We start from the raw sequence: 144,179 nt of genomic DNA on the forward strand, positions 1-144,179 counted from the left end.
GGGGAAGTTATTAGAATCTATAATTAAGGACAGAGTGACTGAGCACTTCGAGAAATTTGATCTGATTAGAGAGAGCCAACATGGATTTGTAAAGGCTAGATCATTCCTAACTAACTTAATTGAATTTTTTGAGAAAGTAACTAAAGTAGTATACAGGGGAATGTCTATGGAAGTAGTTTATATGGCCTTCCAGAAGGCATTCAACAAGTTTCCACATAAGAGACTGTTAGCTAAAATTGGTGGTACAGTAAGTAGTATAGACAGGAGCATAAAATTACAAAGCGACATTGATAGAATAAGTGAGTGGGCGAAACTGTGGCAGATGGATTTCAACATAGGTAAGTGTGAGGTCATCTATTTTGGACCAAAAAGGATAGATCTGATTATTTTTTAAATGGTGAAAAGCTAGGAACAGTGGAGGTCCAAAGAGATTTAGGAGTCCATGTATACAGATCATTAAAATGTAGCAGTCAGGTACAAAAAATAATCAAAAAGGCGAATGGAATATTAACCATTATAAGTAGAGGGCTAGATGTTTTGCTACCACTGTACAAATCCTTGGTTAGACTACATCTGGAGTACTGCGTACAGTTCTGGGCACCGCACCTTAGAAAGGATATATTGACCTTGGAAGGAGTGCAGTGCAGATTCACCAGAATGTTACCAGGGCTCCAAGAGTTAGATTATGAGGCGAGATTGCAGAAACTAGACTTGTATTCCCTGGAATATAAAAGATTAAGGGGTGATTTGATTGAAGTCTTTTGGATTTTGAAAGGAATGAGACGGTAAATAGAGAGAAACCTTTTTCCACTAGTGGGAGAGTCTAGGACAAGGGAACATGATCTTAAAATCAGAGTCGGGTCATTCAGGAGAGAAGTTAAGAAACATTTCTTCAAGCAAAGGGTGGTAGAAGTGTGAGACTCTCTCCCAAAAAACGCAGTAGATGCTAGCTCAATTAATAATTTTAAATCTAAGATTGATAGATCTTTGCTAGGCAATTGTATTAAGGGATAGGGAGCCAAGGCGGGTAGAGAGAGTTAGGATACAGATCAGCCATGATCTTATTGAATGGCAGAACAAGCTCGAGGGGTTAAATGCCTGCTCCTGTTCCTATTTTCCTATGTTGCCACGTTGGCACAATTTTTGAGGAACACTTTTATGTTAACACTATAATGGAAACTGCTTAAGTAACTATTCATAACAGAAATTTTTATATGAACAATTGTAAAGCACACAGTTGCAGGCCTCCTGCCAATACTGTTGCTGTGGTGCAAGTCACACAGCTCCATTGTTTTTTTCTATTGGGTGAATTCATTTTACATTGTAATTTATTTTAATCTATAATTTCTTCTGTCCTGCCTTTGCCCCCTTCCCTAGTCCTCATGGTCTCAATCTCCACTCTGTCCCGCTCTTAACAAATTCCATCAGCTCCTCCCACCACTCGTACAGCACAGAAGGAGGCCATTTGGTCCATCCTGCCTGTGCCAGCTCTTTGAAAGAGCTATCCAATTGATTCTACTCCCCTGTTCTTTCCCCATACCCCTGCAATTTTTTCTTGCTCTCTTCTACACTTTTTAGGCCTCCGTCACTCACAGCCCTACTTCCCATTCTCTTCCAGCTCTTCTGCTGCTCTTGATTTCATTATCGGCCCTGCTCCTCCATTTACTCCTACTTTTACTTTGGCCCTACCAGCCATTTCAGCCAACAGACAGATCGCCACTCTAGGAGACAGGTCCATGCAGACGAGACAGATCAAACCTGCCTCAATTTCAAATCTATATTGGGCCCTGTTACCTGTCTCCTCTTCCCCTTCTTTAACTTTACTGCCCATTTCATTCACCATAAAAAATCACTGCCTCAGGAAAGATGTCCATACTCCAAGAGACAGGCCAGATCACACAGCGAAATACAGGAGGAATTGAGCCACTACAAAAAACATATATAAACAGAGATACAGAACACAAAGAGACATGGAGCAAAAGCAGGACGATGAAGACAGATTCATTTAAAATATCAGGAGCCAAAGAGATATCAGTGCAAGAGAAAGAATCACAAAAATTACTGACAAAGAAAGCACAACTAAATAAAATAAATCAACAAAACAGAGAGAGATAGATAAAGCAATATCAGAGAGACAGAAGATAAAAATATGATTTGCAGATCAGTGCAAATAGACGCATCAGTGACACAAAGACACAGACCAGCAACAAAAGAGTCCATATGCAATTCCCCCTGACTTACCATGATCAACACCATTGGATGTCCACTATTTTATATGACACAATGTATATTTACCTTTCATATAAAGTGAAAATGCTACAATTTCAGGTTTACGTAGAACCATCTCTCTCAATGACACCATTTTGGGTACTGCTGGGGGGGATGACTCATCAGGGGAGGGCAGCAGCAGCCACATCCATGGCACCGTGGGTGGCTCTGCTGCACAAGAGGGCAGGAAAAAGAGTGGGAGAGCTATAGTGATAGCGGATTCTATTGTAAGGGGAATAGATAGACGTTTCTGCGGCCGCAATCGAGACTCCAGGATGGTATGTTGCCTCCCTGGTGCAAAGGTCAAGGACATTTTGGAGGGGGAGGGTGAACAGCCAGTTGTCGTGGTGCATTTAGGTACCAACGATATAGGTAAAAAATGGGATGGGGTCCTACAAGCTGAATTTAGGGAGCTAGGAGTTAAATTAAAAAGTAGGACCTCAAAGGTAGTAATCTCAGGATTGCTACCAGTGCCACGTGCTAGTCAGAGTAGGAATCGCAGGATAGCTCAGGTGAATGCGTGTCTTAAGGAATGGTGCAGAAGGGAGGGAATCAAATTCCTGGGATATTGGAACCAGTTCTGGGGGAGGTGGGACCAGTAGAAAACGGACGATCTGCACCTGGGCAGGACCGGAATCAATGTCATAGGGGGAGTGTTTGCTAGTGCTGTTGGGGAGGGGTTAAACTCATATGGCAGGGGGATGGAACCTATGCAGGGAGACAGAGGGAAGTAGAATGGGGGCAGAAGCAAAAGATAGAAAGAAGAAAAGTAAAAGTGGAGGCAGAGAAACCCAAGGCAAAAATCAAAAAGGGCCACATGACAGCAAAATTCTAAAGGGGAAAAGTGTGTTAAAAAGACAAGCCTGAAGGCTCTGTGCCTCAATGCGAGGAGTATCCGTAATAAGGTGGATAAATTAACTGCACAGACAGCAATTGATGAATATGATACAATTGGCATCATGGAGACATGGCTCCAGGGTGACCAAGTCTGGGAACTCAACATCCAGGGGTATTCAACATTCAGGAAGGAGAGACAGAAAGGAAAATGAGGTGGGGTAACGTTACTGGTTAAAGAGGAAATTAACGCAGTAGTAAGGAAGGACATTAGCTTGGATGATGTGGAATCTGTATGGGTGGAGCTGCGGAATACCAAAGGCAGAAGACGCTAGTGGGAGTTGTGCACAGACCATGAAACAGTAGCATCGAACAAGAAATTAGGGATGTGTGCAATAAAGGTACAGCAGTTATCATGGGTGACTCTAATCTACATATAGATTGGGCTAACCAAACTGGTAGTAATACGGTGGAGGAGGATTTCCTGGAATGTATTAGGGATGGTTTTCTAGACCATTATGTTGAGGAACTAACTAGAGGGCTGGCCATCCTAGACTGGATGATGCGTAAGGAGAAAGGACTAATTAGCAATCTTGGTGTGCGAGGCCCACTGGGGAAGAGTAACCATAATATGTTAGCATTCTTTATTAAGATGGAGAGTGACACAGTTAATTCAGAGACTAGGGTCCTGAACGTAAGGAAAGGTAACTTCGATTGTATGAGACATGAATTGGCTAGAATAGACTGGCAAATGATACTTAAAGGGTTGACGGTCGATAGGAAATGGCAAACCATTTAAAGATCACATGGATGAACTTCAGCAATTGTACATCCCTGTCTGGAGGAAAAATAAAACTGGGAAGATGGCTCAACCGTGGTTAACAAGGGAAATTAAGGATAGTGTTAAATCCAAGGAAGAGGCACATAAATTGGCCAGAAAAAGCAGCAAACCCGAGGACTGGGAGCATTTTAGAATTCAGCAGAGGAGGACAAAGGGTTTAAATAGGAGGGGGAAAATAGACTATGAGAGGAAGCTTGCCGGGAACATAAAAACTGACTGCAAACGCTTCTATAGATATGTGAAGAGAAAAAGATTAGTGAAGAAGACAAACGTAGATCCCTTGCAGTCAGATTCAAGTGAATTTATAATGGGGAACAAAGAACTAGCAGACCAGTTGAACAAATACTTTGGTTCTGTCTTCACAAAGGAAGACACAAATAACCTTCCGGAAATACTAGGGCCCGAGGGTCTAGTGAGAAGTAGGAACTGAAGGAAATCCTTTTTAGGCGGGAAATTGTGTTGGGGAAATTGATGGGATTGAAGGCCGATAAATCCCCGAGGCCTGATAGTCTGCATCCCAGAGTACTTAAGGAAGTGGCCATAGAAATAGTGGATGCATTGGTGATAATTTTCCAACAGTCTCTCGACTCTGGATCAGTTCCTCTGGATTGGAGGGTAGCAAATGTAACACCACTGTTTAAAAAAGGAGGGAGAGAGAAAATGGGTAATTATAGATCAGTTGGCCTGACATCAGTAGTGGGGAAAATGTTGGAATCAATTATGAAAGATGAAATAGCAGCGCATTTGGAAAGCAGTGACAGGATCGGTCCAAGTCAGCATAGATTTCTGAAAGGGAAATCATGCTTGGCAACTCTTCTGGAATTTTGTGAGTATGTAACTAGTAGAGTGGACAAGGGAGAACCAGTGGGTGTGGTGTATTTGGTCTTTCAAAAGGCTTTTGACAAGGTCCTACACAAGAGATTGGTGTGCAAAATGAAAGCACATGGTATGGGGGTAATGTACTGACGTGGATAGACAATTGGTTGGCAGACAGGAAGCAGAGAGTCAAGATACATGGGTCCTTTTCAGAATGGCAGGCAGTGACAAGTGCGGTGCCGCAGGGCTCAGTGCTGTGACCCCAGCTATTTACAATATACATTAATGATTTAGATGAAAAAATTGAGTGTAATATCTCCAAGTTTGCAGATGACACTAAGCTGGGTGGCAGTGTGAGCTGTGAGGAGGATGCTAAGAGGCTGCAGGTTGACTTGGACAGGTTCGGTGAGTGGCCAAATGCATGGCAGATGCAGTATAATGTGAATAAATGTGAGGTTATCCACTTTGGGGGCAAAAACATGAAGGCAGAGTATTATCTGAATGGCGGAAGATTAGGAAAAGGGGAGGTGCAATGAGACCTGGGTGTCATGGTACATCAGTCATTGAAAGTTGGCATGCAGGTACAGCAGGCGGTGAAGAAGGCAAATGGTATGTTGGCCTTCATAGCGAGGGGATTTGAGTATAGGAGCAGGGAAGTCTTACTGCAGTTGTACAGGGTCGTGGTGAGGCCTCACCTGGAATATTGTGCTCAGTTTTGGTCTCCTAATCGAGGAAGGACATTCTTGCTATTGAGGGAGTGCAGCGAAGGTTCAAATTGATTCCCGGGATGGCAGGACTGACATATGAGGAGAGACTGGATCGACTGGGCCTGTGTTCACTGGAGTTTAGAAGGATGAGAGGGGATCTCATAGAAACATATAAAATTCTGACGGGGTTGGACAAGTTAGATGCAGGAAGAATGTTCCCGATGTTGGGGAAGTGCAGAACCGGGGGACACAGTCTAAGGATATGAGGTAAGCCATTTAGGACTGAGATGAGGAGAAACTTCTTCACTCAGAGAGTTGTTAACCTGTGGAATTCCCGATCACAGAGAGTTGTTGATGCCAGTTCATTGGATATATTTGTCATGTATTCAACTATCATTGTAACCCATGTATAAGCTGACCTAAGTTGTACACCTTGAGAACATTGACCACAATGGGGTGAACTTGTGGGAGACATTCCTAACCTCGACTTTCAGGTATAAAAGGGGAAGCTCCACCCATCTTCATCACTTGAGGTCTTGGTAATAAAGGTAACTGGTCACAGAGTGAATTTCTCTCAAGTATGGGCCTCGTGTGCATTTAAACTGTATAGTAAGGACATATCATTGGCGACAAGAAACTGGGATTTAAACCACACAAGCATGGCCACTAGCTGCACAGAAGAGAAGTACTGTGTTGGTGATGATTGGGCCGACTTTATTGAGAGACGACAGCAAAGTTTTATCACTAAGGAATAGATGGGACAGGATTCGGCCGACAAACGCAGGGCTCATCTCCTGACGGTTTGTGGATCCAGAACTGTATAGTAAGGACATATCATTGGCGACGAGAAACTGGGATTTAAACCAAGCGAGCCTGGCCACTAGCTGCACAGAAGAGAGGTATTGTGTTGGTGATGATTGGGCCAACTTTATTGAGAGACTACAGCAAAACAGATACACCGCTTTGAGTACTGTTGAGGGGGATGACTCATCAGGGGAGGGCAGCAGCAGCCAAGTTCATGGCACCATGGCTGGCTCTGTTGCACAAGAGGGCAGGAAAAAGAGAGAGAGAGCGATAGTGATAGGGGATTCAATTGTAAGGGGAATAGATAGGCGTTTCTGCGGCCGCAACCGAGACTCCAGGATGGTATCCCAGGTGCAAGGGTCAAGGATGTCTTGGAGCAGGTGCAGGACATTCTGAAAAGGGAGGGAGAACAGCCAGTTGTCGTGCTGCACATTGGTACCTCATCGGTGCACATAGGACCTCAAAAACAGTAGCTCGGGATTGCTACCAGTGCCACGTGCTAGTCAGAGTAAGAATCGCAGGATAGCACAGATGAATACGTGGCTTGAGCAGTGGTGCAGCAGGAAGGGATTCAAATACCTGGGGCATTGGAACCGGTTCTGGGGGAGGTGGGAGCAGTACAAACCGGATGGTCTGCACCTAGGCAGGACCAGAACCAATGTCCTAGGGGGAGTGTTTGCCAGTGCTGTTGGGGAGGAGTTAAACTAATATGACAGGGGGATGGGAACCAATGCAGGGAGACAGAGGGAAACAAAATGGAGACAAAAACAAAAGACAGAAAGGAGATGAGTAAAAGTGGAGGGCAGAGAAACACAAGGCAAAAAACAAAAAGGGCCACTGTACAGCAAAATTCTAAAGGTTCAAAGTGAAATAAAAAGGCAAGCATGAAAGCTCGGTGCCTCAATGCAAGGAGTATTCGAACCCAGGAGAGGGCTCTGAGCTAGTTAGAGTGGGTGAGAGCTCAGATGAACAGGACCTCAAGAAAGAATGCAAAAGGCAGGAGGCAACAGAGCAGAGTAGCACTGGGGTAAGTGTAAACCACAAGGTGATAGGAAGGGACAATATGTATGAATATAAAGGGGCTGCAGGAGGGGTCAAAACTAAAAATCCTGGTTTAAAAACTAGTATTAAAACACTCTACCTAAACGCACGCAGCATTCGAAATAAAGTAAATGAGTTGACGGCACAAATCATTATAAATGGGTATGACTTGGTGGCCATTACAGAAACGTGGTTGCAGGGTGGCCAAGACTGGGAATTAAACATATAGGGTATCTGACAATTCGGAAAGATAGACAAGAAGGGAAAGGAGGTGGGGTAGCTCTGTTAATAAAGGATGATATCAGGGCAGTTGTGAGAGATGATATTGGCTCGAATGAACAAAATGTTGAATCATTGTGGGTGGAGATTAGAGATAGTAAGGGGAAAAAGTCACTGGTGGGCGTTGTTTATAGGCCCCCAAATAATAACTTCATGGTGGGGCGGACAATAATCAAGGGAATAATGGAGGCATGTGAAAAAGGAACGGCAGTAATCATGGGGGATTTTAACCTACATATCGATTGGTCAAATCAAATCGCACGGGGTAGCCTGGAGGAGGAATTCATAGAATGAATACGGGATTGTTTCTTAGAACAGTATGTTACAGAACCTACAAGGGAGCAAGCTATCTTAGATCTGGTTCTGTGTAAGATAGACAGGAATAATAAACAATCTCCTAGTAAAAGATCCTCTTGGAATGAGTGATTACAGTATGGTTGAATTTGTAATACAGATTGAGGGTGAGGAAGTAGTGTCTCAAACGAGCGTACTATGCTTAAACAAAGGGGACTACAGTGGGATGAGGGCAGAGTTAGCTAAAGTAGACTGGGAACACAGACTAAACGGTGGCACAATTGAGGAACAGTGGAGGACTTTTAAGGAGCTCTTTCATAGTGCTCAACAAAAATATATTCCAGTGAAAAAGAAGGGCGGTAAGAGAAGGGATAACCAGCCGTGGATAACCAAGGAAATAAAGGAGAGTATCAAATTAAAAACCAATGCGTATAAGGTGGCCAAGGTTAGTGGGAAACTAGAAGATTGGGTAAATTTTAAACGACAGCAAAGAATGACTAAGAAAGCAATAAAGAAAGGAAAGATAGATTACGAAAGTAAACTTGCGCAAAACATAAAAACAGATATTAAAACCTTTTACCGATATTTCAAACGGAAGAGAGTGACTAAAGTAAATGTTGGTCCCTTAGAAGATGAGAAGGGGGATTTAATAATGGGAAATGTGGAAATGGCTGAGACCTTAAACAATTATTTTGCTTCGGTCTTCACAGTGGAAGACACAAAAACCATGCCAAAAATTGCTGGTCACGGGAATGTGGGAAGGGAGGACCTTGAGACAATCACTATCACCAGGGAGGTAGTGCTGGACAGGCTAATGGGACTCAAAGTAGACAAGTCCCCTGGTTCTGATGAAATGCATCCCAGGGTATTAAAAGAGATGGTGGAAGTTATAGCAGATGCATTCGTTATAATCTACCAAAATTCTCTGGACTCTGGGGAGGTACCAGCGGATAGGAGAGCAGCTAATGTAACGCCTCTGTTTAAAAAAGGGGGCAGTCAAAAGGCAGGTAACTATTGGCTGGTTAGTTTAACATCTGTAGTGGGGAAAATGCTTGAAGCTATCATTAAGGAAGAAATAGAGGGAGATCTAGATAGGAATAGTGCAATCAAGCAGACGCAACATGGATTCATGATGGGGAAATCATGTTTAATTAATTTACTGGAATTCTTTGAGGATATAACAAGCATGGTGGATAGAGGTGTACCGATGGATGTGGTGTATTTAGATTTCCAAAAGGCATTCGATAAGGTGCCACACAAAAGATTACTGCAGAAGATAAAGGTACGCAGAGTCAGAGGAAATGTATTAGCATGGATAGAGAATTGGCTGGCGAACAGAAAGCAGAGAGTCGGGATAAATGGGTCCTTTTCGGGTTGGAAATCGGTGGTTAGTGGTGTGCCACAGGGATCGGTGCTGGGACCACAACTGTTTACAATATACATAGATGACCTGGAAGAGGGGACAGAGTGTAGTGTCACAAAATTTGCAGATGACACAAAGATTAGTGGGAAAGCGGGTTGTGTAGAGGACACAGAGAGGCTGCAAAGAGATTTAGATAGGTTAAGCGAATGGGCTAAGGTTTGGCAAATGGAATACAATGTCGGAAAATCTGAGGTCATCCACCTTGGAAAAAAAACCCAGTAAAATGGAATATTATTTGAATGGGGAGAAATTACAACATGCTGCAGTGCAGAGGGACCTGGGGGTTCTTGTGCATGAATCCCAAAAAGTTAGTTTGCAGGTGCAGCAGGTAATCAAGAAGGCGAATGGAATGTTGGCCTTAATTCCGAGAGGGATGGAGTAAAAAAGCAGGGAGGTCCTGCTGCAACTGTACAGGGCATTGGTGAGGCCACACCTGGAGTACTGCGTGCAGTTTTGGTCACCTTACTTGAGGAAGGATATACTAGCCTTGGAGGGGGTACAGAGACGATTCACTTGGCTGATTCCGGAGATGAGGGGGTTACCTTATGATGATAGATTGAGTAGACTGGGTCTTTACTCGTTGGAGTTCAGAAGGATGAGGGGTGATCTTATAGAAACATTTAAAATAATGAAAGGGATAGACAAGATCGAGGCGGAGAGGTTGTTTCCACTGGTCAGGGATACTAGAACTAGGGGGCACAGCCTCAAAATACGGGGGAGCCAATTTAAAACCGAGTTGAGAAGGTATTTGTTCTCTCCGAGGGTTATGAATCTGTGGAATTCTCTGCCCAAGGAAGCAGTTGAGGCTAGCTCATTGAATGTATTCAAATCACAGATAGATAGATTTTTAACCAATAAGGGAATTAAGGGTTATGGGGAGCGGGCGGGTAAGTGGAGCTGAGTCCACGGCCAGATCAGCCATGATCTTTTTGAATGGCGGAGCAGGCTCGAGGGGCTAGATGCCTACTCCTGTTCCTAATTCTTATGTTCTTATGTTCTTACTCCCTGATGATGGACCTTTTAGCGCCAGAGAAGCCGGTGGACAAGATGTTCGAAGAGCTCAGTAAGTTAATCGGGGAACACCTTAAACTGGCGAGCAGCATGCACATGGCGAGACACCGGTTTTACACGCACCGGCGGCGAGAAGGGCAAAGCGTTCCTGACTTCATGGCATATCTCCGGCAACTGGCGAGCCTATGTAAGTTCTCAGATGCATGCAGAGCGGAGATGCTGCGAGACTTTTTTATTGAGGGCATCGGGCACGCTGGGGTTTTCAGGAAACTGATTGAGACCAAAGACTTGACCTTGGAAGTGGCGGCTCTGATAGCCTAGACATTTACCTCAGGGGAGGAAGACACCAGAATGATGTATGACAAAAATCTTGGCTCAAATGCTGCAAACGACCAGGGAGTCAACATTGTTAATGCGGCACACAGTTCTCTAGGCAGACAAGGGCAATCGGACATGCCCCAGCATACAGTCGAACCCAAAGTGGGAATTCAACAGAGACAATGGCTAGCTGAGCGGCGATTCATGCCATCGCAATGGACAATGCGGCCAGTAATGGAGCCATCAACACCTGTTAATGGTGCGCTTAAGGACAGTTACAGAGACAGTCAGAGACATCGACTGGTTTCCAACAACGGGGCCTCCAGCTCATGCTGGAGGTCTGGAGGCAAACACACAGCCAGAGCTTGCAGGGATCAGCAATATACCTGCAAAAACTCCGACGTCAGCGGTCACTTGGCATGTATGTGCAGGAAGCCTGCAGCCAGGTTGATGTACGAGGAGGATTGGCCCGATGTAAGCCCTACGAGGCCAAATGAATACTGGGGGCATCCCAGTATTAATGGAGCTAGACACGGTGGCCAGCCAGTTCCTGATGAGTATCAAACAGTTCGAAAGGTTGTGGGTGTCCAAGGCCAGGAGGCCAAAATTATTGCCGATTGACGCACAGCTACGGACATAAGCAAAGGAGATCATTCCTGTGCTAGGCAGCGCCACAGTAGTCGTGACCCACAAAGATTCAGAGAACAGGTTGCCACTCTGGATTGTCCCGGGGGACGGTCCCGCACTACTGGGGAGGAGTTGGCTTGCTGTCATGAACTGGAAATGGGGCGATGTCAATGCAATTTCTTCTGTGGAGCGAGTATCATGCTCACATGTCCTGGACAAATTTGACTCATTATTTCAACCCGGCATCAGCACTTTTATGGGGGCCAAGGTAGTGATTCACATAAATCCGGACGCCAGGCCAGTACACCACAAGGCCAGAGCAGTGTCGTACGTGATGCAGGAAAAGATAGAATGCGAATTGGACTGTCTGCTGAGGGAAGGCATCATCTCGCCAGTCGAATTCAGTGACTGGGTGAGCCCGATCGTGCCGGTGCTCAAGGCAGATGGGTCGTTCAGGATATGTGGCGATTACAAGGCCACCATCAATCGGGTGTCACTCCAAGACCAGTACCCGCTACCGCGAGCAGGGGACCTCTTTGCGACGCTATCCAGTGGCAAACTTTTTTCAAAATTGGACCTGACCTCAGCTTACATGACCCAGGAGCTGGCGAGTGAGTTGAAGAAGCTGACCACCATCACAACACACAAGGGGTTGTTTGAGTATAACAGATGTCCGTTCGGGATTCGTTCGGCCGCCGCGATCTTTCAGCGAAATATGGAAAGCCTCCTCAAGTCGATTTCAAGGATGGTGGTTTTTCAAGACGACATCCTCATCACGGGTTACGGTACTGAAGAACACCTCCACAACCTGGAGGAGGTGCTATGCAGACTGGACCGGGTAGGGCTGTGACTGAAAAAGGCGAAGTGCGTCTTTTTAGTTCCAGAGGTAGAATTCCTGGGGAGGAGGGTAGCAGCAGACGGGATCAGACTCACTGCGTCCAAAACAGAAGTGATCCAGAGAGCACCCAGACCCCGTAACACGACGGAGCTGCCTTCGTTCCTGGGGCTCCTGAACTATTTTGGTAACTTTCTTCCCAAATTGAGCATGCTATTAGAGCCGCTACACGTGCTCCTACGCAAAGGTCGTGATTGGTCTTGGGGGAAAGCCAGGAAAGGGCTTTTGATAGAGCACGCAACTTGTTATGCTCCAACAAACTGTTAACAAACTGACCCGTGTAAGAAACTTGTTCTAATGTGCGATGCGTCGTCCTATGAGGTCGGGTGTGTGTTGCAGCATGTTAATGCCAATGGTCAGCTACAGCCGGTAGCTTATGCCTCCAGAAGTCTGTCCCAGGCAGAAAGGGGCTATGGGATGGTAGAAAAGGAAGTGCTCGCACATGTATATGCAGTAAAGAAAATGCAGCAGTCCCTGTTTGGAAGGAAATTTGAGCTGGAGACAGATCACAAACCCCTAATGTCCCTTTTGGCCGACAACAAGGCCATTAATGCGAATGCATCGGCCCACATACAGAGGTGGGCACTTACATTAGCCGCCTATGACTACACAATTCGGCACAAACCGGGCACTGAAAACTGCAACAATGCACTTAGCAGGCTCCCACTAGCCACCACTGAGGGGACAATTGAGCATGCTGCTGAGATGGTCATGGCTGTTGAAGCTTTCGAAAGCGAAGGCTCACCTGTGACTGCCCATCAGATTAAAGTCTGGACAAGTAAAGACCCGCTACTGTCTTTAGTTAAGAAATGAGTCCTGAATGGGGACTGGGCAGCCACGTACGAGGCATGCCCTGAGGAATTTAAAACGTTTCATAGGTGCAAGGATGAACTCTCGATTCAGGCCGATTGCCTACTGTGGGGAAACCGAGAAGTCATGCCCCAGAGGGGCAGAGAGGTGTTTATCAGAGAACTTCACAATGAGCACTCGGGCATTGTCAGGATGAAGGCAATTGCCAGGTCACACGTTTGGTGGCCAAGGATAGATGCAAACCTGGAACTTTGTGTTCGCAGGTGCAACATGTGTGCTCAGCTGGGCAACGCACCCAGGGAAGCCCCCCTTAGCCCCTGGTCCTGGCCCGCCAAGCCATGGTCACGCATCCATGTGGACTACGCAGCTCCTTTCATGGGAAAAATGTTTTTGGTTGTAGTAGACGCCTAAATGGATTGAATGCGCCATTTTAAATTCAAGCACATCCTCTGCCACAGTAGAAAGTCTACGGGCAATGTTCGCTGCCCATGGTCTACCGGATGTCTTGGTCAGTGACAATGGCCCGTGCTTCACAAGCACTGAATTCCAGGACTTCATGGCAGGCAATGGAATCAACCATGTCAGAACGGCACCGTTCAAGCCGGCCTCAAACGGCCAGGCGGAACGAGCAGTGCAGATAATCAAACAGGGGATGCTCAGAATCCAAGGGGGTTCCCTATAAAGCTGCTTATCATGCCTCCTGTTGGCCAATAGATCCCGACCACACTCACTCACAGGGGTTCCACCCGCAGAGCTGCTAATGAAAAGGACGCTCAAAACCAGGTTATCCCTTATACACTCTACTATGAAAGAAATTGTTGAGAGCAGGCGTCAGTCACAATTTGACTATCATGACAGGAATGCGAGGGCGCGATGTATTGATGTCAATGACCTTGTTTTTGTCCTTAATTACGCTACAGGCTTGCAGGCACTATGATTGCCAAAGAGGGGAATAGGGTTTTGGTAGTTAAACTTACCAATGGACAAATCTGCCGCAAACACGTGGATCAAACTAAAAGGAGGTTCAGCAACCCCATAGAAGAAGCAGAGGAAGAACACGACGTCGAGTTTACTCCACCACAGGTGACCGAACACCGGAACCAAGTGGAGGAGAGCCCAGTCACTGTGGGCAGTCCGGACAGGCCTGAGGCACTGCAAACAGCAGACACTCAGGCCAGCGCCCAACAACCGGAGCCCCAACTCAGGCGCTCTGCAAGAGAGCGTAAACCACCAGAGAGACTTAACCTGTGATCCCAATAAGACTTTGGAGGGGAGGTGATGTCATGTATTCAACTATCATTGTAACCCATGTATAAGCTGACCTAAGTTGTACATCTTGAGAACATTGACCACAAGGGGGCGAACTTGTGGGAGACACTCCTAACCTGGACTTTCAGGTTTAAAAGGGAAAGCTCCACTCACCTTCACCACTTGAGGTCTTGGTAATAAAGGTAACTGTTCACAGAGTGACCTTCTCTCAAGCATGGGCCTCGTGTGCATTTATACTGTATCGTAAGGGCATATCAATATTCAAGAGAGATTTAGATATGGCCCTTACGGCTAAAGGGATCAAGGGATATGGAGAGAAAGCAGGAAAGACGTACTGAGGTGAATGATCAGCCATGATCTTGTTGAATAGTGCTGCAGGCTCGAAGGGCTGAATGGCCTACTCCTGCATCTATTTTCTATGTTTCTATGTTTCTATATCAGCAATTCCTGTAATTAAGTATTATTATCCTGAAGCTGCTCTCTTTCTATATTCTATTGTCTCAGGGATCAGTAGCTGATGGGTTAACAAAGTATCCCACTTACAGTAATCTGCTTACTGGATTTAGCATAGTCTCATACTATGGACTAGAATTTCCTAACAATCCGGCAGGGCTCGATTGCCGCCTAAAAGACCGCTAAAATTCCCAAGATTATCGCCGGCGAAAACTTCCCCTCAAAAAAGAAACAAATTGGCCCAGTGTCAAAAATGGGCGTTGCACCCAATTCTCGACGAAAAAGTGGAATCTTGGGCCAATTGGGCATTTTATAAAGAAAATGGGCGATAATTAATAAATTTACTATAAATTTACCTCGAGGCTGTGGGTTGGGCCGAGGAAGAGAAAAACACTAAAAATATTTTTTCAAAAAACATAACATAAAAAATCATAAAAACCTTCTCAGGACCCTTTTAACTGAAATCACTACAACAAAATTTTAAAATAATTAGTAAAAAAACAATTATTTACCTTTTTCTTGCAGAGCTACTCACCTACCGCCCAGCTCCGCTGATTCTCGTGCCCGTTTTTCAAAATACTTATTTACGGGTCATTGCTGAGCCAAATATCGCACCAGGGCGATCTATGGATGGTGCACGCCGTCAGTCCGCTTCCCAGCGGTACTTTGAAACTGCCAACGTAACTCAACTGGGGAGTTTCTCGCCAACCCGGTTATCGTCCAAAACAGCCAATACCACTAAGAAACTGGGCGATGAGCCACTGCAAATTCTAGCCCATTGCTACCAAATTCTCTTTGAAATGGTAGTTTTTATCATGTAGACTGGAGGTTAACCACATAAACAATTAATACCTTTAGTTACAATTAATTAAAAATATGAAGCAGGAAAATTGGCAAATGCTTAAAGTGCATTTGCACTGATTGCCCTTTCTCGCAATCCCAACAGTGAGTGATGCATGAAATCACAGGCGTAGAAACACACGTCCAACATAGAAAGGAGAATAGTAAAAGTGGAGGGCAGAGAAACCCAAGGCAAAAAGCAAAAAGGGCCACATTACAGCAAGATTCAAAAGGGGCAAAGTGTATTAAAAGGACGACAAATTGAAGGCTCTGTGCCTCAATGCGAGGGGTATTCGGAATAAGATGGATGAATTAACTGCGCAGATAGCAGTTAACGGATACGATGTAATTGGCATCACGGAGACATGGCTCCAGGATGACCAAGGCTGGGAACTCAACATCCAAGGGTATTCAGCATTTAAGAAGGATAGACAGAAATGAAAAGGAGGCGGGGTGGCGTTGCTGGTTAAAGAGGAAATCAATGCAATTGTAAGGAAGGACATTAGCCTGGATGATGTGGAATCGGTATGGGTGGAGCTGCAGAATTCCAAAGGACAGAAAACGCTAGTGGGAGTTGTGTACAGATCACCAAACAGTCGTAGTGAGGTTGGGGACAGCATCAAACAAGAAATAAGGGATGTGTGCAATAAAGGTACAGCAGTAATCATGGGCGGCTTTAATCTACATATTGATTTGGGCTAACCTAACTGGTAGCAATGCGGTGGAGGAGGATTTCCTGGAGTGTATTAGGGATGGTTTTCTAAACCAATATGTCGAGGAACCAACCAGGGAGCTGGTCATTCTAGACTGGGTGATGTGTAATGAGAAGGGACTAATTAGCAATCTTGTTGTGCGAGGCCCTTTGGGGAAAAGTGACCATAATATGGTAGAATTCCTTATTAAGATGGAGAGTGACAAAGTTAATTTGGAAACTAAGGTCCTGAACGTAAGGAAAGGTAACTTTGACGGTATGAAGTATGAATTGGCTAGAATATACAGGCAGAGGATACCAAAAGGGTTGACGGTGGATAAGCAATGGCAAACATTTAAAGATCACATGGATGAACTTCAGCAATTGTACATCCCTGTCTGGAGTAAAAATAAAACTGGGAAGGTGGCTCAACCATGGCTAACAAGGGAAATTAAGGATAGTGTTAAAACTAAGGAAGGGACATATAAATTGGCTAGAAAAAGCAACAAACCTGAGGACTGGGAGAAATTTAGAATTCAACAAAGGAGGACTAAGGGTTTAATTAAGAAGAGGAAAATAGAGTACGAGAGGAAGCTTGCAGGGAACATAAAAACTGACTGCAAAAGTTTCTATAAATATGTGAAGAGAAAAAGATTAGTAAAGGCAAACGTAGGTCCCTTGCAGTCGGATTCAGGTGAATTTATAATGGGGAACAAAGAAAGGCAGACTAATTGAACCAATACTTCAGTTCTGTCTTCGCAAAGGAAGATACAAATAACCTTTCGAATGTACTAGGGGACAGTGAGTCTAGTGAGAATGAGGAACTGAAAGATATCCTTATTAGGTGGGAAATTGTGTTAGGGAAATTGATGGGATTAAAGGCCGATAAATCCCCGGGTCCTGATAGTCTGCATCCCAGAGTACTTTAGAAAGTGGCCCTAGAAGTAGTGGATGCATTGGTGATCATTTTCCAACAATCATCGACTCTGGATCAGTTCCTCTGGACTGGAGTGTAGCTAATGTAACACCACTTTTTAAAAAAGGAGGGAGAGAGAAAACTGGTAATTATAGACTGGTCAGCCTGACATCAGTAGTGGGGAAAATGTTGGAATTAATCATTAAGGATGAAATAGCAGCCCATTTGGAAAGCAGTAACAGGATCGGACCGAGTCAGCATGGATTTATGAAAGGGAAATCATGCTTGACGAATCTTCTGGAATTTTTTGAGGATGTAACTAGTAGTGTGGACAAGGGAGAACCAGTGGATGTGGTGTATTTGGACTTTTAAAAGGCTTTTGACAAGGTCCCGGACAAGAGATTGGTGTACAAACTCAAAGCGCGTGGTATTGGGGGTAATGTACTGACATGGATAGAGAACTGGTTGGCAGACAGGAAGCAGAGAGTCGGGATAAACGGGTCCTTTTCAGAATGGCAGGCAGTTACTCGTGAGGTGCCGCAGGGCTCAGTGTTGGGACCCCAGCTCTTTACAATATGCATTAACGATTTAGATGAAGGAATAGAGTGTAATATCTCCAAGTTTGCAGATGACACTAAACTGGGTGGCAGTGTGAGCTGTGAGGAGGATGCTAAGAGGCTGCAGGGTGACTTGGACAGATTAGGTGAGTGGGCAAATACATGGCAGATGCAGTATAATGTGGATAAATGTGAGGTTATCCATTTTGGGGGCAAAAACACGAAGGCAGAATATTATCTGAATGGCGGCAGACTAGAAAAAGGGGAGGTGCAACGAGACCTGGGTGTCATATTTCATCAGTCACTGAAAGTGGGCACGCAGGTACAGCAGGCGATAAAGTAGGCAAATGGTATGTTGGCCTTCATAGCTAGGGGATTTGAATATAGGAGCAGGGAGGTCTTACTGCAGTTGTACAGGGCCTTAGTGAGGCCTCACCTGGAATATTGTGTTCAGTTTTGGTCTCCTAATCTGAGGAAGGACGTTCTTGCTATTGAGGAAGTGCAGCGAAGGTGCACCAGACTGATTCCAGGGATGGCTGGGCTGTCATATGAGGAGAGACTGGATCTATTGGGCCTTTATTTACTGGCATTTAGAAGGATGAGAGGGGATCTCATAGAAACATATAAGATCCTGATGGGACTGGACAGGTTAGATGCGGGAAGAATGTTCTCAATGTTGTGGAAGTCCAGAACCAGGGGACATAGTCTTAGGATAAGGGGTAGGCCATTTAGGACTGAGGTGAGGAGAAACTTCTTCACTCAGAGAGTTGTTGACCTGTGAAATTCCCTGCTGCAGAGAATTGTTGATGCCAGTTCATTGGATATATTCAAGGGGGAGTTAGATATGGCCCTTACGGTTAAGGGGATCAAGGGCTATGGAGAGAAATCAGGAAAGGGGTACTGAAGGAATGATCAGCCATGATTTTATTGAATGGCGGTGCAGGCTCGAAGGGCCGAATGGCCTACTCCTGCACCTATTTTCTATGTTTCTATGTTTCATGAGCTGGGCAATATTTTGAGTAGCCTGATTTATTTGCCATCACCTTTCATTAGTAGCTAGATATCCAGATAAGCCATGATCTAATTGAATGGCAGAACAGGTTTGAGGGGCTGAATGGCCTACTGCTGCTCCTATGTTCCCAGCCATATTAGAGGCCCTGTTAAAATAAAAACATTTTCATTGACTGAGCCTTACTCCCCCTTTTTTCTGTGCAGCTACTCAGGCATTCCAGTCGCTTTATATGGAGGACCCAAATTTGAATATTTTTGCCGGCCCTCATGAGACTCATGCACAATTTGCTGCATGGGCTGCACTCATCCTGCCTGTTGTTTAAGGTTTTATGCCACAATGCCCAACAAGAAGAGCAGTGGGCACCTGCAATAAATAACATCATCAATCCCATTGTCTGCAGGCTCTTAATTGACCTCGTGTGTCAACCATGGTTCAGTGATAGTACAATGGCCCCTGCGCCAGAAGTTTGTGGGTTCACGCTCCACTCCAGAGACTTGTGTAAAAAATCTAGGCTGACATCCCAGCACAGTATTGAGGGAGTGCTGCACCAAATATTGACTGAGATATTAAACCGAGGCCCCATCTGCCCTCTCAAGTGGATGTAAAAGATCCCATGGCACTATTTTGAAAAAGTGCAGAGGAGTTCTTCCTGGTGTCCTGGCCAATATTTATCCCTCAACCAACATTACTACAAACAGATTATCTTCCCATTATCACATTGCTGTTTATGGAACCTTGCTGTGTGCAAATTGGCTGCCATGTTACCTACATTCAAAAAAGACTTGCATTTATATATCACCTTTCATGACCTCAGGACGTGCCAAAGCACTTTACAGCCAATTAAGTACTTTTGAAGTGTAGTCACTGTTGTAATGTAGGAACGCTTCAAAAGAATTCAAATGTATTTTGGGGCTGACAGCACCAGAACCTGCTGGTATGGCTGAATAAAATATTTAAATTTAATTCAAGCCCATACATTGTGACTACTTAACAACCTAGCTATGGGAACCTGCTGTTTGAAGTGTAGGCTTTAGGCAGGTGAAAACAGTTCCATCAGAGACGGGAGATGGAACAATGGTGCTGGAAGGACAAAAGATTACATGGGACAAAATCAGATGTAAGTAAAAGTAATCAGCTTGAAAAAAATGTTAAAAGCAATTGTTTTTTAAATTGTTACAGGGACATGGCTCCCTGTGACCAGATCCTGACCCACAGATGTAACAAAATTGTGACACAGAAAGTGAGAATAACAACAGGAAGTGTGTTAAGTATGTAAAAAGAGTCAGACTGAACACTGTGAGCTCAAAGTAAAGTGTGACCTTAGTCTTTTATTGCAGGTCTCCAGAGTGCCTCTCCAACCTGTGTGGCCTCCTTAAATATGTGTGCTCCTAAGGGATTATGGTATCCCTTGGGACTCCAGGGGATGAGCCCTCTGCTAGCTGTACAGATTAAATACAAGTTTACATATATAACAAAGTGTGTGCTAGTTTTAAGAATATCAATAAAGACAGATATTTAGCAATAGAAATACAATGGTACCTATAATGTATGCACCTATGAGTATGCTCACAAGTGAGTAGAGCGGTTGCATTGTGAGTGGCTTAGCCAGTCACATGATGTTCACAAGACTCAATAAAACCCCAGTCAGTTGGGTCTAGGTCCAACAATGAGGTATGCAGTTGTGAGCCTAGTGGACAAACTGGTAATGTGTAGAGTGATTGTTAAACTTTTGTTAATAAACCAACTAGTTTTTAATAGCAATATGTTGCTATGAGTGCTTAAGCAAAGAACCCATGAAGCAAATACATTACAGTACCTAGCCTAGAAAAAATATTACATTGGAGGTATGGATCAATCATATAAAAATCAATATGCTGAAAAAAACTAACTCTTTCACATCAAAAATCCTGAAAACTAAATTGTGGAATTGAACCATTTTGGTAATGTGAAGTAAATTAAACCAGAAATTCGACATTGTCACAGAACATGCACCTCTCTCTGGTCATTTGCATGATTTGTTCACTTTGTGTAGATTTATATAGATGCCACACACGCTGTCTGGTAACTGGGATATATTTTGTTGGTGCAGTCGGTATTGGTGTTGGTGCAGATACCAATGACACGTTATAATGACACAGTAGAGCTGATAATGCAGATCCCAGGCAGCCTCGCTGATGGCAGTGCTGCTCGGCTTCTCTGTGCACCTGGACATGACAAAGCTGGCATTGAGCAGTAATTTACAGAATTAAAATCTGACAACGCCTCGATTTTAAAATTCTCATTGTTGTTTTCAAATCCCTCTGTGCCCTTGCCCCTCCCTAACTCTGTGACTTCCTCCTGCCCTACAATTCTCAGATCTCTGCACTCCTACCATTCTAGCATCTTGCGCGTCCCCGATTTTCATTGCCTCACCATTGGCGACCGTGCCTTCAGCGGCCTAGGCCCCAAGCCCTGGAATTCCCTCCCTAAACCTCTCTACCTCTCCCTCTGCTCCTTTAGGATGCTTCTTAAAACCTACCTCTTTGACCAAGCTTTTGGTCACCTGCCCTAATATCTCCTTATGTGGCTCAGTGTAAAATTATGTTTTCCAACACTCTTGTGAAGCACCTTGGGATGATTTATTATGTTAACGGCTCTATACAATTGCAAGTTGTTGTTGTTGTAGCTGTACCTCTGATAACCCAAAAAGTTCATCAGATAGTCAGAGAAGGGTTGCTGACTGTCCATTGTATGTGGCCCAGTTTCCTAACATGACAAGAAGGATGGGGGGGGCGGGGGCAGGCACAAGATTAGGGCCAAGGGGCAATAGGGTGCCAGGCATGGAGGGCACCAGTGCTAGCAGTGCAAAGGGGGTAAAAGGCAGAAGTGCCTTATTTTAATTTAATAATGGCTTCTACGACAGCCTCCATTCCAAATGGTTGCTGTGCAACTAAAATATTGTTCTGGTGCTCCAGCCATATTGAGAGTCAGGCGCTTCATTTAAATGAAAATCAGGGGCCTAATGAGCCTAGTGCACAGCATGTGTGCTGGCTCTCAGTTGCCCTTATAGTTACCACCCACATTGTGGCTTGTGCACGTTGTAGGCCTTAGCAACAGAGCCCCTTCGTGCTTCAGCACATCAAACCGTTGGCATGGTATTATGGGTGTTCGAAAATATATCTGTTCTTTAGCACAAAATGGAGATTAGCATTTTGAGATCAAGAAATTGTAATTTAAATGGTAATAAGTGATGGAATTGAAATATTGGCACTTGTGTGGCTTGCATAGCAGTAATGTGACAAAAGTGATATTCAGTTCATGTGTAATAACATTTTACCCTGTCATATAAACAAAATAATTGATCAATATCTCCATTCATGAGGATTATCCTGACTCACTCGTGACTTATCTGCCCAAGCTGACTTGAGATTGTATATTTATTATGTCTGACTGCTGGCCAGGCATGCTCTGTATACTAATTGTAATTAACCACATTGTTAGAGCTCCCAACACAGCACAGGTGGGTTGCTGTAGCCTGCACAGAAAGGAAATTTTGACCTGAAAATACAGGTGGGTTTGGAGCGTGGGGGTAGTTAAATTGTAAAAAATGGGATTCCCTGATCTGATCCCGCCTCCAACTTCTGGTTTTACCGGAGGTGGGAATGAAGGCGGGGGGAGGACGGGGTGGGTAACCATCCCGCTCCCAGGAGGCGGGACGTCAATTTAATTATTACAATGAGGCCGGAACCCTCTTTTTTAACCTCCATTTTGTTTATAACTGCATGGGGATGGGTTTTACACAATTCGTGAAAACCGGCAGTTACAGCAAGGCGAGGGCAGCTGGATCCAAAAGGTAAGTACCTTTTATACCAACCACCTGGATCCAGGGTCCCTGCCTAACCCACCCCCACGATCAGAGACCTCCTCTACCCCCAGGCCACCGATCACTCCACGAGACCTTCAACCACCCACCTAACCGCGCCCCCCTCCGCCCAGGTCTCTGGTGCCCCATGAGGCCTCCCTCCACTGCTCCTCCAGAAATAGCAGTGAACCTGGGGACTGGGAGAAATTTAGAACTCAGCAGAGGAGGACAAAGGGTTTGATTAGGGCAGGGAAAATAGAGCACGAGAAGAAGCTTGCAGGGAACATTAAGGCGGATTGTAAAAGATTCTATAGATATGTAAAGAGAAAAAGATTAGTAAAGACAAACGTAGGTCCCCTGCAGTCAGAATCAGGGGAAGTCATAATGGGGAACAAAGAAATGGCAGACCAATTGAACAAGTACTTTGGTTCAGTATTCACTAAGGAGGACACAAACAACCTTCCGGATATAAAAGGGGTCAGAGGGTCTAGTAAGAAGGAGGAACTGAGGGAAATCCTTATTAGTCAGGAAATTGTGTTGGTGAAATTGATGGGATTGAAGGCCGATAAATCACCAGGGCCTGATGGACTGCATCCCAGAGTACTTAAAGAGGTGACCTTGGAAATAGCGGATGCATTGACAGTCATTTTCCAACATTCCATAGACTCTGGATCAGTTCCTATCGAGTGGAGGGGAGCCAATGTAACCCCACTTTTTAAAAAAGGAGGGAGAGAAAACAGGGAATTATAGACCGGTCAGCCTGACATCAGTAGTGGGTAAAATGATGGAATCAATTATTAAGGATGTCATAGCAGCGCATTTGAAAAGAGATGACATGATAGGTCCAAGTCAGCATGGATTTGTGAAAGGGAAATCATGCTTGACAAATCTTCTGGAATTTTTTGAGGATGTTTCCAGTAGAGTGGACAAGGGAGAACCAGTTGATGTGGTATATTTGGACTTTCAGAAGGCTTTCGACAAGGTCCCACACAAGAGATTAATGTGCAAAGTTAAAGCACATGGGATTGGGGGTAGTGTGCTGACATGGATTGAGAATTGTTTGTCAGACAGGAAGCAAAGAGTAGGAGTAAATGAGTACTTTTCAGAATGGCAGGCAGTGACTAGTGGGGTACCGCAAGGTTCTGTGCTGGGGCCCCAGCTGTTTACATTGTACATTAATGATTTGGACGAGGGGATTAAATGTAGTATCTCCAAATTTGCGGATGACACTAAGTTGGGTGGCAGTGTGAGCTGCGAGGAGGATGCTATGAGGCTGCAGAGTGATTTGGATAGGTTAGGTGAGTGGGCAAATGCATGGCAGATGAAGTATAATGTGGATAAATGTGAGGTTATCCACTTTGGTGGTAAAAACAAAGAGACAGACGATTATCTGAATGGTGACAGATTAGGAAAAGGGGAGGTGCAACGAGACCTGGGTGTCATGGTACATCAGTCATTGAAGGTTGGCATGCAGGTACAGCAGGCGGTTAAGAAAGCAAATGGCATGTTGGCCTTCATAGCGAGGGGATTTGAGTACAGGGGCAGGGAGGTGTTGTTACAGTTGTACAGGGCCTTGGTGAGGCCACACCTGGAGTATTGTGTACAGTTTTGGTCTCCTAACTTGAGGAAGGACATTCTTCCTATTGAGGGAGTGCAGCGAAGGTTCACCAGACTGATTCCCGGGATGGCGGGACTGACATATCAAGAAAGACTGGATCAACTGGGCTTGTATTCACTGGAGTTCAGAAGAATGAGAGGGGATCTCAAAGAAACGTTAAAAATTCTGACGGGTTTAGACAGGTTAGATGCAGGAAGAATGTTCCCAATGTTGGGGAAGTCCAGAACCAGGGGTCACAGTCTCAGGATAAGGGGTAAGCCATTTAGGACCGAGATGAGGAGAAACTACTTCACCCAGAGAGTGGTGAACCTGTGGAATTCTCTACCACAGAAAGTTGTTGAGGCCAATTCACTAAATATATTCAAAAAGGAGTTAGATATAGTTCTTACTACTAGGGGGATCAAGGGGTATGGCGAGAAAGCAGGAATGGGGTACTGAGTTTGCATGTTCAGCCATGAACTCATTGAATGGTGGTGCAGGCCCGAAGGGCCGAATGGCCTACTCCTGCACCTATTTTCTATGTTTCTATGTTTCTATTCCCCCAGCTTCTCCCGGCCTGCGATCATCTGTAGATACCGCGCCCACCCACCCCCTCCCCAGCCTCCCACGCTTCTCCCAGCCCACCATTGTCTGTAGATCACCAGCCCGTGATCATTCACGGACACCACCACACGCCCCCCCCTCCCCCCCTCTCACGCTGCTGTGGCCGCTACCCGACCCATGATTGTCCTTGTACCAACCCCCCCCCACCCTTGCTGTCCTGGCAACTGCGGCCCCCGATCTTCCTTGCAACCACCCTCCCGTCACGATGCTTCACCGACCACCATCCAGCCCCTGATCTTCCTTGTGCCTGCTACCCGATTTTCTTAACAAGGCCTTCCAGTTTCCCGACTGCCTAGGAGTTCCCCCTCCACAATGCACCTCTCCCTCCACCGTCCCTCCCACCACTGGCTCAACCTACATTCCCCCTTAAAATCCAGCCCAGTGTTCTAATTAAATACAGCAAGAACTATTTGCATTTATACAGCATCTTTCATGTAGTAAAATGTCTCAAGGCACTTTACAGGAGCATGATCAGACAAAATGTGTCACTATGCCACTTAAAAAGATATTAGAACAGATGAAAGGTTGGTTTTAAGGAAAATCTTAAAGGAGGTAAGAGAGGTACAATTCTAAAGGGAATGCAAGAAAAGAGAGACCTGGGGGTATATATGCACAAATCATTGAAGGTGGCAGGGCAGGTTGAGAAAGCGGTTAAAAAAGCTTATGAGATCCTGAGCCTCATAAGTAGGGGCATAGAGTACAAAAGCAAGGCAATTATGATGATCCTGTATAAAACTGTGTCCAATTCTGGGCATCGCACTTTGGGAAGGATGTGAAGGCCTTAGAGAGGGTGCAGAAAAGATTAACGATAATGATTCCAGGGATGAGGGACTTCAGTAACATGGATAGACTGGAGAAACTGTGGTTGTTCTCCTTAGAGCAGAGAATGTTGCGAGGAGATTTGATACAGGTGTTCAAAATCATGAGGGGTCTCGACAGAGTAGATAGAGAGAAACTGTTCCCATTGGTGAAAGGGTCAAGAAACAGAGCACACAGATTTAAGGTGATTGGCCAAAGAACCAAAGGTGACATGAGAAAAAACTATTTTACGCAGCGACTGGTTAGGAATTGGAATGCACTACCTGAAAGGGGTAGTGGAGGCAGACTCAATTGTGGCTTTTAGAAGAGAATTGGATAAGTACCTGAAGGAAAAAAAATTGTAGGGCTATGGGAAAAGGGCAGGGGAGTGGTACTAGCTGAGTTGCTCTTGCAGAGAGCCGGCACAGGCTCGATGGGCCGAATGGCCTCCTTCTGTGTTGTAACCATTCTATGATTCTAGGTAGAGAGGCAGATAGATTTGGGAGAGGATGAGCAAGAGGCTATAATTGGAGGAGCGCAGAGGTTTCGAAGAGTTGGAGGAGATTACGGAGATAAGGGCCACAATCTCGCCAACAGTGGCGAAGCCAGGACGGCTGGGGTCGGCGGCGGCTGTCGACCCAGCTCTTGACTCCAGCCTGCACTGTGTGAAGAAACTTACATTATTGTGGCTCATTAAGCCCGCCCTGCGAGGGTCCCAGCGAATTGAAGGAAGCGGGTCTGATGACATCATTTAATGACGTGTCATTAGCTGGTTTCCTTAAAGGGGTCATGCCCACATTCATTTTGACAGTTGTGCTGTCAGTGTTCTGCACAAAGATGGATGGCTGCACCAGGCTCTCCCATGCCTCCCTCCAGATGCTTATGGAGTGAGTCACAGCACGCAGGGAGGTCCTCTTCCCTCCCAATGGAGAAGAGACCTCCCTAGGACACCAACGCAGCCTGGTTGTACAGGAGGGCACAAGCAGGGATGTCGTCAGGAGGAGCTGGCTGTGTTATTTATGCATGCTTGTTTGTTGTGTGAAGTCTGTAACACTGTTATGTAACACTGAATGTACCCTTACACTGTACATACCTTACCTGTACACCAGAGGGTGCTGCTGCTAGAGACCTAAGGGTTACCTGCACACTGCAGGTAACCCAGTATAAAAGGAAGCTCACAGCTTGGTGTCCTCACTCAAGGAGCTGCAAATAAAGGAGTATAGTCTACACAGTTTTAGTATCATACCCTGCATGGTGGAGTCATTACTAAAGGTGCCCACATACACTACAATTGGCGACGAGGATACGAGGTCACGAACTACACGCTCAGCATGTTGAATCTCAGCAACTTTCAGCAGTTTACAGAGGGGGAAGATTGGGATGCTTCTGTAGAAAGATTGGAACATTTAGAGAAACATAGAAACATAGAAACATAGAAAATAGGTGCAGGAGTAGGCCATTCGGCCCTTCTAGCCTGCACCGCCATTCAATGAGTTCATGGCTGAACATGCACCTTCAGTACCCCATTCCTGCTTTCTCACCATACCCCTTGATTCCCCTAGTAATTTCTTTATAGTCAACGACCTGGATGGGAACACACTGGGAACACACTGGCTACACGACCGAACAAGCGCAGGGCCATCCTGCTCAGCAGTTGTGGGCCCACCATCCATTGTCTCATCAGGGACTTGCTAGCCCCAGTGAAGACAACCACCAAAAGCTATGAGGAACTTGTAACACTTATACAGGAACAACTAAAACCGAAAGAAAGCATCCTCACAGCTAGGCACCGGTTCTACACTTACCGGCGACCTGAGGGCCAAGAAATTACTAAGTATGCTGCACACTTAAGAAGACTAGCTGCACCGTGCAATTTTGGAGACCACCTTAATGAAGCTAAGGGACATATTCGTCATTGGAATCGGCCACGAGGGCCTCCTATACAAGTTGCTCTCTGCCAACATCACAGTCACCCTGCAGAAAGCAATTCAATTGAGCCAGGGCTCCATGGTTTCGGCCGGCGACTCCAGGCAAATACTGATCCTGGACTCTAAACCGGCGAGCGCAGTGCACCGCATGGATACTTCCCGCAACCCTGAGTCCGTCACATGGGGCAAATTGGATGGCCCCGTGCTGGCACTGTGAAGAAAACCACAAGGCCCACCAGTGCCGCTACAAAGACTATGCATGCAAAGGCTGCAAAAAGAAAGGACACCTTCAAAGAATGTGCAGATAAAGCTGTACTCACCGCATCTCTGATGAGTTGGCTGATCACCGGGGCTCCGACACAGATGAAGGCGAAGCTGCTCAAACCCTGGAAGAGGAGTATGGAATTTATACCTGCTCCACCGAAAGTTCTCCGTGGACGATGAAAGTAGACTTCGACGGGGTCTCAGTTTCTATGGAGATCGACACAGGGGCGAGCCAGTCTGTGATGAGCCAAAAGACCTTTGAAAAACTTTGGATAAATCCCGCCAATCGACCAAAACTGCATCCTGTCCAAGCAAAGCTGCTCACTTATACCAAAGGTAAAATCACGACGTTGGCAGCATGGACGTCCAGGTCTCCTAGGGCGGCATGTTGAATAAACTCCCCCTGTGGATCGTAGCTGGTGATGGTCCCACTGCTGGGAAGTAATTGGATGAACCCGGTCCAAGTCGGTGAAAGCGGCGATGGCCTCCAGGCTCCAGCAATCGACAGCAAACATGGATCCACTGCTGCATCCAGCGATCCCGCCGTCCAGCTCGACTGCGCGGCGATGACTCCATAACATCGCAGCGAAATCTACAGGACCGAAAATCCAAACTCCACTTTCTGGGCTGGGGCAGGACTCCAAGAGGTGAACATCATTGAATGAAGTGGATTCCCGATGTGCATGGCTGAACCTGGAGAAGAAAAGACCACCACAGTCTACCTGGAGGAGAGCCAGAAGATGGCGGCCACACCACGAGGAGAAGAACCTGCAATCAAATTGGCCGTGGCCTTACCACGAGGGGCAGCATTGGAGGAGCGACACGTTGCACCGAGCGGCCAATCAGATTGGAAGGCTCCATTAAAGGAGACTGGTAACCAAAGAAATTTAAAGGAACAGTTTCAACTAAATGAGGACAAGGACTTTAAAGCTAAAGCTACAATAAAAGTGTAACCACGAATTGTGATGCTGGTGTAACTAATATGACTAATGAGATGAATGCATGTGTTAATAAGGTTAATTTTGATAATTATGGCAGAGAGTGTGAAATGCCTAATGTAACCATGTCTGGCGAGACCATGACACCCAAAAGTGATGCAAATGCTGTAATTTATAAAATAGTTTCGACTATGTGTGATCAGAGCCAAGGTGTCATGTAAACAGATGGGACACTGCTAAAGGACATTGGGTTCTACAGGGACCATGCTAATGCTAGAGGAATCCCCCTGTGGAAGACCCCCAGGTCTAGCTGGCTACCAGACCATGTAGCCTGGAACTTTGGAACAAATATGATGTCCCTGAAAGGACACACACACACAGTGAGAGCAGACCCACTACAGGGACAGTGGTCAATGGGCAGCCCAGCTACCACCACTGGCAACCTGCATCAGACCAGCCCTACACCCCCTGGCCACCAAGGCCAACACCGGGAGCGAGAGGCCAATACCCTCCAGCTTCCCTGGCAAACCCTGGGATGATCTGACCCTCATCCCAATCGATGGACAAGGAGCCCACGCAGTCCTGTGGTCCTGCCCACCACCCCACAATTACCCACATCACAGAGAATGCACCCTACCTACTGCTACTGTGGCTACCTACCACCCCCTTGAGGGACCCCACAACAGTGAGACCCACATGGTCTGTGTGTGAGGGAGGGGAAATGTATGAGGCCAGCCTCAAGCACAGGGGTCACATCTGATACCCACAAAACCCTCAGCACAACCCCCCATAGCCCACTACTGATCACCTCCCCAGGTCATGACAATAAGGATATTAAAAATGCTTAGGGGGGAGTGTTGTTGTGTATGCATGCCTGTTTACTGTGTGATGTCTGTAACACTGTTATGCTACACTGAATGTACCCTTACACTGTACACACCTTACTCGTACACCAGAGGGTGCTGCTACTGCAGGTAACCCAGGAGAAAAGGGAACTCACAGCTTGGTGTCCTCACTCAAGGAGCTGCAAATAAAGGACTAAGTCTACACAGTTTAAGTATCATACTCTGCCTCGTGGAGTCATTAGTAAAGGTGCCCACATGCTCTGCAGGCTGCAGTGGCGCAAACCTTTCAATGATCTCGGTAGATCACAAAATGTTACTATAAAGTCCTTACACACTACTATAAATTCGCACGAGGCACATTCTGCAGACAAGGTCAATCTGCGACCTGTACTTTTATTCACAGGACCAAGAAGTGATGACCTTGCGTGGGACCTCCCTTTATATACCTGGATGACCAGGTGAGGAGTGTCTCCCCCAAGTTCACCCCCTGTGGTCAAGGTGTGCATTGCTTAGGTGTATAAAGTATGCAGTGTTGTTATGAAGGTTACAGTTACATGAAGATTACATACATGACATCACTTACTCCCCCCCACAACGTTTTATGGGGTCAAAGTCTTTCAGGCGGTCAACGCTCTCTCGTGGGGCGCCGCAGTTGGGGCTCTGGTTGTTGAGCCTTGGCATGCGTCTCTGTCACCTGTGGTGATTCCGGCTCATGCTGCTGAATATTCTTGTTGCTCGTTCACTGGCGGTGGTGTGGGCAGCATCTCATGATTTTCCTCAGTGTCGATGCTGAACCTTTTTTTCACTTGGTCCAGATGCTTGCGGCATATCTGTCCATTGTTAAGTCTGACCACTATGACCCTATTCCCCTCTTTGCCAATTACAGTATCCTCAAGCCACTTGGGCCCCAAAGCGTGATTAAGAACAAATATAGGGTCATCGATTTCTATACATCTCCCCTTTGAGTTACGATCCTGGCACTCATTTTGGGACTGGCGCTTGCCCTCAACAATGTCTGACAGGACTGGATGAATGAGGGACAGACGAGTTTTAAGTGTACGTTTCATGAGTAGTTCCATGGGCGGGACTCCCGTGAGCGAATGCAGTCGGGACTTATAGGCCAGCAGGAGGCGCGAAAGGTGGCACTGAAGGGAGGGTCCTTGAATCCGGAGCATGCCCTGTTTTATGATTTGGACCGCACGTTCCATCTGGCCATTGGAAGCCGGCTTGAACGGTGCGGTCCTGACATGTTTGATGCCATTACCCGACATGAACTCCCGGAATTCATAGCTAGTGAAACATGGGCCGTTTTCGCTAACCAGGATGTCCGGCAAGCCGTGGGTCGCAAAGACCACACGCAGACTCTCCACAGTGGTGGATGTCATGCACGAATTCAATATAATGCACTCGATCCATTTCGAGTACGCATCAACAACAACGAGGAACATTTTTCCCATGAACAGGCCCGCGTAGTCTACGTGAATATGTGACTATGGCCTGGTGGGCCAGGGCCACGGGCTGAGTGGGGCCTCCCTGAGGGCATTTCCCAGCTGGGCACACGTCGCGCACCTGCGAACATAATGTTCCAGGTCTGAGTCAATTCCCGGCCACCATATATGTGACCGGGCAAAGGTCTTCATTTGCACGATGCCTGGGTGCTCACTGTGGAGTTCCCTGACGAATGCTTCCCTTCCCTTCTGGGGCATAACTACCCGGCTGCCCCATAGTAGGCAGTCAGCTAAAAAGGGAGGGAGAACAGCCAGTTGTCGTGGTGCACATTGGTACCAACGACATAGGTAAAAAAAGGGATGAGGTCCTACGCGACGAATTTAAGGAGCTAGGAGCTAAATTAAAAAGTAGGACCTCAAAAGTAGTAATCTCGGGATTGCTACTAGTGTCACGTGCTAGTCAGAGTAGGAATCGCAGGATAGTGCAGATGAATATGTGGCTTGAGCAGTGGTGCAGCAGGAAGGGATTCAAATTCCTGGGGCATTGGAACAGGTTCTGGGGGAGATGGAACCAGTACAAACCGGATGGTCTGCACCTGGGCAGGACCGGAACCAATGTCCTAGGGGGAGTGTTTGCTAGTGCTGTTGGGGAGGAGTTAAACTAATATGGCAGGGTGATGGGATCCAATGCAGGGAGACAGAGGGAAACAAAAAGGAGACAAAAGCAAAAGACAGAAAGGAGATGAGTAAAAGTGGAGGGCAGAGAAACCCAAGGCAAAAAACAAAAAGGGCCACTAAATATAAAGGGGCTGCAGGAGGGGTCAAAACTAGAAATCATGGTTTAAAAACTAGGATTAAAATACTCTACCTAAACGCACGCAGCATTTGAAATAAAGTAAATGAGTTGACGGCACAAATCATTACAAATGGGTATGATTTGGTGGCCATTACATAAACATGGTTGCAGGGTGGCCAAGACTGGGAATTAAACATACAGGGGTATCTGACGATTCAGAAAGATAGACAAGAAGGGAAAGAAGGTGGGGTAGCTCTGTTAATAAAGGATGATATCAGGGCAGTTGTGAGAGACGATATTGGCTCTAATGAACAAAATGTTGAATCTTTGTACGTGGAGATTAGAGATAGTAAGGGGAAAAAGTCACTGGTGGGTGTAGTTTATCGGCCCCCAAATAATAACTTCACAGTGGGGCGGGCAATAATCAAGGGAATAATGGAGGCATGTGAAAAAGGAACGGCAGTAGTCATGGGGGATTTTAACCTACATATCGATTGGTCAACTCAAATCGCACGGGGTAGCCTGGAGGAAGAATTCATAGAATGCATACGGGATTGTTTCTTAGAACAGTATGTTACAGAACCTACAAGGGAGCAAGCTATCTTAGATCTGGTCCTGTGTAATGAGACAGGAAAAATGAACGATCTCCTAGTAAAAGATCCTCTTGGAATGAGTGATCACAGTATGGTTGAATTTGTAATACAGATTGAGGGTGAGGAAGTTGTGTCAGAAACGAGAATACTATGCTTAAACAAAGGGGACGACAGTGGGATGAGGGCAGAGTTGGCTAAAGTAGACTGGAAGCACAGACTAAACGGTGGCACAATTGAGGAACAGTGGAGGACTTTTAAGGAGCTCTTTCATAGTGCGCAACAAAAATATATTCCAGTGAAAAAGAGGGTGGTAAGAGAAGGGATAACCAGCCGTGGATAACCAAGGAAATAAAGGAGAGTATCAAATCAAAGACCAATGCGTATAAGGTGGCCAAGGTTAGTGGGAAACTAGAAGATTGGGTAAATTTCAAACAACAGCAAAGAATGACAAAAAAAGCAATAAAGAAAGGAAAGATAGATTACGAAGGTAAACTTGCGCAAAACATAAAAACAGATAGTAAAAGCTTTTACAGATATATAAAACGGAAAAGAGTGACTAAAGTAAATGTTGGTCCCTTAGAAGATGAGAAGGGGGATTTATAATGGGAAATGTGGAAATGGCTGAGACTTTAAACAATTATTTTGCTTCGGTCTTCACAGTGGAAGACACAAAAACCATGCCAAAAATTGCTGGTCACAGGAATGTGGGAAGGGAGGACCTTGAGACAATCACTATCACTAGGGGAGTAGTACTGGACAGGCTCATGGGACTCAAGGTAGACAAGTCCCCTGGTCCTGATGAAATGCATCCCAAGGTATTAAAAGAGATGGCGGACGTTATAGCAGATGCATTCGTTATAATCTACCAAAATTCTCTGGACTCTGGGGAGGTACCAGCGGATTGGAAAGCAGCTAATGTATCGCCTCTGTTTAAAAAAGGGGGCAGACAAAAGGCAGGTAACTATAGGCCGGTTAGTTTAACATCTGTAGTGGGAAAAATGCTTGAAACTATCATTAAGGAAGAAATAGTGGGACATCTAGATAGGAATAGTGCAATCAAGCAGACGCAACATGGATTCATGAAGGGGAAATCATGTTTAACTAATTTACTGGAATTCTTTGAGGATATAATGAGCATGGTGGATAGAGGTGTACCGATGGATGTAGTGTATTTAGATTTCCAAAAGGCATTCGATAAGGTGCCACACAAAAGGTTACTGCAGAAGATAGAGGGACGCGGAGTCAGAGGAAATGTATTAGCATGGATAGAGAATTGGCTGGCGAACAGAAAGCAGAGAGTCGGGATAAATGGGTCCTTTTCGGGTTGGAAATCGGTGGTTAGTGGTGTGCCACAGGGATCGGTGCTGGGACCACAACTGTTTACAATATACATAGATGACCTGGAAGAGGGGACAGAGTGTAGTGTAACAAAATTTGCAGATGACACAAAGATTAGTGGGAAAGCGGGTTGTGTAGAGGACACAGAGAGGCTGCAAAGAGATTTGGATAGGTTAAGCGAATGGGCTAAGGTTTGGCAGATGGAATACAATGTCGGAAAGTGTGAGGTCATCCACCTTGGGGAAAAAAACAGTAAAAGGGAATATTATTTGAATGGGGAGAAATTACAACATGCTGAGGGGCAGAGGGACCTGGGGGTCCTTGTGCATGAATCCCAAAAAGTTAGTTTGCAGGTGCAGCAGGTAATCAGGAAGGCGAATGGAATGTTGGCCTTCATTGCGAGAGGGATGGAGTACAACAGCAGGGAGGTCCTGCTGCAACTGTATAGGGTATTGGTAAGGCCGCACCTGGAGTACTGTGTGCAGTTTTGGTCACCTTACTTAAGGAAAGATATACTGGCTTTGGAGGGGGTACAGAGACGATTCACTAGGCTGATTCCGGAGATGAGGGGGTTACCTTATGATGATAGATTGGGTCTTTACTCGTTGGAGTTCAGAAGGATGAGGGGTGATCTTATAGAAACATTTAAAATAATGAAAGGGATAGACAAGATAGAGGCGGAGAGGTTGTTTCCACTGGTTGGGGAGCCTAGAACTAGGGGGCACAGCCTCAAAATACGGGGCAGCCAATTTAAAACCGAGTTGAGAAGGAATTTCTTCTCCCAGAGGGTTGTGAATCTGTGGAATTCTCTGCCCAAAGGAAGCAGTTGAGGCTAGCTCATTGAATGTATTCAAGTCACAGATAGATAGATTTTTAACCAATAAGGGAATTAAGGGTTACGGGGAGCGGGCGGATAAGTGGAGCTGAGTCCACGGCCAGATCAGCCATGATCTCGATGGCCTACTCCTGCTCCTAATTCTTATGTTTCTTATGATGAAGAGCTCATCCATCTGTCTGTGAAACAGTCTGACCTCCTCGGTGTATGCTCCGTGTGCGGGCGCCCAATCCCCAGCCAGGACACATTTCTTAATCAAGGATAGGAGGGGATCTCTGTTGGTTCAGATTTTGATCTGGCGGGCTGTGATGGGGGAGCCTGCGATGTCAAAGGCTTCAACGGCCATGACCATCTCAGCGCTTTGCTCTGCTGCCCCCTCAGTGGTGGCCAGTGGAAGCCTGTTGAGCGCGTCAGCGCAATTTTCGGTGCCTGGCCGGTGCCGTATGGTGTAGTCATACACAGCCAGCGTGAGAGCCCATCGCTGTATGCGAGCTGACGCATTGGCATTGACAGCTTTGCTGTCTGATAACAGGGATTTTAACGGCTTGTGGTCCGTTTCTAACTCGAACCTTCTGCCAAAAAGGTATTGGTGCATCTTTTTCACCCCATAGACACATGCGAGTGCTTCCCTTTCAACCATCCCATATCCCCTTTCTGCTTGGGAGAGCGACCTGGAAGCATAAGCCTCAGGTTGGACTTGGCCCTCATCATTACTCTGCTGCAACATGCACCCAACACCATAGGATGATGCATCACATATCAAAACCAATTTCTTACAGAGGTTGTACAGAGTCAACAGCTTATTAGAACAAAGTAGGTTCTGCGCCCGATTGAAAGCCCATTCCTGACAGTCCCCCTAAAACCAATCGCAACCCTTATGCAGGAGCACGTGTAGCGCCTCCAAAAATATGCTTAAGTTCGGCAGAAAGTTCCCGAAATAGTTCAAGAGTCCCAGAAATGAACGCATCTCTGACGTGTTGCCGGGCCTGGACATACGACGAATCGCCTCCATTTTGGATTCGGTCGGCCGGATCCCTTCCTGTCCAAAAACCTGAGCTCTGGGGCCAAAAACACACACTTGGACCTCTTTAGTCGCAGGCCTACCCGGTCCAGTCGTCGTAGCACCTCCTCCAGGTTGTGGAGGTGTTCCTCGGTGTCTTGACCCGTGATAAAGATCTTGGAATACGATCGTTCCAGGAATGGATTGGAGCAGGCTTTCCATGTTCCTTTGAAAGATAGCAGCTGCTGAGCGAATGCCAAATGGACACCTGTTGTAGACAAACAGCCCCTTGTGCGTGGTGATGGTGGTCAGTAGCTTGGATTCTTCGGCCAGTTCCTGGATCATGTAGGCTGAAGTGAGGTCCCACTTGGTGAACAGCTTGCCGCCTGCCAGCGTGGCAAAAAGATCCTCCGCTCTCGGAAACGGGTATTGGTCTTGTAGTGACACTCGGTTGATAGTGGCCTTGTAGTCGCCACAGATCCTGACCGAGCCATCCGTTGTTAGGATAGCGACGATGGGGCTTCCCCATTTACTGAATTCAACGGGCGAAATTATGCCCTCTCTTAGCAACCTGTCCAACTCACTCTCAATTTTCTCCCGCATCACATCCAGCACAGCTCTGGCTTTGTGGTGCACTAGTCTGGCGTCCAGGGTGATGCGTATTACTACTTTGATACCTTTGAAAGTCCTGCCACTAGGTTAAAATGACTCAAATTTCTGTAGGACCTGTGAGCATGAACTTCACTCCACAGATAAAATGGCATGCACATCCCCCATTTCCACTTCATCTTGGCTAGCCAGCTCCGCCCCAAAAGCGCGGGACTATTTCCCAGGACAATCGAGAGTGGCAGCCGGTTCTCTGATCCATTATGTGTGACCACCAACATTGCACTGTCTAGCACTGGGATGATCTCTTTGATGTACATCCGTAATTGCGTGTCAATGCATTCTAGTTTGGCTCTGCTAGCTCTGAGTGGCCATAGTTTATTGAATTGTTGGACACTCGTAAGTGACTGACTGGCCATTGTGTCCAGCTCCATGTGACCGCGATGCCGTTTAATCGGATTTTCATCATCATAGGTGGCGTTTTGGTATATGAGCTGTGGATGTTTGCCACATGAACCCGCGGAACTTCAGCATCCATTGTTTTGTCCCAAGCATCAACCTGCCTTGCAGACCCCTCTTCTGGTTTATCTGCCTCATAAATTAGCCTCGCTGCGGGCTTCTTGCACATTCTGGCTAGGTGTCCACTGAAGTTACAATTTCTACAAATAAATTGTTGAAACCTACAGGTTTTTGCAGCATGTCTGCCCCACGCCTCCAGCATGAGCTGAGATCGTTGTGAACAAAAGGGCTGTTACCAGGCATTCCTCTCTGATTGTCTCTTTGATTACTCTTGAGCACTCTGTTAGTGGGTGTCAATGGCCCCATCCGGGGACGCATTTTCCACCGTGATGGTGTAAATGTCCGTTCAACCTGCCATTGTCTCTGTTGAGGACCCACTCTAGAGTCTGTTGCTGCCTGGGTGTTGTCGAATTGCCCTTGCCTGTCTGCGGGGTTCTGAGTTGCATTTACAATGTTAACTCCCTGATCCATCACCAAGTTGGGAGCAGAGTTGCGCGCGTATATTATCTTGGTTTCCTCCTCCCCCGCCATAAAGTCTGAGCCATCAACACCACCACTTCCAAGGTTAAGTCCTTGGTCTCAATTAGCTTTCTGAAAATCCCGGCATGACCAATTGACCAATGCCCTCAATAAAGAAATCCCTTAACATCTCCCCTCTGCAGGCGTCTGTGAACTTAGAGGCTGGCCAAGCGCCGAAGGTCTGAAACGAAGTCCGGTCTGCTCTGTCCTTCCCGACGTCGGTGTGTATAGAATCGGTGACGGGCCATGTGTATACTGCTCGCCGGTTTGAGGTGCTCATCGATCAGTTTGCTGAGCTCTTGAACCTAAGGAAGATCATGAGATGTTGCCCACACCACCGCCAGTGAACGAGCAACAAGAACATTCAGCAGCATGCACAGTCCCTGCGGCCAGCCCGGACAAGCCGGAATCACCACAGGTGACAGAAACACATGCCATGGCTCAACAACCAGAACCCCAACTGCGGCGCTCCATGAGAGAGCGTCGACCGCCTGAAAGACTTAATCTTTGACCCCATAAGACTTTGGGGGGGAGGTGATGTCATGTATGTAACCTTCATGTAACTGTAACCTTCATAACAACACTGCATACACCTAAGAAATGCACACCTTGACCACAAGGGATGAACTTGGGGAGACACTCCTCAGCTGGTCATCCAGGTGTATAAAGGGAGGTCGCACTCAGGGTCATCACTTCTTGATCCTGTAAATAAAGGTTCAGGTCACAGAGTGACCTTGTCTGCAGAATGTGGCTTATGTGAATTTATAGTTGTGTGTAAGGACATTACATTTTTTGTCCTCCGGCTTCTCGGGTGTGAGCAGGTCTTTCATCAGCGTGCACGTCTTAGGTCCACAGCTGGTGAGCCACTGCATCTCCCAGCCAGTCCTTCGTGACAAAGCTCTGCTGAAGTCTCTCAACCAAATCGTCCCAGTCCTCACCAACACAGTACCGTTCCTCTGTGCTACCAGTGGCCATTCTCGTGAGTCGTTGATTCCCGTTTCTCGTCGCCAAATGTAATGTCCTTACACACTACTATAAATTCACACAAGGCACATTCTGCAGACAAGGTCACTCTGTGACCTGAACCTTTATTTACAGGACCAAGAAGTGATGACCTTGCGTGGGACCTCCCTTTATATACCTGGATGACTAGGTGAGGAGTGTCTCCCACAAGTTCACCCCCTGTGGTCAAGGTGTGCATTTCTTAGGTGTATACAGTGTACAGTTTTGTTATGAAGGTTACAGTTACATGAAGGTTACATACATGACAGTTACTGCAAAGCCACACTCAACATCCTGCTGTGCCACTCAGCCCATCACTCTGACTTCCCTACCCTACTCCTGCACATCCTCATTCACACCAACTTACCTTGCACCTCCATCCATCCCTCTCTATCTACATTCTTACATCCACATCTCACTAGCCACACCTCACACTCACCCTCATCCTTGTCCAATCATACCAATTAACAAAACACAAGGGTAGCCACTTGGGTGTTTTGTCCAATGTTCATGTAAAGTTTCTGCTAATGTGGTGTCAAGCATTGAAACCTTTATTCTCAACACTTTGTGTTGTTGGACAGATCTGTGTGCACCTTTGGAAATGGCTTAATGAGTTGCAGTGAACGGTGAGACATAATGGTTACCCCCACACCCCGCCCCCCCACACCACTGCAATGGTGATGAGTGTAAAAGGAATGGCTTGGACATTGTAGGGATGTTTTATGATGTTGGTGGGGAGGTTGTGCCAACCTGGCGCACATGTGGCAGCCAGAGTGTACAGCATCAAGTGAAGTAAATGTGGCCATGGTGAGGCCATCCCTGGTTTCCCAGGCAGCAATGTGATCGGATGCTGATGCCCTGTATCCTGTGCAGCATTAGGTGATTGTGGAGAAGTTTGGTGTTGTTGGTGGTGATGCTGATGTTGGTGTTGGGGCTGATCATGGTGGGATTCGGGGACCAAGATTTTTTCAAGGGCACCGATGCTGCTGGAGTAGATGGCAGCTGAGGTTGAGATGACAGAAGCGATCTGTCAATGGTGAGAGAGGTTGCTCCAAGGAGGTGACGAATAGAGAGTTCAATGCAAACACTTCCAAACTGCATACAACTCAAAAGTGTCTTCCAAATCCTGAAAGCTTCAGCTTCTGAGATTGGGAAGTGAACAGCTGTGAAATGGTAGCTTTTATATCAGTACTGCAGCTGTCAACTAGCCAAAGCAATGGAGAGTTATTGAGAAGCCGACACACTTACCTGACGTGAAGCCTGAGCGATGGGAGGCTCCTGAAAAAGTTGGAAAAATGGTAAGTACCTGGTAAAATTCTTTTAAAATGCTTTTGAAGTACCTCCTAATGATGTTAATCTGCTGGCCCATCGCTTAGTGTCGGGTCTGTGAACTTTGGAAACTGACAAGGAGGGGGTTCAGAGCGGAATCCTGCCCCGCTATCAATTAAGGCCATTTTGAATGCGGGACCACCTTCAAACCCGCATTCACGGGGCTGGTAAGATTCCGGCCAAGGAGGCGCGAGGCCATGGAGGGATTTGAAAATATGGATGAGAAGTTTAAAATTGAGGCATTGCCAGAGGGGGAGCGAGTGTAAGTCAGCAACCACAGGGGTGATGTGCGAACGGGTCTTGGTGCTCACTATGATGTACAGACCGTTGAAATTTCCAATTATCGATATAATAGATGGAACCCTCAGGCAGTCCTACTCAACTCTCCCCGCAGCTTCTTTTAATGAAAAGACACCTACATGAAAGGGTTGCTGATCTAAACAACAAAAGGATATTTAATGGATTTCTTGCTACTGACAGTAAGTTTCAACTTTAAAACTGGAATCAGTAATAAGAAATTTGTTTTAAATGTCGCTGTTTTCTTCTCTGCAGGGCCTCAAAGCTACAATCAGCGTTGGGACTTAAACTAAGTGCAGTCCAGCCATTTGCAATTCGCAAAGCCAACTGCAGATTTTTGAAGCTGCAAAGGCAAAATTGAAGATTTTTAAGAATTTATTTTATGAAGTTTAATACCTGAACTTTCATTCGGTAACAGAAAATACATTTTTCTTTCAGCAGGTGAATGGAACACAGCGACTAGGTTATAAGCCCCAAAATTCCTCAGAGCTGAATCTGTCACCCTATCAATGGCACAATTGGAATCTGACTGGTGCCTTGTGCCCTGACCCAGTTCCAAGATTATTGAATGTCACAGCACAGAAGGAGGCCATTCGGCCCATCTCGCAAAATTGAATTCAAATTCTCAAACTGCCACAGTGGGATTCAAATTCACCTCCAGCTGGATCCAGACCTCAGGATTACTAGTCCAGTGACATACCCACTACAGTACCATACCCTTCAATCAAGGTCATGCATCAGGCAAATGCCCGCACCATTATAGGCACAGCTAGGGATCCGCCTCAGGTGTGGCTGAGGAATCTGGCAGTAAGGGCAGCAATATTGGGCCAGCCTGAAGATATCTTTCAGAAGAAAATTTGTCCCGTCATTTTCGAAAGTTGTGTTCTGCATTGCAATCAACCGTTCTGCAATGCCATTCCTTGAACCCAGCGTTGCTAAGGGAGGAAAGGCAGGTATTACAACATATGACATCATCCGTTACACTTGCACATATCGGAGGTGGGCGTATTATGTCCCTGCTCCAAACTGGCCGGAAATTTCATCAGGTGGAAAAGAAGGCAGATAATGGAGGTTGGAATGTGCTTTCTCATGATTGGTACCCGCCCATTTTGCTGCCTTGCTCGCCCCAAATATACCTTCATTACATCAAAAATATGAAGAAATTCAGGGCCATGCTTTTCTTTTGAGTAAATGCTGAATTCTTGTCAGATTCAGTTCTTATGATGTGCAAATTTATTGGCCATAGCAAACGGTCGATTAATCTTGCCTGTTCTGCTTAGTATAATGTATGTAAAAACCTTTATAGTAAGAAATACAGATAGAATAGCGAATATGCTGGAAAGCACGCACAGGTACTATTTCTTTAAAAGGATATATACATCTGAATCCAAATTAAACAAGTGAACTCAACAGACTTAATATAGATCACTTCAATGATTGTCCTCAATATTTGGTAGACCTACAAATAAATGTATTCTACTGATGGTCCCTCAGCCGTACAAATCCTTTCTGAATTCCAAGTCCTTTTCAAGCTTTTGATTCTGCATTAAAATTTCTTCATAGTTCTCTATGCAGACAGTATATAGGACAAAGGAGTTTTCTTAGGTTTGTTGAGATTACTCTGTTGGATTACAGACCCCACCATTGTTAGTGGAAGCGTTCGTGTGAACATGATTTGCCCCCGATGGCTGGTATAAAGTTAGTAACATTTAAAATTGTTTCAGTCATAGTTTCAAAGATTGCCAGAGAGAGCATAATTAAAATTCACACTGCAGCAGGTCTATATTTACAGGATAGATTTCAATCTTGGGCCATTTATTACAGCTGATCCACTGGAAAGATAAAGTGTTCTCTCTATCCTTCGTCAGTCCTTGATGGGGTGTGGTGGGGAGGATGGGTGGTGGAGGAATGTCCTGCACAGGCATGCAGCTTTTGGCGAAGGATTCTAATACGAATGTATAAACTATCAAAACGTAATCTGCCTCAATCATTCAATGCACCTTAATAAGGTGCGAACTAGTGAGTAAGCACAGCTGTTTCAGCCCGAAATTAACAGAGCATTTACATGACCGGCAATTTTGAAATTGACATTAACAAAAATGGATAATGGTTATCGCTTTTTGGTCGATATAAGCGACTGCCCATTTTAAATGTGGACCTTGTAGGTGGTGGGACTTTATCAGAATTGTGTTATGGTGGGCTAATTTTAACTTGGTCCAGTTGGCAAGACGATAGTGACCCTAAAATCACAGTGCTGCACTGACCACCCCATTCTCATTCCAAATCCATCCGCTGCCATTTTACACAAGGGCAGCCTCATTACAATATGCAAATCAAAGTCCTGAGCTGTCCGTAGGACTCCCATTTTTATTTTAAGGTACGTGGCAAACACTTTGCATATTTCTACTGTTGAGTATGAAGAAAGAGTCAGACTGAACACTGTGAGCTCAAAGTAAAGTGTGACCTTAGTCTTTTATTGCAGGTCTCCAGAGTGCCTCTCCAACCTGTGAAGCCTCCTTAAATACCTGTGTTCCCAAGGGATTATGGGATCCCTTGGGACTCCAGGGAATGAGCCCTCTGGTGGCTGTACAGAGTAAATACAAGTCCACATATATAACAACATTCCCCCGCAAAGTCAATGGTGTAACTATTTACAATGTGAGTCGATCTGGGGCCCTTCTTGCCCTGGTTGATCATCTCGGTGTGAAAGCTGGTGTTGTTGAATTATTTCTTGGGCCCTCGCTGGGCTGCTGTGCAGCTGGCCTTGCTGGGCTGCCTGGTGTGTTGGGCCCTGCAGGGCTGCTGTGGATGATGGGTTTTGCTTCGTGGTCAACCGTGGTGTCAGTTGCCACTAGTGTGTATGTTGGGGGATCAAAGAAGGTAGGGTCCAAGGTGGGTTGCTCAGGGTAGTCCATGAACCTGAATTTGATTTGATCCAAGTGTTTCCGGTGAATGAGTCCATTTGAAAGTTTGACCCGAAGCACCCTGCTCCTCTCTTTGGCTAGGACAGTGCTGGGAAGCCACTTGGGACCTTGTCCATAATTTAATACAAATACAGGATCATTGACTTCAATCTCACGTGACACATTTGCGCTAACATGGTATGCACTTTGTTGAAGCCGCCTGCTCTCTACCTGTTCATGTAGATCAGGGTGAACTAACGAGAGTCTTGCCTTAAGTGCTGTTTTCATGAGCAGTTCAGCAGGTGGGATCCCAGTGAGTGAATGTGGCCTCGTGTGGTAGCTAAGCTGGATTCGGGATAGGCGAGTCTGCAGTGAGCCTTCAGTTACCCTCTTCAAGCTTTGCTTGATGGTTTGCACTGCTCTCTCTGTCTGACCATTGGACGCTGGTTTAAACGGGGCAGATGTGACATGTTTGATCCTTTTACGGGTCATGAATTCTTTGAATTCAGCACTGGTAAAATCCGGCCCGTTGTCGCTCGCCAGGACATTGGGTAAGCCGTGTGTGGCAAACATGGCCCGCAGGTTTTCAGTGGTGGCAGCGGACGTGCTAGCCGACATTATCTCACATTCAACCCATTTGCCGTACACGTCTACAACCACAAGGAACATTTTACCCAAGAACGGGCCTACATAGTCGACGTGCACCCGAGACCACGGTTTGGAGGGCCAAGACCATAAACTTAGCGGTGCCTCCCTGGGTACATTGGTTAACTGTGAGCATGTATTACATCTGTGAACTCAGGACTCTAAGTCCGCATCGATACTGGGTCACCACACGTGGGATCTGGCTATCGCTTTCATCATTACGATGCCTGGGTGGGTACTGTTGAGGTCATTGATGAAGGTGTCTCTGCCCTTCTTGGGGACCACTACTCGATAGCCCCACAGAAGGCAGTCTGCCTGTATAGACATTTCATCTTTGCGCCGCTGGAACGGCTTTATCTCTTCCTACATTTCCACTGAGACACTGGGCCAGCTCCCGGAAAGCAAACAGCTTTTGACTAGAGATAATAAGGGGACCTGGCTTGTCCAGTTTTGATCTGTCGGGCAGTGACGGGTGATTGCTCACTCTCAAATGCTTCCATAACCATGGCTAGATCTGCGGGCTGCACCATTTCCACCCCCGTGGTGGGCAATGGCAGCCTACTGAGAGCATCGGCACAGTTTTCTGTGCCAGGCCTGTGGTGGATGGCGTAGTTGTATGCAGACAATGTGAGCGCCCATCTCTGGATGTGGGCCGATGCTTTGGTATTTATCCCTTTACTCTTGGAAAACAGTGATATATGTGGCTTATGGTCAGTTTCCAATCAAATTTTAGCCCAAACAGGTATTGATGCATTTTCTTTACCCCATAGACACACGCTAACGCTTCTTTCTCAATCATGCTGTCAGCTCTCTCAGCCTTAGACAGATTCCTGGATGCATAAGCAACCGGTTGCAGTTTCCCAAAATCATTAGCTTGTTGCAATACACACCCGACGCCATATGACGGCGCATCACATGCTAGTACCAAACGCTTACATGGATCTTACAACACAAGCAATTTGTTTGAGCATAACAATTTTCTCGCTTTTACAAAGGCATTTTCTTAGCTTTTGCCCCAAACCCATTCGCCCCTTTTCGTAGTAAGACATGTAGTGGTTCTAGCAGGGTACTGAGACCCGGTAAGTAGTTACCAAAGTAGTTCAAGAGTCCCAGAAACGACCGCAGCTCCGTCACGTTCTATGGCCTCGGTGCGTTCTCGATTGCCTCTGTCTTTGCGTTGGTGGGCCTAATGCCATCCGCTGCAATCCTCCTTCCCAGGAGCTCCACTTCAGGTGCCAGGAAAACGCACTTCAAGCATTTTAACCAGAGCCCCACGTGGTTGAGTCGATTAAGAACCTCCTCCAGGTTCTGCAGATGCACGGCTGTGTTCCGACCTGTGACCAAGATGTCATCCTGGAAGACCACAGTGTGCGGGACCGACTTCAGTAAACTTTCCATGTTTCTCTGGAATATTGCTGCCGCTGATCGGATTCCAAACGGGCATCTGTTATAAACAAAAAGACCTTTGTGCGTGTTGATACAGGTGATGGCCTTCGATGATTCCTCCAGTTTCTGCGTCATGTAGGCTGAAGTCAGATCCAGCTTCGTGAACATCTTTCCTCCCGCCAGTGTTGCAAAGAGGTTGTCGGCTTTTGGTAGTGGGTATTGGTCCTGCAGGGAGAAACGATTGATAGTTACTTTGTAATTGCCACAGATTCTGACGGTGCCGTCCGCCTTGAGGACTGGGACAATAGGACTGGCCCACTCGCTGAACTCGATCGGTGAAATGATGCCCTCTCGTTGCAGCCGGTCTAGCTCGATCGCTGCCCTTTCATCATGTACGGTACTGCTCTCGCCTTGTGATGGATGGGTCGTGCCCCCGGAATTAGATGGATCTGCACTTTTGTTCCTTGGAATTTCCCAATGCCTGGTTCGAACAGTGAAGGAAATTTGTTTAAGATCTGGGCACAGGAAGTGTCGTCAGCGGGTGATAGCGCTCGGATGTTGTCCCAGTTCCAGCATATCTTTCCCAGCCAGCTCCTGCCGAGCAGCGTGGGACCATCGCCCAGTACCACCCAGAGTAACAGCTTGTGCACCACTCCATCGTAGGAAACCTTTACGGTAGCACTGCCGATTACAGGAATCAGTTCTTCAGTGTAAGTTCTTAGCCTCATGCGAACTTGAGTTAAGACTGGCCTTGAGGCCTTGTTGCACTACAACCTTTCGAAAGTCTTTTTGCACATGATGGACTGGCTTGTGCCCATGTCCAGCTCCATTGACACTGGGAGTCCATTTAGTTCAACATTCATCATTATCGGGGGACAATTCGTGGTGAATGTATATACCCCATGTACCTCTGCCTCCTCTATCTGAGGCTCTGGTTCGTCGTGATCCTCCGTGAATCTGTCCTCCTCTGCAACGTGGTGGTTTGCAGGTTTAACAGGCTTAGCAGCTCACCTGCACACTCATTGGAAGTATCCCATTATTCCACAGCCCTTGCAAACGTATCCTTTGAATCGACATGAATGGAAACGATGATCACCCCCGCAGCGCCAGCAAGGTGTTAATGGTCTTGCATTCATCACCCTTGATGGTGGACTCTGAGACATCTACGGATGTGTAGCTGCAGGTATCTGTGACCTGCCCTGTATGTTACAATTCGAAAACAACACCACTTTGTTCACAGTACTTGTAGCAGCACTGTGTGCTGAGAGATTTGCTTAGTATTGTCACTGGTGGCAATGAACGTCTGGGCTATCGCTATGGCCTTACTCAAGGTTGGGGTCTCTACAGTCAAAAGCTTGCGAAGTATGGTTTCGTGGCCAGTGCCAACTACGAAAATGTCTCTGAGCATGTGCTCCAAATGTCCTTCAAATTCGCAATGTCCTGCAAGGCGTCTCAGCTCGGCGACATAACTCGCCACTTCCCGGCTTTCAGACCTTTTGTGGATGTAGAACCGGTACCTCGCCATCGGAACGGTTTCCTTCAGGTTCAAATGCTCTCGGACCAGTGTGCACAAATCATCGTACGATTTCTCCATGGGTTTCGCTGGAGTGAGCAGATTCTTCATGAGGCCATATGTTGGTGCCCCACAGATGGTGAGGAGGATCGCCCTTCGTTTGGCGGCGCCCTCTTCCCTCATCTAGCTCGTTGGCCACGAAGTATTGGTCGAGTCGCTCCACAAAAGTTTCCCAATCATCTCCCTCTGAAAATTTCTCCAGGATGCCCACTGTTGTCTGCATCTTTGGGTTTGCTATCTGTATCTCGTCGCCAGTTGTTGAGTATGGAGAAAGAGTCAGACTGAACACTGTGAGCTCAAAGTAAAGTGTGACCTTAGTCTTTTATTGCAGGTCTCCAGAGTGCCTCTCCAACCTGTGAAGCCTCCTTAAGTACCTGTGCTCCCAAGTCGTTATGGGATAACTTGGGACTCCGGGGAATGAGCTCACTGGTGGTTGTACAGAGTAAATACAAGTCCACATATATAACATCTACCATCCATTGCGTGGCCCAATCAATGGTCCTTTAAAGGGAGGCTGCTCAGAAACCAGCCCGGGAAGTCTTTTCACTTTTTTCTTTGGTGGGGCCAAAAGAAATATGTTACTGCCAGTCCCAGAAAAGAATCCAGACTGCTGATGGTCCATCCATAGCCCTTGCCCCTCCACCCCACCGCCTCCCTCACCCCCGCCACTCAATCACTTCTCCCTCTCAGGGTTCCACTATTGGGCAGCTTAGCGTGGGACTCTCCCAGACGTGTTTGGCACACCATAGATCACTGGCGCAATGTACATGAGATGTGCACCTCTAAATGGGCCACGCTTTCCCTGTAGCAAGAATGGGTGGCTCATTCTGCACCAGCAGTTAAAATTGGCCTTAGCGAATCATCTGAGCGTCGAGCTCGGTCAATCAGGAAACTCATTTTAAGGTCAAGGTTTCATGCTTTAAAGACAAAATAATAATGTCACCCTAATAACCACTGGGAAAATTGAAGGGTTTTTCTATTGATCACTTCAAGCCAAGATTTTAATATGATTTTTTAGTTTTCCAATTGAGTTACAAGACCTCTAACTTCCAGAGCCTGATTTTCACTTTTGGGCTGTCAACTGGCAAAATGTGTGACCACCCGTCCCGTCAAGTGTGCAACGAGGCCCAACTCAATTTGAGGATTGCCAACTCTGATTGGACATATTCCTGGAGGTTTCGTCACATAACCTGCCACCTCCAACCACCCCATCCCACCATTGGTTGCCAGATATATCCATCCTCATGGCGCATCTCCCTCCCAACCAATTGGAAAGCAAACAATCTCTTCATTATCTGATTGAATGGTTCTTGACTGTCAGTCAAACAGCCTTTATTCCACACCTACAATATTTTTACAAATAGTGAACAAAGGTTTTAAAAGTTAATTGAAAAAAATACACAATTTGTTTATAACTCCTATGATGTTTCTCCCAGGTGGCTCACAGCAATGTCCTGGAGATTAATCTTTTATTCCTAGAGACTCCACGACAATCCTTGGGGGTTGGCAACCCTAGCCAGCAAGCTGTACGCCCTGAAAGGATGGTATGCTGGCTCTAGGTTGGTGCAATATCGGGTGCCTCAGTTGAGGCATTGGCCCATAGTTCGGTCCTGGGCAGGAGCAGGATGCAAATGCGGACAGACGAATGGGAGGCTGGGGGTGGGGGAGGTGGGGTGCACCCAGGCCAGCAGGGACCTATGGTAGTTTTGTGAAACCAGGACAAGCACTCCTAGCTCTAACAAAAATATAACCCAGAAACTGATGTGGACTATTTATGGAGTGGTCACCAGTGGTCTCTCTAAGCACCTCTCGTTAGGCCGGTTAATGCCAGGACACTCGGTTGCAGCCTGCGTGATGCACGCTCTGCACAAACTGCAAACATGGTCCTAACTATGTCATAGGAACCAGATATGAATAATCAAAGCTACAAACCTGACTGTGTGTTTCCAGAATTTTCTGTTTCTACAAGATCAGAGGAGTTGCAAAAGTGCAATTCAATCTCCATTATCCGGTTTTAGTTTAATTCACAAAGCTGACAGTGGATTCTGACACCACAAAGAATAAGAGGGCTGAAATTTATCTCCACAAATGTGTAGGTTGGGGTCGGGTCAGAGATTAAAATTCAAAATATCTCGATTGGACCCCCCCAAGACCAGCATTTGCCCAAGCCACCCCCCCCTCCCCGCCCCCCACCCCCTAACCACCATCAGACACCCCTCTGTGATCGGAGCCTCCCCGATCAACATCTTCCCCTATGACCACTATCGGACACCTCTCATGATCAAACTCCATCACGATCAGAGCCCCCCATGATTGCCCCGCTCCCCCCCCTCCATGATCAGACTCCCCACGATTGGATCCCACTGTGATCACACCGCCCCCAAAGGTCAGGCCCCCTCAACGATCATACCTTCCCCCACAATTGGACCCCCCCTGCGATCGGATACCGCTCCTGCGATTGGAACCCCCCCCACAATAAGACCCCCCACAATTGGACTCCCCCTCACGATCGGACCCCTCTCACGATCTCTCCCACACCCCCACTAGACATGCCTGGTCTTGGGCCAGCTCGGCTGCGGCCTTGTGCTGCAGGTTTTCCCGCCCGACAGGCACCAGCCTGTCCATCAGGCTGGCTGCAGGCAGGAAACCGACAGAAAGAATGTAAAGATGTCCTGCAATAATCCATACTTCCAGGCTTCCATGATCTCAAAACAGCTCCCCTCCCGCGGCCTCCCCCACCCCCCCACCACCCACCTCCTCCACATACTCCCTCCCCACCTCCTCCCGCCCCACCTCCTCCACATACTCCCTCCCCACCTCCAAGCTAAATTCCAGGCCAGAGAGTTTAAACTGACTTTGCTTTTACAGAATCGAAAATTAGACTTGGTGCCATTGACAGGAATTCATTTCAGAAAGTTTCCATTTCCTGCCCAGGTGCACCTGTACCTAGTATCGACTGTGTGATTTGGAAATGCTTGGTTCCATTTAGTTTGATTCCCAAAACGAGCATCAGGTTTAGGCCCTGGGGGGAGGTAAATGGAAAGTTATTAATGGATTTCTTTGTTGCTGATGATTTAGGGACCTTATATTTTGTGTGCGTGTTTCCTGTCGCTCTTTGCTTCACTCTGGAATAATTGTGCTTCAGCTACTGCTGGGGTTAAGTTCTCTGCTGTGGTATTGAACTAGCGCCCATTGCCAGAGCCAGCAAACTGGATGGGGAACAAGAAAAACTGAGCTGACCACGGCAACAGCCATTATACACGAACATTGCAGTTCCCCCTTGCCTTCCAACTGGAGCTAAAATTTGTAGTGGGATTCGCGGCCTGATTTTAACTCTGGGCCAGTTTTTTGGTGGGTAGGTGGTGGAAGATTGCGCAGCCTGGTGGCCTCTTGCCAAGACCAGGCAAATGGGGTGAAATCAGCTGACTGGGTCGTCCCGCGGATTCTCACGATCCGGTAGGCGAGCGCGTGTCTGTGGCAAGGGAGGCCAAGGCATTCCTTGTGGGGCCCGAAGGATCACTCCTGCTCCTCCTGGTCCCACATTATAGTAAATGTTAAATGAAAAAACTTACCATTTAGGGCATCTTCTGGCCTTGATCCACTTTCCCTCTAGGTTGACTTGGCGGGAAACTCACTGTGGTTGCTGCTCAGGCCGTTGAGTTAAAATTGCAATTGGGCTCCATGAAGTCCACGGGACCCAACACACATATGTTAAACAGGACTCCACCGGCATGTTAATAACCCAGCCAGTCAGCTCCTGGTAGCTCCAGGTAGCATCAGTAATCTGAACAATCTTAACTGCCTACAAACCCTATTTCCGCCAGTCTTGTAGGGTTAAAAAAGCCCACACTTTGACCGGAATCTTGCTAGTACTTAGAGGGCGGGTTCGGAGGCGGGTCCACTATCAAACTATACAAGATTGACAGCAAGTAGGGATCCCGCTGTGAACCCGTCTTTGTGTCAGTTTCCCAAGTGCTGGGTCTGCCTGCGCTTTGCAGACCCGACACCAAGCAACGGGTGAGCCAATTGAAATAGTTAAGAGGTTGTTAAAAGGTACTTAAGTAGCATTTTACCATCTACTTACCATTTTTCCAGCTTTTATTGAGTTTCACGGGACCTAGGCATCACGTCAGGTCGGTATGTCAGGTTCTCAGTGACTCTCCATTGCTCTGAGTAGGTTACAGTGGCAAAAGTTGTATAAAAGCTACTATTTCACAGCTGTTCACTTTCCAATGTTAGAAACTGGAGCCTTCAGGATTTGGAAGACATTTTTCAGCTTTAGGAAGGTTGGAAGTGTTTGGAGTAAACTCTCTATCCTGTGTCACCTCCTTGGAGCAACCTCTCTCACCATTGACAGGGCACTTCTGTCATCTCAACCTCACCTGCCATCTATTCCAGCAGGATCGGTGCCCTTAAAACAATCTTACCATGGAGCTCAGAATCCCACCACAATCAGTCCCGACACCAAAATTACTAAACACACCAGGATTACCAACAATACCAACCTTTTCTACAATCATCTGATGATGCACAAGACACAGGGCATCAGCACCCAACCACATTGTTGCCTGGGAGGCCAGGGATGGCCTCACCATGGCCACATTTACTTCACTTGACACTGTACACTCTGGCTGTCACATGATGCACCAGGTTAGCACCACCGCACACCAGCACCATAAAGCATCCCTGCAATTCCCGAGCCATTCCTTTCACACTCATCGCCATTGCAGGGTACCCTTATGTCTCACCATTCACTGCAACTCACTAAACAATTTCCACAGGTGCACACAAATTTGTCCAAGAAGGCAAAGTGTTGAAAATAAAGATTTCAATGTATGGCAACACATTAAAGATACTTTACATGAACATTGGCTAAGAGTCCCAAGTGCCTACCCTTGTGTGTTGTTAGTTGGTATGATTGGACAAGGATGAGGGTGAGTGTGAGGGGTGGTTAGTGAGATAGGGATGCGACAATGTAGTTAGAGAGAGGGATGGGGGGAGGTGCAAGGTAAGTTGGTATGAGGAAGGATGTGCAGGAGTCGAGTAGGGAAGGCAGAGTGATGGGGATATGATATATGGCACAGCAGATTGAGGTTGATTGTGATTTTGCAGTAACGTTTCGTGATCTACTGAGATCATTGAAACTTTTGCACGTCATCAAATTACATCATCAGACCTGTTTCCTTTCAATTGGCCGAGAACCTTGCATATTGGGCTTTACAAGCCCCATCAATGGAAGATTCTTCTCATAGTGCGGGATGGAGCCAGGAGCAGGGTCGCAACCCACCACCTATCTCCGCCTCACTGGGCCCACCTCGGTAGGCGAAATCGCCACCTGAGTGTCAGTGAAGAATTTAACTAAAGAAGTCCCTTCTTTTTCCGGGCAAGACCATCAGCAGGCCGGGGCCATTGGAGGGAGCAGTGTGCGGTGGCCTGGCCCGGAAATTGGCGCAGTCCCGGCCTGCAAGGCCATCAGCAGGCCGGGGCCATTGGAGGGAGAAGCGAGTGGCGGCGTGCCACTGCAGGGAGCAGCGTGTGCTGCTGCAGGAGGGCGACGGCTGTGAAGCCAGGTCACTGATTGTAGTGCGGGCAGGCACAGCAGGAGGGGCGAAGGAGCGGCAAGAGTTTGTAGATGGAAATGACCGGGGCCCAGGAGAGGCGTGAGTTTGGGGCTCAGAAGAAGCGAGGGCCAAGGGGCAGCACGGGCCAGCCCACACTGCGATATGTGTGCGCGCTAGGTCCGTGCAGCAGAGCTGGTCTCCAGTCATCTAGGGTAATCCTTGCCACTGGACCAAGACCTAGCTCTGTCAAGCCTGTGTAAGGCTGTTGTGCAACGGCCACCACACGTTTAAAAAGTCCACACACAGGCATCTTCCACCCTTCAAGATGTAGTTCTGGATCTGGAATATTAGGTCCTTCATTGAAATACCTGTGAACTCATCCCTTTTTGGCGTGGAAGCAAGTCATCCTCGCTTCGAGGGACTACCTATGATGATGATAACTAAAGAAGCTATCACAGCCAATTCCAATTTGTATGTACTTGCAGTGGGAGTCACGAATAATCCGCCTAGCCCAGAGACAGGAAGGCCCACTCCCTCCCTGCCTTCTGACAGTAAACTACTTTAAATCAGCGAACTCAGCTTAGGCCTCGGATTGAACATCAAACTTCCATAGCCTGCATGGTGCACTACCAGACAGCATGACACATTTACGTGCACATTTATGTTTCAACCCCCTCGTACCAATATATCTTTCACATCTGTGGATTTTTGTAAACCTCTGTCAACTTCCTAATCTTTATTAGAATCTCATCTACAAATGGTCTGCCTTAGTATAGAATATTTAGTAGTTTAATCTAACATGCCAGTTTTGCCATGAATAACTGAAACTGTTTTCTGTCGACAGTTTCTTTTTATTTCACTTTGGTGAAGGTAAAGAATAGTAAAATGTACATAGGGACTGATAAAACAGACCTGGTGCAATGGTGGTAGGACTGCTGCTCTTTAGGCACCTGACCTGCATGTTGTTGACTTTGCAGTATTTGCAAAGTCAGCTCATGAAGATAATCTTGCAACAATCCCAACACACTGTGCAAGATACGCAAGGCGTATACCAGGGCTAAAGGGCAGGATATGATGCACAGCAGCTCTTAAAGGGGTGCTGCTTACTCTAAAAGCTGTCTGTGGTGAGAAATGACTGGAGCAAGTCACTGGTTGGTCTGCTGCATTCAATGAAGCAGCTTTGGAGATGCAACAGCATGAGTTTCGGAAAGCTGGGTGGTCCCATTTGGAAATGAGGGTCGCCCTTCAGGCAAGAGCAGTGTCAGAGCAACCTGGATGAAGATGGCTTAAAGGACACAGGTTTTAAAAGGACATTCCGCATCACTGCTCTGGCACTGCATTCGCCTTGTGTCCCATTAAATATGGCAAGCAACAGACACTAACACACTGCTTACCTGCAGGTCGCATGTTTACAGACTCACTTAAGGTGGCTGCTTAAATGCCTGGGCATTTGCCTGATGCACAATCACATACACCAATGTACACCTAATTTCTTTCTGTTTGCATTAGAAGGCCGCAAATAACTGCCACCCCACCACATGCAGACATAAGAACATAAGAAATAAGAGCAGGAGTAGGCCATACGGCACCTTGAGCCTTCTCTGCCATTCAATAAGATCATGGCTGATCATCGACCTCAACTCCACTTTCCCGCCCGATCTCCATATCCATTTATTCGCCTGGACTCTAAAAGTCTATATCTCAACCTTGAACATATTCAGAGACTCAGCATCTACAGCCCTCTGTGGCAGAGAATTCCAAAGATTCACAACCCTCTGAGTGAAGAAATTCCTCCTCATCTGTCTTAAATGGCCTTCCCCTATTCTTGAAACTGTGCCCCCAAGTTCTAGACACTCCAACTAGGGGAAACAACCTCTCAGCATCTACCCTGCCAATCCCTTTCAGAATCTTGTATGTTCAGTCAAAAAAGGGTCACCTAAACCAAGGCCATTAATTGCATATGAGGACAGGGCCCTGGAGATGATCAGTATGAAGGCGATAGAAGAAGTGGAGAAGATGAAGGCTGAATGTTCCCGCCCCCCTCCCCCCACTCCCACGCTTCAAGCTCATGGCTAGAATCATCCTTTGCTTTTTGTTCTTTATCTCGTTACCTACTGTTCTAAAAGGACAAAGGGTGTTAAAAAAACAAGCCTGAAGGCTTTGTGTCTTAATGCAAGGAGTATCCACAATAAGGTGGATGAATTAACTGCAAATAGATGTTAACAAATATGATGTGATTGGGATTACGGAGACGTGGCTCCAGGATGATCAGGGCTGGGAACTCAACATCCAGTGGTATTCAACATTCAGGAAAGATAGAATAAAAGGAAAAGGAGGTGGGGTAGCATTGCTGGTTAAAGAGGAGATTAATGCAATAGTTAGGAAAGACATTAGCTTGGATGATGTGGAATCTATATGGGTAGAGCTGCAGAACACCAAAGGGCAAAAAACGTTAGTGGGAGTTGTGTACAGACCTCCAAACAGTAGTAGTGATGTTGGGGAGGGCATCAAACAGGAAATTAGGGGCGCATGCAATAAAGGTGCAGCAGTTATAATGGGTGACTTTAATATGCACATAGATTGGGCTAGCAAAACTGGAAGCAATATGGTGGAGGAGGATTTCCTGGAGTGCATAAGGGATGGTCTTCTAGACCAATATGTCGAGGAACCAACTAGGGAGGAGGCCATCTTAGACTGGGTGTTGTGTAATGAGAGAGGATTAAGTAGCAATCTCATTGTGCGAGGTCCCTTGGGGAAGAGTGACCATAATATGGTGGAATTCTGCATTAGGATGGAGAATGAAACAGTTAATTCAGAGACCATGGTCCAGAACTTAAAGAAGGGTAACTTTTAAGGTATGAGGCGTGAATTGGCTAGGATAGATTGGCGAATTATACTTAAGGGGTTGACTGTGGATGGGCAATGGCAGACATTTTGAGACCGCATGTATGAACTGCAACAATTGTACATTCCTGTCTGCCGTAAAAATAAAAAAGGGAAGGTGGCTCAACCGTGGCTATCAATGGAAATCAGGGATAGTATTAAAGCCAAGGAAGTGACATACAAATTGGCCAGAAATAGCAGCGAACCCGGGGACTGGGAGAAATTCAGAACTCAGCAGAGGAGGACAAAGGGTTTGATTAGGGCAGGGAAAATGGAGTACGAGAAGAAGCTTGCAGGGAACATTAAGGCGGATTGCAAAAGTTTCTATAGGTATGTAAAGAGAAAAAGGTTAGTAAAGACAAACGTAGGTCCCCTGCAGTCAGAATCAGGGGAAGTCATAACGGGGAACAAAGAAATGGCAGACCAATTGAACAAGTACTTTGGTTCGGTATTCACTAAGGAGGACACAAACAACCTTCCGGATATAAAAGGGGTCAGAGGGTCTAGTAAGGAGGAGGAACTGAGGGAAATATTTATTCGTCAGGAAATTGTGTTGGGGAAATTGATGGGATTGAAGGCCGATAAATCCCCAGGGCCTGATGGACAGCATCGCAGAGTACTTAAGGAGGTGGCCTTGGAAATAGCGGATGCATTGACAGTCATTTTCCAACATTCCATTGACTCTGGATCAGTTCTTATCGAGTGGAGGGTAGCCAATGTAACCCCACTTTTAAAAAAAGGAGGGAGAGAGAAAACAGGGAATTATAGACCGGTCAGCCTGACCTCAGTAGTGGGTAAAATGATGGAATCAATTATTAAGGATGTCATAGCAGCGCATTTGGAAAATGGTGACATGGTAGGTCCAAGTCAGCATGGATTTGTGAAAGGGAAATCATGCTTGACAAATCTTCTGGAATTTTTTGAGGATGTTTCTAGTAAAGTGGACAAAGGAGCACCAGTTGATGTGGTATATTTGGACTTTCAGAAAGCTTTCGACAAGGTCCCACACAAGAGATTAATGTGCAAAGTTAAAGCACATGGGATTGGGGGTAGTGTGCTGACGTGGATTGAGAACTGGTTGGCAGACAGGAAGCAAAGAGTAGGAGTAAATGGGTACTTTTCAGAATGGCAGGCAGTGACTAGTGGGGTACCGCAAGGTTCTGTGCTGGGGCCCCAGCTGTTTACATTGTACATTAATGATTTAGACGAGGGGATTAAATGTAGTATCTCCAAATTTGCGGATGACACTAAGTTGGGTGGCAGTGTGAGCTGCGAGGAGGATGCTATGAGGCTGCAGAGTGACTTGGATAGGTTAGGTGAGTGGGCAAATGCATGGCAGATGAAGTATAATGTGGATAAATGTGAGGTTATCCACTTTGGTGGTAAAAACAGAGAGACAGACTATTATCTGAATGGTGACAGATTAGGAAAAGGGGAGGTGCAACGAGACCTGGGTGACATGGTACATCAGTTATTGAAGGTTGGCATGCAGGTACAGCAGGCGGTTAAGAAAGCAAATGGCATGTTGGCCTTCATAGCGAGGGGATTTGAGTACAGGGGCAGGGAGGTGTTGCTACAGTTGTACAGGGCCTTGGTGAGGCCACACCTGGAGTATTGTGTACAGTTTTGGTCTCCTAACTTGAGGAAGGACATTCTTGCTATTGAGGGAGTGCAGCGAAGATTCACCAGACTGATTCCCGGGATGGTGGGACTGACCTATCAAGAAAGACTGGATCAACTGGGCTTGTATTCACTGGAGTTCAGAAGAATGAGAGGGGACCTCATAGAAACGTTTAAAATTCTGACAGGTTAGATGCAGGAAGAATGTTCCCAATGTTGGAGAATTCCAGAACCAGGGGTCACAGTCTAAGGGTAAGGGGTAAGCCATTTAGGACCGAGATGAGGAGAAACTTCTTCACCCAGAGAGTGGTGAACCTGTGGAATTCTCTACCACAGAAAGTAGTTGAGGCAAATTCACTAAATATATTCAAAAGGGAGTTAGATGAAGTCCTTACTACTCAGGGGATCAAGGGATATGGCGAGAAAGCAGGAAAGGGGTACTGAAGTTGCATGTTCAGCCATGAACTCATTGAATGGCGGTGCAGGCTAGAACGGCTGAATGGCCTACTCCTGCACCTATTTTCTATGTTTCTATGTTTCTACTCATGAACAGGCATACACTGGAGCATAACATGCTACAATGTCATGCCATGGCACAGGGGAAGCAGCCATAGCTGCAGTGGATATCACTGGTCTTGCAGCAGCCATCCATTTAATCTTCCTGGCACTTAAAATAATAGCATAGTGCAAAATGAATTAATTTCAGCAACTGCTGGGGTAATTATTTTGTACCTGTGGTCACAGCCAAGCTGAAAATGTATGGAGTGGAACCCTGTCTATTCGTGAAGGGGAAGGCATGGGGGTAGGGACCCATATTTTGTATGCATTCCGTCAATAATACTCTGCATTTTGGAAAATCAAGGCAGCAGGGCTGCCTCATGTGTTTTTCATGGGGAAGTAGTTGAATTCACTGACCAAGGCAAACAAACCATCTGTGGTATGTATGATGTAACTATGCATTGCATTTGGAAGATTTGGCAGATATCTCCTGCTGTTGCTTGTATAGACTCAGTGGCATCAAAAGTTCAGGGCAGTGGCTAGATGAATGGATACTGACAGAGCCAGCCCTGTCCTGCAAGTGAGTTCTAGATCTGTATGCAGTTTACATAATTCTATGGCAGTCTCCTTGGGGAATTTTAGCATCTGGATGCTGGTTGCTTCAGACTTATTCAGGTCTGATAGTCAGGCACACAAACGCAGATGATGCAATAAGGGGGAGTTCTTAGTGATCCCCTAAGGTGCCAACAGACTTGTTTGTTATGCCTCCTCCGATCCTTCTTTACTTGCACCACTTGAAAAATGCAAAAAAGGTGACCAGAGGGATACGCATAACTCGCATATAGAAAGCACACTGTTAAATGTCGCTGGGGAAACAGGCAGAGAGAACAGATGGAGTCCAGCTCTAAAAGCTCCCTCAGTATGCTCATTTCTGGCAAAACACCAAAGCAATCAAACAGTTCAACAGGTGGACAACTAAACAGCAAAGAAGTACTGAAAAGGTGTTAACAAGTACAGCGGCTACACAAAGCAAGTCCAAAAGTCGATTTCCCCTTTAAGAGAAAGCACCCAACAAATGGGAAGGGGCGTTCCATGCAATGCCTATTTCATATAGGTGCTGAGCATCTGGAGCACATGCTCAGGCACTCTAATCATATAATGGGACAATCCTTTAATTTAAATAAAGTTTGGGTCGTATTGAGCTATGTACATAACGGGTGCACAGCCTCTTCAGTGCCGTAGGTTGTTCAGGATCAAATTATATTGCATGCCCTCTGAATCGGATGCTGAGCATATCTCACGTTCCAAAATACTGGGCACCAGCATCCAATGCTCATTAGTACTCCAGGCACAGACACTGTATGATGGACTTCATAATCTCAATACACTACATACACAGAATTTCCCTTGCATTTTTCCCAGTTTTGCACCACTAATGGGGAGAGAAGTGTCACAAAATTGGGCAGGGAACATTACGTCAGACCCCCACCAATTTTCCCCGCAATGTATTTTCCAGTGTTATCACCTAATGCTGGAAGCCCCGGCCCAAATAGGCATGGCATAGTCTTAGAAAACAGTAATGACAGAATGGCACATACATCACATTTTCTATCATTCCCACCTTGGCAATGCTGGATACTGCTTACAGCAGCATTTAAAAAGGTATCTGGTATTATTTAGTGAGGCAGAATGGCAGGAAAAAATGGCCCAGTGAGAAATAGACTGACACAATGGGCCCAACATTGCCCAACCCCTTTTTTCAGCACACCGACCCGGCTTTGCGCGCTGGAAAGGGCGGCAGAAAAATGGGGCCCCATCCTGGCCGCTCTTCGGAGTCCCCGGAGTCGTGGCATGGCATGGAGGCTGAAGGAGGGGGCGGAGCAACAGGCCAGCGCCGAAAGCACTGCCCGCCCACCGCGTCCTGTGGGCTGTGAGCAGGATCCGATGCTCGCAGTCCCTATCCCCAGCCGAAGGGATGCTCCGATCTTCGCCGCACCTTATCCCCGGCCGAATGGACTCCAGCACCGGCCAGCTGAGTTCTCGGACAGGTAACAACTTTGCTTTTATTTTTTATTTAGTGGCTGTGCTTGAAACTTTTGATTGGAGGGGGAAGGAGGAGAGTTTTGTGTCGGGGGCGGGGAGAAGAGGAGAGTTTTAGGGGGAGGAGGAGAGTTTTGGGGGGGAGAAGGAGGAGATGATACTTCCAGACCACGAGCTGTGATTCCTCCGGTCGCTCGGCGCCCACCCCCCGTGAGACGCCCTGGCCCAGCAGCTGTGACCTCTCAGGTGCGCGTCTTCCCTCCAAATGGCCTCACGCACAGGCCGTCTCGCTGCCTTTCCCAGGCAGACTTTAAAGATAAGGTAGGATTTACTTCTTTTTTTATTGTATTTTATTGGTTTGAGCTTTTCCTTAATGTTTGATGGTTGGTTGTTGCGGTCCTCTCCAGTTCCCTTCCCTCCCTTATCCCTGCCCTAATGTCTGCCAAATGTGCGCTACTTTTTCTTAACTGCCCGCAAGGTTTTTCAGAGCTGGCCACATACACTGGCCAAAGTGGCATAAATGGTCAAAACTGATGTAAGTGTCTGGGAGGTCCCCTCTTGAAAAAAAAACTGACCTAAAAAAAATCGTACCTATCTGACTTACACTGGAACAAATTTTTTTTGGGAAAATATCATTTTCTAACTTACGGCAGAAAAAACAACTTGATGCAAGTCATGGCCAATGATGGGCCCAATATATTGGATGAATATACTTCTGCATCAGAACAAGATGTATTGGAGCCTGGATTTTTTTCCCTACCTCCCAGGATACCTGCCCCTTTAGGCTGCCATAACTCCTTTATTTGGTAAGGGTATTGGGAACACATGCATTTTCTGTCCCCTCCCCCAGTAGCAAGCTTCCAGCTGCATTCAGGAATCCCACCGGGAGCCCTCCAAAATAATTGACATCAGATTGACTGTAGAAATCTTACCAGGGTGAGCAGTAGGTCAGTCTGTGGGCACGGATCCCAGCAAACCCCCTAGGCAAGAAAAAAATGAATGGCTTGTTACTTTAATGATTCTTATTCTTATCCAACAGATTATTTTATTTAGATAAGACATTTTATATCATTGCAGAAGAGGGAGAGGTTAGTTAATGCTCCTCTTCCTCCAATGATTTGGCCAAATCTTCCAATGCATCTGTGACCATTCTTATTTCAGATGGCCTTCAGGCTATCTTCTGTACAACTCATTTTCCATTCTGATTTAGTTGCTTCACCCTTCCTGTTTGTGTTGGCTTAATTGAACTCCTTTTCTCTGAAGCATCCTGCTTGGCTCAGTATTTGCTTTCTGTCATCAGGTTTCACTTGCAATCAGCTTCTGATTAGGTGCCAGCTGGAGTATTGTGTCCCATTCTGGGCACCACACTTTAGGAAGGCCTTGGAGAGGGTGGAGAAGAGATTTACTAGAAACATACCAGAAACAAGGGACTTCAGTTCATAGAATTTTAGAATGGTTTCAGCACAGAAGGAGGCAATATCGGCCCATCAAGCCTATGCTGCAAGAGCACTTCAGCTAGTCCCACTCCCCCGCACTTCCCCTGGAGCCCTGCAATTTTTTTTCCTTCGGCCACTTATCCACTTTTGAAAGCCACGATTGAATCTGCCTCCATCACCCATTCAGGCAATGCATTCCAGATCCTAACCACTCGCTGCGTAAAAAAGGTTTTCCCTCATGTCGCATTTGGTTCTTCTGCCAATCGCCTTGAATCTGTGAATTATGTGGAGAGACTAGAGATGTGGGAATTGTTCTCCTTAGCACAGAGAAGTTTGAGGAGAGACCTAATTGAGCTGTTCAACATTATGAAAGGTTTTGATAGTTTCTCTTCATTTGCGCTGTCAGGAAGGTCAATCACCAGAGGATATGGATTTAAGGTAATTGGCAAAAGAACCAGAAACGAGAAAAGGAGACTTTTTTTTACGCACTGAGTTGATTAGATCTGGGATGCATTGCCTGAAAGGGCAGTGGAAGCAGATTCAATAATACATTTTGAAAGGGAATTGGATAAATACTTGAAAAGGGAAAAAAATCGCAGGGCTCTGGGAAAAGAGCAAGGAAGCAGAACTAATTAGATAGCTCTACCAAAGAGCTGGCACAGGCACGATGGGCCAAATGGCCTCCTTCTGTGCTGTAAGATTCTATATAGGGCTAGAAATTGGTCTTTTAGTGATAATGGTATTTTTTCCGGCATTTTTCACCAAAAATACTGTTACAAATACCGCTTTTTTTTAAAGGCATAAAATTGGCAACAAAATGCACACAACAGTGAAAATCGACATTACACGAGGATTCGCGGTGGAAACCACGATCCTCGCCAACTTTAGACCGAGGCGAATTACCGCTAAAAAGACAGGCCCAGAGAGGGGGAAAACACACATAACAATTTGCAAAAAACAAAAAATAAAAAATCACAAATCATTTACAAGACCCTTAACTAAGCAATCGCTGCAAAAGAATTAAAAAATAAAAACTTTAACTTACCTTTTTTGCATGTCTTCATACTTACCGCTGCTTATGGGGCTGCAACGCAGACTTTTCTCGAGCGTTTCTTTCCGCGCAGAATACGGATGTGCCGAACGGCCAATTTAAAGCGATATCGCTTTTTTTGGTGTTGCACGATGGCGGTCTGCTTTTCAGTGGTATTTCAAAATCGCCGGTGCACAACTTTGGCCAATTTAAGTGAATACCTTTTACCGTCAAAAAAGGTGAAATATCGCCGAAAAAATGGGCACAAGGCTGGCCAATTTCTAGCCCTAACTAGTGTGCGCTAAACTTGTATTATTGTTTACACAGAGGAACTCAGTTTCCTTGTGAGCTGCTTCTAATGATCAATCCACCCCCTTGCCAAAACAACAGCTCATGTGTCTATGTGGTTGTGTATGAATACAATGATCACTGGGATGTGGTTGTATTGATCAGATTAATGGTACTGTACCTTGAATCATTTATTGACATTTCATGACTTGTTCATTTATAACCTGCATAGGACAGCTCATAAAACTGTAATCAGCTACTAAAATGACCCACAACTGGCTACAAACGGGAGATCAAGGCTCATAAAAAGGGCGCCAATTTCGGGAGCAGGAGCATCAGCGGCAGTCGAGAGATCAAGGCCCATGAAAAGGGCACCAAGTTCGGGAGGAGGAACGGTAACGGCAGTCGGGAGATCAAGGCCTCCTGTCGCTGCTGGTGTTTTCGGCCACTGATACTGCAGGGGGTAGACCCAAAATTTGGGTCCAGGGCACTACCGGGGCAATGCACACGGTGATGACGTCATGATCTCCGGGCAAAGAAGATTGGGGCGCAACACCATACCACCGTCGCAAACCTCCCGCCAAATATGGCAGCAGTCGATCTTCTCGCCGAACCCAGTCGGTAAGTGCTTAGCACCCCATTATCACCCCCTGGAGGTGGTAACGGGAGATGCTAAGGAGGCCAATTTTGAGGCCATAATATTTAAAATAATAGTGTAGATTTCCTGGTGCCAGCACTCACTTATTTATGAAACATACCAATCTCACACAATCTTCTGACGTTAGCTGGTTTAAATATTTCTAGCTACCTGTCAGCTGGGGAAGCAAGTCTTCCTCGATTTCGAGGGACTGCCTATGATGATGATGCTGATTATGGGCTTGAGACTTCTGACACAACAGCAGCAGTTAAAAGACTGCTGCTGTTGAAAGGGGAATTGTTTGTTGTCTGGCCAGCATGAAATATATTCCTCGATTCCTTCCAATTTAATTGAGTGACATTCAGAAACAGTATGGGGTAGCTCCTGCCTGGCCAACCTCCTTGATTTATTTGAGAAAGAGACTAACAAAATCAATTGTAGTAAATCCTATGACGTTGCGTACTCAGACTGCCAAAAGAAAATTGACCAAGTTCCACGCGTAAAATTAACTAATTAAGCTCAAAGCTGTGGGGATTCAATGCAAAACTTGGGTGTGGATAAGAAGTGACTGCAGGGTAGAAAATAATGCTGCAGAATACTGACCGCACAACTGGATAGAGAGTTAACGTCAGAGTAGGGGAAATTATTGTGTGGGGTGTCCTCGGGCTCAGTTTTGGGACCACTATTGTTTTCACTTTACATCAGTGACTTGTGGCTTGATTGTTCCTACCAAAGCAGGAGAGAGGCGGGCGACATCCGGTTCGGGCTGTAACCCCGCTCCTGGCTCCATGTCAGCTTCCCCACAACTATCCCCTGATGAGGCTTGTTAAGCCCACCCTGCGAGCTTCCCAGCCAATTAAAAGGAAAAAGGGTCTGATGATGTCATTTGATGACGCGTCATCAGCCGGTTTTCTCAAAGGAACCAGGCCTACATTCATTTTGACAGTGTTCTGCGGCATTGAGGTGCTTCAAACACTGAGAAGCACTGTACAAAGGTGCACAGCCGCACCCAGGCTCTTCCATGACTCCCTCCATATCCTTATGGAGGGAGTCACAGCATGCAGGCAGGTTCTCTTCCTTTCCCTTCCCATGGGCGGAAGAGACCTCGCCAGGACATCAACGCCGCCTGGTTGCACATTGTACAGGACGGCACAAACAGGGATGTCGTCAGGAGGACCAGGCTGCAGTGGGGCAAACCTTTCAATGATCTCAGTAGATCACAAAACGTTACAGTAAAGCCAAACTCAACCTCATCCTGCTGTGTCACTCGACTATGTCATTGTCCGAGCCAGGGATTGCAAGGATGTGCGCAACACCCGCGCCATGACAGGAGCTGATGACTGCTGAATGGATCACCGCCTAATCCGATGCGTCATTGAGATCAACATAGCCCCAAAGCGCAGGGGGCAGCAGAAGCAGTGCCGCAAAAAAGCCAATGCCGGGGCACTTAAAGACCCAGCTAAGAGAGCCCTATACACTATATCACTAAGTCAGCGCCTCACAGCTAACCTGGCATGCATTGATGACCCCGAGACGCAGAATGCCCACAGCACTTGGTCTGCCCTCCAGGCCACCATAACCAGTGCCTGCAAAGAGATGCTCGGTCACTTAACCAGGAAACACCAGGATTGGTTTGATGAGAATGATCAGGAGATCCAGGTGCAAATAGAAACATAGAAACATAGAAAATAGGTGCAGGAGTAGACCATTCGGCCTTTCGAGCCTGCAACGCCATTCAATAAGATCATGGCTGATCACTCCCTCAGTACCCCTTTCCTGCTTTCTCTCCATACCCCTTGATCTCCATAGAATAGATCACAAATGCAGGGCATTTCTGACCCTTAAACAACAACCCAACTCCGGAGCAGCAAAGCAGCATTATAGACGCCTCAAGGCTGAGGTCCAACAAAAAACCCGGGACCTAAAGAACGGGTGGTGGATGGAGAAAGCACAGCAGCTGGCCGACAGCCATAATGTGCGAGGACTCCTCATTGCAGTCAAGGCCACCTGTGGCCCAAACACCCAAGGCTCCGCCCCGCTGCTGGCCAAGAACGGGGAAACACTCATCAAAGACAGAGAGGCAGTCAGGGCCCGCTGGAAGGAGCACTTCAAAGATCTCCTCAACCGATACTCTGCCTTTGACTCGAGTGTTCTCGACTCCATCCCGCAGCATGCTACTCGCCACTGTCATGTATTTAACCATCTTGCAATGACATAGTTATGTAACTGTAACTCATGTACACTGCACCTGTACCGAGAAATGCACACCCTGACCACAGGGGGTGAACTTGCGGGAGACACTCCTCAGCTGGTTTTCCAGGTATAAAAGGGGAGATCCCACCCAGGGTCAGCATTCCTTGGTCCTGACAATAAAGGTGAAGGTCACAGAGTGACCGTGTCTGATATATCTATGCCTCGTGTGAGTTTGTAGAGGTGCAGGGACACTACATTTGGCGACGAGAAACGGGAATCACCGAACCACGAGGATGGCCACTGGTGACACAGGGGAACGTTACTGTGTGGGTGAGGACTGGGACGACTTCATGGAAAGACTCCAGCAGAGCTTTGTCACAAAGGACTGGCTGGAAGAAACAGCAGCTGACAAGCGGAGGGCGCATCTACTGACCAGCTGCGGACCACAGACGTATGCGCTGATGAAAGACCTGCTCGCACCCCAAAAGCCAGCAGACAAATCCTTTGAAGAGCTCAGCCAGCTGATCAGTGAGCATCTCAAGCCGGCAAGTAGCCGGCCCGGTACCGGTTCTACTCTCACCGGCGTCGGGAGGGAGAAAACGTCTCAGACTTCGTGGCGGAACTGTGGCGTTTGGCCAGTCTCTGTAAGTTCTCCGATGCCTCCAGGGGGGAGATGTTAAGGGATTTTTTCATCGAGGGTATTAATCATGTCGGCATTTTCAGGAAGCTCATAAAGACTAAGGACTTGACTTTAGAAGGGGCAGCGTTGATAGCTCAGACCTTCATGGCAGGGGAAGAGGAGACCAAGCTAATTTACATGCGCAGCCCTGGTCCAAATGTGGCGATGGACCAGGGAGTTAACATGGTGAACACGGCTCGGGACCCCGCAGGCAGGCAAGGGCATTTCGAAACCGCCCAGGCAGCAACAGGCTCTAGGGTGGGTCCGCAACAAGGACAATGGAAAGGGGATCAGCAATTCACGCCATCTCGAGGAACAATGCGTCCCGCGATGGGACCATTCACACCCACCGTCAGAGTGCTTAGAAACAGCCAAATGGGCAATCAGAGAGGAATGCCTGGGAATAGTCCTTTTGTTACAGCAATCTCAATCTCAGCTCATGCTGGAGGTGCAGGGGTAAACACACTGCGAAAAGCTGCAGGTTCCAGTAATATACCTGTAGGATTTGTAATGTCAGTGGACACTTGGCCAGGACGTGCAAAAAGGCAGTAGCGAGGCTAATCTGTGAGACAGAGGAAACAGACGAGGGGTCTGCAATGCAGGATGAGGCCTGGGGTAAAGCCATAGATGTTGAAGTTCATGTGGCTGACGTCCACAGCTCATACACTAAAACGCCACCCATGATGATGAAAGTCTTACTGAATGGCATCGCGGTGCACATGGAGCTGGATACGGGAGCTAGCCAGTCACTCATGAGTGCCCAACAATTTGAGAGACTATGGCCACACAGAGCTAGCAGGCCCAAACTGGAACGCATTGAGATGCAGCTACGGACGTACACCAAAGAGATCATCCCAGTGCTGGGCAGTGCAAACTTGGTGGTAACACATAATGGATTACAGAACCGGCTGCCACTCTGGATCGGTCCGGGAAATGGCCCCGCGCTCTTGGGGAGGAGTTGGTTAGCTGAGATAAATTGGAAATGGGGGGATGTGCACGCCATTTCATCCGTGGAGCGAAGTTCATGCTCACAGGTCCGGCAAAAATTCGGGTCACTGTTTCAACCTGGTGTCGGTACGTTCAAGGACACTAAAGTAGTGATACGCATCACTCCGGACCGCAGACCAGTACACCACAAAGCCAGAGCAGTGCCGTATGTGATGCATAAGAAAATTGAAAGTGAATTGGACAGGCTGCTCAGAGAGGGCATAATTTCGGCCATTGAATTCAGCGACTGGGCAAGTCCCATCGTTCCCGTCCTCAAAGCAGATGGCTCGGTTAGGATTTGTGGCGACTACAAAGCCACCATCAACTGAGTATCGCTGCAAGACCAATACACGCTTCCGAGAGCGGAGGACCTTTTTGCCATGCTGACAGGTGGCAAGCTGTTCACGAAGTTGGACCTCACTTCGGCCTACATGACTCAGGAACTGGCTGAAGAATCCAAGCTTCTGACCACCATCACGACACACAAGGGATTATTTATCGACAACAGGTGTCCATTTGGCATTCGTTCAGCAGCAGCCATCTTTCAGAGAAACATGGAAAGCTTGCTCAAATCCATTCCTGGAACGATTGTATTCCAAGACGACATTCTCATAACGGGTCGAGACACCGAAGAACACCTCCACAACTTGGGAGGAGGTGCTACGCTGACTGGATCGGATAGGCTTGTGGCTGAAAAAGGCCAAGTGTGTGTTTTTGGCCCCAGAGGTCGAGTTTTTGGGCAGGAGGATTGCCGCAGACGGGATCGGGCCCACTGAATCAAAAATGGAGGCGATCCGCCGGGCGCCCAGGCCCGGCAACACGTCGGAGTTGCGATCATTCCTGGGACTTTTGAACTATTTTGGGAACTTTCTGCCGAACTTAAGCACATTGTTGGAGCCGTTACACATGCTCCTGCGTAAAGGTTGTGAATGGTTTTGGGTGTCAAGAACAGGCTTTCAATAAGGCAAGGAATCTGCTGTGTTTCAACAAACTGTTGACTTTGTATGACCCCTGTAAAAAACTGGTCTTAACATGCGATGTGTCATCCTATGGGGTTGGGTGTGTGTTGCAGCAGGGTAACGATGACGGCCGACTCCAACCGGTGGCTTACGCCTCCAGGTCGCTCTCCCATGCAGAGCGTGGATACGGCATGGTCAAGAAGGAAGCACTCGCGTGTGTTTACGGTATGAAAGAGATGCACCAGTAACTTTTTGGTAGACAGTTCGAGCTAGAGACGGACCACAAGCCATTAACATCCTTGTTTTCCGACAGCAAGGCTGTCAACGCCAATGCGTCAGCTCGCATACAGCATATGACTACACCATACGGCACCGGCCAGGCACCAAAAATTGCGCTGATGCACTCAGCAAGCTCCCACTGGCCACCACCGAGGGGGCGTCGGAGCAGAGCGCCAAGATGGTCATGGCCGTTGAGGCTTTTGACACCGCAGGCTCCCCCATCACAGCCCGCCAGATCAAACTCTGGACCAACAGGGACCCCCTCCTATCCATGATAAAGAGATGTGTCCTGACTGGGGATTGGGCGCCCGCACACAGGGCGTGCCCCGAGGAAGTCAGACCGTTTCAGAGATGGAGGGATGAGCTCTCCATCCAAGCCGACTGCCTGCTATGGGGCAGCCAGGTAGTCATACCCCAGAAAGGAAGGGAAGTGTTCATCAGGGAACTCCACAGCGAGCACCCTGGCATCGTATTAATGAAGGCCATTGCCCGGTCACATGTATTGTGGCCGGGGATTGACTCAGACCTGGAACACTGGGTTCACAGGTGCATGACGTGTGCCCAGCTGGACAATGCCCCCAGGGAGGCCCCACTCAGCCCATGGCCCTGGCCCACCAGGCCATGGTCACATATTCACGTAGACTATGCGGGCCCGTTCATGGGGAAAATGTTCCTGATCGTTGTCGATGCATACTCGAAGTGGATCGAGTGCATCATATTGAACTCGTGCACGACATCCATCACCGGGGAGAGTCTGCGTACGGTTTTCGCGACCCATGGCTTGCCGGACATCCTGGTCAGCGACAATGGCCCGTGTTTCACCAGCCATGAATTCCAGGAGTTTATGTCGGGCAATGGTATCAAACACGTCCGGACAGCGCCGTTACAGCCGGCTTCCAATGGCCAGGCAGAACAGGCGGTCCAAGTCATAAAACAGGGCATGCTACGCATTCAAGGACCATCCCTTCAGTACTGTCTATCGCGCCTTCTGCTGGCCTACAGGTCCCGCCCACACTCGCTCACGGGAGTCCCGCCAGTGGAACTCCTCATGAAACGCACGCTTAAGATGCGGCTGTCCCTCATTCACCCAGCCCTGGCAGACATTGTTGAGGGCAAGCGCCAGTCCCAAACCGAGCTCCATGATCGAAACTCAAGGGGGAGGTGTATAGAAATAGATGCTTTGGGCCCAAGTGGCTTGAGGGCACCGTAATTGGCAAAGAAGGAAATAGAGTCATGGTGGTCCGACTAAACAATGGGCAGATATGCCGCAAACACTTGGACCAAGTAAAGAAAAGGTTCAGCATAGACACGGAGGAACCTGAAGAAGAGCATGAGATGGCACCCACACCACTGCCAGCAGACGAGCAACAAAGACAGCCCTCAGCATGCACAGTCCCTGCGGCCAGCCCGGACAGGCCAGAATCACCTCAAGTGACAGAGACTCGTGCTGAGGCTCAGCCACCAGAGCCACGAGGGAGCGTCGACCACCTGACAGACTTAACCTCTGAAACAAAAAGACTTAAGGGGGGAGGTGATGTCATGTATTTAACCATCTTGCAATGACATAGTCATGTAACTGTAACTCATGTACACTGTACCTGTACCCTAGAAATGCACACCCTGACCACAGGGGGTGAACTTTCAGGAGACACTCCTCACCTGGGTTTCCAGGTATAAAAGGGGAGGTCCCACCCAGAGTCAGCACACCTTGGTCCTGACTCAATAAAGGTGAAGGTCACAGAGTGACCGTGTCTGATATATCCATGCGTGTGAGTTTGTAGTAAGGTGCAGGGACAGTGCAGCCACCACCTCAGTAAAACCCCAACACTACACGAGGTAGAAAAGGCCATAGGACAGCTTAAGAACAACAAGGCTTCATGAGTGGATGGAATCCCTGCTGAGGCAATGAAGTATGGCGGAGAGGCACTTCTGGCGCAAATACATGATCTCATCTCTCTCATCTGGAGGGAGAAGAGCTTGCTGGGAGATCTCATAGATGCAGTGATCATGACCATCTTTAAAAAAGGAGAACAAGTCCGACTGCGGCAACTACAGAGGAATCTCCCTGCTATCAGCCACTGGGAAAATCGTCGCTAGAGTTCTCCTCAACCGTCTTCTCCCTGTGGCTGAGAAGCTCCTCCTGGAGTCGCAGTACGGATTTCGTCTCCTACGGGGCACAACGGACTATGATTTTTGCAGCGCGACAGCTGCAGAAAAAATGCAGGGAACAGCACCAGCCCTTATACATGGCCTTCTTCGACCTTATAAAGGCCTCTGACACTGTCAACTGCGAGGGTCAATGGAGCGTACTCCTCCGTTTCGGATGCCCCCAAAAGTTTGTCACCATCCTCCGCCTGCTCCACGACGACATGCAGGCCGTGATCCTGACCAACGGATCCACTACAGACCCAATCCACGTCCGGACCGGGATCAAACAGGGCTGCATCATCACCCCAACCCTCTTCTCAATCTTCCTCGCTGCCATGCTCCACCTCATAGTCGACAAGCTCCGCCCTGGAGTGGAACTAAACTACAGAACCAGTGGGAACCTGTTCAACCTTCGCCGTCTCCAGGCTAGGTCCAAGACCATCCCAACCTCTGTCGTCGAGCTACAGTACGCGGATGACGCCTGCGTCTGCGCACATACAGAGGCTGAACTCCAGGACATAGTCGACATATTTACCGAGGCATATGAAAGCATGGGCCTTACGCTAAACATCATAAAGACAAAGGTCCTCCACCAGCCTGTCCTTGCCACACAGCACTGTCCCCCAGTCATCAAGATCCACAGCACGGCCCTGGGCATATCTCGGGAGCCTCCTATCAACAAGAGCAGACATTGACGATGAGATTCAACACCGACTCCAGTGCACCAGTGCAGCCTTCGACCACCTGAGGAAAAGAGTGTTTGAAGACCAGTCCCTCAAAACTGCCACCAAGCTCATGGTCTACAGGGCTGCAGTAATACCCATCCTCCTGTATGGCTCAGAAACATGGACCATGTAACAGTAGACACCTCAAGTCACTGGAGAAATACTACCAATGATGTCTCCGCAAGATCCTACAAATCCCCTGGGAGGACAGACACATCAACATTAGCGTCCTCGACCAGGCCAACATTCCCAACATCGAAGCACTGACCACACTTGATCAGCTTCGCTGGGCAGGCCACATAGTTCGCATGCCAGACACGAGACTCCCAAAGCAAGCGCTCTACTCGGAACTCCTTCATGGCAAACGAGTCAAAGGTGGGCAGTGGAAACGTTACAAGGACACCCTCAAAGCCTCCCTGATAAAGTGCAACATTCCCACTGACACCTGGGACACTCTGGCCTAAGGCCGCCCTAAGTGGAGGAAGCGCATCTGGGAGGGCGCTGAGCACCTCGAGTCTCGTCGCTGAGAGCATGTAGAAATCAAGCGCAGGCAGCGGAAAGAGCGTGCGGCAAACCTGCCCCTCCCACCCTTTCCCTCAACGACTATCTGCCCCACCTGTGAAGGGGACTGTGGTTCTCGTATTGGACTATACAACCACCTAAGGACTCATTTTTAAGAGTGGAAGCAAGTCTTCCTGGAATCCAAGGGACTACCAATGATGATGATGACTCATCACATCCCCATCAATCACCCTTCCCTACCTTACCCCTGCACATCCTTACTCACATCAAGTTAACTTGCACCTCCACCCTCTCTCTCTCTACATTATCACTTCCCCATCTCACTAGCCACCCCTCACACTCACCCTCTTCCTTGTCCAATGATACCAACTAACAACACACAAGGGTAGGCACTTGGATCTTTTAGCCAATGTTCATGTAAAGGTTATGTTGATGCGTTGTCAAACATTGACATCTTTATTTTCAAAACTTTGCCTTCTTGGATAGATCTGTGTGCACCTTTGGAAGTGGCTTAGTGAGTTGCAGTGAATGGTGAGTCGGGAGTCATGGTGCGTCGGCGAGAGGCTTGGGAGGTGCGTGGGGAGGCCTATAAAAAGGCCCAGCGTCCGTGAGTCGTCGGGGGTCATGGTGCATTGGCGAGAGGCTCGGGAGGTGCGTGGAGAGGCGAGCTTGTGCAGCTACAGGGTGAAGGCAAAAAAGAAGTAGAAAGAAATCGAAAGGTAATGTCACAGCCAAGGGGGTAAGTGATTGGCTGGTGATTGGTGAGTAGCTTTTCTTTTTATTTCTTGATCAGTAAGTAACATTTAGCATTGTTGTTGCCAAAGTAAGTGTATCTAAGGGTTAAGTCATGGCAGGAGACCTCGGACACGTGTTATGCTCCTCCTGTATTATGTGGGAAGTCGGGGACGCTTCCAATGTCCCAGACGACCACATGTGCGGGAAGTGTATCTGGCTGCAGCACCTGATAGACCGCATTGCGGTACTGGAGCTGCGGGTGGATTCACTCTGGAGCATCCATGATGCTGAGAATGACGTGAATAGCACGTTTAGCGAGTTGGTCACACTGCAGGTAAAGGGTACTCAGCCAGATAGTAAATGGGTGACCAGCAGGAAGAGCAGTGTCAGGAAGGTAGAGCAGGGGTCCCCTGCGGTCATCCCCCTGCAAAATAGATACACCGCTTTGGGTACTGTTGAGGGGGATAACTCATCAGGGGAGGGCAGCAGCAGCCAAGTTCATGGCACCGTGGGTGGCTCTGCTGCACAGAAGGGCAGGAAAAAGAGTGGGAGAGCTATAGTGACAAGGGATTCGATTGTAAGGGGAATGGATAGGCGTTTCTGCGGCCGCAACAGAGACTCGAGGATGCTATGTTGCCTCCCTGGTGCAAGGGTCAAGGATGTCTCGGAGCGGGTGCAGGACATTCTGAAAAGGGAGGGTGAACAGCCAGTTATCATTGTACACATAGGTACCAATGATACAGGTAAAAAACGGGATGAGGTCCTATGAGACGAATTTAGGGAGCTAGGAGCTAAATTAAAAAGTAGGACCTCAAAAGTAGTAATCTCAGGATTACTACCAGTGCCACGTGCTAGTCAGAGTAGGAATCGCGGGATAGCTCAGATGAATATGTGGCTTGAGCAGTGGTGCAGAAGGGAGCGATTCAAATTCCTGTGGCATTAGAACCGGTTCAGGGGGAGGTGGGATCAGTACAAACCGGACGGTCTACACCTGGGCAGGACCGGAACCAATGTCCTAGGGGGAGTGTTTGCTAGTGCTGTTGGGGAGGAGTTAAACTAATATGTCAGGGGGATGGGAACCTATGCAGGGAGGAAGAGGGAAATAAAAGGGAGACGGAGGCAAAAGATAGAAAGGAGAATAGTAAAAGTGGAGGGCAGAGAATCCCAAGGCAAAAAACAAAAAGGGCCATATTACAGCAAAATTCTAAAGGGACAAGGTGTGTTAAAAAGACAAGCCTGAAGGCTCTGTGTCTTAATGCAAGGAGTATCCGTAATAAGGTGAATGAATTAACTTTGCAAATAGATGTTAACAGATATGATGTGATTGGGATTACAGAGACGTGGCTCCAGGATGATCAGGGATGGGAACTCAACATCCAAGGGTATTCAACATTCAGGAAGGATAGAATAAAAGGAAAAGGAGGTGCGGTAGCATTGCTGGTTAAAGAGGAGATTAATGCAATAGTTAGGAAGGACATTAGCTTGGATGATGTGGAATCTATATGGGTAAAGCTGCAGAACACCAAAGGGCAGAAAACGTTAGTGGGAGTTGTGTACAGACCTCCAAACAGTAGTAGTGATGTTGGGGAGGGCATCAAACAGGAAATTAGGGGTGCATGCAATAAAGGTGCAGCAGTTATCATGGGTGACTTTAATATGCATATAGATTGGGCCGACCAAACTGGAAGCAGTACGGTGGAGGAGGATTATCTGGAGTGCATAAGGGATGGTTTTCGAGACCAATATGTCGAGGAACCAACTAGGGGGGAGGCCATCTTAGACTGGGTGTTGTGTAATGAGGGAGGATTAATTAGCAATCTCGTTGTGCGAGGCCCCTTGGGAAATAGTGACCATAATATGGTGGAATTCTACATTAGGATGGAGAATGAAACAGTTAATTCAGAGACCATGGTCCAGAACTTAAAGAAGGGTAACTTTTAAGGTATGAGGCGTGAATTGGCTGGGATAGATTGGCGAATGATACTTAAGGGGTTGACTGTGGATGGGCAATGGCAGACATTTAGAGACCGCATGGATGAACTACAACAATTGTACATCCCTGTAAGGCGTAAAAATAAAAAAGGGAAGGTGGCTCAACCGTGGCTATCAAGGGAAATCAGTACTAAAGCCAAGGAAGTGGCATACAAATTGGCCAGAAATAGCAGTGAACCCGGGGACTGGGAGAAACTTAGAACTCAGCAGAGGAGGACAAAGGGTTTGATTAGGGCAGGGAAAATAGAGTATGAGAGGAAGCTTGCAGGGAACATTAAGACTGCAAAAGCTTCTATAGATATGTAAAGAGAAAAAGTTTAGCAAAGACAAACGTAGGTCCCCTGCAGTCAGAATCAGGGGAAGTCATAACGGGGAACAAAGAAATGGCAGACCAATTGAACAAGTACTTTGGATCGGTATTCACTAAGGAGGACACAAACAACCTTCTGGATATAAAAGGGGTCAGAGGGTCTGGTAAGAAGGAGGAACTGAGGGAAATCCTAATTAGTCAGGAAATAGTGTTGGGGAAATTGATGGGATTGAAGGCCTGTAAATCCCCAGGGTCTCATAGTCTGCATCGCAGAGTACTTAAGGAGGTGGCCTTGGAAATAGCGGATGCATTGACAGTCATTTTCCAACATTCCATAGACTCTGGATCAGTTCCTATGGAGTGGAGGGTAGCCAATGTAACCCCACTTTTTAAAAAAGGAGGGAGAGAGAAAACAGGGAATTATAGACCGGTCAGCCTGACATCGATTGTGGGTAAAATGATGGAATCAATTATTAAGGATGTCATAGCAGCGCATTTGCAAAGAGGTAACATGATAGGTCCAAGTCAGCATGGATTTGTGAAAGGGAAATCATGCTTGACAAATCTTCTGGAATTTTTTGAGGATGTTTCCAGTTGAGTGGACAAGGGAGAACCCGTTGATGTGGTGTATTTGGACTTTCAGAAGGCTTTTGACAAGGTCCCGCACAAGAGATTAATGTGCAAAGTTAAAGCACATGGGATTGGGGGTAGTGTGCCGTCGTGGATTAAGAACTGGTTGGCAGACAGGAAGCAAAGATTAGGAGTAAATGGGTACTTTTCAGAATGGTAGGCAATGACTAGTGGGATACCGCAAGGTTCTGTGCTGGGGCCCCAGCTGTTTACATTGTACATTAATGACTTGGACGAGGGGATTAAATGTAGTATCTCCAAATTTGCGGATGACATTAAGTTGGGTGGCAGTGTGAGCTGCGAGGAGGATGCTATGAGGCTGCAGAGTGATTTGGATAGGTTAGCTGAGTGGGCAAATGCATGGCAGATGAAGTATAATGTGGATAAATCTGAGGTTATCCACTTTGGTGGTAAAAACAGAGAGACAGACTATTATCTGAATGGTGACAGATTAGGAAAAGGGGAGGTGCAACGAGACCTGGGTGTCATGGTACATCAGTCATTGAAGGTTGGCATGCAGGTACAGCAGGCGGTTAAGAAAGCAAATGGCATGTTGGCCTTCATAGTGAGGGGATTTGAGTACAGGAGCAGGGAGGTGTTACTACACTTGTACAGGGCCTTGGTGAGGCCACACCTGGATTATTGTGTACAGTTTTGGTCTCCTAACTTGAGGAAGGACATTCTTGCTATTGAGGGAGTGCAGCGAAGGTTCACTGGACTGATTCCCGGGATGGCAGGACTGACCTATCAAGACTGGATCAACTGGGCTTGTATTCACTGGAATTTAGAAGAATGAGAGGGGATCTCATAGAAATGATTAAAATTTTGAAGGGTTTAGACAGGTTAGATGCAGGAAGAATGTTCCCAATGTTGGGGAAGTCCAGAACCAGGGGTCACAGTCTAAAGATAAGGGATAAGCCATTTAGGACCGAGATGAGGAGAAACTTCTTCACCCAGAGAGTGGTGAACCTGTGGAATTCTCTACCACAGAAAGTTGTTGACGCCAATTCACTAAATATATTCAAAAAGGAGTTAGATGTCGTCCTTACTACTAGGGGGATCAAGGGGTATGGCGAGAAAGCAGGAATGGGGTACTGAAGTTGCATGTTCAGCCATGAACTCATTGAATGGCGGTGCAGGCTCGAAGGGCCGAATGGCCTACTGCTGCACCTATTTTCTATGTTTCTAAGTTTCTATGTGAGACATAACGGAACCCCCCCGCCCCCCCAATGATAATGAGTGTGAAAGGAATGGCTTGGGCATTGTAGCGATGCTTTATGGTGTTGGTGGGGGGTGGTGCCAACCTGACGCATCGTGTGGCAGCCCGGGTGTACAGCGTCAAGTGAAGTAAATGTGGGCATGGTTAGGCCGGGCATGGTTAGGCCATCCCTGGCCTCAACAATTTGGTCAGGTGCTGATGCCCTGTGACTTGTGCAACATCAGGTGATTTCATAAGAAGATAAGAACATAAGAAATAGCAGCCGGAGTAGGCCATACGGCCCCTTGAGCCTGCTCCGCCATTTAATACGATCATGGCTGATCCAATCATGTGCTCAGGTCCACCTGCCTGCCCGCTCCCCATCACCCCTTATTCCCTTATCATTTAAGAGACTGTCTTTTTTTGTCTTAAATTTATTCAATGTCCCAGCTTCCAAAGCTCTCTGAGGCAGTGAGTTCCACAGATCCACAACCCTCTGAGAGAAGAAATTTCTCCTCATCTCTATTTTAAATGGGTAGCCCCTTATTCTAAGATCATGCCCTCTAGTTCCAGTCTCCCCCATCAGTGAAAACATCCTCTCTGCATCCACCTTGTCAAGCCTCCTCATAATCTTATACGTTTCGATAAGATCACCTCTCATTCTTCTGAATTCCAATGAGTAGAGGCCCAACCTACTCAACCTTTCCTCATAAGTTAACCCCATCATCTCCGGAATCAACCTCGTGAACCTTCTCTGAACTGCCTCCAAAGCAAGTATATCCTTTCGTAAATATGGAAACCAAAACTGCACACAGTATTCCAGATGTGGCCTCACCAATACCTTGCACAACTATAACAAGACTTTCCTGCTTTTATACTCCATCCCCTTTGCGATAAAGGCCAACCTTACAGAGAAGGTTGGTGCTGTTGTTGGTGATGCTGGTGTGCTTGGTAATGCCGGTGTGCCTGGTGATGTTGGTGTTGGGGCTGATCATTGTGGGATTCTGAGGACCGAGGTGAGATTTTTTCAAGGGCACCAATGCTGATGGGATAGATGGCAGATGAAGTTGAGATGATCGAAGCGATCTGTCAGTGGTGAGAGAGGGTGCTACAAGGAGGTGACAATGAATAGATAGTTCACTGCAAACACTTCAAGCCTCCATAAAGCTGAAAAGTGTATTCCAAATCCTGAGGGCTCCAGCTTCTGACATTAGAAATTGAACAGCTGTGAAATGATAGCTTTTATACCACTTTTGCAGCTGTCAACTATTCACTGCATTGGAGAGTCATTGAGAACCTGATGCACTTACTTGACATGATCTCCTGTGCCAGCAACCTTTTAAAAAGCTGGTAACCTGGTAAAATGCTTTTTAACTACCGTTAAAGTGCAGGTAGACCCGACACTTGGGAAACTGACATGGAGGCGGGTTGAAAGCGGACTTCCACCCCGCTGTCAATCACTGCCATTTTGACACCTGACCCGGTAAAATTCCTGCTTTGGAATCTAAAACTCATTACAACTTGGCGAAATTTGCAGATGATACCAAGGTAGATGGGGCAGTGGATTTAAAGGAGGCAGCTCAGAAACAAAATATATGAGTAAGCCAACCAATGGCAAACTAAATTTAATGCAGACAAGCGTAAATTATTGCTCACAGGAAGGAAAAATAAACAACATGCACACTTCATGAACGGTATTGAAATAGCTGAGGATGGAATTGAAGGAGACGTGGGAGTCTTAGTAGACTCAATGCGCAACATGTCCAGACAATGCAGAGGAACAATCAACAAAACTCTAGGAGAATCAAGGGATTTGGGGATTGTGCGGGAAAGGGGTAGATGATCAGCCATGATCTTATTGAATGGTGGAGCAGGTTTGAGGGGCCGTATGGCCTACTTTTGCTCCTAATTCTTATGTTCTTCAAACTTGTATAATGTTGACCTGAATAGCGAAAACAATAGAATACAAGTCAGAGGAAGTCATGATCAAACTGTGTGAAAATATTTCTCCTTATTTCCCCTCTAGTTCTTTTGCCAATTATTTTAAATCTATGATCTCGGGTTATTGACCCACTTGCCATATGTCGTGATACTATGGACTGGATTTTCGGCTCATCTGCACCTTGGTTAGCCTTGGCGGGGCATTAAATGCTGTTTTTGGGCGTTATGCCGTGCGTCCAGGATTTACCGACCGGCCGGAAGATTCGGCTATTGGTTTGAACTGGCGCAAAAACTTACGGCCCCACTCTCCATTTTTAGCGGGATGATGACATCAATCGTCATGCTATATGCACCCCGGTAGGAACATTCGGCCTTAACACCTCATTTAACACCCACCCCAGGAAACGCCTGAAAAGAACAGGGTGCGACAGGCGGTATTGGCAGCATTTTTAAATGGAGGGATGAGAATCCTACATCGTAGGTCATATTGACTACAACGGTTGTGCACATAATGCTGTGTGAAGCTCCAACTTGCAAACTTCACTTTTATCTGTTATTACAGTGTCCTTACAACTTCAGTGAGAGAATTTAATGGGGGCATTAATAGTTTGCCAGTGTATCATGCTCCATACTATTGCCAGATGGTGTTAAGCTAGAGGAAGGACTCTTGGCCATGTCGACCCTCCGATGATGAGAGGCAAAAGACATCCCGGGAGCAGGGCTTACCCCCACGGGTTAACAGGCACCATCGCTCAGACCTCCAGCACTCTGAGGAGCAGTGTGTGAGAAGGCTGCGCTTCCGAAAGGAAGTGCTACATAAGAACATGAGAATTAGGAACAGGAGTAGGCCATCTAGCCCCTCGAGCCTGCTCCGCCACTCAACAAGATCATGGCTGATCTGGCCGTGGACTCAGCTCCACTTACCCACCCGCTCCCCATAACCCTTAATTCCCTTATTGGTTAAAAATCTATCTATCTGTGATTTGAATGCATTCAATGAGCTAGCCTCAACTGTTTCCTTGGGCAGAGAATTCCACAGATTCACAACCCTCTGGGAGAAGAAATTCCTTCTCAACTCGGTTTTAAATTGGCTCCCCCGTATTTTGAGGCTGTGCACCCTAGTTCTAGTCTCCCCGACCAGTGGAAACAACCTCTCTGCCTCTATCTTGTCTATCCCTTTCATTATTTTAAATGTTTCTATAAGATCACTCCTCATCCTTCTGAACTCCAACGAGTAAAGACCCAGTCTACTCAATATATCATCATAAGGTAACCCCCTCATCTCCGGAATCAGCCTAGTGAATCGCCTCTGTACTCCCTCCAAAGCTAGTATATCCTTCCTTAAGTAAGGTGACCAAAACTGCACGCAGTACTCCAGGTGCGGCCTCACCAATACCCTGTACAGTTGCAGCAGGACCTCCCTGCTTTTGTACTCCATCTCTCTCGCAATGAAGGCCAACATTCCATTTGCCTTCCTGATTACCTGCTGCACCTGCAAACTAACTTTGTGGGATTCATGCACAAGGACCCCCAGGTCCCTCTGCACCGCAGCATGTTGTAATTTCTCCCCATTCAAATAATATTCCCTTTTACTGTTTTTTTTTCCAAGGTGGATGACTTCACATTTTCCGACATTGTATTCCATCTGCCAAACCTTAGCCCATTCGCTTAATCTATCTAAATCTCTTTGCAGCCTCTCTGTGTCCTCTACACAACCCGCTTTCCCACTAATCTTTGTGTCATCTGCAAATGTTCTTACACTACACTCTGTCCCCTCTTCCAGGTCATCTATGTATATTGTAAACAGTTGTGGTCCCAGCACTGATCCCTGTGGCACACCACTAACCACCAATTTCCAACCCGAAAAGGACCCATTTATCCCAACTCTCTGCTATCTGTTAGCCAGCCAATTCTCTATCCATGCTAATACATTTCCTCTGACTCTGCGTACCTTTATCTTCTGTAGTAACCTTTTGTGTGGCACCTTATCGAATGCCTTTTGGAAATATAAATACTCCACATCCATCGGTACACCTCTATCCACCATGCTCATTTTCTTCTCAAAGAATTCCAGTAAATTAGTTAAACATGATTTCCCCTTCATGAATCCATGTTGCGTCTGCTTGATTGCACTATTCCTATCTAGATGTCCCGCTATTTCTTCCTTAATGAGAGCTTCAAGCATTTTCCCCACTACAGATGTTAAACTAACCGGTCTATAGTTACATGTCTTTTGTCTGTTACCCCTTTTTTAAACAGAGGCGTTACATTAGCTGCTTTCCAATCCGATGGTATCTCCCCAGAGTCCAGAGAATTTTGGTAGATTATAACGAATGCATCTGCTATAACTTCCGCCATCTCTTTTAATACCCTGCATTTCATCAGGACCAGAGGACTTGTCTACCTTGAGATCCATTAGCCTGTCCAGCACTACCTCCCTAGTGAAAGTGATTGTCTCAAGGTCCTCCCTTCCCACATTCCTGTGACCAGCAATTTTTGGCAGAGTGCTGACAGAGATATGCCATCTCCTACAGGCAGACCCATGCCTGCATCGCTCTGGAGGCAGTCTTCAATACTCCCCTCAACAGGTTTCTGAATTTATTGTGGTGTGCTGCATGTTGCACAGCTTGGCCATCATGAGGGGTCAGGCATTGCCAGTGGGGATTGGAGGCCCACTTCAGGAGGAGGACGACGAAGAGGAACCTGGCGAGGATCCCATTAGATAGCCACGCCATCCACAGGGGAGGCGGCGTGGAGCTGCTACTGGACCAAGACACGCACGTCGCCAATTGTAATGGACCTGCTCTCCTGAATGGAGGAAACTGAGGAATGGAGTTAATACTGGTCATACTATGTGCCCCCATATAGGCACACCTCTGGTGAATGTTGGAATGATGTACAAGACACCAATGGCAAATGATGAGTCATAAATTTTACTGCAACAAAGTCATAAAAACACCCCCCACCAAAATAAAACCATACAATATACAACGTTATGTTGCAGGGCACTAAACAACAATGAAACTTCTTTACCGCAGCAAGTTTCGTCTTGGGTGAACAGAGTCTGTTGTGTAATGTCTGACTTAATGCCAACGCTCCTCAAACTTACATTTTAGTGAAACTTGCAAACAGAGGGGCAAGCTATTTTCAGGCGCTAACTTTAATGCCCCGCCGTGATTAACGCCCCGAAATCCAAAAAGCCCAAAATCCAGCCCTATGCATTTCCTTATTTAAATTTCACATAAAAGCTCCATGCCATGATTGATGCATATGATCTCGACTGACACTTTAATGCAGTACAGGTGCAACCTCCCAAATCCGGAGTTCCAAAAACCGGAATGTTCCGAAATCTGGACATTGCGCTGATTGGTGGAGCGGTCGTCCGAAATCCGGAACAATGTTCTGAAACCCGGACATTTTTTTAGCGCCGCCTCTCTGTATAATCAGTCCACACCGATTTAGCCAAATTCCTCGATCAAATTAAATTCACTTCAATTCAACCAGAACTCTTACACAATACTGTACAATTACTGTCCCCATTTTCTCCTCCCACCCCAAATCTTTTCGCATCCTCCTGAAAAGAAAGAACGATTTGCATTCATACTGCTGCTTTCACGATCTCAAGACATCCAAAAGTGTTGATCTTAGCTGAGGCATGGTTCCAGAGGTGTTGAGGGGCTGGTTATTGGCCAGAAACACACGATAATGTCACTAGAAGTGAGACGGTAGTGCACCTATTTTTAACCTAATCTAGTGGTGCTCCAACTTGTCAGTTCCCTACACAAAAACAAGGAACTTGACTAGATAATCTGAGGGTGGAAGTGCCCATCAGTGAAGTTTGCATACAAGCACTTATTGCACTCAAAGGGCTGGCAATTCAGTTTTTGATGATAGCAGTATTTTTTTGCATTTTTCGACAAAGATACCGCTAATCACACCGTTATTTTTTAAAAGCCTAAGTTTCGTTAGAAAATGCGCCCAGTGGTAAAAATCAGCATTGCACGAGGATTCACGGCAGAGACCACGGTCCTTGCCAACTTTAATCCGAGGCCGATTACCACTGTGAGGGAGGCCTTGGGAGGGGGGAAAACACAAAAAAAAATTGCAAAAAATAAAAATTAAAAAATCACAAAACATTCACAAGACACTTAACTATTTCGCTAAAAAAGAATTAAAAATAAAGACTTTAACTTACCTTTTTTGCAGGTCTTCATACCTACCGTTGTTATTGAGGATGTAACGCGGGTTTTTCTCGGGCGTTTTTTCCACCCAGAATACGGGTGCACCAAAAATCAAAATTAAGGCAAAAGTGCTATTACAAGTCTTCCATGCCGGCGGTCTGCTTTTCAGTGGTATTTAAAAACCGCCGGCGCAAGACTTCGGTGAAACTAGCGGATCACTGTTTTTTTACCAAAAAAGGTGAAATATCGCTGAAAAAACGGGCGCCAGGTTGGTGAATTTCCAGCCCATAGTAGAGATCAAAAGTATCCATTGTTAAAGGAAAATCAATCTTTCTCCTTCCTAACCCTCCCCACTCCAATCTTCTTGTAGCCAGGGCTTTCCGGATTCGGGGTGTTGGATTTCTGTTCCGAAATCTGGAAAAACCGGAATGGCCTCAGTCCCGAGGTATGCGGATTTCGGAGGTTGTACCTGTACTGAGGGAGTGCAGCATTATCTGAGGTGCTGTTTTTCGATGAGACGTTAAGCCAAAGCCTGTTCCAGTGGTTCAAATGGATATAAATCATTCCCTGACCTGGACAACATTCTTCTATCAACCAACACCACCAAAAACAACTCAACTTCTCATTCATCTAATTATCTGCTTGTTATCATCTTGCCCTGCACCACTTCGCTACTTTGTTGCCCATATAACAATAGTGACTGCATATCAAAAGTAATTCGTCACTTGTGGAGTGTTTTGGACTGTCTGTGGATCTGATAAAGTGTTCTATAAATGCACGTTCTTTTTATTTGTCGCACATTTATCCTTTATTGGATTTGACAATTTAAAATTAAAAAATGAGGTTACCTGCCAGCTGAGAGCTGCAGTGTAATGTATTGTACATCAGCAGTATACACACGTAACTTCACGCTTAAGCACAGTAAAACAGGAAATTGAAACTGATAGAACTGTAAATGCAATCTGATATGACAGACCTTTCCAACATTACAGCAAAGGGAATTTGGAGTTCAAATGTTAGAAGGTAAAAAAGTGGTTTTCAGTTTGTAATGCAGACGTGGAGAAGATATTTCCACTTGTGGGGGAATTCAAAACCAGGGGTCATAAAGATAAGATAGTCACTAATAAATCCAGTAAGTAATTCAGGAGAAACCTCTCTACACAGAATGGTTAAAATGTGGTACTCGCTATCACAGGGAACAGTTGAGGCAAATAGCATAGATGCATTTAAGGGGAAGTTAGATAAGCACTGTGGGAGAAAGGAATAGAAAGATTTGCTGATAGGGTGAGATGAAGTAAGGTGGGAGGAGGCTCGTGTGGATCATAAGCACCATCATCGACTAGTTGGGCCAAACGGTCTGTTTCTGTTTTGTAATTTCTATGTAATGTTCAGTGACAACGTAAACACATTGGCTGTGAAATTCCTTGGCCATGATCCTGGCGTAAGACCCTGATTTGCATTTTGTTTTCCCAACACTTCCGGACGGGAGGCCACAAAATTCAACCTGATTTCTCTGTAGTTTTCTTTGCCAGAATCTCAATCTCCACCCTCCATGAATTCTAACTCATTCAAAAGGCAACCTGTCCCACAGTAATTTCAGCTCTCCCATCACCCTATCTCTACTGGCCAACATTAGATCCCTGTCCATCAATGCATTTCATTTTTTTTTTTAATTTGTTCATAGGATATGCATGTCGCTGGCAAGGCCAGCATTTATTGTCCATCTCTAATTGCCCTTGAGAAGATGGTGGTGAGCCGCCTTCTTGAACCGCTGCAGTCCGTGTGGTGAAGGTACTCCCACAGTGCTGTTAGAGAGGGAGTTCCAGGATTTTGACCCAGCGACGATGATCCTCATCTTCAAATCGTCTTCACAGCCTTACCTAATTCTGAATTCTGCTCTAACCCTTATATCCCCTCTCACACCCTTTGGTCTTCTAACTTTGGCCTGTTCTCCAATACCACCACCTCCATCTTTGCCTCACCATTAGTGGCAGAGCCTTCAACTACCTATGCTCTGCTTTCTAGAACTACCTCCTTATCATCTTGCCCTGCACCCTCCACCTCTATACTTTTCTTTCACCTTTAGAAACCTTCTCAAAACTCATCCTTCTGACCAAGCTTGTAGGTCACTTCTTCCACTATAGCGTCTGCTCTTTTATTTCTTGCATTTAATTTCCCCCTCCCTCCCCCACCCTGCCTGCTCCGCCCGTAAAGCACATTGAGGTGTTTTCTACTCATACACTCAAGGGTTCTTCTAATTGTCTGCTGTAACTTCAAGAGAAGATTGTCAGGAACCCCAGGGAAACAGTGTACATGCTCATTTACGCCATTTCTCTGGGTATCCACCGATCTTTCCACTGAAGGTACAGCAGGACATTAGGAGAAAGTCTATCCCTCTATATTAATACAGATTGTGGTTGTTGTAGACGAGAAAATGCATCACTTAGAAGGGCACTGCTTCACATTTCCATTCTTATTACTCATTTTTCTAGCCCTTTTCTATTTGCTAATAGTTTTCTATTTCATAAGATTAACACAGGTTTCTTAACTATTATAGGATAGCAATTTGTGCTAAAACTGTGGTCCTCTGACAATTGGAAGTGACATTGGAATTATTGAGATAATCAGATGTGAGTGTCGGAACAAATTCTAATTAGAAAACAGCTGATGAGAAAATCTTGGAAAACTGCATAAACCCCACAAAACTTGTTGATTTGCAGCTTAATATTAGGAATATTAATTCTTAAAATTGTAATTGTTTTTAAAATCACCCTACTGATAAACTGGATCTACTATGATTTCATCTAGATTAACAGCTGCTGCAAATTCTACAGAGGAGCAATTATGGGAATTTAAACTGAACAGGTTTATCTTAGACTGAACCTTTACTTTAAACCACTTGTACTCCTTGTGTCACGACAGGGTTTCCAACTCTAGTTGGATGTATTCCTGCAGGTGTGATCATGAAACGTGTGATCATATGACAATTGATCATGTGACACTTGCCCGAAGTTTGCAAAATTTTATTGCATTCACCTTAAAAAGTTTGGGTCTCCTGTAGTTGAGTGTCTTTGCTCCCTGCGAACCTATACAAAATCTTTTTACTGACTGGCAGGGACGGACTGGGTATCGGGTGATTGGGAAAGTTCCCAGGTCTCCCAATGAAAGGTTCTCCAACACCCCTGGGAGGTGCACTCTCTGATCTCCTGGCCTGAACATTGGACTCTCTGATCCCTCATCACCTGCTAAAAATCATCAAAGGTGGTCAATTCTTTATAATCTCAAATATAAGCAGAAAATGCTGGAAACTCTCAGGCAGCATCTGTAATTCGGGAGAGTTGGCAATCCTGCCCCGCACATAGGCACTGGGACCTGAAGGGTGGGAGTTTCAATGTCATTTCAGTCTCCGGTTCAATTAAAAAAATTATGCCGAGGGAAGTCTGGCAGTAGTTTACAACCAATTCAGTCTCCAAATGATCTGTTAACTCCCACACACTTAGACTACAGACTTAGGAAAAGATGGGAGTGAAAGTAGGAGGCAAATGGGAAAAGGAGCTGATTGGAATAACAAAGTTACAACAAGTACATACCTAAAATAGTTACTACTCCAGCCAAAATACAAGCAGTTATTACAGTCTATGGTGCTCACACAGGCTCCAGCCTAACCTGCTAACAAAACCCTGCCCTGCCCCAGGCCTATTAGACTCCATGCCCTCCTGATAAGGCTCCGCCTCTGGATATTACTGCACTGGTGCTGCCCATCTACTTCCTATTTCCCCAGAAAAACCTTGCGGTGAATTAAGAAATCAGCGCAGGTAGCCAGAGATAGGGGGGGGTGAGGGGGGTAAGGGAAGTGAGAGGATTTTGCAAAGCACTAAACACCTTCACTAAACATTAAAGACGCATAAAAGCCATCATCAATAATAAATGAAAAATAAATCCATTACTAAAAAATAAAAAGTCCTACCTCACCGACTGCAGCACGTACTGGCAAGCCCTTCGACCAGGGCTGGGGCGGGAGGCTTGCAACAAGCAGCAGGAGAGCCCTCCGGGGCATGACATGCTGCGGCAGCAAGCCCTTCGACCAGGGCTGGGGCGGGAGGCATGCAACAAGCAGCAGGAGAGCCCTCCAGGGCATGACATGCTGCGGCAGCAAGCCCTTCGACCAGGGCTGGGGCGGGAGGCATGCAACAAGCAGCAGGAGAGGCCATTACTCATGCAGAAGACCAGACAGTGCCAGCACGCTGTTCAAAGACATGAGGCCCCACAGCAGAACCCAATCCAGTCCTCAATCGACACCTGTATTTTTCTAACCAGGATCAGTCCGTAATAATCAGGAGTAGGAGCTCTGATTTTTCTCCTATTCTAGCCCAAGGATGCGGAAGACTTGCGTGGCGCCCTTAGTAACCGAGATCAATTAACACAGCACAGATTGATGATATAAGCTGGGAGCTTTTTAATCTGTACAACTCAGTACAAGTACCAACAGTACTGTCCACTGACCTACTGAGCTCATCATATACCTCTGAGCTAAAAAAAATATTTAAAGGGAATATTTTTCATTACACACCATTCTACTTTACCTCACATTGCAGAGCAAGTTGTAGCTTGGTAGCAGAGGATGCAGGCAATGGGGGTGCGAGTGCGGGAAGGCAGTGGCCGACCTGTGCGGAAGGCCACTCGGCCCGGGATAGGGGCTGCGAACCTTGGGTCGTCCCTTCGGCCAGGGATGGGGTGGCGAGCATCGGGACGCGCTGGGAGGGCGAGGAGCTACTGCGCCTGCACGCAGACTCCACTGCGCATGCGCACAGCTGCTGGCACTGTTTTCAGCGCAGGGCTGTAGCTCTGTCCCCCCCCCCCCCCACTCAAACAGAAATGCCGCGCCAGGACCCGGGACACACAGAAGAGCTGCCAGAATACGCAGTAAGTTTTTTGGTGCCGTTTTGAGCGCACAAAGTTGCCGCATCTTGTGTTAGTGCCCCGGAAAAGGGGGTTGGGGAAACTTGGGCCCTCGGTCACCAAAGTTAAGAGTGTCTTCTGATGAGTAACAGAGCAGATAACTGAATCACAAAGAAGCACATAGATATTTCCTAGTCAAGCATTGCCTTTTATCACATGATACAATGTATATTTCCCAGAAACAGTCATTTGGCAGTACTCATGTCAACTGTCTCACATTCTGGATTATTACCTGAGCCACGAGCAAATTTGCATCGGGTAAATACGATCAGAGAGTTAAACACGTGGCTCAAAGACTGGTGTGGGAGAAATGGGTTTTGGTTCGTGGGACACGAGCACCAGTATTGGGGTAAGAGGGAGCTGTTCCGTTGGGATGGGATCCACTTAGACCGTGCTGGGACTAGGGCCCTGGTGAATCAAATAACTAGGACTGCAGAGAGGGCTTTAAACTAATTAGTGAGGGGGGAGGGTTCAGGTGAGCAAAAATGTTAAAAGTCAAAGAATAAGGAGAAGGCAATAGAGCAGGGTAACATTGTGGGAAATGAAAACCAGATCATGGCAGGAAGGGACAGATTGTATAAACATAAAGGTGAATCAGAAAGTGGGGTCAAAGCAGGGAAAAAATGGTAAAAAAACTGTTTTAAAAGCTCTTTATCTGAATGCATGTAGCATTCGTAACAAAATAATGAGTTGACGGCACAAATAGATACAAATGGGTATGATCTGATAACCATTACAGAAATGTGGTTGCAAGGTGACCAAGGCTGGGAACTAAATATTCAGGGGTATTTGACAATTTGGAAGGACAGACAGAAGGAAAAGGGGGTGGGCTAGCACTGTTAATAAAGGATGAGATCAGTGCATTAGTGAGAAAAGATATTGGCTCAGAAGATCAAGATGTTGAATCAGTTTGGGTGAAGATAAGGACTTATAAGGGGAAAAAGTTGCTGGTGGGTGTATTCTATAGGCCCCCTAACAGTAGCTACACTGTTCGATGGAGTATAAATCAAGAAATAATGGAGACTTGTAAAAAAGGAACGACAATAATCATGGGCGATTTTAACCTTCATATTGATTGGACAAAGCAAATTGGCCAGGGTAGCCTTGAGGAAGAGTTCATAGAGTGTATCCGGGATAGTTTCCTTGAACAGTACGTTGCAGAACCAACCAGGGAGCAGGCTATCTTATTTCTGGTACTGTGTAATGAGATAGGATTAATAAACAATCTCGTAGTCAAGGATCTTCAAGGAATGAGTGACCATAACATGATGAATTTCAAATTCAGTTGGAGGGTGAGAAAGTTGGATCTCAAACCAGTGTCCTAAGCTTAAATAAAGGAGACTATAAAGGTATGAAGGCAGAGTGGCAAAAGTGGACTGGGAAAATAAATTAAAGTATGGGATGGTTGATGAGCAGTGGCAGACATTTAAGGAGATATTTCATACCTCTCAACAAAAATATATTCCAATGAGAAGGAAAGACTGTAAGAGAAGGGATAACCATCCGTGGCTAACGAAGGAAATAAGGGATGGTATCAAATTGAAAACAAGGACATACAATGTGGCCAAGACTAGTGGGAGGCCAGAGGATTGGGAAACTTTTAAAAGCCAGCTAAGAACGACTAAACAAATAATGAGAGGGAAGATAGATTATGGGTTCAATTTTCCCCAAAGCTTTTTTTTTGGCGTACTTGAAGAGTTATGCCTGATTTTCTGGGGCCCAAGTACGCCAAAAAAAATGTTCTAAGTTTCCCCGTTGGATTTCTTCCTTTTGGCGTGGCCTAACCTGTCCTTTAGTTTTGGGGGTGGAGCCTTGATCTGCGCCAAAAAGATCAGGCTGCCATGGGACACAATGCAAACAGGCTGCAAAGTGAAGCATACAACCAGCTCCCAACACACTAAAAGAATTAAAAAACACATAACAGCAACTTACCTCCAACCAATTCTCGGTCCCCAGTCCCATTCTGCATATCTCTCTCTCTCTCTCTCTCTCTCTCTCTGTGAACTAGGGATCAAGAATGGGACTGGATTGGGAGAATGGGAACCTAGAATGGGACCAGACAGCCTTCAGGCGGGGTTGGAGGTAAGTTGCTGCTTTGTGTTTTTCAATTCTTTTACTGCATGTCTGGGCACCTGCTGCGCCAATTTCCTTACTTGCGCTAATTTATTTAACTCTCCGCAAAGGTTTTCTGGAGAGGCCACATACGCTGGCCTAAGCAGAACTGGAGTAACTCTCAGCTGCCCAAACTTCCATAAATGACCGGAATTGACGCGGGTGGCTGGTTACGCCCTCTATGCCTGAAAAAGAAACTGACCTAAAAAAATCATAACTAAGTGAGTTACACGAGTGCAAATTGATTAGGGAAACTCTGGTTTTTCAACTCAGGCCAAAAAGAGCAGCCAGCTCCAAAAAACGGCGCAAATCACTGGGGAATATTGAGCCCTATGAAAGTAAACAAGCATGAAATAGAAAATCAGATTGTAAGAGTTTGTACAGGTACATAAAAAGGAAAAGAGTGCCTAAAGTAAATGTTGTTCCTCTCGAGGATGAGACTGGGGAATTAATAATGGGGAATAGGGAAATGGCAGAGATGTTGAACAAATATTTTGTATCGGTCTTCATGGTAGAAGACACTAAAAACATCCCAATAGTGGAAAATCAAGAAGCAATCGGGATACAATCGCTATCACTAAAGAAGTAGTACTCGGTAAAAAATGGGACTAAAGGCGGACAAGTCCCCTGGACCTGATGGCCTGCATCCAAGGGTCTTAGAGGAAGTGGCTGCAGAGATAGTGGCTGCATTGGTTGCAATCTGCCAAAATTCCCTGGATTCTGGAGAGGTCCCAGCAGATTGGAAAACCACAATTGTAATGCCCCTATTTAAAAAAGGAGGCACACGGAAAGTAGGGAACTATAGACCAGTTAGCCTAACATCGGTCATTGGGAAAATGCTGGAGTCCATTATTAAGGAAGTAGTAGCAGGACATTTGGAAAAGCATAATTCAATCAAGAAGAGCCAGCAGCATAGTTTTATGAAAGGGAAATCATGTTTGACAAATTTGCTGGAGTTCTTTGAGGATGTAACAAGCAGGGTGGATAAAGGGGAACCAATGGATGTGGTGTATTTGGATTTCCATAAGGTGCCACATAAAATGTTACTGCACAAGATTAAAGTTCATGGGGTTGGGGGTAATATATTAGCAAGGATAGAGGATTGGCTAACTAACAGAAAACAGAGAGTCGGGATAAATGGGTCATTTTCCGGTTGGCAAACAATAACTAGTGGGGTGCTGCAGGGATCAGTGCTGGGATCCCAACTATTTACAATCTATATTAATGACTTGGATGAAGGGACTGAGTGTAATGTAGCCAAGTTTGCTGATGATACAAAGATGGGTGGGAAAGCAAATTGTGAGGTCACAAAACATTTGCAAAGGGATATAGACAGGCTAAGTGAGTGGCCAAAAATTTGGCAGATGGAGTATAATGTGGGAAAATGTGAGGTTATCCACTTTGGTAGAAAAAAATAGAAAAGCAAATTATAATTTAAATGGAGAAAAATTGTAAAGTGCTGCAGTTGGAGGGACCTGGGGGTCCTTGTGTACGAAAAACTAAAAGTTAGTATGCAGATACAGCAAGTAATCAGGAAGGAAAATGGAATGTTGGCCTTTATTGCAAGGGGTATAGAGTATGAAAGCAGAGAAGTCCTGCTACAACTGTACAGGGTATTGGTGAGGCCAAACCTAGAGTACTGCATACAGTTTTGGTCTCCTTATTTCAGGAAGGATATACTTGCATTGCAGGCTGTTCAGAGAATGTTCACTAGGTTGATTCCGGAGATGAGGATAGTTGACTTATGAAGATAGTTTGAGTAGGTTGGGCCTATAATCATTGGAGTTCAGAAGAATGAGAGGTGATCTTATCGAAACATATAAGATAATGAGGGGGCTCGACAAGGTGGATGCAGAGAGGATATTTCCATTCATAGGGGAAACTAAAACTAGGGGACTATGGGTTAGATTTTACACTTTTGTGCAGATCGCCCAAAAATTGTCGTTATTTCTGGCGTGGGCGGTCAAAATGGATTTTCAGATCGCCGGCTTGTCACCCATTCTCAAAGCCCCTAGTCTCCATTTTTGAAATTGGGCGTTACCGCGAGCGATATGAAATGGGCGGTGGCATTAAATCTCTCTGACCTTCTGCCATAAAGTGTCACTATCCTTAGCAATGGCATGGCAACGCTTGATTCCCATAATTCAGGAGGTCAAGGGTCATCATGACATGCGCAGAAGAGGAGACAGAGAGAGAGGGAGCTGAGAGTGACTGAAAATGTGTGTGGGTGTGGTGTGTGCTTGTTTGGTTGTTGTGGGAGGCACAAGGGAGATTCACCAGCAGCAAAAATCCTACTAAGCACCAAGAACATAGTTGGCAGCGAATTTTTGTCCAACAAATAATATATAACATGGAAGGGATGGAGGAGTCCTTGGAGCTGGTATCCAGGAACACTGGCGGCAGAGGGCACCCAGTGGTCCCGGAGCATCGCACTGCACCCCAAGGTGCCGCACCCCTATCGCCAACGACACATGAGAGCCAGGAGCAACATCCTGCTCATGGCTCGGAGCACGTTCCCACCTCGGGACCGTCCTCTCCCGTATCCGTTCAAGTAGCGGTTCGGCCGTCATCCCGCAACCCCCCCCCCACCTCAATGGAGCATTGCCTGAGGAGCTCCTCGGCCAGGCGGCTTGGAGTCAGGAGGGGAAGGGTAGAGGTGGGGAGGAGAAATGGGGTGGAGGTGGGTGGGTGGAGGAGAGTTGGTTTTTACAGAAATACTTATGATTTCAGAGAAATGTTTGGTTGAAATGTTTTTTATTTACCAAAACCTTCTTGTGTATTGGCCCAGATAACTGCACTGTTACACATTGGTGATTTCTTAACATCAAAGGGTATAATTACACTTAACTTCAATCAACTTAAACTTTAACTGTTACCAAGGTGATGCCTACCATTGATGTTGACCTGCACACCCAGCAGTGTGTCAGCTTTGTAAATACCACTAACGTTCTTTCAGGCAAAGCACTCATTGATGAGCTCCTGATGTAAGGCTCTTGCAGCTATGATGGGCCCTTTCATGCGGTCTACAGGGGGCGGGGGCATGGCTTCAGCGTCAGCCTTATTGTCTGGGCCGATGTCAGCAAACACCTTCTCGTCCTCCTCTTCCTCTCTCTCCTGAGGTGGACCGGCAGTCCCTTCTGGCAATCCTTATCCCCTCCTGATAGCCAATTTGTGCAGCATGCAGCACACCACCACGAATTGAGCTACCTCAGGGTGATATTGGAGCTCGCCTCCTGAGTTGCCCAGGCATCTAAAGTGCTGCTTAAGCACTCCAATAGTTTTCTCCACGATATTGCGAGTGGCTCTGTGGCTCTCATTGTATCGTCTCGTGTGGGTGTCACGCAGGGGGGTCATCAGCTAGATGGCGAGGCCATATCTTTTGTCATCAAGCATCCAGCATTGACATTGTGGTTGATTGTTAAACAAGTCAGATACAGTGCTCTCATGCAGGATGTGAGCACCATGGATGCTGCCTGGAAATTGAGCATTCATTGCCATAATAATTTGCTGATGGTTGACAATGAGTTGCACATTCAGGGAGTGGAATCCCTTGTGGTTCCTGAAAAACTCTGCATCCTGAAAAGGTGCCCGCATTGCGATGTGCATACAGTCTATTGCTCCCTGCACCTTGGGGAAGTTTGCAATTCTGGAGACTCCTAGAGCCCTCTCAGTCTGTGCCTCCCTGGTCATAGGGAAGCTGATCAAGCCCATCCTGCGTGTGTACAGGGCTTAAGTGACCTGTCTAATGCAGCAATGTGTGGCATGCTGAGACAGATCGCAAATGTCGCCAGCTGAGGCCTGAAAAGAACCCGATGCGTAGAACAACAGTGCCATGGTGACTTTGACCTGAATGGAGAGTGCAGTACTGATGGTGCTGGCAGGCTGCAGATCTGCTCTTATGAGGTGGCATACCTCAGTGATAATCTCTTCGTGGAAGTGCAGTCTCCGAAGGCAGGTGATGTCGGGCAAATTGAGGTAAGACTGCTTCTCCCTGTACTTGCGGGTGGTGTAATGTCTGGTCCTCCTCATCCATCTAGCACGTCTTACATTGGGTATATAATGCTGTGGAGCGTACCTTCAGCCATCTCGAGTCTGCAGCATGTAATTGGTCATCAAGAGAGGGTGAGAAAGGACAGGCCCCATTCCAATAGCTATCTGATTTCCACCGATTGTTCACAAAGAATGAATGTCCCAACGAAGACACCGATTAACTTCTAATCGTTCACAGTATGATAAAGATGTTTGTCAGATGTTCACATCACCTCCAAAGACCTCCAGAGTACATCCGAACTCCCCCGAGGTTGAAGCAGAGCAGCTTTTTAAATGATGCGACATGTGATTTAGAACATGTCCATACCGCTGTGAGTAGTTCTGGTTTGTTCCACTTTTTCCAGCGGTTTTTTGGACGAGCGATATTGTGGGCAATATGTGTGCGAGGTGGTGATAGTGATGCTCTAGGTGTTAGCTTCGGCAAATGTGACCTTTATGACAAAATAAAGTGAGCGGTCGGTATTATTGAATCTCGGCGTTAATTCCATGTGGAAAGTAACGCTGGGCGATATTATGGGCGTTGATTTCGCCCATTCTAATGATTCTGCCCCAAAAAAGTGGGCAGGCAGTATTATATTTTCCCACCGTTACGCACATGGGGAAAGTAATGGTCAACGATAAATGTCCAAAAAATGAGCCTGAGTTTCCATTTTGTGGTTAAATGGGCGATATATAGGCTTTAGACGTCATTTCAGCGGTAAAATGGGCATTAAGTGAGCGGTATGCATGCAAAAAAAGTGGAAACTCTAGCCCATAGTCTCAGAATAAGGGGCTGCCTATTTAAAACTGAGATGAGGAATTTCTTCTCTCAGAGGGTTGTAAATCTATGGAATTCCGTGCCCAAACAGATGTGGAGGCTGGGTCATTGAATATATTTAAAGCGGAGATTGGCAGGTTTTTGAGCGATAAGGGAATAAAGGGCTATGGGGAGTGGGCAGGAAAGTGGAACTGAGTCCATGATCAGATCAGCCATGATCATCTTAAATGGCGGAGCAGGCTCGAGGGGCCAAATGGCCAACTCCTGCCTAGTTCTTATGTTCTTATGTTCGTATCCTGTAATGCGTACTAATACTCATCCTAGGTCATTGCTCCCTTAACCCTATCGTTACTATCATTCATTCCATGAACCCTGATGGAACATAACTGCATGAGGTAGAGACTGCAACTGTCAATTAACACAATATATTCCTTCTGCAGTCAAAGACAGTGCACAATGCCAGGGATTGTCAGGGCACGGGGGGTGGGGATGTGGTGGGCGGAGAATGCCAACACCGTTCATTTAACAATATGTGATAAAGAAGCAAAATATCATTATTGGCTTCCACTCTGGCTTGTGGGATGTGGCAGTCTCTATGCCTTCAGTGGTTTGTGAGAATGTACACCTTTTCTTATTTAATATCTCTTCAACATTTACCACTTGCCTCATAAGATATCCAAAGATTAAGATAGAACATTGCTCAAGCAGATCAAAGTTAACAGTACTGATTTACCTCCAGAGGCTGCAAACTAGGAGACAGCAGAGAAATGTTTTTTAAAAATTCATTCATGTGATGTGGGAGTCGCTGGCAAGACCAGCATTTATTGCCCATCCTAATTGCCCTCGAGAAGGTGGTGGTGAGCCACCTTCTTGAACTGCTGCAATCCAAGTGGTGAAGGCACTTCATCAATGCTATTAGGTAGAAAGTTCCAGGCTTTTGTCCCAGCGACGATGAAGGAAAGGCGATATATGTAAGCATGTACTGCAACCATGCTGTGCTAGTGGTGGAGAGAATGGATGTTTAAGGTGGTGGATGGGCTGCCAATCAAGTGGACTGCTTTGTCCTGGATGGTGTTGAGCTTCTTGAGTGTTGTGGAGCTGCACTCATCCAAGAAAGTGGAGAATATTCCAGCACACATCTGACTTGTGCTTTGTAGGTGGTGGAGAGCATTTGCGGAGTCAGGAGGTAAGACACTCGTTGCAGAATACCCAGCCTCAGACTTGCTCTCGTGGCCATGGTATTTATGTGGTTCGTGCAGTTGAGTTTCTGGTCAATGGTGACCCCAGGATGTTGATGGTGGGGGTTTCAGCGATGAGAATAACATTGAATGTCAAGGAGTGATTGTTAGATTCTCGCTCGATGGAGCTAGTCATTGCCTGGCACTTGTGTGGTAAAATCTTACTTGCCACTTATCAGCCCAAGCCTGGATGTTGTCCAGGTCTTGCTGCATGCAGCCATGGACTACTTCATGAACTGAACACTGTGCAATCATCAGCGAACATTCCCACTTCTGATCTTATGATGGAGGAAAGTTATTGATGAAGTAGCTGAAGATAGTTGGGCCTAGGACGCTGCCCTAAGGAACTCCTGCAGCGATGGGCTGTGATGATTGGCCTCCAACAACCACAACTATCTTCCTTTGTGCTAGATATGACTCCAGCAACTGAGGTGTTTTCCCCTGATCCCCACTGTCTTCAGTTTTCCTAGGACTCTTTGATGCCACACTTGATCGAATGCTACCTTGATGTCATTGCCATCTCCCCGCTGGAATTCAGCTCTTTTGTCCATATTTAGACCAAGGCTGTAATGTAGTCTGGAGCTGAGTAGTCCTGACGGAACCCCAACTGAGCAGCAGTCAGCAGGTTATTGGTATGTAAGTGTCGCTTGATAACATTGTCAACGACCCCTTCCATGACTTTGCTAATGATTGAAAGTAGACTGCTGGGGCGGTAATTGGTCGGGATGGATTTGTCCTGCTTTTTGTGATGGTCATTGATAGAATTGAGGTGTTGCATTAATATTTTTTCTGTATTTGGTGTTGGTTATATTTATAGTGAAATGCAGGAAAGACTCATAAAGTTGGATTGAAGGGAAGTAATCGGTAATATTAAGGACAATGGTGATAAGGTTTGCGAGCCCGTTGGCCAATTGGAAATGGGAGAAATGTTTTGCGTGAAGCATCAATGGATAGAAACATAGAAACATCGAAAATAGGTGCAGGAGTAGGCCATTCGGCCCTTCTAGCCTGCACCACCATTCAATGAGTTCATGGCTGAACATGCAACTTCAGTACCCCATTCCTGCTTTCTCACCATACCCCTTGATTTCCCCTAGTAGTAAGGACTTCATCTAACTCCTTTTTGAATATATTTAGTGAATTGGCCTCAACAACTTCCTGTGGTAGAGAATTCCACAGGTTCACCACTCTCTGGGTGAACTGCCCTCTAAGAGCTTTGGCAGCTGGCGCATTGGTGGTTGATGTTGCTCCTCCTCCTCCTGCACTTCTTGCTGTCCAGGTAGTGGTAAAGGTTGGTCCCTCATTTTCGCAAAGTTATGCAGCGTACAGCAGATGACATGGTCTGGACTGTATTGCAAAGCTCCTTCTCCTTGACCAAGCCAGGCACAGACCTTCATGATTCGCTGCCTGTGGTCACAAGCAAAATGGACATTGAGGGATCCCTTTCTATTCAGACAGAAGCCAGACTGATGATGGGGAGCACACAAGGCAATGTGGGTGCAGTTTATGGCACCTTGCACCCTGAGGAAGCCTACAATTTGGGTGAAACCAATCCATGACGAAAGACATGCAGGTGTTTCTCCTGGTATAGAGAACCTTGGTGACATCTCTGAGACAATGGCGGACTGCGAACTGGGAGATATCGCTGATGTCACCTCCTACAGCCTGAAATACAAAAGCATGGAGGGAGATGGGGAAACTGAAGGGTCATTACCATCCTGCTCTTCAAACTCATTGCCACACAGGCGTACCAACCACAGAAATATAATACACAGTGGGCAATTCTGATCTTCGGCGGTTGTGCAACATGGGCAATAGTGAATCGGCAGCACATTTTACATCATGTTCAATTTCTTTTCCATTTACCACCTCAGACCAAATTCACCCCCCCTCCCCCCCAGTATCTTGCAATGCAAGCTGTGATTCCAACCAGCAATCTAATATTTGTTGCTTTTCTGACCAAAATGCCATTACCCCCAGCGGCTCAGAATAAGAGAATATGTCCCCCTCATAAATATTTGCAAGCACCAGCAAAGCTGCACACATAGAAACATAGAAAATAGGTGCAGGAGCAGGCCATTCAGCCCTTCTAGCCTGCACCGCCATTCAATGAGTTCATGGCAGAGGATGTGATTAGTCAATTTGAGGAGGTATCACCAGGTAAGTCACAGCACGCAGGTGGGAATGAGCAGCTGGTGGTGAGATGGGGCAGGTGATGTTGGAGGTAGTACCATGTAATGACGGCTGACACCGCAATCCAAGGTGCCTGTAGCTGTTGTGTTTTGGGCTCCAGAGACCCATATTATCAGGTGTGGATGTGGATGCCTGTGGTTACTCACAACCTGAAACATTTGTAACTGCAAGACGAAAGAACTTTGTAACAAATTAAATTTGTCTAAAAATAAATCCAAATAAAAATTATTCATAAATAAGTCAGAAATATTTTTTAATACAATACAAACAATACTAAAGAGCAAAAAACCCACACACACAAAACTTGTTCCCCCTTAAAAGTTCCATTGTTTATGCAGTGTCTTTTGCATCCATTCAAAATGGGCTTCAATGGCAACAAGCCAGGAAATTGTGCTCGGCTGTTATTTAAATACTTTCGCATCCACTCTGAGGCCTTAAAGAGCCTGAGGCACGAAAGGAAACATTTTGTACTCACATGTTGTACCTTGACTGAGATATGTTTATACATGAGAATGCAATGAGAGAGTTGTAAGTTTGTGTGAGGGCTCAATTGGCATGGCTGAGCAGTAACTGTGGAACAGAATAACTGGCAGCACCATGTGGCATGTGATCATTGGCTATCTGCCTGATACATGGTATTGTTGCCAACTTCCTTGAAGTATACCATCTTCTTCTGCATCTGTCCCCAGCTTCTGCAGATGCTGTGGACAGCATTGGGCCCGAGTGGTAAACTGCTATCCCCTGGGAAGAGTGCCCTGAACTGCCAAACAGACCAAACCTCCTTTAATGCAGCTTCCTGCAGCTGCAAGTCCAATTTGCCAACAAACAAAGAGTGGGTTGATGCTATCCTTCTGAATCACTTGCCCACAGAACTCTTTTGTAATACAGTCACTTGTATTAAAATGTACACGCTCCTTAAAAGGGCTGACCAGATTTTGCACATTCCCAATTCGGCTCATTCACTGCACAAGGCCCAAGTTGTGCAGCCAGCTATGAGTAAATATTCATATGAGCTGGCCCTGCAAAACTGCAAGCAGTCTTCTCAGTGAGTATTCACTGGAGTTTAGAAGAATGAGAGGGGATCTCATAGAAACATTTCAAATTCTGACGGGATTGGACAGGTTAGATGCAGGAAGAATGTTCCCGATGTTGGGGAAGTCCAGAACCAGGGGTCACAGTCTAAGGATAAGGGGTAAGCCATTTAGGACCGAGATGAGGAGAAACTTCTTCACTCAGAGTTGTTAACCTGTGGAATTCTCTACCGCAGAGAGTTGTTAATGCCAGTTCGTTAGATATATTCAAGAGGAAGTTAGATATGGCCCTTACGGCTAAAGGGATCAATGGGTATGGAGAGAAAGCAGGAAAAGGGTACTGAGGTGAATGATCAGCCATGGTCTTATTGAATGGTGTGCAGGCTCGAAGGGCCGAATGGCCTACTCCTGCACCTATTTTCTATGTTTTTATGTTTCTGTGAGTGGTTAGCTGGTGTTGTCCCTGTAGTGAGGCAGAAAAGCCTATATTTAACCTGTAGTGGAAAACCAACCCTGAAATATGCACAAGTGCAGAGTACAGCCAGATGGAAAATCGTGGGAAGAATCAATGAAGTACAATTCATATCTAAGGCATGTTCACCCAATTTCTGAATCCCCATTGCACTCATTCTGTGCTTGTGCAGCCAGCACAGCTACTCTGGTACATCTTCAGAACCCTTTAAAGGCCATTGGGCGTAGAAATTCGACCTTGTTGCATCCGGTTTGCGGGCATAAAACGGGCGCAACGAGAGGCACTTTCGTGGACCAACGTCCTTTGCCACAAGGATGTGATAAGGATGTCCGATCTGATCTAAGGTAAGCAACCCAACATTCAGCTATGTAAAATGGAGGAGCTGCCTGTACTGGCAGCTTACCCAAATAATGTAAGTCATGCTCGAGGCCCATCTGCAGTACTGATGGCACACCACTGGTTATGTGCCCGAAAATGGTCCAGAACCAACTTCTGCCCACCAAGTTTTTATGCACATTCCCAGCACAGAGCGCATATTCAGAAAGTCAATCGTTTATTAGATAAATGCTCTTTTTTAAGTCGCACAAATTAAAGCACGATTTCTGCAGTGATGGAAAGCACACGAATTTGAGTCTTTTGCAGGCTTTGTTTTACAGTCACCTCCCGAACATTTAGCATTGAGAAGGTGTCACAAAAGCTGTAAACATCAAAGGAGTCCAAATCTACTGTGGCGGATCGTGATAAAATTACCCATGTCTTTTAACTGCTGAAAAGAGCACTTTAATCTTTAAAGATAACAGGCTGCTACAAATAGCACTATCATGTGGATACATTTTTAAAACCTCATGTATATTAAAACTGTGTTCCACGCAAGATAAAATCAATCAGGTTTGACAGTGAGACAATATATATCAGAGATCAAACTGATTTCTGGCCAATTAAAAATATTGATCATCGTAATCAAAGTTATGTTTCTTATAGAATGGGCATTTCAGAGACGGACAGATTATTTCAATGACATTAAAGAGAAAATTTACTTTTTGATGTTTTTTTTTAAACAGCCAATGTACAGTGAAGTGAGGTTATTGGTGCAATTCAAAGATTCAGGCAACACCAAGAGCAATGCCAGATAATCATGTAACTTACACCGTGCATCTCTGATTCTTGAAGCACTTTATCAGATATAATGGATTTGGTTCCATAACATAAGAACATAAGAAATAGGAGCAGGAGTAAGCCATTTGGCCTCCCGGGCCTGCTCCGCCATTCAATGAGATCATGGCTGTGGAGGTTTTATACGGAATGGAATCTGATTCTAATCCTAATAATCTTGGCTGAATTGGAATGGTTAAAGAGTTTTGCTCTCCACAACTATTTCTCATGGAGTTAGATTTCAGCATATATTTATTTTTTAAATTCATAAACAAAGTTAAAACTGTGCACTTTCAGTCTTATTGTTCATACTCAGTACTCTATATTGCTCCCTATATTCAGCTGCTGCAGGTTATAGTCATAGATGTGGGGAAATTCTCAACAAGTACCATGTTTAAGCTACATATTGTGTTCCATGGACGTGAATCTGGTGACTCAGCTTGAGGCACGGGTCCGTGAGCAGCAACTAGCCACTGATTCCTCAGTCAGGTGGCCATTCTTCATGTGCAAGCTGATACTGTGCGTTGACATAACAGCCACCTTCAGAGTCTCAAATCAGCACTTAGCATTCAGCTGAACTTGCTGTCCCCCCCACCATCAGCTCTGACTGAATCACCTCAAGTTGTATTGTTGCTTCCTTTCCCTGCCTAAAACCATTAACTACTTATCATCCTGATTTTAAGAAATGGCTCCAAACTCCTTTTCTCCACAACAAACTGTGGATCTCTCACCAACTCATCACTTACCCTCATCTCAGACTCAATATGCGGGGACATTTGTGTCCGAAATTGAGGCCAACTGCTAGTGGCCATTGCCTCCTCTGATATCCCTACAACCCGCTCCCCATTCCCCGAATTCCAGCTCCCCCATCTGCCCACCACCTAATCATGCTCTAACCCTTCCTGTACTCCAGAGTTTCTCCTCCTCAGCTCATTCACCTCATCTATGAAGCTCAACACCTGTTCCCTCCATTCCCTTCCAATCTAGCTCTTGACCACGTCTTCACTCCCATGTCTGCTGACATCATCAAGCTGCCTGTCTTCTCTGGAGGAACTGACCACACCTCCTGCTAAGCCATCATTATCACTTTGTCACTCAAGAAACCCACCTTAATCCCCTCAACTCCAACCAGCACCAAAGCTCAAACCTCCCCTTTCTCTCCAAAGATCTGGAAGATGTTGTTGCATTGGAACTACACTCTCCCATCATACTTCATTTCAGTCACTCCATTTTGATTTCTACCAATCCCACATTGGTAAAAGTCACCAAACACTGAGCAATGCCCATGACTCACTATATTTCCTCATTCTCCTTGACCCTTCTGCTGCTTTTAGCACCATTGATCACTTCATCCTCTTCCAATGTCTCTCCCCTGGGTCCATCAATAGTTGGTCTTCTTCACTATCTACATGCTATACATTATCAACAATAATCGGAAGAATGGGTTCAGCTTAATATGCATGCCAATGACACCCACCTCAATCTTAGTACCTCCTCCACTGACCCAAAGTTTGTTGCCACAATCTCAAATTGCTTGACTGATATCAAGAATTGGATGAGCAAATATGAGAAAAAACAAGGTCATTCTCTATAGCTCCCATCAGACCTCTTGCATCAACTCCATCAACCGCCTTATCTGTCTTCTCCAGCTGAGTCAAGAGGTATGGAACCTTGATATCCTGCTCAGCCCTGCTCTTCCCCTCCAGATCTAGTCCATTGCAAAACCAATTTTCTTCACCTCCACAACATTGCCCGTTTTCTCCTTTTCTTCGCTTCTACTACAGAAACTCTAATCTAGAGTGCTTTAATACCATTGAGCTTCAGGTGTCCCAACCTGTCAATTGCAAAATAATTATTCTTGTTTTCAAATCTTTTCATGGCCTGGTCCCTTCCTAAATTACGTCCCTGCAGGAAATGGTAACATAGTGGTTAATGATTCAGAGATGTGAGTTAAAATCTCAGCACAACAGCTGGGGAATTTAAATTCAGTTAATTAAATAAATCTGGGACAAAAAGGTAGTATCAGTAATGATGATCATGAAGCTATTGGATTATTGTAAAAACCCATCTGGTTCACTAATGTCCTTTAGGGAAGGAAATCTGCTGTCCTTACCTGATCAAGTGACTCCAGACCCACAGCAATGTGGTTGACTCTTAACTGCCCTCTGAAATAGCCTAGCAAGCCACTCAGTTGGAAAAAATCGCTACGATAAGAGAATATGAAAAAAAAAGGATGGACCAGCTGGCATCAACCTCGGAAAGACAGACAGTTGTGCCTTTGTGGCAAAATTGAGAGAGCTATCCCACAGACTAGTCATAGTCATACTCACAGAATCATACCTTTCAACCAATATCCCCAAATCCTACATCACCATCCTGAGGACACCTTCCATCATGTTATGTGGAACTATCACCATGCTAAATGGTATGTCCTGTCCCACCTGTAGGTCAGACCCACCAGGGGAGGCAGCACAGTGGTCGTGACCATCTTTAAAAAAGGAGATAAGTCTGACAGCAGCAACTACAAAGGAATCTCCCTGTTATCAGCCACTGGGAAAGTTGTCGCTAGAATCCTCCTCAACCATCTTCTCCCTGTGACTGAGGAGCTCCTCCCAGAGACACAGTGTGGATTTCATCCTCTTCGGGGTACAACGGACATGATTTGTACTGTGCGACAGCTGCAAGAAAAATTCGGGGAACAGCACCAACCCTTATAAGGCCTTCTTTGACCTTACAAAGGCTTTTGACACTGTCAACCTCGAGGGACTATGGCGCGTCCTCCTCTGTTTCGGCTGCCCCCAAAAGTTCATCACCATACTCCGCTTGCTCCACAACAACATGTAAGCCATGACCAACGGATGCATTGCAGACCCAATCCACGTCCGGACCGGGGTCAAGCAGGGCTGCGCCATCGCGCCAACCCTCTTCTCAATCTTCCTTGCTGCCATGCTCCACCTCACACTCAACAAGCTCCCCGCTGGAGTGGAACTAAACTACAGAACCAGTGGGAACCTGTTCAACCTCCGTCGTCTCCAGGCCAGATCCAAGACTGTTCCAACATCTGTCGTCGAACTACAGTACAGGGATGACGCAACCACCTGCGCACATTCAGAGACTGAACTCCAAGTCATAGTCAACATCCAATAGCTTCACTGAGGCATATGAAAGCATGGGCCTTACACTAAACATTCGTAAGACAAAGGTCCTCCAGCAGCCTGACCCCACCACACAGCAATACCCCCCCGTCATCAAAATCCACAGCATGGCCTTGGACAACATGGACCACTTTCCATTCCTTGGGAGCCTATTATCAACAAGGGCAAACATCGACAACGAGATTCAACACCGCCTCCAGTGCGCCAGCTTAGCCTTCGGCCGCCTGAGGAAAAGAATGTTCGAAGATCAGGCCGTCAAATCTGCCACTAAGCTCATGGTCTACAGGGCTGTAGTGATACCCGCCCTCCTGTATGGCTCAGAGACATGGACCATATACAGTAGACACCTCAAATCACTGGAGAAATACCACCAAAAATATCTCTGCAAGATCCTGCAAATCCCTTGGGAGGACAGACGCACCAACGTTAGCGTCCTCGACCAGGCCAAAATCCCCAGCATCAAAGCACTGACCACACTTGACCAGCTCCGCTGGACTGGCCACATTGTTCACATGCCTGACACAAGACTCCCAAAGCAAGCGCTCTACTCGGAACTCCGACACGGCAAGCGAGCCCCAGGCGGGCAGAGGAAATGTTTCAAGGACACCCTCAAAGCCTCCTTGATAAAATGTAACATTCCCACTGACACCTGGGAGTCCCTGGCCAAAGACCGCCCTAAGTGGAGGAAGTGCATCCAGGAGGGCGCTGAGCACCTCGAGTCTCATCGCCGAGAGCATGCAGAAACCAAGCGCAGGCAGCGGAAGGAGCGTGCGGCAAACCTATCCCACCCACCCTTTCCTTCAATGACTGTCTGTCCTACCTGTGACAGAGACTGTAATTCCCGTATTGGACTGTTCAGTCACCTGAGAACTCACTTTTAGAGTGGAAGCAAGTCTTCCTCGATTTTGAGGATGAATTCAGAGAGTTTATTCGGGATGGTTTCTTAGACCACTACATTGTGGAACCAACCAAGGAGCAGGCTATTTTAGATCTGGTAATCTGTAATGAGACAGAATTAATTAATGATCTCGTAGTAAAGGATCCTCTAGGGAAGAGTGAGATGAGGAGAAATTTCTTCTCTGAGGGTTGTAAATCTGCAGAATTCACTGCCTCAGAGAGCTGTGGAAGCTGGGACATTGAATAAATTTAAGACAGAAATAGACAGTTTCTTAAACAATAAGCAGATAAGGGGTTATGGGGAGCGGGCGGGGAAGTGGAGCTGAGTCCATGATCAGATCAGCCATGATCTTATTGAATGGCGGAGCAGGCTCGAGGGGCCGTATGGCCTAATCCTGTTCCGATTTCTTATGTTCTTATAACATGATAGAATTTCACGTTCAGTTTGAGGGTGAGAAACTTAGGTCTGAAACTAGTGTCTTAAACCTAAATAAAGGCAATTACAAAGGTATGAAGCCAAAGCTAGCTAAAGTGGACTGGGAAAATAGAGTAAAGGGTCAGACGGTAGATAAGCAGTGGCAGACATTTAAGGAGATATTTCATCTTTCTCAACAAAGATATATTCCATTGAGAAAGAAAGACTCTACAGGAAGGATGAACCATCCGTGGCTAACTAAGGAAGATCAAGATGGTATCAAATTGAAAGAAAAGGCATACAATGTTGCAAAGATTAGTGATAGGCTAGGAGATTGGGAACATTTTAGAAATCAATAAAGGATGACTAAAAAAATAATCAAGAGGGAAATAAAAAATAGATTGAGAGAGTAAACTAGCAAGAAATATAAAAACAGTCAGTAAGAACTTCTACAGCTGTATAAGAAGGAAGAGAGTATCTAAAATAAATGTTGGTCCCTGAGAGGATGAAACTGGAGAATTAATAATGGGAAACAAGGAAATGGCAGAGTCTTGAACAAATATTTTGTATACTTAAGAACATAAGAAATAGGAGCAGGAGTTGGTCATTTAGCCCCTCAAGCCTGCTCCGCCATTCAATAAGATCATGGCTGATCTGATCTTTGCCTCCACTCCACTTCCCTGCCCGCTCCCCTTAACCCTTGACTCCCTTATCGTTCAAAAATCTGTCTATCTCCACCTTAAATATATTCAATGACTCAGCCTCCACAGCTCTCTGGGGTAGAGAATTCCATAGATTCACAACCCTCTGAGAGAAGAAATTCCTCCTCATTCTGAAATTATAACCCGTAGTTATAGATTCACCCACTTCTTATTAAGTCCCATTTTCTCACTGGGGACACCTTCCATTTTAAATGGGATCCTCATGGACAACCCCAACAGCGACAGACCGGAGTGTCGCATTGCTATTGTTGCCCAGGAACTCAGACGCTTCGACGTTGACATCGCCGCCCTAAGTGAGACCCGACGGGCAGGGGAAGGCCAGCTCAAGAACAAGGTTACACCTTCTTCTGGAGAAGCAAACCAGAAGAAGAACGCCGCCTTCATAGAGTCGGCTTGTCATCAAGAATGAGCTAGTGGGCCATCTGAGCCTCCCCCTGCGGGATAAGTGAACGTCTCATGACTCTTCGGCTCACCCTAGCCCAGAACCAGTGTGCTATGGTCATCAGCGCGTACGCCCCAACACTGGCCGCTAAAGATGAGACCAAGGAGAAATTCTACTCCAGCCTCGACATTCCCTGTCCCGAGTCCCAACGGACAACAAGCTGATCCTTCTTGGCGATTTCAATGCCTGAATCAGAAAGGACACAGACCTGTGGAGGTGTGATCAGCAGAGAGGGGGTAGAGAAAACCATCTCCAACGGTACCCTGCTCCTGACAAAATGCCCAGAACATGACCTTGTCATTACTAACACCTTGTTCCATCAGAGAGACAAGAACAAGGCATCATGGCAACACCCTCACTCCAAGCAATGGCATCTGCTCAACTACATCATCGTCTGAGCGAGGGACCACAAGGACGTGCGCATCAGCCACACCATAACAGGAAATGATGACTGCTGGATGGACCACCACCAAATCCGTTCCATCATTAACATCAAGATAGCCCCAAATCAGCGACGGCAATAGAAACAATGCCACAGGAAAGTCAATGCTGGGGCACTAAAAGACCCTGATAAGAAAGCCTATTCAGACAGCGCCTCACTGCCAAACTGGCGAACCTCGATGACCCAGAGATGCAGAGTGCCTACAGCGCCTGGTCTGCCCTCAAGGTCTCCATAATCAGCATCGGCGAAGAGACCCTCGGTCACTCGACCAGGAAACACCAAGACTGGTTTGACGAGAATGACCAGGAGATCCAGGAGCTAATTAGCCGCAAGCGCAAGGCATTTCTGAACTTATAGCAGCAACCCAACTCGAAAGGAAGAAAGCAGCTCTACAGATGGCTGATAGCTGAGGTCCAACAAAAAACTCGCGACCTAAAGAATAGATGGTGGGTGGAGAAAGCATAGGAGATCCAGCAGCTAGCCGACAACCACGACATGCAAGGATTCGTCAGCGCAGCCAAGACCACCTATGGCCCAAGCACGCAAGGCCCTACCCCACTGCTGGCCAAGAACGAAGAGGCACTCATCAAGGACAGAGAGGCAGTCAGGACCCGCTGGAAGGAGCATTTCGAAGGTCTCCTTAATCAAGATTCTGCCTTCGACACAAGTGTCCTCGACTCCATCCTGCACCATGCTACCCGCCATCATCTCCGCACAACCCCAGCCCGGCACGAGGTAGAAAAGGCCATCCATCAGCTGAAGAACAACAAGGCAACGGGAGCAGATGAAATTCCCGCCGAAGTATTAAAGCATGGCAGAGAAGCACTATTGGCACAAATACATGACCTCATCTCTCTTATCTGGAAGGAGGCGAGCATGCCAAGAGATCTCAGAGACGCCGTAATCATAACCATCTACAAGAAAGGGGACAAGTTTGACTGCGGTAACTACAGAGGAATCTCCCTGCTGTTGGCCACAAGGAAAGTCATCGCAAGAATACTCCTCAAATCGTCTTCTCCCTGTGTCTGACGAGCTCCTCTCAGAATCGCAATGCGGATTCCATTCACTAAGGTGTACAACGGACATGATCTTCACCGCACGACAACTACAAGAGAAATGCAGGGAACAGCACCAACCCTTGTACATGGCCTTCTTTGACCTCACAAAGGCCTTTGACACTGTCAACTATGAGGGAATATGGAGAGTTCTCCTCCATTTCGGCTGCCCCCAAAAGATTATCACCATCCTCCGCCTGCTCCACGATGACATGCAGGTCGTGATCCTGACCAATGGATCCACCACAGACCCAATCCACGTCCGGACTGGGGTCAAGCAAGGCTGCGTCATCACACCAATGTTCTTCTCGATCTTCCTTGCTGCAATGGTTTATCTCACCCTCAGCAAGCTTCCCACTGGAGTAGAAATAAACTATAGAACGAATGGGAATCTGTTCAACTTGCCCGGTTCCAGGCTAGATCCAAGGTCGTCCCATCCCCTGTCATGGAACTACAGTACGTGGACGACTCTAGTGTCTGCGCACATTCGGAGTCCGAACTCCAAGCCATCATCAACACCTTTACCGAGGCGTACGAAAGCAAGGGCCTTACACTAAACAGCCGTAAGACAAAGGTCCTCCACCAACCTGACCCCGCCACACAGCACTGCCACCCGGTTATCAAAATTCACGGCGAGGCAGCCTACTATCAGCAAGGGCAGACACCGAAGACGAGGTCCAACACCACCTCCAGTGTGTCAGTGCAGTCTTCGATCGTCTGAGGAAGAGAGTGCTTGAAGACCAGGACCTCAAATCTGGCACCGAGCGTATGGTCTACAGGGCAGTGGTGATACCCGCTCTCCTATATGGCTCAGAGATATGGACTATCTACAGCAGACATCTCAAATCACTGGAGAAGTACCACCAACGCTGCTCCAAAAGATCCTGCAAATCCATTGGGATGATAGGCGCACCAACGTCAGTGTTCTCGCCCAGGCCAACAATCCCAGCATTGAAGCACTGAGCACGCTCGATCAGTTCCGTTGGGTGGGCCACATCGTCTGCCTGCCTGACACGAGACTCCCAAAGCAAGCGCTCTGCTCGGAGCTTCGTCAAGGCAAGTGAGCCCCAGGTGGGCAGATCAAGCGCTTCAAGAACCCTCAAAGCCTCCTTGATAAAGTGCAACATCCCCACCGGCACCTAGGAATCCCTGGCCCAAGACCACCCAATGTGGAGGAAAAGCATCCGTGAGGGTGCTTAACACCTCGGGCCAGACTTTTCACTTTTTTGCATTGATACCGCCCACTTAACGTCCATTTTAACGCTGAGCTGAGGTATAATGCCCAGATATCACCCATTTAGGCACAAAATGGAAACGAATGCCCACTTATTGCTCACTTATTGCCCAGCGTTACTTTTGGCACGTAATTAATGCCGAGAAATAATACCCCCGACCCACTTTTTTTGTCATAAAGATCAGAATGGCCGAAACTAATGCCCATAATATCGCCAAGCGGTACTTTCGGCACCTCGCCCACATACTACCGAAAATATCACTCTCCGAAAAAAACGCTGAGAAAAAGTTGCTCTCACCTGAACTAAACCGAGCGGTATGAACGCCATTTTGTAAATCGGAGGTTGGTTCATATAAAAGGCTGCGTCAACTTCTGGGGCGTTTTGATGTACTATGGAGGTCTTTTAAGGTGATTTGAAAATCTGAACAAACTTATCATACTGTGGACGATTTGAGTTATTTTAGGTATCTTAGTAGGTAAATTTGTTGTTTGTGAACAATAGATATAATACTGAGAGTTATTGTAATGGGGCCTGTAATTTCTCAACCTGTCTTGATGACCACGTACATAAGAACATAAGAAATAGGAACAGGAGTGGGCCATAGGGACCCTCGAGCCTGCTCTGCCATTTAATATCATGATTGATCGGATCATGGACTCAGCTCCACTTCCCTGCCCGCTCCCCATAACCCTTTATCCCCTTATTGTTTAAGAAACTGTCTATTTCTGTCTTAAATTTATTTAATGTCCTAGCTTCCACAGCTCTCTGAGGCACTGAATTCCACAGATTTACAACCCTCGAAGAGAAGAAATTTCTCCTCATCTCTGTTTTAAATGGGTGGCCCCTTATTCTAAGATCATGCCCTCTAGTTCTAGTCTCCCCCATCAGTGGAAACATCCTCTCTGCATCCACCTTGTCAAGCCCCCTCATAATCTTATACATTTCGATAAGATCACCTCTCATTCTTCTGAATTCCAATGAGTAGAGGCCCAACCTACTCAACCTTTCCTCATAAGTCAACCCCTTCATCTCCGGAATCAACCTCGTGAACCTTCTCTGAACTGCCTCCAAAGCAAGTATATCCTTTCGTAAATATGGAAACCAGGACTGCACGCAGTATTCCAGGTGTCGCCTCACCAATATCCTGTATAGCTGTAGCAAGACTTTCCTGCTTTCATATTCCATCCCCTTTGCAATAAAGGCCCAGATTCCATTGGCCTTCCTGATCACTTGCTGTACCTGCATACTATCCTTTTGTGTTTCATGCACAAGTACCCCCAGGTCCCGCTGTACTGCAGCACTTAGCAATCTTACTCCATTTAAATAATAACTTGCACTTTGATTTTTTCTGCCAAAGTACATGACCTTATACTTTCCAACATTGTACTCCAACTGCCAAATTTTTGCCCACTCACTTAGCCTGTCTATGTCCTTTTGCAGATTTTTTTGTGTCCTCCTCACACATTGCTTTTCTTCTACATAAGAACATAAGAAATAGGAACAGGAGTAGGCCATACGGCCCCTCGAGCCTGTTCTACCATTCAATAAGATCGTAGCTGATCTGATCATGGACTCAGCTCCACTTCCCTGCCTGCTCCCCATAACCCCTTATCCCCTTATCAATTAAGAAACCGTCTATTTCTGTCTTAAATTTATTCAATGTCCCAGCTTCCACAGCTCTCTAAGGCAGCGAATTCCACAGATTAACAACCCACTGAGAGAAGAAATTTCTCCTCATCTCTGTTTTAAATAGGTGGCCCCTTATTCTAAGATCATGCCCTCTAGTTCGAGTCTCCCCCATCAGTGGAAACATCCTCTCTGCATCCACCCTGTCATGTCCCCTCATAATCTTATACATCTCGATAAGATCACCTCCCATTCGTCTGAATTCCAATGAGTAGAGGCCCAACCTACTCAAACTTTCCTCATAAGTCAACCCCCTCATCCCCAGAATCAACCTAGTGAACCTTCTCTGAACTGCCTCCAAAGCAAGTATATCCTTTCGTAAATATGAAAACCAAAACTGCATGCAGTATTCCAGGTGTGGCCTCACCAATATCTTATATAGCTGTAGTAAGACTTCCCTGCTTTGATACTCCATCCTCTTTGCAATAAAGGCCAAGATTCCATTGGCCTTCCTGATCACTTGCTGTACCTGCATACTAACCTTTTGTGTTTCATGCACAAGTACCCCCAGGTCCCGCTGTACTGCGGCACTTTGCAATCTTTCTCCATTTAAATAATAACTTGCTCTTTGATTTCTTTCTGACGAAGTGCATGACCTCACACTTATACTCCATCTGCCAAATTTTTGCCCACTCACTTAGACTGTCTGTGTCCTTTTGCAAATTTTTTGTATCCTCCTCACACATTGCTTTTCCTCCCATCTTTGTATCGTCAGCAAACTTGGCTACATTACACTCAGTCCCTTCTTCGAAGTCGTTAATATAGATTTTAAATAGTTGGGGTCCCAGCACTGATCCCTTCGGCACCCCACTAGTTACTGATTGCTAACCAGAGAATGAATCATTTATCCCGGCTCTCTGTTCTCTGTTAGTTAGCCAATCCTCTATCCAATGCTAATATATTTCCCCCAACACCGTGAACTTTTTATCTTGTGCAGTAACCTTTTATGTGGCACCTTGTCAAATGCCTTCTGGAAGTCCAAATACACCACATCCACTGGTTCCCCTTTATCCACCCTGTTCATTACATCCTCAAAGAATTCCAGCAAATTTGTCAAACATGACTTCCCCTTCGTAAATCCCTGCTGACTCTGCCTGACTGAATTTTGTTTTTCGAAATGTCCTGCTACTGCTTCTTTAATAATGGACTCCAACATTTTCCCAACCACAAATGTTAGGCTACTGATCTATTGTTTCCTGCTTTTTGCCTGCCTCCTTTTTTAAATAGGGGTGTTACATTTGCAGTTTTCCAATCTGCTGGGACCTCCCCAGAATCCAGGCCATCTGTTGGGATATGCCCTCCATTGTCTGTAGGATCTGCTGAACTATGTCAACACTCCTCCTGGACAAGTGTACCATATCCCCGCTCAGATCTGCTGCTTGTTGAACAGACCTGCCGCGTCAAACCAACCTCCGTTAGGTCGGCGCCATCCTGGAGACACGTCGGGTACCCTGCGGCAAGGTGCTTGGTCCCGGTACCTCCACGGTGGAGGAGGGAATGGCTGCAGGAGCACTAGATATCATGGGTATTGACTGCATTATGGAGCTTGGCGATTCAGGCTCCTCAAAGTCCGCACTCTCATTCATGGAAAAGGCACCCAGCACCTCCACGGGTGAGAATCAGGGCTTCTCAGCACCAGATGCACGATTGTCCGGTGACTCCGGCTCCGCACACCCAGCTTCTGGGCTCAGTGGTGTTGCATGGGGCTGCGCTGCTGGCTGAGCTACAAAACATAAATTAGGTTATTAGAGGAGAAGCGGGTGCTAGGGTCACAAGGTGATTCCAGCACTACACACAGCATATGCACGACAAAAGCACCACCGCTATCAAAATCATCACAGACATCACATTTCATGACCATTATCAAATTCTGCATTGCAATGATTCTCATGAGGCCATCATTATTTGGAGAACACTTTTATCAATCTATCATATATTATTGGTCGGATATGAATGGGTGTGGCATTAATTGACTTTACATTACACAATGGTGTATACTTTACTCACATGGCATCACATCAGGTTCTGCATCTGCATGAGTGGCTAACCGGGGGTGGGTCCCCACTAGTGCCAGCACCCGCTCCTCGATGTCAGTGAAGTCACTGATGACTGGTGGCCCGCCACCCGTTCGCTTCTGCTCAGCCCTATTCTTCGAAAGCTTCATCTGTAAAATGTAACACCAGCACGACATGGCATGAGATCATTGTGTGAGATTATTGCTAGGTACTGTCACAGAGACTGAAACAACACATAACTGATAGATGTAAGAATGATTATTGCGATAATTATCATTCTTTACCTAAAGATGCACACCGTTAATGAAGGCTTTGAGTAAAACATTCCCGGTATAAGTGCAAGACATCACATCAGATTTTAATCAATCTTAAAATCAAATCAAATTACATAAATATATAAGTACATATAAGTAAATGTAATACTTCCACTGGCGGAGCTGACAAGGTCGTTCCAGCGCTTGCGGCACTGAAGGTCAGGAAGTGGCGAGCTATGTCGCCGAGCTGAGGTGACTTGCAGGACAATGTGAGTTTCATGGCTACCTGGAGCAGATGCTCAGAGACTTTTTTGTACTGGGCATTGGCAAATCCTACATCCTACAAAAACTTTTGACTGCAGAGACACCGACCCTCAGTAAGGCCATTACGATAGCACAGGTGTTTATGTCCACCAGTGATAACACCAAACAAATCTCTCAACATACAAGTGCTAGCAATGTTCATAAAATAACTGGAACTGTGTTTGCGAGCAGAAATGTACAGGGCAGAACCCGTGATTCTGCAACTGCCAGCAGACCTCAGGTGATCCAGATGACTCAGATTCCGCAACAAAGGATGAATGCAAGGCAATTCACACCTTGTTGGCGTTGTGGAGGCTTCCATTCAGCTTATTCATGCCGCTTCAAAGGATATGTTTGCAAGAGCTGTGGAACAATGGGGCACCTCCGATGAGCATGCAGATGAACTGCAAGCTCTACAAAACCTGCTGACCACCACATGGCAAAGTAAGATCGGTCCTTGGTGGATCAAAGCAATTTTAAGCCTCAGAGAGAGGAGGTCAATGCTGAAGTACACGGGGTGCACACATTTTTGATGAAATGTCCACCCATAAGGCTAAATGTTAAATTGAATGGCTTACTTGTAGCCATGGAACTGGATACTGGCGCTAGCCAATCCATCATGAGTAAAAAGATGTTTGAGAGACTGTGGTGCAACAAGGCACTCAGACCAGCCCTGACCCCATCCACACGGAACTGAGAATGTACACCAAAGAGCTTATCACTGTCCTGGGCAGCGCCATGGTCAAGGTCACCTACAAGGGCACGGTGCATGAAGTGCCACTCTGGATGGTCCCAGGCGATGGTCCCACACTGCTTGGAAGGAGCTGGCTGGGCAAAATCCGCTGGAACTGGGATGACATCCGAGTGCAATCACATGTCGATGAGGCCTCATGTACCCAGGTTCTTAACAAATTTCCTTCCCTTTTTGAGCCAGGCATTGGAAAATTTTCCAGGGTGAAGGTGCGGATCCACTTGGTCCCAGAGGCACGACCCATTCACCACAAGGCGCGAGCGGTACCTTACATGATGAGGGAGAGAGTGGAAATCGATCTGGACGGGCTGCAACGTGAGAGCATCATCTCCCCAGTGGAATTCGGCGAGTGGGCCAGCCGATTGTTCCAGTACTCAAAAGTAATGGCACAGTCAGGATTTGCGGCGATTATAAAGTAACTATTAATCGTTTCTTGCTACAGGACCAATAACCACTACCCAAGGCAGACGACCTATTTGCGACGCTGACAGGAGGCAAGACGTTCACCAAGCTCGACCTGACTTCGACCAAGCTCAACCTGACTTCGGCCTACATGATGCAGGAGCTGGAAGAGTCTTCAAAGGGCCTTACCTGCATCAACACCCACAAGGGACTGTTCATCTACAACAGATGCCCGTTTGGAATTCGGTCGGCTGCAGCGATCTTCCAGAGAAACAGGGAGAGCCTACTCAAGTCGGGACCATGCACGGTGGTTTTTCAGGACGACATATTGATCACGGGTCGGGACACCGTCGAGCACCTACAAAACCTGGAGGAGGTCCTCCAGCGACTGGATCGCGTAGGGCTGCGGCTGAAGAGGTCAAAATGCGTCTTCATGACAACAGAAGTGGCGTTTTTGGGAAGAAAGATCGCGGTGGGCGGCATTCGGCCCACAGACGCCAAGACAGAGGTTATGGGGAATGCGCCCAGGCCACAGAATGTCACGGAGCTGCGGTCATTCCTGGGACTCCTCAACTATTTTGGCAACTTCCTACCGGGGTTATGCACCCTCTTAGAGCCCCTACATGTGTTATTGCGTAAAGGTGAGAACTAGGTATGGGGAAAAAAACAAGTAATTGCTTTTGAGAAAGCCAGAAACATTTTATGCTCCAGCAAGCTGCTTGTATTGTACAACCCGTGTAAAAGAGTTGTGTTCGCATGTGATGCGTCATCGTACGGAGTCGAGTGTGTATTACAACAAGCTAACATTGCGGGGAAGTTGCAACCTGTCGCCTATGCCTCCAGGAGCTTGTCTAAGGCCGAGAGAGCCTACAGCATGATTGAGAAAGAGGCATTAGCATGTGTGTTCAGGGTAAACAAAATGCATCAGTGCCTGTTTGGCCTCAAATTTGAGTGGGAAACCGATCACAAGCCCCTCATATCCCTGTTCGCTGAAAACAAGGGGATAAATACTAATGCCTCAACCCGCATACAAAGGTGGGCACTCGCGCTATCAGCTTATAACTATACCATCCACCACAGGCCAGGCACCGAGAACTGTGCGGATGCTCTCAGTCGGCTACCATTGCCCACCACGGGGGTGGAAATGGCGCAGCCCGCAGACTTGTTGATGGTGGCGCAGCCCGCAGACTTGTTGATGGTCATGGAAGCGTTTGAAAATGATAAGTCACCTGTCATGGCCCGCCAGATTAGGACTTGGACCAGCCAAGATCCTCTGCTGTCCCTAGTTAAAAACTGTGTACTGCATGGGAGCTGGGCCAGCATCCCCGTTGAAATGCAAGAGCTAATCAAGTCATTCCAGCGGCGAAAGGACGAGCTGTCCATTCAGACAGACTGCCTGTTGTGGGGTAACCGCATAGTGCTACCCAAAAAGGGCAGGGGGACGTTCATCTCGAATCTCCACAGCACACGCCCGGGTATAGTAATGATGAAAGCGATAGCCAGATCCCACGTGTGGTGGCCCGGCATCGACTCTGACTTAGAGTCCTGTGTACGGCAATGCCGCATGTGTGCTAAGTTGAGCAACGCGCCCAGCGAGGCACCACTAAGTTTGTGGTCCTGGCCCTCCAGACCATGGTCGAGGATCCATGTCGACTATGCGGGCCCGTTTCTTGGTAAAATGTTCCTGGTGGTGGTGGATGCTTTTTCAAAATGGATTGAACGTGAAATAATGTCGGGAAGCACCGCCACCACCACCATTGAAAGCCTGAGGGCCATGTTTGCCACCCATGGCCTGCCTGACATACTGGTCAGTGACAACGGGCCATGTTTCACCAGTGCCGAATTTAAAGACTTCATGACCCAAAATGGGATCAAACATGTCACCTCGGCCCCGTTTAAACCAGCCTCCAATGGGCAGGCAGAGCGGGCAGTACAAACAATCAAACAGAGCCTTAAACGAGTCACAGAAAGCTCACTCCAAACCCGCCTATCCTGAGTACTGCTCAGCTACCACACGAGACCCCACTCGTTCACAATGGTGGCCCCGGCTGAGCTACTCATGAAAAGGACACTTAAAACCAGACTCTCGCTGGTTCACCCCAACCTGCATGATCAGGTAGAGAGCAGGCAGCAGCAACAAAATGTAAACGATGGTCGCGCCACTGTGTCACGGGAAATTGATCTGAATTACCCTGTATATGTGTTAAACTATGGACATGGTCCCAAGTGGATCGCTGGCACGGTGATAGCTAAAGAAGGGAGTAGGGTGTTTGTAGTCAAACTAGACAATGGACAAATTTGCAGAAAGCACTTGGACCAAACGAGGCTGCGCTTCACAGACTGCCCTGAACAACCCACAGCAGACACCACTTTTTTCGAGCCCACAACACACACCCAAAGGAATAATGATACCACCCCGGACCAGGAAATTGAACCCATCATTCCCAACAGCCCAGCAAGGCCAGGCTCACCTAGCAGCCCTGCAGGGCCAACAACACACCAGCCAATCGAGGGAACAGCCAACACACCAGAATAGACATTTGTACCGAGGCGGTCCCCCAGGGAAAGAAAGGCTCCCGACCTTGTAAATAGTTTTCACTTTGACTTTGCAGGGGATTGATGTTGTGTATCTGTAACGCATGCACTCCCATGTTCCGTCACCAGGGAGCGCATCCCCTGAAGTCCCAAGGGATCCCAGCATCCCTTGGGAGCACTGTATATAAGCTGGCCCCTAAGACCTGTTCCTCACATGGAGTGTCTTAATAAAGACTGAGGTCACTGTTACTTTAACCTCCCTGTGTGCAGTCTCATCTGTGTTCGGAACACAATAGAAATCATTTCTAGGGCCCAAGTCTCCGGTTCTGGCGAAAACGGCGCACCTCCAAGACTTACGTGACCTGCCTGGGCTCGAAAGTGCACCGGAATCATCTTCAGCAATTCTCCGGTCCTCCTGTAGCATGGCGTGATGCAGCGTAGTCTCCCTGGGGCAGAGCAAGCCGATCGCAGCCTGCAGGGGGCCGGGACTAGGGATCAGCCTTCTTGTCAGTGCCGGCAGCATTGCACAGGCGCGTTGGAGCATGCGCGCCTGCGCAATGGCTCGGGGGAGCGTTTCTACCGGGGTGGGGAGGGGGGTGGATTGTGGGTATCAGGATGGAGGGGGAGGGGGAGCGTGAGTACCGGGATGGGGAAGGGGGGGAGCGTGGGCACCAGGATGGAGGGGGGTCGTGGCAACAGGGATGGACGGGGAGCATATCAACAGGGATGGAGGGGGAGCATGGCAAGGGATGGAGGAGCGTGGGTTGGGGGCACTCGAAATGATCAAAGGACCGGAGCAGAGAGCAGGGGTGCCTCCTTCCAGCCTCCCCCCCCCCCGCCTTCACACACACACACCCCCACGCACACATACCCTCCCACACCACCACACACACATCCCCTCCCACACCCCCACGCACACATCCCCTCCCACACCCCCACCCACACATCCCCTCCCACACCCCCACACACACAGCCCCCCCCACACACATACACCACCGCCTCCATCCCTTGCCATGCTCCCCCTCCATCTCTGTTGCCATGCTCCCCGTCCATCCCTGTTGCCACGCTCCCCCTCACTGTCAGATACAGAGAGAGAGAGAGAGAGACACTAGAGAGAGACACACTGACAGAGACACCTTCCCTTCACATAAAGGTAGGACTTCTATTTTTTATTGATTGATTGCTTATTAGTTTGGTCTTGGTGTTTTAGGTGCAGGGTTCCTTCTATTTTTTATTAATTAATTGCTTATTACTTTTTGTGCTTCATTTAGTGCTTGGTGCTTTAAATGTGCTGCTTTGTTTAGTGCTTAGTGCATTAAATGTACTTTGCTTCTTTAATGTTGTTGTGAAGGTGTTTATGGAAAATCCTCGAACTTCCCTTTCCCCCTCCCCCTGTTGTGATGTTGATGTGTGCTTTGTGTTTAATGCTTCCCACCCGCCGTCTCTGGCTGTGCCTGCACTAAACTTAACTCCAGGTAAAGTTTTTCAGAACTTACAAAAGTGGACACTTACTCCATTCTAAGTTAGTTTGTAGTAAGTTTTCACTGTCGAAACTTGCAAAACAGGCCTGAGTGGCTGGACACACTCCCTTTTGAAAAAAAAAATACCTTACCTAAAGCCAACCTAAACTAACTCACTAGAACTGGAGCAAACTAATATCCGAGAATTGCAATTTCTAACATACTCCAAACTAAACTAGTTGCTCCAAAAAACTAGGAGTAGCTCCACCCGAAACTTAGAGGGCTGAAGTTTCGGGTGGCGTTGCTCCTAGTTTTTTGGAGCAACTATTTTAGTTTGGAGTATGTTAGAAATTGCAATTTTCGGACATTAGTTTGCTCCAGTTCTCGTGAGTTAGTTTAGGTTGGCTTTAGACGAGGTATTTTTTTTTCAAAAGCGGGTGTGTCCAGCCACTCAGGCCTGTTTTGCAAGTTTCGGCAGTGAAAACTTACTACAAACTAACTTAGGATTGAGTAAATGTCCATTTTTGTAAGTTCTGAAAAACCTTACCTAGAGTTAAGTTTATTGCAGGCACAGCCAGAGACGGCGGGTGGGAAGCATTAAACACAAAGGACACATCAACATCACAACAGGGGGGGGTAAGGGAAGTTCGAGGATTTTCCATAAACACCTTCACAACAACATTAAAGAAGCAAAGTACATTTAAAGCACTAAGCACTAAACAAAGCAGCACATTTAAAGCACCAAGCACTAAATGAAGCACAAAAAGTAATAAGCAATTAATTAATAAAAAATAGAAGGAACCCTGCACCTAAAGCACCAAGACCAAAGTAATAAGCAATCAATCAATAAAAAATAGAAATCCTACTTTTATGTGAAAGGACAGTGTCTCTGTCAGTGTCTCTCTCTCCGTGTATCTGACGGTGCGGGGCCGGGGGCGGTGCTGTGTGTTGTATGTGTGTGTGTGAGGTGGCGTGTGAGAGGGGGTGCGTGTGTGGGGTGGGGTGTGGGAGGGGGTGTGTGTGTGGAGTGGGGTGTGGGAGGGGGTATGTGTGTGGGGTGGGGTGTGGGAGGGGGTGTGTGTGTGTGGTGGTGTGTGGGAGGGGGTGTGTGTGTGGGAGTGGGTGTGTGAGTGGGGTGGGGTGTGGGAGTGGGGTGGGGTGTGGGAGGGGGTGTGTGGGTGGGGTGTGGGAGGGGGTGTGTGTGTGGAGTGGGGTGTGGGAGGGGGTGTGTGTGTGTGGGGTGGGGTGTGGGAGGGGGTGTGCGTGTGGGAGGGGGTGTGGGAGGGGGTGTGTGTGTGGAGTGGGGTGTGGAAGGGGGTGTGTGAGTGGGATGGGGTGTGGGAGGGGGTGTGTGTGGGGTGGGGTGTATGTGTGGGGTGGGTTGTGTGTGTGGGGTGGGGTGTGGGGGTTTTGTGGGGTGGGGTGTGGGGGTTTTGTGGGTGTGGTGGGGTGGGTGTCGGGGGGATGGTGGAAAGGAGGCACCCCTGCTCTCTCCTCCAGCCCTTCGATCATTTTGAGTGCCCCCGAACCCACGTTCCTCCATCCCTTGCCACGCTCCCCCTCCATCCCTTGCACGCTCCCCCTCCATCCCTTGCCACACTCCTCCCCCACCGATCACCTCCGCAGTGCCCACCTCCCACACTCCTCCATCCCTCCCCGGTATCCACACCATTCAAACACAGACTGGGGGAAAAATGCCCTGCCGAGCCATTGCGCAGGCGCGCATGCTCCAACACGCCTGTGCAATGCTGCCGGCACTGACGAGAAGGCTGATCCCTAGCCCCGTCCCCCCTGCAGGCTGCGATCGGCTTGCTCTGCCCCAGGGAAACTACGCTGCACCACGCCACGCTCCAGGAGGACTGGAGAATTGCTGCAGAATATTCTGCCGCACCTTCGAGCCCAGGCAGGTCACGTAAGTCTCGGAGGTGCGCCGTTTTCGCCAGAACCAAAACTTGGGCCTTGTGTAAAGACAATTGTTAGGGCCAGACACATCATTCAAACAAGCAACTCCAAAAAGATTTGTTAGGATGAAAAAAATAGACTGCCTCTGCAGTGCCACATTTCAAATAAGACGTTAAACCGAGGTCCTGTCTGCCCTCTCAGGCGGATGTAAAGGATCCCATGGCACTCTTTCAAAGAAGAGCAGGGGAGTTCTCCCCAGTGTTCTGGCCAATATTTATCCCTCATTCAACATTATTAAAACCGATTATTTGGTCATTATCACATTGCTGTTGGTGGGAGCTTGCTTTGCACAAATTGGTTGCCGCATTTCCTACTTTACAGCAGTGACTACATTTCAAAAATACTTCATTGGCTGCAAAGCGCTTTGAGACATCACGAGGTCGTGAAAAGCGCTATATAACTGCAGGTCTTTCTTTATTACAAGGAGTCAGGGAGAGAAGGCACGTAATTCACGGGACTGTTGATCACACCTTCTCTCAGAAGTATCCGGTACATTAAGTATGGGAGGAGCTGGTCGAAAACCTGCAGTGCCAATTAGCTGCCACAAGCCCTGACATGGTTGACTGGCTTGCAGGTCCTGCCCAACGCACAGCCCAACGAGGTCTAGGGTCTCACTAATTACAGCGAGACCCCACAGCCAGCCAGTCTAATTGTTGCTTTCAAAAATACTTAATTGGCTGTAAAGCGCTTTGGGACGTCCGGTGGTCATGAAATGCGCTATATAAATGCAAGTCTTTCTTTCTTTGACAAGAAAATCACTCACGAAATGAAAGTGAAGTGTCACACATCTAAGCACAAACACCAAGAGGCAGCTGTGTGCCAACCCATGCTAGCAACATTCACACACAGCGTAATAGAGCTTACTTGAACTTGAACATTGTGCTGTATGTTTTTTTCTACCATTGGTTACACATATAGCAGAAGCCCAACAGAGCGTGGCAACAGAGGATGTATGAAAGACGGAGCATGACAATATAGGACATGTTCATTTGGGCACCTTTACTTGGCAGGTGTGGCTTTCCCCTTTAAAAATGGTATAGTTGTGTACTCCTTCGAAGGCATCTGCCTCACCACTTTTTGTTATTTCTTTTCTGACAATTTTACCATTTTAATCCATCATCGAGCAGCTTAGTGAGCCCTCTTTTCTTGAAGTGACGGAGCATGCAATAGATAGCAATGATTTCAGAAACCCTGATGGGTAAAGCTGCCCCCCCCCCCCCCCCCCACCCCAATTAGTTCAGAATCCCAAAGCCATGATAATTCAGCAAGACCTATGTTGTATGTTTGCTCTGCTTCTATCTGGTTGGTGCATGGTGTCACGAGTCATGACTGCACAGGTTAGACTTGTTTCCTTGATTGGAGCCATCTTTCCAATTTTTACTCACTTTCAAATAAGGTTGCCACAGCAGATTACTTTAAAATGAAGGCATAGCGAGTGCTTCTGGAGAAGCAAGCAATGACCTAATTGATTCAATTCTGGTGGTCGCATGCCAGAGGTCATTTTCCAAGTACTGCTGGCAGTAGGCAAAGTTCCTAGGAGCCAGTGCATGCTCAGAAAATTACTCCTGGCATGTTCACATTGAGATACAGAAATATGCTTTTCAGATCATTTAAAAAATAAAATGAAATACTCGCCTTTATACAGTACTTTTCATGACTTCATGACGTCCCAAACTGCTTTCCAGCCAGTTAAGTGCTTTTGAAGTTGGAAGACTGAGCATGAAAATGTAGGATAAAGTCATTTGGGCATCTTTACTTAGCAGATGTGATTTTCCCCTTTAAGGAATGGTATAGTTGTGCACCCCTTCGAACATGGCAGCCAATATATGCACAGCAAGGTCCCACAAACAGCAATGATATAATGACCAGATCATCTGTTTTAGTAATCATGGTTGAGGGATAAATATTGGCCAGGACACCGGTGAGAATACCCCTGCTCTTCTTCAAAATAGTGCCATGGGATTTTATGTGAGGAACAGCAATGTGCACTGTGGGGTCTGAATAGCAATATGGGCACAATTGGACTCTAGTAAAACCAGTATATCTGTAGCGTTGTGTTGTCCTTGCATGTTGCCGCCTTTTGGTCAATAGCAAAAGTGATGAAGTTGTTGGCCCTACCGACAGTGCAACTGCGACCTTCATGAGATATCTGTGAGCAGCAAAGTGGCTGATGCTTGCCGTTGTGCCTGTGTGTCACCAACAGCACAGCCAGCCCTTTCCTGCTCATCGTTGGCCCACCTCTGACAATTCCAGTGCTGGTGGAGCGCTGTAGACAATCCCTGCAGTGTGAAAACAACCTAAAATTTAGAAACAGAAATTGCGGCACCTCATTTTAAATGAAGACAGTACCTTTCTGTCGCCCCTCCAGCAATGTCTGTTCCATTTGTGCAAGGTCAATGCTTCATATAATCATAGAAATTTACAACACAGAAAGAGGCCATTCAGCCCATTGTGTCCGCGCCGGCCGATAAAGAGATATCCAGCCTAATCCCACTTTGCAGCTCTTGGCCCGTAGCCTTGTAGGTTACGACACTTCAAGTGCCCATCCAAGTACTTTTTAAATGCTATGAGGGTTTCTGCCTCTACCATCCTTTCAGGCAGAGGCATCAAACCGCCATTGCAATATGGGATGTTTCACTATTAAATGAAGATGGGGTATTGCGTGAATTAAGCATGTTCATACACACTTTACAAATCCTACGAACAGTATAATAAATCACAAAATGGCCGGGACATGTGGGGGTAAATAACTGATTCTTGGTGGACACTATTGTAGCCAGCTTTATGCTTAGTGCCGACAGCAACAGCTAGGCAACCGTTCTGTTTGTTCTTTTGATGCCTGTTTCGAAAGGGAACATTCGTGAGGAAAGAAGTTCTTGAAAAACATTCAATTTTTAAAAATCTGCTTTCAATGGAATTTGAAGGGTAAGATTTAAAAGTCTTATTGCAAGCTTATGTCAAGAATCATTACAAAGTGAAATGTAAAACTGAGGCAGCACGCTGAGTAAATATTGATCTCTTGCATCCGGGTTGTGAATTCCAACCAGCCTAAAAAAAGAAAAATCACCTCGACGATGATCATTAATGCTGCTACATGAAATTAGTTTAGAGATTTAACCAGTGCACAGTAGCAGCAAGAACACAGAAAACACATATTTCAGTATAATTGGCATTATTCGGGCAATCTCATGCAGAGAAGCTCTAAAAAAAAAGTTGTGGAAGAAATGGAAATATGTTGTAACTTTGGGGCTTTGCGTGAAGGCTGATGGCTAAGATGTTTGTTGAGGCAGTGTGTGGATGGGTCATCTCCACACTACAGCAATTTGTTATGTATAATAAATTTGAAGAAAGCTTTTTTCGGACAGCAGAAGCTGGTAATGCATCTGCTGTTGCCATTTAAAGCTCCTCTAGACCCAACTTGCCTTTCTTTACTTGTTCACTTCATTACCACCTCCTTTTGCTTGCACCATCATCCATTTGTAATTTTTCTCCTGCCTTCCACCCTATCGCAGACCGTCCCTTTTGTTATTTCCTCCCCTCCCCCTTTCCCTGCCTCTGTACTTGCTTAAAACCTGTTACATCTCTAACTTTTGCCAGTTCCGATAAAAATTTAACCGACCTGAAACGTTAACTCTGTTTTGCTCTCCACAAATGCTGCCTGACCTGCTGAGTATTTCCACATGCTCAGTTTATATTGGTGAGCTTGCTGTGCTGTTGTGTGCAAGGAGGGTAAAACATTCCAATTCCTTCATACAGGTTTTTGGATCTTACGAGATTATTTAGCCTTTCACATCTTACTTTTCTCTCACGGGTGAGTTCCAAATATCTACATCTTTGAAAGTGCCTTTCATTTATCTGCCGAGGAGAATGAACAGCAAATCCTATTTGATCATTGCTAATAGGTATTGGACTATCTTATACCTCTATAAGTTTTCACTTCGGTCCTCAAAAGCAGTAAATTGCTTCAATCCTTGTTTTTGAATTGAAGATAATGTGGGCAGGATTTTCGGGTTTTGTGGTTTTTGGGCGAAAACGGTAGCGATACGTGAAAATTACCGTTTTCGCTGCGCTACCATTTTTAGGCCGAACTTTTGGCCTTTGGGGTCTGCACTAGGGCCGGTAAGGGAGGCGTTCCACGATTATTCGCGGCGCAGCACGCGTGTTTTGGCAACTTTAGTGCGGGGTCGTTTGTGCTGCGAGCGAGGCCTTGGGAGGGGGAGAAAAAAATTTAAAAATAAAAATTTTAACTTACCTTTTTTGCATGTTTTCGTACTTACCACTGCTGGCAGTGCTGTACTGACAGGTTTTACCACTGCTGGCAGTGCTGTACTGACAGGTTTTACCACTGCTGGCAGTGCTGTACTGACAGGTTTTACCACTGCTGGCAGTGCTGTACTGACAGGTTTTACCACTGCTGGCAGTGCTGTACTGACAGGTTTTACCACTGCTGGCATTGCTGTACTGACAGGTTTTACCACTGCTGGCAGTGCTGTACTGACAGGTTTTACCACTGCTGGCAGTGCTGTACTGACAGGTTTTACCACTGCTGGCAGTGCTGTACTGACATGTTTTACCTGTCGCTGTTCTGGGTGCAACGTACGGGTCAGGTGAGTGCCGAAACTCAGACGGTAACGCAATCCGCGTCGTTACACATCCGCTGCAGTTTTCCTCAACGGTACTTCTCATCGCCACCGCAAACAAGGAGCCGAGAATCCCACCCGGGCTTTGTGACCGGGTTTTTACCGTGGACAGTCAAAACGCGGTGAATATCCAGTCACAAAACTCTTGAAAATCCAGCCCAACAAGGATAATTTAGTAAACAAGTGAATTAATCCAACAGCGATACAACACAGTTACATTTTTACAGTAATCTTTTATCTAACTCGAGTACGGATAATAAAAGCCACAATCCAATGCGAAGCTATTCGACAGGTGAATGCAGCCCTTTTCTTTTGTTGCAATCTTTTCTGACAGTTGGAATTAGCTTGTTTATTCCTGTGCAGTTTCCATTCTGTTTGACTACTTTCTGACAGCTCGAGACAGATCCAGACACTAAACCCTTTCCTCCAGTTGGCATGGATCATCTGAATTTTTCATAACTGACAATCAAATTCAAAACAATTGACTGTTAAGCATTTAACTGAACAAATGGCACCATCTGTGTGTGTTCAAAGAGTCGTCCCCTCAACTTGACAATTTGGAAGCTAGTTTGAACCATCCTTGCAAACATATGTATCATCATAAGTTTGGCACAGAGCTCTGAACTTCATTCTTTGTTTTAAGACTGCTTAAGTAGTGACTGGATTTGAAGGGACAATAATAACTATGGACAAAAATAGATAATTTTTGTACACAAGTACAACAAATAATTAAATTACGCCTGCAGTTGATAAAATATTACAGAAAATATAAAAGCAAAATACTGCAGATGCTGGAAATCTGAAATAAAAACTGAAAATACTGGAAATACTCAGGTCAGGCAGCATCTATGGAGAGGGAAACAAAGTTAATGTTTCAGGTTGATGACCTTTCATCAGAACTGAACGTTAGAGATATAACAGGTTTTAAGCAAGTGTAGGTGTAGGGAAAGGGGGGAGGGGAGTAAAGAACAAAAGGGAAGGTTTGTGATATGGTGGTAGGCAGGAGAAATTAAATGACAAAAGGTTATAATGGTTCAAGGCAAAAGGGAGTGGTAATGGGACAAGTAAAGAAACAAAAGATGAGTCTAGCAGAGGTGTAAATGGGAATGGCAGAATCAGCAACAGCTGTCATCTGAAAAAAATGGGGGCAGAGGATATGATCTGAAATTTTTGAACTCAATGTGGAGTCCCGAAGGCTGTAAAGAAAGATGAGGTGCTGTTCTATGACATAGATTGGAAAAAGAAAGAGGTTCCTTTGAAGGATTATGAGCAGCTATGTAAGGTTACACATAACAAATATTGTGCTTTCTTTTAAATAACATGCATCTTGGATTTTTCCAACGAGCAGCATTGGGGAGGGGGGGGGGTGGGGGGGGAGGGCGGCGGGGGCGGGCGAGCAGCAGGGTGCACATCATCTCTTTGAAGACTTACATAGGAACAGGAGTAGGCCATTCATCTCGTCGAGCATGTTCCACCATTCCATTAGACCATGCCTGATGTGGATAAAATAACACACACACAGCATATCAAATATTGGGTTAACTCGATTGTGATGACGGGTTATCCCTGATAAAGTGCAACATCCCCACTGACCACCTGGGAGTCCCTGGCCAAAGACCGCCTTAAGTGGAGGAAAAGCATCCAGGAGGGCGCTGAGCACCTCGAGTCACATCGCCGAGAGAATGCAGAAACCAAGCACAGGCAGCGGAAAAAGCGTGCAGCAAACCTGTCCCACCTACCCTTTCCCTCAAAAACTATCTGTCCCACCTGTGACAGGGACTGTGGCTCTCATATTGGACTGTTCAGCTACCTGAGGACTCATTTTAAGAGTGGAAGCAAGTCTTCCTCGATTCCGAGGGATTGCCTATGATAATGATGATATGAGCAGCTAGGGGCTAAATTAAAAAGCAGAACCACAAAGGTAATAATCTCTGGATTACTACCTGAGCCACGAGCAAATTTGCATAGGGTAAATAAGATCAGAGAGATAAACGCGTGGCTCAAAGATTGGTGTAGGAGAAATGGGTTTCAATTCATGAGGCACTGGTACCAGTACTGGCATAAGAAGGAGCTGTTCTGTCGGGATGGGCTTCATTTGAACCAGGCTGGGATCAAATAACTAGGGCTGTAGATAGGGCTTTAAATTAATTAGTGGGGGGGAGGGATCCGGTGAGTGGAAATTTAAAAAGTCAAAGAAAAAGAAGAAGGTAATAGTGCAGGGTAGCAATAAGAGTAATGATAATCAGAATGTGACAAAGGACCCAAAATTCGCCACCATTTAGCTCCAAACTTTTGGAGGTATCAGTGATCTTTGGAGCTATCTTAATAGCATTGTGGCTGCGGCAGTGGGCCCTCCCCTTTAAGGGCGGCTGCGCTGCCATCTGCACACAGTCTTCAGAGGGTGCACCGGCAGAAAATCCTGCCGGGGGCACCGTGCGGCAGGGGATCGATAGATGAAGGTGAAAATGGCTGGTAAGCATTTTCTTATTCATTTAATTTGGTGGTTCATCTACTTGGGTGGAATGGGGTCCAGGCCAAAATATCCCCGACCTGAATTTTGATCGGGTCGGCATGTTGACCTCAAAACGGCGGCCATTCGATTTTTAGGAATGGCCGCCGCAAACGGGCATTAACGGGTTTCTTTGAGACCCTGAATTTAAGCCCTATGGTTGCAAGATGATCAAAGCTGGGAACTGAATATTCAGGAGTATTTGCCATTTCGGAGGGATGGGCAGAAAAAAAAAAAGAGAGTGGTGGTTGCTCTGTTAATAAAGGATGAGAAATGATATTGGCTCAGAAAATCAAGAGGTAGAATCAATTTGGGTGGAGATAAAAAATAATAAAGGAAATAAATCACTGGTGGGAGTAGTCTACAGGCCCCCTAACAGTAGCCAAACTGTAGGACAGAGTACAAATTAATAAATAATGGAGGCTTGTAAGAAAGGTACGGCAATAATCATGGGTAATTTTAATCTTCATATTGATTGGACAATCAAATTGGAAATGGTAGCCTTGAGGAAGAGTTCATAGAGTGTATGCGGGATGGTTTCGTAGAATAATTTTGTGGAACCAACCAGGGAGCAGGCTGCTTTGGATCTGGTAATGTGTAATGAGACAGGAATAATTTAATGATCTCATTGTAAAGGATCCTCTTGGAGAGAGTGATCATAGCATGGTAGTATTTCAAATTCAGTTTGAAGGTGAGAAAGCTAGGTCTCAAACTAGTCCTGAACTTAAATAAAGGCAATTACAAAGGCATGAAGGCAGAGTTGGCTAAAGTGAAAATAAATTCAAGGGTAAAACGATAGATAACCAGTGGCAAATATTTATGGAGATATTTTATAACTCTCAGCAAAGATATATTCTAGTGAGAAAGAAAGACTCTATGAGAAAGATGAAAAATCAGTGGCTAACTAATGAAGTAAAGGATGGTATGAAATTGAAAATAAAGGCATACAATGTTGCGAAGAATAGTGAAAGGGCAGAGGATTGGGACATTTTTAGAAACCAGCAAAGGATGACTAAATAAATGATAGAGAGAGAAGATAGTTTATGAGAGTAACCTAGCAAGAGATATAAAAATAGACATTAAGAGTTTCTACAGGTATATAAAAAGGAAGAGAGTAGCAAAAGTAAACATTGGTCCCTTAGAGGATGAGACTGGGGAATTAATAATGCTAAACAGCAAAATGGCAGAGACATTAAACAAATATTTTGTATTGGTCTTCATGGTAGAAGACACATTAAGCTTCATTGAAACAGTGTAGGAGGCTGAGGACGGAGAGGTCAAAGTGGGAGTGGGGCAGAGAATTAAAGTGACAGGTGACCGGAAGCTCGGGGTCACGCTTATACACTGAATGGAGGTGTTCTGCAAAGTGGTCACCCAATCTGCATTTGGTCTCCCCAATGTAGAGGAGACCACAACGTGAGCAGCAAATACAGTATACTAAATTGCAAGAGGTACAAGTAAATTGTTATTTCACCTGGACGACAGTAAGTGGGGAGGTAAAAGGGCAGGCGTTGGATTTCCCGTACTTGCACAGGAAGGAGCGGTAGGAAGGGGAGTGGGTGTTGGGGGTGATTGAGGAGTGGAGAAGGGGGTCGTGGATGAACAGTCCCATCGCAATGCTGAAAGGGGAGGCGAAGATGTGTTTGGTGGTGGGATCATGCTGGACGTGGCAAAAATGACAGAATTTGATCCGTTAAATGTGGAGGCTGGTGGGGTGGAAGCTGAGGACCCTATCATGGTTCTGGGAGGGAGGGGAAGGTGTGAGAGCAGAAGTGCAGGAAATGGAATAGACACGGTCAAGGGCCCTGTCAACCACGGTGGAAGGGAATCCTCAATTGAGGAAAAAGGAAGACATATCGGAAGCCCTGTCTGGAAGGTGGTATCAGAATGGATGTGATGGAGATGGAGAAACTAGGAGAATTGAATAGAATCTTTACAGGAAGCAGGGTGGGAGGAAGTGTAGTCCAGGTAAGTGTGGGAGTTAGTGGGCTTTTAAAGCTAACTTTTATTTCTCTGAGAACCTGCTGAGACCTTTGTACTATTGCATGGATTCACACATGTAAACTTTGCCCATAAGTATTTTGGCCATCCTGGAGAGATGAATATTGGACATCTTGGGGAGTTAAGGGGTTAACAGTCAAACTTCTTTGTGTCCTTAAGCAACAGGCTCTCCAGGATTTCCAATATCAACAGGGTGACTTTGAAGTGTGGTCGGGAGAAAGCATGGCTTGTCCTCTGTTTGTGCTTGTGTAAGGAAATAAGTGTAGGTAATAAAATGTAACTTTAGTTTTGGGTAATAAACATGGGTAGGAGGAATTCATTAGCTACAGGCAACAGTTGGTAAAGCTTTTTCTTCAAAGATGTTAGTAACTGTTATCATCAGAGTGCTTTGTTCAGGGGAAGTCGTTTTGAAGTAAACAAACAGCAACTGTTTACATGAATAGTCTGTTTTCAAAGGGTGTGGGAATAGATACATCATACAGTCTTATCAATGACATTTTCCTTTGATGTTGTCAAAATATGGTGTAGAAAGGTTCATGGTTTTCAACAGTATCTCAGAGTGCTTGTAACCGAAAAGTCACTCTCTGCATACAGTTAAAGGCCAATCACCTTTACTGTGTATCAATAGACTCCACTACAATGTCTCGTGCTTAGTTGAAACGAGTTGTCGTGAACCAGAGGAGAAAGGAGATTGACTGCTAACAAGGCAGAGACCTTGGCCAGAATTTGCCACTGTTGCAGAAACCTGTGCACATCTTCAGAGGGGCAAGAAATCCACCAACCACTAAGATATGCTTCTCTCGCCAACCTATTTTCCCAGGTCAGGGTCATGTGCCTGGAGATTAGCTGCAGGGGACCTCCTCCAAGGTTTGCTGCAGCTTAACATGGTCAACAGCTCCTGTGCCGGCTAAAGAAGTGTAGGTTTATAAAAACAATTCAAAGCACCACAGCCTATGCACTCGATTGCCTTGTAAACCTTTTTCTGCCTTAGATTGCCCTTCTGCCAACCATTAGCAAAGCTGAATGCCAGGACAAAACAGATGTACCCTTGTGCTTACTTTCGTTGTTGGTACAAATGATGGGAAATACATTGTATTCCTGCTGCCACATGTGTGTAACTTTAATACACCCATCCAATCTGCATGGATGTGTTTTACACCCGATATCACTTCCAGCAGAAGACGCAATAAACTGGTGCAATAGCTCCTGAAGAAACTCCTGAGGATTTAAGCCAGGGAGCCAATACAACTCCAATGGAAAATCTAGATTCTAATACATAAGCTCAGTGAGGGGCTGTAATGTCTTGGGTTTCAATGCGCTACAAATAGACTTTTTGGATTCCCCATAAGCAATACATTGTTAATGCTCTGGATGCAAACAAGCTTCTTTTCAGCAAGCTTTGACTAAAAGTTCAGCTTTTCATTTGCTCTCTAAATGTCACTTTTTAATTTCTTAAAACTGATGGGAACTTATTTCTTTCTGCTTGAACGTGCCAGACCCACATTTGAAGAGCTTTCAGCTCAGTGCTTCTCTCCTCTAGAGCAGTCCACATCACACTGTTCCCCCTTCTCAGACTACCAAAGCCGTGTATCCAAGAGCAACATTGGGCCTGAACTTGCTTCCAATGGGTGCCATAGTAACTACAATGAGGCCATATTAACGGCAGCACCATTGTTAACGTGTAAAAATCCCAGAAAGTAATGGAGTTGTGTGAGTTACGCTGTGAGTTGCGCTGCTCCATAGTTTGCTGGCTCGTTTGTGCTGCTTGGCTGTTAGCCTTGCCAATGTCGATAAAAAATCTGTTCTCGCCGCTCAAGCCCTCCATTGTACTCAATAACGATCACGCCACATCCAGTTAAACTGAGAAATAATGGTGCGGGTGACCTGGTAATGATATGATTTATGGCCAACACATGACTCTCAGCCTGGGAGGCCAACAAAGAGGCCTATAAAGCTGTGGGGCCGCACCTCAGCAGTCTGGAAATTGTTAAGAAAATTATTTATCTTTTTACATCCTTTGCAGTTAGTTTAATTAATGGTGGCCACATAAAAGTTGCTCAAAAGCAAGCAGGCCAACTATGCACACAGCTTGCCGGAGACCATGGGGTAAGGTTTACTTGTTAGCACTCCTGGCATGGAGCCTAACTGGAGGGGACGCCAAGTCAGACAATCAGTGTGGAATTCAAGGCCCAGGCTCCAATGCCTCTTAGTTTTGGAGTTACTCAATTTCATGATCAACACATAATTTATTAAATAAAAATCCTTTTTTTGTCCCTTGTTGTCGGTGATGTTTGCTCAAGATGCATCAATGTACAATAACCATCAGTAATCATACTGTTGGCAGTAGTCACACAGGCTGCTTTATTCAACATCCTTACACCGGAGGCATAAAAAGATGCCTTTAGGGGTGCTACAAGTTTCTAGAATTGTTATTTCAGAGAGGGAAACCAAAACTGACAGACAAACAGGTCACATCAAAATATAAAGATATCTGACTATTATGCCTCGAGGATTAAAAATCAAACTTGATAGATCAATGGGGGAGATCGTGATTTTGTGCGACAGTGTAAAACAGGCCATAGCGGGTCAGGAGACCAATTCTTCACATTTTTGTTTCCATTGAAGTCAATAGGGAGAGATATAAAATGGACTGCCAAACTCGCTATTATCGATTGTTTTACGAAACTACATATATAATATAAGATGGACGTGACTGCTGCCAATGAACCGGAAGCTGCGTAGAAGTATTCTGAACATGTGCACTTCTGGTTCATTACGATCTCACTTGGGCAACAATGGAAAACATTTGTGTGTAGTGACTAACATATAACGTAGTTACTAGTATATGATATAGTTATTAGACTTCTGAAACAAGCACTCTACTCTGAGCTACATCATGGCATGCGAACCCCAGGAGGCCAGAGAAAATGCTTCAAGGACACCCTTGAAACCGCCTTGAAAAAAATCTAACATCCCCACCGACTCTTGGGAATCCCTGGCCCAAGACCGCTCAAAGTGGGGGAGAAGCATCCGAGAAGGCGGCGAACACTTCGAGTCACTTCGCTGGGAGCCCATGGAAGCCAAGTACAAACAGCGGAAGGAGTGTACAACAAATCAAGCACCCCACCCACCCGTCCCTCCAACCACCATCTGCCCACCTGTGACAGAGACTGTAGGTCCCGCAATGGTTTCATCAGTCACCTTAGAACTCAGTTTAGTGTGGAAGCAAGTCATCCTCAACTCCAGTGGACTGCCTAAGAAGAAGAAGAAGATATAATAACATTACTAGCATATGATATAATTACTAACATGTTCCCGATGTTGGGGAAGTCCAGAACCAGGGGACACAGTCTAAGGATAAGGGGTAAGCCATATAGGACCGAGATGAGGAGAAACTTTTTCACCCAGAGAGTTGTGAACCTGTGGAATTCTCTACCACAGAAAGTTGTTGAGTCCGGTTCGTTGGACATATTCAAAAGGGAGTTAGATGTGGCCCTTACGGCTAAAGGGGGTATGGAGAGAAGGCTGGGGTGGGGTACTGAGGTTGAATGATCAGCCATGATCATATTGAATGATGGTGCAGGCTCGAAGGGCCGAATGGTCTGTTCCTGCACCTATTTTCTATGTTTATATGTTTCTATATGATATAGTTCTGAACATATAATGTAGTTCCTAACATATAGGGGGTAGTCTTGGGGGTTAGGTTTACTTCTGACCTTCTGAGCGGTTTGAATCGCTCCCACTCCCTGGGTTCTAGATTTTGGATTTATTTGGGGATGTGACAAAGTGCCAGAGACAACTGGTTTTAGTGCAAAAAACTTCGAGTTTATTCAGGAAAAGAAAGTACAATGTCAAAACTTACAATCACTAGAATAAGGAACACTTTAATCACACGTTCAAAAGGGGTTACAGAAAATAATACACCTCCCACCTCCCAATGCCGAACTCTGACTACGTTGAACTCTAGGGCAAACCGGGATAATGCTCGCCAATCCTTTTATTGTCAGTTAGTGTTGGTTCGCGGTTTCGGGGTTCGCTGGACTCTGTAGCTCTGCTTGCCATACCCCGAACGTTGTGGAGGACTTCTTGCTACATAGTCTTCAGTTGGGTGGTGCCCGCTGATGCGGTAGGGTGCGTATTGGATGTATGGGGTGAGTACCCACTTTCTTCCGTTAGCAGTCGTTTTAAAGTTCTTTTTGGTAATGTTTCACCTGTTGGTAGCTAGGAACAGATTGTAGAGTGGAAACTTTAGAATCTTCGGTTTCTTCTTGAGGAGTCTTTTCTTAGAATTTGTCGATCGCGGGGGTTCGATGTTACCGCGTTGGCTGTGATCAGTTGTTGCCGCGATGATGATGTCCGAAGTTATTGGGAACTGCTTTTCTCTGCCGGTTTAATAATGTTCTTTCTCCTTCTTCGGTGGCAGAGCAGTGTAGCCCAGAAGTGTTGTTGAGGCGAAGACATTGATCTCTCTCTGAAAGTTGTTCTCAGAAAGCTGTTCTCTCAACCCGGTAAAACAGGGCTCCAATTATACTTTGGAAACCATTCTAATCTGCGCGCAAATCAACCCCGATTCTTTGTCTTAATTTTGGCGAGCTTAGTAATTCTTTGTCATATTTTGGTGGGCTCGTTAATGATAACTCGTTTCGGATGTGTCGATCTGTTGAATTTGCTTCTCGATTGGGAAAATTAGTTTTGGTATTTACGATGTCTGCCTAGGCCTGGGTTTTCCATGCAGGCTGGATGGGCTAGTAACATTATGCATGCGTTGGATGTGTTTCATTCTTAGAGCTATGGCTGGCTATCTCTGGGTCGATTGTTGCTATGTTAATATCTCCTGGGGAGAAGGGTTTTTGAGTTTACACAATTCTCCAGACAATTTGTTTCAGCTCGAATATCCCAGACAGCTCCAATACCCAAAACTAGTCCTTTCAGAGGTTAATGTTCCCCCTGGCTTTTGCAGTCCTTTTCCCTTGCAGGCCCATGCATCCCTTAAAATTCCAAACTCGGTTAAAACTCGTAGATTTCTTCCATAGGCATCTTAGGATCCCAAACTTTCTGCAAGATAGTCCCAAATTGAATTTATTTTTCAATGAGTCTAAACACTGGGGGGCTTCCCACGAATTTTGCAACCTTACAGTCCCCCCTGTGATACTCTACATGCTAGACTGTCATGCTAGGTGAGCAAAATTCTTGAATCCCGAGAGCCAATCCCAATCCCTGTATTTACCTAGCTAAAACTTAAACTTGTATACCCCCTTTGAAATTTAATGCAGTTTACAGGCAAATACAGTTATTTTGATTACATTACAGCACAGAGGGGGTCCGATGCCCCTTCATTTCTCCAGTTTTACAGAAAACAAAGGTATACAGTCAAAAAACATGAGCAAAAAAACTTTTACAACACTTGACCTCTGTGTTTTTACAGCAGGTAAAAATCACAAAACAAAAATCAGACATTATAATATGGTGTTGCCCCTCCCTGTGCGATCCCTAAGTTTGGCCAGGGAGCGTATGGTGCTGGACTCGCCGGCCTCTGCCTTTCACTCGGCAAGTGAGACACCACAAGTAACGAACAATCACGAGTTGACAGTCAACTAAAATATGGGAAGCTATTCTGACCCCAGCTGGGACTTCTATGTTTCTGAAAATGTCCCACCAGGGTGGAATTGTGATCTCCAGAATTTTCCTCCCTATCTCGATTGTTTTCTGTTCTAGAGTATAGAAATGTTTCTGGGAGATTACTACAGCTTCTAGTAGAGTGGTGAGATGTTCGAGTAGAGGAGGGATTTCGTGCCAAAATGTGCAACGTAATCTTGCAGGTTTGTGAAGTTTTCACTTACAGTGAGGTGAACAGTGGAGGATTCGGAAATGGGGACAATGCGTTCCTGGACTACTTGAACTTCTGCCTCGGGTTTAAAGCAAAAAGTGCTGTCACTCACCGGACACCAGAAACATAGAAACATAGAAGCAGAGAAAATAGGTGCAGGAGCAGGCCATTCAGCCCTTCTAGCCTGCACCACCATTCAATGAGTTCATGGCTGAACATGAAACTTTAGTACCCCCTTCCTGCTTTCTCGCCATACCCCTTGATCCCCCGAGTAGTAAGGACTTCATCTAACCTTTTGAATATATTTAGTGAATTGGCCTCAACTACTTTCTGTGGTAGAGAATTCCACAGGTTCACCACTCTCTGGGTGAAGAAGTTTCTCCTCATCTCGGTCCTAAATGGCTTACTCCTTATCCTTAGACTGTGACCCCTAATTCTGGACTTCCCCAACATTGGGAACATTCTTCCTGCATCAAACCTGTCCAAACCCGTCAGAATTTTAAACGTTTCTATGAGGTCCCCTCTCACTCTTCTGAACTCCAGTGAATACAAGCCCAGTTGATCCAGTCTTTCTTGATAGGTCAGTCCCACCATCCCGGGAATCAGTCTGGTGAATCTTCGCTGCATTCCCTCAATAGCAAGAATGTCCTTCCTCAAGTTAGGAGACCAAAACTGTACACAATACTCCAGGTGTGGCCTCACCAAGGCCCTGTACAACTGTAGCAACATCTCCCTGCCCCTGTACTCAAATCCCCTCGCTATGAAGGCCAACATGCCATTTGTTTTTTTAACCACCTGCTGTACCTGCATGCCAACCTTCAATGACTGATGTACCATGACACCCAGGTCTCGTTGCACCTTCCCTTTTCCTAATCTGTCACCATTCAGATAATAGTCTGTCTCTCTGTTTTTACCACCAAAGTGGATAACCTCACATTTATCCACATTATACTTCATCTGCCATGCATTTGCCACTTACCTAACCTATCCAAGTTACTCTGCAGCCTCATAGCATCCTCCTCGCAGCTCACACTGCCACCCAACTTAGTGTCATCCGCAAATTTGGAGATACTACATTTCATCCCTTCGTCTAAATCATTAATGTACAATGTAAACAGCTGGGGCCCCAGCACAGAACCTTGCAGTACCCTACTAGTCACTGCCTGCCATTCTGAAAAGTACTCATTTACTCCTACTCTTTGCTTCCTGTCTGACAACCAGTTCTCAATCCACGTCAGCACACTACCCCCAATCCCATGTGCTTTAACTTTGCACATTAATCTCTTGTGTGCGACCTTGTTGAAAGCCTTCTGAAAGTCCAAGTACACCACATCAACTGGTTCTCCTTTGTCCACTTTACTGGAAACATCCTCAAAAAATTCCAGAAGATTTGTCAAGCATGATTTCCCTTTCACAAATCCATGCTGACTTGGAGCTATCATGTCACCATTTTCCAAATGCGCTGCTATGACATCTTTAATAATTGATTCCATCATTTTACCCACTACTGAGGTCAGGCTACTATAATTCCCTGCTTTCTCTCCCTCCTTTTTTAAAAAGTGGGGTTACATTGGCTACCCTCCACTCGATAGGAACCGATCCAGAGTCAATGGAATGTTGGAAAATGACTGTCAATGCATCTGCTATTTCCAAGGCCACCTCCTTAAGTACTCTGGGATGCAGTCCATCAGGCCCTGGGGATTTATCGGCCTTCAATCCCATCAATTTCCCCAACACAATTTCCCGACTAATAAAGATTTCCCTCAGTTCCTCCTCCTTACTAGACCCTCTGACCCCTTTTATATCCGGAAGGTTGTTTGTGTCCTCCTTAGTGAATACTGAACCAAAGTACTTGTTCAATTGGTCTGCCATTTCTTTGTTCCCCGTTATGACTTCCCCTGATTCTGACTACAGGGGACCTACGTTTGTCTTTACTAACCTTTTTCTCTTTACATACCTATAGAAACTTTTGCAATCTGCCTTAATGTTCCCTGCAAGCTTCTTCTCGTACTCCATTTTCCCTGCCCTAATCAAACCCTTTGTCCTCCTCTGCTGAGTTAGAAATTTCTCCCAGTCCCTGGGTTCGCTGCTATTTCTGGCCAATTTGTATGCCACTTCCTTGGCTTTAATACTTTCCCTGATTTCCCTAGATAGCCACGGTTGAGCCACCTTCCCTTTTTTATTTTTACGTCAGACAGGAATGTACAATTGTTGTAATTCATCCATGCGGTCTCTAAATGTCTGCCATTGCCCATCCACAGTCAACCCCTTAAGTATCATTCGCCAATCTATCCTAGCCAATTCACGCCTCATACCTTCAAAGTTATCCTTCTTTAAGTTCTGGACCATGGTCTCTGAATTAACTGTTTCATTCTCCATCCTAATGCAGAATTCCACCATATTATGGTCACTCTTCCCCAAGGGGCCTCGCACAATGAGATTGCTAATTAATCCTCTCTCATTACACAACACCCAGTCTAAGATGGCCTCCCCTCTAGTTGGTTCCTCAACATATTGGTCTAAAAAACCATCCCTTATGCACTCCAGGAAATCCTCCTCCACCGTATTGCTTCCAGTTTGGCTAGCCCAATCTATGTGCATATTAAAGTCACCCATTATAACTGCTGTACCTTTATTGCATGCACCCCTAATTTCCTGTTTGATGCCCTCCCCAACATCACTACTACTGTTTGGAGGTCTGTACACAACTCCCACTAACGTTTTTTGCCCTTTGGTGTTCTGCAGCTCTACCCATATAGATTCCACATCATCCAAGCTAATGTCTTTCCTAACTATTGCATTAATCTCCTCTTTAACCAGAAATGCTACCCCACCTGCTTTTCCTTTTATTCTATCCTTCCTGAATGTTGAATAACCCTGGATGTTGAGTTCCCAGCCCTGATCATCCTGGAGCCACGTCTCCGTAATCCCAATCACATCATATTTGTTAACATCTATTTGCACAGTTAATTCATCCACCTTATTGCGGATACTCCTTGCATTAAGACACAAAGCCTTCAGGCTTGTTTTTTTAACACCCTTTGTCCTTTTAGAATTTTGCTGTACAGTGGCCCTTTTTGTTCTTTGCCTTGGGTTTCTCTGCCCTCCACTTTTACTCATCTCCTTTCTGTCTTTTGCTTTTGCCTCCTTTTTGTCTCCCTCTGTCTCCCTGCATTGGTTCCCATCCCCCTGCCATATTAGTTTAACTTCTCCCCAACAGCACTCGCAAACACTCCCCCTAGGACATTGGTTCCGGTCCTGCCTAGGTGCAGACCGTCCGGTTTGTACTGGTCCGACCTCCCCCAGAACCGGTTCCAATGCCCCAGGAATTTGAATCCCTCCCTGCTGCACCACTGCTCAAGCCACGTATTCATCTGAAGTGTTGTCCATGTTGGTAGTGTGGCGATGTTCGAGATGTTCGCCGCCCCTAGCCCGGGCCGAGTGGCCTGCCTGCCTCACAATCCCTCGCCGCCACTGCTCTTACCTCGAGGCCTCCTCGCCGGTCCGCCCGACCACCTCCTCAGCGGCGGGGCCCACCTGACCTCTTCCCCGGCGGTGGGGCCCGCCCGAACACCTCTCCGGCGGCGGGCCCCTAATCAGGCAGGCAGGCAGGGCTGCATGTGCTTCTGTGTGCTCCCTGCTCCCAGTGCTCCCGAATGGATAGGTGCTGCAGTAGGTGAGGTAGGAACTTTTAATTTTTTATTGATTGATTTATTGATTGATTTTTTATTTTTTTAATTTTTATTTTTAATGTTTCATTTATTAATTGATTGATTTATCATTTATTATTGATGATGGTTCTTTATTTTTAAAAGTGAAGGAGTTTAGTGCCCTCTTTTCCTCCCCCGCCCCCCTCCACGCCCCCCCCGCCCCCCTCCACCCCCTCCCCCGCCCCTCGCTTCCCCATCACTGGCTAGCTGTGCTGATTTCGTAACTCTATACAAGGTTTTTCGTAGCATACAAAAGTGGACACTTACTCCATTCTAAGTTAGTTTGGAGTAACTTTTCGCAGTTCAAACTTGCAAAACAGGTGAAACAACTTTCAAACGCTCCTTTTTGAAAAAAAACTGAACTAAAACTAAACTAAACTAACTCGCTGAAACTCGAGCAAACTAAATGTGGAGAATTGCAGTTTCTCGGATACGCCAAAAAAAACTAGTTGCTCCAAAAAAATAGGAGCAAATCCAGTTGAAACTTGGGCCCTATATAATGTAGTTAGTAAGATATGATACAGTTACTAAGTTATGATATAGTTCCTAACATGATACTGATATATGATATAGTTATTAACATATGATATAGTTGTTATTAAACGAATAAGGAACAGACAATGCCGACTGGAGCGGACAAGGATTTTATCTTTATGGAAAGCATTGTTTAGATGTGAGGACCTTGATCCAGGATCACGGGGCAAACAGCTATTTGTATGAAAATTCAGCAGAGATTTTTTTCTGCTGCTCTGGAGGAATAGTGTTGGTGATCACTTGTGTGAATGAAAGCAGCTGTCACTTAGTCTACTTAATAGGATATAATGGATTGGATGACACAACTGCATGAAAGTATTTGCAATATACAATTTGAGTACAGCTGACACCTTCACAACTATTATGTTCTCTGCAGAATTGGTTTCAAAATTAGCCCTCAAGCATTAACTGGTGAGGAACTGTTTTCTTCGATAACTAAAATTGATACAGCAGCAATTATTAGCCTCCAAAAACATATTTAGGACCCACATGGTCTCTCTAATACTTTATTTGCCCTGCTTTTCATGGCATAGAAACAAAATAGCTATCATTTAGTGCAATTAGGTACTTTCCAGCCTTCCTATATATATGTATCACCATTTTTAAGATCCAATTTCAGCAGATCTTAATAGTGTGCACAATATATTTATGAAATTGGCCAGGAAAACTGCATGTTTATGATCAATATTTAATGCTTTCATTAGGCAGTAAGATATCCCTGCATAATGACTTCAACCAAAAACAATTGCCTAGAAATTTGGATGTTTAGTGCCACCCATTTCTGCCAAATTCGGCCAAAATAATGGCGGCTGCCCTCCGCCTGCCCACTGCTGGTGGGTCCCACTGCGGCTGCCAATTTTGAATGTCCGGCAGCGATGCCGATTGTCATGTATTCAACTGTCATTGTAATCCATGTATAAACTGACCTCAGTTGTACACCATGAGAACACTGAACACTAGGTGGTGAACTTGTGGGAGACACTCCCAACCTGGACTTTCAGGTATAAAAGGGGAAGCTCCAACCACCTTCATCACTTCAGTGCTGGCAAATAAAGGTTACTGGTCACAGAGTGACCTTCTCTCTAGTATGGGTCTCATGTGCATTTATACTGTATAGTAAGGACATATTATTGGCGACGAGAAACTGGGATTTAAACCACGCGAGCATGGCCACTAGCAGCACAGACGAGAGGTACTGTGTTGGTGATGATTGGGACAATTTTATTGACAGACTACAGCAAAGTTTTGTCACTAAGGAATGGCTGGGACAGGATTCAGCTGACAAACGCAGGGCTCATCTCCTGACGGTTTGTGGATCCAGAACATATTCCCTGATGAAGGACCTTCTAGCGCCAGAGAAGCCGGCGGACAAGACTTTTGAAGAGCTCAGTAAGTTGATCGGGGAACACTTTAAACCGGTGAGCAGCATGCACATGATGAGACACCGATTTTACACGCACCGGCGGCGAGAAGGGCAAAGACTTCGTGGCAGACCTCCGACGACTGGCGAGCTGATGTAAGTTCCCAGATGCATGCAGAGCGGAGATGCTGCGAGGCTTTTTTATTGAGGGCATCGGGCACGCTGGGGTTTTCAGGAAACTGATTGAGACCAAAGACTTGACCCTGGAAACAGCGGCTTTGATGGCCCAAACATTTATCTCAGGGGAGGAAGAGACCAGAATGATGTTTGACAAAAATCTTGGTTTAAATGCAGCAAATGGACAGGGAGTCAACATTGTTAATGCGGCACACAGTTCTCCAGGCAGACAGGGACAATTGGACATGCCCGAGCATGTAGTCGAACCTAAAGGGGGAATTCAACAGAGAAAATGGCTAGCTGAACGGCGATTCATGCCATCTCAAGGGACAATGCAGCCAGTAATGGGGCCATCAACCCTGTCAATGGTGCATTTAAGGACAGTTACAGAGATAGTCAGAGACAATCGACTGGTAATGGACCTTTTGTTTTCAACAACGGCTCATGTTGGAGTCGTGGATGCAAACACCCAGCCAGAGCTTGCAGGTATCAGCAATATACCTGCAGAAATTGCAACGTCAGCGGTCACTTGGCGCGTATGTGCAGGAAGCCTGCAGCCAGGTTGATGTACGAGGAGGACGGGCCCGATGTAAGCCCTACGAGGCCAAATGGACACTGGGGGAAATCGCTGGAAGCTGAAGTTCAGCGAGTTCATGTGGAGCACATATACAGTTCATACACCAGGACGCCACCGATAATGATGAAAGTGCTCCTCAATGGCATCCCAGTATCAAGGGAGCTAGACACGGGGGCCAGCCAGTCCCTGATGAGTATCAAACAGTTTGACAAGTTGTGGGCGTCCAAGACCAGGAGGCCAAAATTATTGCCGATTGACACACAGCTACGGACATATACAAAGGAGATCATTCCGGTGCTAGGCAGCGCCACGGTAGTCATGATCCACAAAGATTCGGAGAACAGGTTGCCACTCTGGATTGTCCCGGGGGACGGTCCCGCACTGCTGGGGAGAAGTTGACTTCCTGTCATGAACTGGAAATGGGGCGATGTCAATGCAATTTCCTCTGTGGAGCGAGTATCATGCTCACAGATCCTGGACAAATTTGACTCACTATTTCAACCCGGCATTGGAACTTTCATGGGGTCCAAGGTAGTGATTCACATAAACCCAGACGCCAGGCCAGTACACCACAAGGCCAGAGCGGTGCCGTACGTGATGCGGGAAAATATAGAAGGTGAATTGGACCGCCTGCTGAGGGAAGGCATCATCTCGCCAGTCGAATTCAGTGACTGGGCGAGCCCGATTGTGCCGGTGCTCAAGGCGGATGGGTCGGTCAGGATATGTGGTGATTACAAGGCCACCATCAATCGGGTGTCACTCCAAGACCAGTACCCGCTACCGAGAGCGGAGGGCCTCTTTGCGACGCTATCCGATGGCAAACTTTTTTCAAAATTGGACCTGACCTCAGCTTACATGGCCCAGGAGCTGGTGAGTGAGTTGAAGAAGCTGACCACCATCATGACACACAAGGGGTTGTTTGAGTACAATAGATGTCCGTTCGGGATTCGCTCGGCCGCCGCGATCTTCCAACGAAACATGGAAAGTCTCCTCAAGTCGATTCCAAGGACGGTGGTTTTTCAAGACGACATCCTCATCACGGGTTGCAATACTGAAGAACACCTCCACAAGCTGGAGGAGGTGCCTCACAGACTGGACCAGGTAGCTCTGCGACTGAAAAAAGCGAAGTGCGTCTTCCTAGCTCCAGAGGTAGAATTCCTGGGGATGAGGGTAGTGTAGGGGGTTTTTGTTCTGCCCAATTACGGGGACCTTTGGTGGCTGTTGGTGTATTGGGCCTCTCTGTCCCTTCTCGGGGACGGTCCAGCAGCTTATGGCTCGCTGACCACTAACCTGGCGGTTGCGAAGCACCCTGAAACCCCTATCTGGGTCCAAGCTCAGAATTTTGGTGGATTATGAGCTTCCACAAGGGAAAACAAAACACTCAGAGACAAGTGGTCCTTGGAACAAAAAAAACAGGCAAGTCCAATTTATTAACCACGGTAAGTTTCCAACAAGGTCAAACTTCATCAAAACACATATCAGACACATACTTATAAACTATGAAAATCTATGGGAAGAAACGGACACAACGAAAACCTTACACAATTTTATCTTTACAAGACAGTTCTAACACCACCCCACCCCGCTTTTTACCTGACTGACCTAGGCTGACAGTTGGGAAAAGAAAACCCCAGGATAATACTTACGATCCCTTTTTGACAGTTATTCCTTTTAGCCTTAGGATGGTTGGTTTACGGGGTAGCTGGAGTGAATGTTGCCTCTCCCAGTTACTTCGGTCCCCGGTTCTCCAGCTGGTTGGCTTCGGAACGTTGTTCAGTGTGCAGCTCGGCTTCTTGAGACAATGTTGGGTCTCTCAGTAGTTAGGTTGTATATTCTGCACATAAGTCGAGTCCAGGGCCCGTACGATGATATGTTTCACAGCCGGTAACAGTCTGTCTCCGTTCTCTCTCGGTTTCTGTCTTGTCTGTGACTGCTTCCTACTGCTCCAGCTACTTTCTCTATTTTCAAACTGGGCCGGGTCGTCCTCATTGGTTGAGGATTTCCCCGCTTCAGGCCCGACTCGACCCCTGATTGGCCTGCCAGAATGCACTTTTCCCCCATTGGCCAGTGCCTCTGTCTCGCTTGTGAGCCAGACTCCACAATGTAATCAGAAGATGTCACAGGTAGGTGTGAGGACAGGAGTATTATTTCAGTGCATATTGGTGCCTCAACATCTGCTGGTCCATTGACTCCCAGGACTGTTACAATTACCGCAGTGATCTCAGGGCTATTGTCCACTGTCCATATTGATTAGGTAGATAATGGTCCACATTCATAAATTGATTAGGAGTGAGTCATATTTTCAAACTGGGCCGGGTAGTCCCCATTGGTTGAGGATTTCCCTGCTTCAGGCCCGACTCGACCCCTGATTGGCCTGCCAGAATGCACTTTTCCCCCATTGGCCAGTGCCTCTGTCTCACTTGTGAGCCAGACTCCACAATGTCTGTATCCGCCCACACGTTTCCCAGCCTGCCTGGTCTGAGGATTTTACTTGGCCAAAAATGTTCATTTAAAATGTATAGAATGATCCCATTTGGTTTTCTTGTCCTTAGGGTGTTCCAATAAAATGTGGCCGTGGATTTTCGAACCTTACACTCCCCCATCTTGACACACCCGGATGTAGACGGAATGTGTCAAAAAGGTTTGCAAGAAAATCCTAGAGCTCCCCAAGTGACAGCCATCCCCATAATTGCTCTAAATTATAGACCCGCACAAACCAATGTGCACAAACAATATTTCTATCCATGCTCCTTTACAGGTAAACTACAAACAAGGTACCATTTTTGCTTTTAGTTACATAGAGTTAAGTACATAATTATAGCACATCATGTCGTGTGTTCCTTGCTTTCCTTGAAAGATTATTCCGCCATCACAGCATCTCGAACAGATGTATTTACACTGTACAAATGTATATCTGTGATAAGTAAGTCCGTATTGTGTTCTGTCATGGATAGTTTTAACAGCTTACGTGGTTGACAGTGCCAGTCAGTTTCCAGATACGAGTTTTCGTGGTGTTACGGTAAACCAGAACGTTCTCTTCTGTTTAAAACCACCTCGTTCTGTCCAGCCTGATCCGAGGCCAGCCGGTCCTCCTTGATCAAGGTGTTTATTGTCCGGGCGTGAGCCTCTAGCTGGGCAATAATTTCTTTCAGATGCACAGTCATAGCCACCCCCCTCGTGAAGCGTGGAACCCAACACATTATTCTCTTTCCCTAGGATGCTGCGCAGCTGTGACTTCAACCCATTGATCTGCAGGGCCAGCTGCACATCATCCAGGCTGTTCATGACGGATGCCCCAGTGTTAAATCCGGTGAAAACGTCATTCATGACCCCCCTGCGTTGTCTGC

This window comes from Pristiophorus japonicus, chromosome 1 (genome assembly GCF_044704955.1).
Source record: "Pristiophorus japonicus isolate sPriJap1 chromosome 1, sPriJap1.hap1, whole genome shotgun sequence".
NCBI lineage: Eukaryota > Metazoa > Chordata > Chondrichthyes > Pristiophoridae > Pristiophorus > Pristiophorus japonicus.